Source organism: Sinohyriopsis cumingii, unplaced genomic scaffold, assembly GCF_028554795.1.
Source record: "Sinohyriopsis cumingii isolate HCF-2022 unplaced genomic scaffold, ASM2855479v2 utg000441l, whole genome shotgun sequence".
Classification (NCBI taxonomy): domain Eukaryota; kingdom Metazoa; phylum Mollusca; class Bivalvia; order Unionida; family Unionidae; genus Sinohyriopsis; species Sinohyriopsis cumingii.
Genome location: NW_028315899.1, coordinates 962,403 through 1,082,678, shown reverse-complemented (window position 1 = coordinate 1,082,678; position 120,276 = coordinate 962,403). Strand labels below are relative to the sequence as shown.

Sequence of the window (120,276 nt, the reverse complement as noted above, 5' to 3'; positions counted from 1 at the left end):
TCCCACCCGGCCATCAGTCAAAGCCTTTGAACTTGCCGCCCAGCTATTGCATCATGTTCATTTTTATGTACTCTTATAAACTGGCAACATGTATGTATCAAGGGGGTTTCAGTCACTGAATTCTGTCATTGTAAATATCAGCACAGCTAACTGATCAACACATTTCCCAACAAAGCAGGTGGCTGAAGCAGGACTGGCTAGTCTTTGAATTTTGCCGCACATCTATTACATGCGTACAACAAAGCTACTTCATTGATGAAACCTGACCCAGTACTCACCATTTGCATTACTAGTCACTTCACGAATCACAGACGACATCGGAAATCCATTAGTCACATCATATCAACAACAAACTCCATTTTAACATTGTTGTAGAGAAATTCAATTGCATTAAATGAAAGTCAGATACTTTTTGTAAAAACCAGCAATATGGCTAGTCTCATTTATCAAGCAGAGAGCACATGTCAACATGGTAGACACGTGATACAACAAAACTCCAAAAGTTATTCTTGGAATATATAAATATGGGAAACTTTGTTTCTTTGTTTTTGTATTTTGATTACAACCAGTATATGACTTTCATTTAATATTTTTTTTATTTGTTATCTACATCAATTGAAAATGTGGGTTGCTAGATTTGTGTACCCATGCGAAGAGCAATGCAAATCTCGAGCACTAAGTCACATTTCATCAACTCTAATTTTAATACTCACAATTTTTGAGAAAATAAGTAATTTTCTTATCCATTTCATACATGTATCACTTGATCTAAGAACGTTTAAAGTTTGATAGGGTATCCGGTAAGTGGCTATGCTTTGCCAACACGATGTAAGCCTCTTGTGATGCTAGAGTGGCTTTCATAGCTTCCACGTAAGGAAAGATACGGATATCAAGCTGACTTTGAAAATAAAAGTCTACTAGATGAATCTAATCCACTGAGTATTTGGATTGACTCAGCATATATGTTTATTGCAAGCACCCATATGATACATACTTCACCTTCTGAATATTCTGGTTAAAATTCGATAAAATGACCTCTGATATCATTGACATGTAGGTTGCGAGAGTTGAGTAGTCACATTACTAGGAATGTAAATGGCCAGATCCAGGTCAAATTTAAGCAATCATGTACTTTAGTCTCTTCTGTCAGCGGATTAAAGACACAACGAATGCTATGATCGCAATTTATGAGAAAATAAATCATATTACTATCAATTTAACGCATGTATATTTTGATGAAAGGTCATTCAAACTTGCTGGGCCAGCTAGTAAACGTTCCGATAGGAAATGAACTCAGACCCTACACCCCAACATAAATGTCCAAATATCAAAAATGTGGTGGTAAGGGTCAGAAGAAACTCAGACTAGGTGCAAGCCATACAAGCTTCTGGAGAAACATATGGTTATTAACTTTATCTAGACCAGGTCTGAATCGTCATTTCGTCACACTCGGATCACATGGGCTAGTTACAAATGAAATTAAGAGTTCCCGCCATATAAAGCAGGTTGGAGGAGGTCCAAACCTTTAGCAATATGGACGACCAGCCCTAGTTTTTCATGTAAGACCTGACGCTGATATTCATGTTGTGGGTGTCAAGATAAACAAAATCATGTGTTATGTCTTACATGTAGAACCAGACCACCCCATCTCGATGACGATACTCATTTGTAACTTGGGGGTGGGTGGGGGGGCACCAGCCAGATGCCCCCACATCCTAGTAGAAACTTAAATTGTTTTATGTATTTTTGTTTTCCCCCAGATGTGAGTTATTTTGAAGAGAAAAACTAGGATCAGGGTATTTGTACCATTCCCTAGTGTGCCTATAGGGTTGTTCTTCCGAGAGTGATTTCTATTACCCTCTCGGATTTCCTCCCCTAGTAATTTTGTGACCTTGCTAGGGCCCCCTATGTCCCGTGTGTGCTATGTGCGTGTGCTATATGTTATGATTGCTATATTCGTGTTCTTGTAGGGACAGCAGTCTATGCCAAATCTATATCATAAATCCCAGTTGTCCTAACAATTCCCGTGTTTATGATTAAAACGGGAGTATATATTTAAATTTGGAATTTTGGCGAGCGGTGATGTTTTAATCTAAGTTTTTGAAACCTTATCGGTTCATATGTGTGCATTAAAATCAATTCTCATCTAAGATGATAAGACTGTGCTCCAGGAGGGGATCACACTTTGTTTTAAATTTTTTGTATGTCTCCCCCTGGGAGCAGGTCTATCTATATCTTATGGAAAAGGCCGAAATATTTTGTCAATATATATCCCTTCGGGATTGTAGCACGATAAAGAGCTGCGCTATTGTTAATAGTAGAAAGATTAGATTAAGTGTTTTAGGGGGGTAAACAAGGATTATTTTATTTGTTATGCATATCTCACGAGGGTTTCTTTTCCAGACTCTTTTATGGGCCTGTTCACTTCGCGTAGCGCCATGTGACATAGCCCCATACCGTCCTTATCCGTACTTTCCTTATGGGGGCTCCTATTTGTCTATAATTATGACTTGGCCACATGCTTTCATTGTAGTAACTATATAGCTTGTTATCTTGTAGAGTGTTTGTTTGCTAAAGTTCCCATCTAAATACAGTAGATTCTGTGGTTTATATGTATCGTTTCTTTGTATTTCTGTTATTAAATCTTTTCTACTGTCTTCCGTTTTCTTACATTGTAGTATTGTGTTTTGTTTTTTTTTTAAAAAGGGCCTATTTTGCACAGCGGGCATTTAGGTGGTGATCTGACCATATGCCTTCTCGCTGCCGCCTCTCCCGTCAACCATGCATCATGCATGTATTTGAAAGAGAGGCTTTGAATTTTCAGGGAGCCTAGTTGGACCAGTGCCCCTATGCTCTCTTCCAATTTACATTCCCTCTCTATTTTACAAGGTAATTTTCCTGTTATATCATCCCTAATCCACTGGTATGTCAATTTTCCACCCATTTCCCACAGTTGTTTTCCTATCCCTATATTTGAATAATAAGTCTTTAATAATTTTAAATTTTCTCGGACATTCTAATAGTTTAGTAAGTTTGTTATTTTTATATATGTCCACCCTGTTTCTTAAAATAAAACCAAACCAACATATACATATTTAATCCCACGGCAATTTTGAATCAGCATTTATTTTGTTAAACCTATTTAAAATATTTGTTATTTTTAAAAGTATGGGGCTCGGTAGCCCAATCCCATCCTTTTCTTTAGCTCTATATAAGGTTTTCTTATTAATATAATGTGATTTAAAATCCCATATGTATTTAATAATCTGTTTGTTTATATTATTGAGAGTGATGTTGTTTATATCGATTGATTTCATAATCTAGTTTATATTAGTATACATGTAAGTTTTTGCCACTTGGGCCCGTTCCATTAAGCATAGTGGCGTAAGTGCCCAGATATCAACATTTCTTTTTATTTCGTTTTCCATTTTTTTACAGTTTTCCTTGTCCTCGTTGCTTCCAAAGTATATGCCTAATGCTTTTACTGTATTTTTAAACAGGTGGGCTGGTAAAGCCGATTGTCCACCACGCCAGTTGCCTATCTCTAGAATTTCTGTTTTGTCGTGATTTATTTGCGAACCTGATGCTTGACCGAATTTTTCATATTCCTTTAGTAAGTGTTCAAAGGACTTTGGACCGTCTAGAAAGTTCGTGCAATCATCTGCATGTTGCGGCATTTTCACTTCGTCTTTTAAGTTTGGAACTTTTATACTTTTTATGTCCTTATTTAGTTTTATGCTGATATTTAGCATTATTGCTATTACATATAATAGCATTGACAATGGGCATCCTTGCCTCACTGATCTTTGTATTTCAAATTTTTCTGTCATAGCTCCATTATTCTGTACTCTAGAAGTTATGTTATTGTACAGTATTTTAGTCCATTTTCGGAAATTATCTCCGAATCCAAATTTTCCTAAAACTTTCTGTATATAGTTATGTTCAATTCTGTCAAAGGCTTTTTCTTGGTCAAAACGTACCATAGCAGCTCTTTTTTCCTTTATCCTGTAAATAATCTATAATCGTTCATATATTTAATATGTTACTTTGTATGTCTCTCTTCTTAGGTCCACATGTTTGATTTATAATAATTATTTGATCCATACCCTTTTTTATCCTATTCGCTAAAATTTTACTTAAAATCTTGTGATCTATATTTAGGAGGGAGATGGTCCTCCAGTTTTTTTAGGTCATCTCTTTCTCCTTTACCTTTGTATATTAAAATTATAATTCCTTCTCTCATTGTTTCTGTCATTTCGTTATTTTTTAAAAGAATATTATTGTATAACCATTCAAGAATGGGCAACAACTCTCCACAGAATTTCATATAGAATTCTGCGGAGTGTCCATCTCCTCCAAGTGATTTCCCTTTATTCATGGTCTGGATGCTTTCTGTTATTTCCTCCTGCGAGATAAAATCTTCACATAAGTTTTTATGTTCTGTCGAAATTTTCTCGCAGGGGATTTTTTTGAGATATTCATCTATTTTTTCGTCCGTGATATTCTGCGATTTATATAGTATTGCGTAAAAATCTTTAATAAGTTCCATAATTTTTCCTTTTTCTGTTGCTATTTCATTCCCATCTGCTTTTAATTTATCTAGTATCTTTTCTCCTCTCTTTTATATAAGCCTTCTGCATTTTTATAAACTTGAGCAAATTTTCCCGCCCTAATTTCTTTCCCTCTAGTTTCTTCCCTTGATAATTCATCCAATCTGTTTTTAATTTTGGTTTCTAAATCTCTATTATTTGTTTTTTGGAGTTGAAATCTAATGGCCTCTCTTTCTGTTTTCATTTTCCTACTTTTTATGTTTGAATATTTAATTGCAATCTCTTTAAATTTTCTTTTTAAAACTTCCCATTCTGTCATAACGTCCAAATTTTCATTTTGTTTAAATTTCTCTATTTCCTGTTTAATTTCGTGTATTAAACTGGTATCTTTTAATGAGGAGTTATTTAGCATCCACCTTCCCTTTACTCTGTCAGTTCATGTGTCCATTCAACATCATAGCTTTGTTTTCTTTTTATTTTTTATGGCTGAAAAGCAAAACTATTGTATTTGTGAAAATGTTTTATGGGGAGGGGGGTAGAATATCATATGTTTCAAGCTAATAAGAGTATGCTTATGTATGTTAAACATATCCAAATATACATGTTTAATTGTTTATATTTAAAGTTATTCATTATGTATTTTTCTTGTATCAATATTTAAAGCCAAAAAGAGGTTCACTGGATCAATTTCTTTTTCAATCATGGGTATTTTCAAACAAATTTAATATGACATTTTTTTCCTTACAACACAACTGTAACTTTGGTGTGAGCATGTCAAAAAATGTGTAATCACATCACTTATTAATACTGGCATCCTTTCTTTGATTTTTGTTTCAAAGCCTACACACAGGAGATTGGCCGTGCAGGTAGAGATGATTCCAGAGCCCAAGCCATTTTGTACTATAATGTTACAGATTTAGCACAAAGACATATTGACAAGGCCATCAAAGATTTTTGTAAGTCAGATCAGTGCAGAAGATTGTTTTTATCAGGGTACTTCAATGTGAATTTCCAGGAGGCTACTATTCAGGAATGTTGTGACATATTTGCCAAATATTCAACAGTCTGTGAGACCCACCATCATCCAATTTCCATCCCTTGAGCAAAGAAACCAAGTGATGCATGCAGTTCAAGACTATGTGACAGCAGATGGTACAGGATGTTTTGATGAACACAATCACATATTTAGTTTCAGAAACTTTTGAGTTCTGCAATACGGTTCAAGAAGTTGAACTTAACTTTCACCTACCACCATTAGTGGCTTCAGCAATCCAAAGTATCATCACACAAAATAATTTTTTTATTAATAACAATTTTTACAACTTCCAAATATTTAACATTTATCCATCTGATTTCTCATCTTCTGTGCATTTAAGCAGCCAGCTGCATCCATTTACAGAATGGGTTTTAATCTTTCATCCAGTTAGCATGTAAAATAAGTGTTGTACTTGTAATATTCACCTTAACAGTAATAAGTATAGAATAAACAATACAGGCATTGGACAAGAGTATTTTTATTTTTTGTTGTGAATATGGTCATTTGGAGTGCCAGCCTAAACATGCAAATAGGCTAAAGTGTTACCTTGACCTTAAAAATGAGCCACCAGTGTCAAATAATATACATCATTATTAAAATCAATGCTACTCATTTGCATGATTAGAATCTAGCAATGCATAAAAAGAACTTAATGTGCATGCCACATAACTATCCATAATAAAGTAATTTAAATGATTGCATACACCAGTTATGTTCATACCTAACTAACTGAATAAACGTTAAGACATACAGATCTATAGACCTTGTGATCTAATCTTCATGGAGTCAATACCACAATGAATTTAATCTGGTCATTCTAACTTAATAGGATATTTTGTTCTGACTGACTGCCATCCTTTACAGACAAGGAAATTGAAATCTGAGCCAGAAGAGGAAGTGGGGTACACACTTTGAAGGGCTATCAAAATGATTAAGTTTTAATATTCATAAGGGTTAAAGGTATAACCACTTGGTCTAACATAAAATGCTTTACTGTTCAAACACCATGTAAACTCGTTTGGACTTGTGAACATAATGTAATGCACTTTTATCCTTGTTCCACACAATGTAATGCATACTTTTATCACTGTTCCTCACAATTTAATATAATTCAGTTTTATTGTTGTTCTTCACAATATAATGTAAAGCATGGTTTTATCTATGTTCCTCAAAATGTAATGCACACTTTTATCATTGTTAACTCAAAATGTAATGCAAAGCAGGGTTTTATCCATATGACTCACAAATCAACTTACACAGATACTTCATCACTGTGAAGAATAATAACAATTTATTTTCCTTTCTCATAATCAAATATAAATTTATGGTGCTGATTCCATGCTTCATAATCTTGTCGGGATAAAGATCCATCTGTAGGAGCAAGTATCTTTTCAAATTTATGAAACACTCTCCCTATTTGTGTCTTAAATGGACGAATATCTCCCAGGTCTTTAATAATCATCATCTCTTCTTCAAAGGCCTTCTTTTTCTTATGCATTTTTAACTTGTTTCTCAATTTTCTTGACAATGTGTTCCATTTGAAGGTCAGCAGGAATATGTGAATCTATTTTGCCCTCAGTGTTCACAAATAAGCCATACAAAGACTTGTTCGCAGTATGCAGGCTATATGATGCTTGCTGGTGGGCAAGAAAACGCAAAATTTCAAGTGCATATTTGCTGTGGGAATTAACTGCCTTAAAAACTGACATCATGTACTTGAAGGTAGTTAGTAATCTTGTCCTGTCAGGTACTTGGCAAACATCAAGGAACTGCATATACAACAGTCCCAGCTGTAGGACATTATGGGCATAATGCTTAACTCTGTCATGCTGAGCCTCAGACAACACTGATATCTTTTGCTCTTTTGGGACGAAGACTGTTGAGATTGAGCCATTTGGTAGTAGAAGTCTTAGCTGAGTTACAATCATCTCTTCAGTATCCATCTGTATCCTATTGGTAGCATCAGTGTTTCTTCCCAAGACATATTCATCAATGAATTTGTCCATAGTATCATTGAACCAGAATTCCATTTCCACCACGCACGCATCTTCTGGTGGAATGTGATTGGTTGGGGTATCAGTCAAAGTCTCCAGGCCAAAATAAACACAGAGAGCCTCAACAATGTAGCCCTTAATAAAAGAAACAGTGAAGTCTTTGTCATGATCATATTGATTTTTAACATCTGCATTGACTGTTTTTCTACTTAAACGAATTATTTCTGCATTCATTGTGCCTTTGTCAAATGACTCCTCATTGTACAAGCACTTAAACATTACAGTCAAAAAAATCATGACAGTATGCCACATTTCAAATGTGATAGGGTAAAGGTGATTCAGTTTCTCTATTTCGTTGAAGCAACCAGATCTAAGTCCTTTGCCACCAGTCAACCGCTCTCGTGTAAGCTGATCACCCCCAATGTATACTGGCAATAACTCTTTACCAGCAACTGTATATATTTCTTTCACTGCTGATTCATACTTGTCCAAAATAGAAACAACATCTGCATACTTTTGCTCATTCAGCGGAAGAACCTCTAAAGGCACCACTACATCTTCTTTGTCAGCTGCTCACTGCATGTACCCAATATATGAGTGGGCTGGGTCTTGTAGAGAAAGTCCAACTGTGGAAGGAACTCCTTAGCTACCCTTGATATGAGAACCCTGTAATCATTCTTTAATCTTCTTTCATCCTGGTTAGAAGGAATAAAGTGATAAAACTGTAAATCTATAGTCTGTCCCTGAATTTCATGTGGCATTTCATCAAAAGACTTTGTAATATGGCAGCTGACCCAAACCAATGTACCATTCCACCATGGTGATCAGTTCTTTCATGTTTGACCCCTACAGAAACATTAATATTATCCCCAATAATCCTAAAAGGCTGGCCATTTCTGACTCCTTCCACAATATCATTGTAACAATGCTTCCCAGTATCCTGTATAATGTGGTTGGCAGTTTGTAGGAAGTAGTTACACCTACTACCTGAAGACGGTCAAAGACCTGGTTTAAAAAATATGACAGTAATTATTGCACTGATCATCATATGCATAGAATTTACTTGATTATAAGTCCAACTGCAAACTTCACATACCCAGATCTGCTGTTGCATAATGCACCAAAAGATCTTGCTTTATGAAGTCTGTTATGAGTTATCTGTAGAATTAAAATAGACCTTGATCATCAGGTTAATTTTGGAAAGGCAAATGGGGTTCTGTGTTGTTTGCAGATGGAACTGACCTCCAAGTGAGTACAAACAGTATAAGATCAATTTGTCAACATGGGTTTATTCCTTACCAATAAATCTGACTTGTCATACAGGTTCCTAGAAGACAAAACATACTTCCAAAGAACTCATAATGTAAAGTTATAATGAATGTTGATAGTACAAGGAATAAATCTATAACATTTTTTTCAAGCAATAAGTAAAACAATGTTTTATCTCTGTGAAAGGCGTAAAATAAGTTAGCATGTCCAATATATAGTGTACAGTCTTTTGATCTGTAATAAGAAAGAAAAAATACTCAGTGTCAAAAATAATAGTTGCATTACATTGTGTCTCTGTTATCAGTCATGTATGAACAAAATATGTTTGACATGCTAAATAATATTTAAAATTTAACTCAGTTCCTGCAGGGTAAATTTTTTTTATCAAAGTAAGATCCGTCCAGTTATTTTGCATATTTTAAAATACAAACTAATAGTTATAAAGACCTATCATGTCTCATCAACCTGTATTTGTTATTTCATCCGTAAAATAATGAAGTGTTGCTTTACTAAAAAAATTCTGTTCGTAGGCCAACATCACTTTGTAATGTTAAGCAGGACTTTCCATCCAGTGACAACAAAATTGTGACATATTTGTACAAAATTAGTATGCCAATGAAATGTGGAAAATTAGACCAGCACTTTCCAAGGCATAATACTCTTGTCTTTCAGGGCAAAGGGAATGTCTGTGATATCGAGGAAAACTAAAAAGAAAAGAATGAACAGAAACAATAAATAAAGTATAAATGAAAATGTTTTCACATGCAGTTATTTCAACATTTCTTGCCTTTTACGAAGCAGACTTAAATGAAAAGGGGCTGTCCATTTAGTATGTACGCATGGAAGGGGGGTTAACCCAAATGCATACGCTTGCATATGGGGGTGGGTGGGTCTACTAATAATGTATGTATGCATAGGAAACGGGGTGAGTGGGTGAAACCTTGATAATAATTTATCTAATACATAACCAGTTCAATTTTGTTCAGTTGGTGTTTGAATTTAAGACACTTTTTAAGGTTACTCAGCTTATTTCTTTGATGCAACCAGACATTCAACGTTGGTGGACTATCTGTTTTATTAATATTATTAATCTTGGATCGTTTCTGCATGGATTAAATTATAGGCCATTCTATAGAATTGGGGGTGGGGTGCATCAAGCATACGTGTGCAGATGGGGTGTGTGTAAAAAAGTATGCACTTCTACAGGAAGGGGAGGAGGGGTCAAGCTTTGTCAGATTTGTTTGCGTATGTACTAAATGGATGGCCCCATACCCAGCAAAACAATGAAAACAGGTATAGAAATAATTATATTTTTACTGCAAAAAATCAAAACAGATACCGTTTTAATATAGACTTTAATTAACAGCCGCTAAGAGAAACTTCAACACTGGAATGCCTATGTTATTAAAGCCACTACTTAAATTCGCCATAATATAAGCCCAAATTGAGTTTAAATATTTCTCTTAGATTTTGCAAATTATTTGTAGAATCAAATATAAACATCATGATTATGTGATTTGTTTAACCAAACATTACCTAATATTAGTTCTGAAGTAGATAATTATCAAAGTACAATTATAAAAAGATCATGTAGCTATTGCAAGTATGAAAAGGAAAAAATGGAACTGCGGTCCAATAAGTATACAATTTTCTTTTTCTTTATTTTCTGTGAAAAGAAGAAACTCAATAGTACTACTTATTGCATATTTACAGTTACAAGCATTACTAATAGCAGAAAAAGTAATCAAAATTAAATGGAACATTGAAGATGAAGTTATTCAAAGTGATCAATTCAAACCAATTGAAAATAATAAATTTTCTCTCATCTGTGTTTTAATCACTTTTGAACTAATTACTTTTAGTTTTCTCTAATATCACAAAGATATACATAAAGTAAATATTAAAATGGTACCTAATAATACTTCTTTTTGACTGGTCAAGAAATGCTTTGTTAATACACATGCTAACGTATAACACTTGCAGAATCTTAAGAACAAAGAAGAGGAAATTGCAAAAAGGTATGCAACATGTAACACAGCTTTTTATGGAAATTGGAACAAATAAACAACAAAATACCAAAAAGATAATCACTTTTTCATGAACACATTCATCCTGTAGGACAATTATCAGTACCCTCTGAAGTCTAGAGAGTTCATGAAATCTGTAGGACATAAGAAGGCTGTAAGCAAGTCAAAGGCGTGGAATTAATTTAATGCTGCCAACTCTGCTTGTTGTCACCGAAACAGCCAGAAGGCTTTCCAGAAGAAATAGCTGACATGTTGCTATTTCGACCACTAGTTTGTGAAAATCAAACTCTTTTAAATTTGGATAGTCCTTTTGAAATAGATAACTGTTGTCAGATCTAACACGCTTTTGTGATGCACTTTTTCAATATCCATTAAAATGGAATTCTTTTCTGCCATTTTGATACTTTTGATTTGCAGTATTGTTTCAGCAATTGTGGCTGCATCAGTATAAAGCACACAGTGCAATAATTCTGCTCTGTCTTGGTTTGAAATATCCCCAGCAACAAACCTTTGTCTTAAAACATCATCAATCAATTTTTCTGCACCTGACTGCTGCTCCATGGTACTGCGTGGGATATTAATAAAACTCCAGCAATGAGAAGAAGACCTATAAAAAATTGGATTACAGTGCGAAAAATGAATTGAGTTTATTTCACAGAAGTTTCTAAGGAATTGTATATCACCTGCCATATGCTTATCAGAAATATCCATTTTAAAAGTATGTGTTTGCGTGCCTGTCACATTATCCTAACACCAGGCCAACCAGTCCTAACACTAACAACTTAATACTGTGCACTAAGTGAGGCAGCTGTTAGTACCATAGTTACAAGTCTTTGATATGACTCGGCCAGGGCTCGAACCCACAACCTTCTGCATCCAAGGTGGATGCTTTAACCTCTAAGCCACCGGAACAGTCCCATTATTAAAAATATATATGACCTTGACCAAGGGTTGTAGGTGACTGGATGTGTAGGCTATTGAAATGATACTTAATAATGATGTTACTGACCAAATATGGTGACTATACCTCAATGTTTTATGAACTCATAATCATGCAGAAAAACTGAAACTAAAACCTTAAGCAAAATGCTGACAGTGGTGCAATCGCTGACGGACAAAACAGGTGACATATATCTCCCCTGCTAATGCAGGTAAGGCAACAAAATTCAAACTAGGGACCAAATTATGTTCGTTAATGCAAAGGTGTTGTTTGAAAGCTTTGTTTTTAGTAATAACACCATCTGTGAAGGCTGACAGCAGACCTTTGAGTAAATTGTAAAGTGCTTGTATCATAAAGCTTCAGTCTGTTCATATTTTGTTCCTTATTTTGAGTACAATAAGTATAATAAAGATATTTGTGTTTATATTTTTGGTAACAGGAACCATGTAATTTGAATCATAATGGTCATTTACACAAATCTGAGAGAACTTCATACCATCCAGATATTTATAAAGATTGATTACAAGTTGCCAAATACATTTTGAACAATGGACAATAGAAATTTTTCATGCGTTGACAAGAGATGATGCATGATGTATGCGGTCTCAAACCAAAATTTCACTAGTCATGTGATCTGAAAGGAAAATAGTTTGAGACATATTAGCAATGAAATTTAGTATGGATTAAACCCATCATGATGTTTACCGGTGTACAGCAAACGTTGTATGGAGCAGTATGTTTGTCAATGGCTCTTTGAGGTTGCTTATACAGGTTCAATTAGTAAACACAAATAAACACATGCATTGAAATTATTTTACTAAGTAACAAAGGAGAAACTATTACATAACTGCATCTTTTTTCCTAAAAACATAAATTATGCCACTTTTCCCCAAAATTAGAGCAAAAATAGTTACTTTGGTAAAGTGCTTTGACTGAAAACTTACTGCTTTTCAATAACTGGGAGAGCAGGATCCGTTTGTGCCTCTTTTGTCAAGGAGAAAGTCTCTATCTGTATTCCTTGTGTGATTCCAACTGGAAAAAGATTATGTACCTTTTGGTACCTGCTGCGACACATGACACCTGAATTATGGTAATGAATTTGAATAATAAATTACAACTTTTCAATAATTTACATGTAGTCTGTACAGGCTGTAATAATGTTTTCATTCAAACCTGTTATTAACAGTAGCATACTTTAGGCAATCACTAATTTCCAATATTCTTTCATCAACACAAGTACCAAACTACGGAAAAATGAACCATTATTAAGACATCTGTCTTTTACGATGAGGTTTGAATAGTATAATACAGTATATATCAACGTTCTACCATAATCATACTCCACTAACATCTATTTAAAATGATTTAATATGCATGTTAGAATACTACACACACACACACACACACACACACACACACACACATATATATATGTGTGTGTGTGTGTGTGTGTGTGTGTGTGTTCATACTGACATTACACAAGAACAAAAGGAAAATATTAGGATTTTCAGAATAGTCAAACCTAAATGGATATCTGCATAAGCAAAGAAGCCAAGAACATTCAAAACAATAAATGTATAAATAAGATGGCAATTAAATTAAACCATTCATAGATTAAAAGTAAGCAGTCATCTCAGAATATGTATTCAGAATGCTCAATAGTGATCTGACAATAAGGTAACAACATCAAGACTCTACCAGTGCGTGAAGAACCAGTGTTTGTTAGCTCGTTAGCACAATCATTCCAAAACGTATTCACTCTAGTGCATGGTACTCCTCCTGCTTCTAAAACATATGGGTTCAGAAAATCTTTTTCTTCCTCTGACCACTGTATTCTCGACAAGGTAGGATCCTGAATAAAATCAAATACCAGCAGGTGTACATAATAGTATTAATATCAGCTGGAAAAGTACAAAATAAAGTGTAATGCTGATTTTCAAAATTTTACCATCTTTTTTGGGGGGTACAATCATCATCACATTTATTACACCATTCAAGAGTCATCCTCCAAAACCAAAACCAATTTTTTAAACAAATTATTTCAGTAACAAAGAAAATTAAATCTTTATTCTTAATTTCATCTTTCTATTCTTATTTATATTATGAGTGTAAAAGTGACATGTCTTAAAGTTTAAGATTATATTTATTTTATGTATATACTGATTTCAAAAGATCCTTATATACTTATTTCATGATCTTAAGAACTGGGTAAATCGAGTAATTGTTTCTTTGACTCTTGTTGAGGGGTCTTTCCGGTTGGCGATGTGGAATATCTTCCTCTTTTTCCCTTTGGAACATTAGGTGTCTTTGAACAAGTGTGGAAGAATGTTGGTATTCGCTCCATCTTCAGGCCACCTGCATTTACATATGATTATCTCTTATAAATCAATCCCACAAAATCTGTATTGATCCTGATGGACGATATGTGGGTCTGATATGACCTGTTCATTGAAATGTGCAAATCTTTCCAGAACTAACCTGTGTACACTTTAGACACATATCGGTATTTGGTAACAGCCATATCAAGTGTGAAATTGAAAATGGCCACAGGACAGATGGTGGTGTTATTTCACGTGGATTTACAAGTAACCAAACATAGGATCAGCTCTGGAAATATAATGTACACGTCACCAAAAGAACCCTTCAAAGTGTATAAAATGTACACCGATGTGAGCAGCCAAATTTGGAAGCAGATAATTGCAGCTTTTAATGAATAGCTGACATCAGTCTCTCATCCGAAAATCAAATCAATATCATAATAAGTGAAGGACTGATTTATCAGCCTACTAAAGAAATTTAAGTGGATGGGTGGCTTAGGTGGGGGGTGCAGAGGGTGAAATGAAGTTAATGCAGTTTGCTGGAAATATGCTGTAAATATTAAAGAAGAGGTCAGAAATATATTTTAACACGTATTCTACTTATAGAACTTAAAAGCTCAACCTCATTCTGCATAACAGCACAACATATGAATCATGCATTTGTAAAAAAAATTGTCCTGAACGTGTTAATGTTGTTTGTCAAAACCTTGGTAATAATATAAGAATCACGGATGTCTTAAGGCCTGGACATATTTCAAACTATCGAACTGTACGGTTGCCAAAAAATAATCAGTATAAAAAGATTAAGCCGCGCCTAGTTATGTATAGGGTCGAGTAAAATGGTATTTACACCCCACCCCACATACGCGTGCTTCGTAAATTAAAACGCTGCACAAAGTTCTACTACGACTTGAGACAAATTTTAAAGAATATTAACAAGTAGAACTCATCGTAGTGCATCATTTCCCCACATAGGACACATTTTTTCAACACTTCTATGCAAGAATATATCATGTTGTGAGCCATGCTGATGAAAATGCGTGCTTACCTTCCTTGTACATTGCGCAATTTCAACATGACGGAGGGCGTTACCTGACCCTCATATAGGACTCATGGTACTAATTCCACTCCAATGGTAAACATATGGAAACACTATCATATTCAAAATTCAATAACTTCAAATTTATGGGTGCTGATAATGATACCTATAATTCTTCATGCACATCTAACCTTGGTGCAAGCTTATGTGTGGAGAACACCATATGACCCGCGACACTTTGTTTACATACATGTGCATGAAACACGTGTTATTGATTCTGCACCAAATGAATCAGGTGCTACTTTCAGTATTGAGTACTCCTGAGACAAGCCTGTAAAAATGCTAAAATTGCATCAGTAGAAATTTCTCAATATTTTTTTACATTACACATAGGATAAGCTCTCAAAAGATATTTTTCCTAAAATTTTAATTTTCATTATTAACCAATTAGGGACCACCAAACCTGTAAATACTCCATTATTTCTTCACCCATTTCTAGACTGGTTCACAGTTCTTCCGTATAATTAGTACCTTGTGTCCATAAGGGAGTGGAGAGAGGTCAGGGAACCAGACTATATAATTGCCTGCAGTCGGAATACTTCCACAATCTACCATGCCTAATGCTCAGTCACATATATTGTTGGCGCCTTACTAAAATTAGAAACTACTTTGAGTTAGGGCTGCAAAACGGTTTGATTGTTTGGTAACTAGCTTTGACAGGTAGACTAGCAAAGGAGATCATATTCGCAACTTGGGCTTCAAAGGAACAATCAATTTTGTTTACGTATTTATATATGCCTGCAACAAACGTAAGTATCGTGATGGTTTAGGGCTAAAGAGAAGCATGACAATTGATTATAATGACAGTGAACGTCGATCTTGCATAAGACACATATTGTCTGTTCCAACCGCATTTTCAGAAGGGAATTCCAAGTAGCAGTTGACTTCTGGAAATTAACATCATAAAAAGGGATTATGTGTAGTGTTGGTTATGTGTATTGTTGGTTCGTTGGTAATAGCTCTGAGTAGTACAATGTGTTATGCTCTTAAACTATGCAAAGAAAAGAAGAGAAACCAACAAGTTTAGTAAAATCAATAAATAATTTATTTATCAAAGTTATGTTGTGAATATTTAAGAGGTACTTACGGAATTGGGAATTAAATCCCCCAAATAATCATAAACGTCCTATCACAAGTCCAAACTTATGAAATGTTCCAAATGAATTCCAATAGTCTCGGATCTCCTGATGCACGGTAACAATACTATCCAGAATGTGTTTGAATAATCCCAAACTGTTGTTTCAGTTCAAAAAGTCAGCAAACTCACCCTAATTTCAGTAAATAATTTTTAAAACAATACTTATTTTAGATTTATATCTGAATATAAATGCAAACTCCAATTATATGATCATACAGAATGATATGAAACAGGAATGAATAATTGTTTATGAAACCTCTATTTATACATAATTCACTTGACCTACGTCACAATCGAATGTTCTGAAAAACTAATCATTTCCATGGAAAATTCCACTAACCCTTGAGCTCAAATTCTGTTAAATACCTTTTTTTACTACTAGTAACAATGACAAAAGTCAGGTATGCAGAAACAATATCAACAACTCTCATTCACAATCATGACAAAAGTTAAATGTGTATGACAAAGTAATTAACCAGAATACTTTAATTAAAATCTGATAGCATACTTTCTGCATAAAATCACTGTTTAGGTTTTATTTTTGTATGTAGAATTATTCGCATTTTAATGTAATCTGACATAATTCGATAAAATACACATAAAAACCGTTCAATCGCAAGACAGTCACTTTTTCTGTAAAAGCTTTTAAACAATGCACACAATAGCTGAACTGCATTCTATGACTATTATTTGAACAAATAAAACAGAAGCTATTCCAGTTAAGTATATTTCAGCTTTTTGTGCCATTTATTTAAGTGAATCAGATTTTTATTAATATGGCGTGTCTTTGAAAACTTGATCTGTAAGGCTCCAAAAGGTACTGGGTTTTACTTCTCTAAGATGTCGCACAAATTCTTCCAAAACATCAACTAATTTTTTGATTTAATTCTTCGGTTATGTATTGTGATTAAAGGTTTTAGGGATTCTTTAAATTGAACTTGTAAACATTTTGTCCAAGAACAATACACAATAGATTTAGTAATTGTGTAAGTCTCTGTTATACATTTATTGAATGAAATGTGAATGCCGTGGTAATTGTATAAATGTCTAGGCGATTTTCATTTAATCTCGTAGATTAGTTTGTTCTTCTTAGGTTTAGTTTTTCAGCTAGTTTGAATAAGTGTCATATTTCCGGTTGTTTTTTATTGTCTTTTTATATCTTCCGTGATGACCTTTATTAACGTTTGAGGAAAATACATACATTATAGTGACATTATCACTTCTTTATGTGTCTAAGTTTGATGTTTAACTGTCATGTTTTTGAGAATATTCTCTTGTAAAACTCCGGTTTTGTGATCAATTGGAATTCGCACGACACGCATGTTTCGAATGTTTAATCATACTTGTAACATTTTAGATATGGTTACTTTTGAAAAACGTGATTCTTTCGTGTTCTGCTAACTATGTATTGTGAGTCTATCATTCACTCTAAATGAATAATGTTTTCCGGTGGCTAACCAGTTTGGTGTTTATGTTTAATCCACTCGCTTAACACAGAATGCATAAAATTACGGACAGCAACTACCCTTGCAATAAATAATTTAAATGAATAGTTCCTTTCAAACTAAATCAAAATACAGGATTAAGCACATCTGGAAACTGACATTAAAACAATAAACAGAAATCAATAACTAGTAATGCACGAATTGTCCACTTCTTCAGCTTATACACAGTCTACAGGTCTACATTGTGACATTTTTCCTACTCGAACTATGTCGCAATACCTCGCACGTGACATATTTCACAACACAACCCCATGTCACAACAGAACCCACCTGACCTTTATCATCCAGTGAAAAATTAAAGTAAATTCGTAAACCGATTCATTATTAAGATTGAAATAAATACTTGTAACCTCATACATGTATTTATAACTCATTGCAATCTACAGTCATGTGCCAAAAGTGAAGACACATTATAGATGTACATAACATAACTGTTATTAATATCGTAGGTTTATCATTTGATTTCGAATTCGTTAGGTCCTGAGGTGGTCAAAGATGGCACAGGATAAAATGACATCCATTGTGATTCTTGCATTGTCATCATCATCGGTGGCATGACAAACTGAGTGAGCTCTGACTTGGAACATTTGCAAGAATCATCAACCAGTTTCCTTTATAAGTTAGTAATAAAAATCTACCAGTTCTCTGCCCGTTGTTCTTTCTGTCTTATTGTTCACCATGGCGGCTGTGTGTCTATGAGGTATGAAGAGTTTTTCAACGTCTCCTTCTGCCTTTTCCTTGCTGTGGCGTAGCGGAGGAATTAATGTATTCACCAGAAGCCTGAAACGATTTTATAGGGTATCTCGACGCCCCGGAACGTCTTTTCTTGTTTGAATCAACAAAAAAATTCTTTAAGACTGTTGGTCGATGAGCAGGTTTGTGAGATATGTTTTCCTTGCATCAAAGCTACATCTTTTTACAATATGCAGTCCTCTGTTGGCGATGGTTTTCTATGAGATGTCCTCGTTGTCGAGCGACTCCTTTGTACACAAATGTATGTTGTACAATTTACCAGAGAATCGACTTCGAAAATGCAGTTTTATAATAATTTTTCATTTGGAAGATACAATATTATATCCAAGATCTCCATTTATTATAATATTAATACTGTCTGGACGATTATGAGAATGTACTCATTTTTGGTGAATGTTGTCATGGAATGGTGTAAATGTTGTTCATTAAATACATGTACTCGGGTTTCGTTTCTTTTCGCTGTACAACGATACCCGAGGGTGATTATATATATGGTCTATGTATTTCGAAATCGTGAGTACGATTCGTCCTATGCCACACGTGCAAGGTGCTTTCGATACAGCAAAACGAAAATTCTAAATGTATAAATACGTTACTGCATGTAAAGGACCTTTACAATACTAATGGTTTTGTCAGCAAGCGGCCTGCTAAAAGGATTCGCACAACTCCAGCTGTAGGGGTAGGTAATTTTTCGGTTTTAAGTGATAACTAGTGTATTTCCATATTTACCTTTGCATGTTTGTTATATAGTTTCCTTTATACAGCATAATGCGTGCATTTCTTTTTATTCTTGTTGCAACGTAGGACAGGATTTGTTGGTAATGTAAAACTACATTATTTTTTATAAAGAATTATTTACTATTGTCTTATCGAGCAGGGTTAGGTTACTATTGAACCTGTTTTGTAATTGCCATACTAATATAATCTTTATAACTTACCATGTATAACGTCCTTACGTTATGTCTGTATCAAAATTAGTACACTCTATCGGGTATATTTTCAGCTGTGTTTTTGATGATAGGAATATCCGGGGTGTCCGGTGTTGTCTGAGGGTAGGAATATCCGGGGTGTCCGGTGTTGTCCGAGTGTAGAAACGTCCGTTCGTCCGGAGCGTTTAAGGTGCCGGAGTGTCTAATGTCTAGCGTCCGGAGTGTCCAGAGTGACTAAGGTGACCCAGCTGTAGAGCCGTCAAAGGACTAGGGTGTCCGGAGGGTCTAATGTTCACGTGATCATAGTATTCCGAGGGTCCGGAGTCTATAGCAGTTGTAAAATTGATTCGGAGGAGCTGTGGAGCGGATATGGTGCACGGGTGACGGAGTGCATCTCCACACATGTATTTTATTAGCTGTATGCTAATTTTGGGTTAGTAAGACCCAGTGTATTATTCAGGACTGGGAGGATAGATTGTATATCCGTCCTGATGTTTAGTGACATAATTTCGCTACCTGAGCGAATACATTGTATGTTTAAAGACTTGCATCGTTTACTATTTGAGCGAACTATATTCATCTCTCCATTATTGAATCATTTGTGAAATCATTTATCCTGTGTTTTCGGGTTACTGAACTAATATATTTGTATTTTTTCCATCTTTGAAACTGCGTTTTTATGTTAAATAGATCCAATTTTGGATTATAAATACGCACACATCTTCATAATCCACTGCTCATATAAATCATCACATTAAACCATATATGTCGTCAAAACGTGTTCTGTTGTTAATCCGAAATATCCCACCTGGTTATCTGTGTTTCATCCTTGGTCGCCAGCACCTACGATAGAATCCACTTTAGAAAGAACGACTCCTAGCAACATGGTAGCTGTGTTTCCTACGATGCTGTACTAGACGTCCGAATACACAAATATCAAGTTTAGACTTTCGTAAAGCTCAGTAGTGAAGAGTAAATACAAGTAGAATGGATCGTTTCAGCATTCATTTATGACGTGTTGTTTTACCTCATGGTATTACATATTTATTATATTATATATTTACTATGTTGGTTTCTTTCTAATACCAATTTGTTCCGGATGATCTTATGATATTTTGGCTTATTGTTTAACTTGTGCAATTTAGAAAATAAAATCTCTTGTCCTCGATGTTTTGGACTGAGGAATTATTGTCTCATTAAATTTCTGATGCATTTCCGTTACAAAATAGTATTCTAACATTGACCTGATCTATTATAAGTTATGTTAATGACAATACCATACTCTCTTTCGAAAATACACTTTATTCATTAAAGTTTCAAAGAAAACTACACCTTTCTGAAAAGTGGGATGTATTGTTTCCTTATATTGTCATTCAATACTTTGTATATTTTAAATAAGAAATAATATATAGGAATGGCAATAAATGGTGTGCAGTTAGCTAAAGAAATTGAATTATGTTGCTTAAAATATTAATTACATATAATGTTGCAGTCCGTTCCTTCAATTACTCTTGTTCCTGTCTGTTCCGGTGAATATGTTCACCAATCAAATTGGGTTGCCAACATATTTATTTAATGCTTCCCGAAGTGGCCATATCTCACCACATAACAAGGAACTTTACATATTTACTTCCCATTTCCGCATCCTCTAAGCTAGTTGTATCGACATGAAATAAATTAAGAGTTTATAGTCGATTTAAATTTATATTCTGAAAACGTACGCCTCATTTGCTAAATTTGCACGGTTTCACCCTTTTCCTATATTTTTCTGTCAATCAATTTATCTGTTGAAAGATCTGTGTATCCACACCTTGTTTAGATATGGGAAGCCAGTGTTTGCATTCTAAATGTTAGCTTTTTATTATTAATAATAAAGTGATCGACAAGAATTTTAAAATTTTGAAAAGGAGAAAGGAAAAATGACTTCGAAATCACACACACAGATCGCATGTCTAGGTATATCAACAGACACAAAATCTGTCAAACATTTGGAGCAGATAATTGTGAAGATAAACATGAGTAGTTTTAAAACCAAATGGAGATAGATGACCATAAAATAAAATGTTACCACTTGCAATTGAAACATATTGACCAAACAAGTTAACGACCCAGTATGTGTACTTTTTCATACCTTTCTCACGATCTGTCTGTAATTTTGTCGTATAGAAATGGATCGAGCCCGTTTTTGTTATTCGAAAAGGTCTCCAATTATGTTAATTATATCCTACTTTAAAGTTTTGTATATTTTTAATTTTAACTTAACAAAATGTTTAAGTTTGAGAAATAAATGTTGTTAACTGCTACAAACTGTTAGAAATATTTCAATTGATCTAATATCTTTCATTTATATACCTAATGCATGTTATATGACCTTCCTATTCTAATACATTTTGCAAGTATTGTTGACTATGAGAATACAGTGAATTTCAGTTAGTGACTTTCGAATAATTTATCTTGTATATTGTTTTGTTCAAAAACATTTTTCTCTAGCATATTTAAAGCTCTGCACTCAGATTAAAATGTCTCTGATTTGATGAATAAGGTATAAGCATAACCATCCATGCACAAAATGTTTTTTATTTATTCATTCCTGAAAGAACTGTGATCTCAAGAAAAACATCCATGCATAAAATATTTTTTTAAGTACTTCCCGAAAGAACTGTGATTTCGAGAAAGTGTACACACACACACACACACACACACATATATATATATATATATATATATATATATATATATATATATATATATATATATATATATATATATATATATATATATATATATATATATATATCCTTTAGCCATTGAATATAGCTCAGAAGAAAAGCATACATTAACTCAATTTTGACAAAGCTAGAACACTGATTCATGCGTGTTTTGTGTGTATTTTTGGATTATTAGCATAAAGTTACTATTTTGAGTTATATTGCTGCAATGTCTGCAGTTTGACAGTTTATAGTGATATCTAGTATTATGTCCTACCCAGTCACATTACCTTGATACCAGACCTACCAGTCCTAACACAAACGTCTTCATGCTGAGTGCCGAAAGAGGCAATTGATAGTACCATTTTTATAAGCCTTCGGTAGGACTTGGCCGGAGTTCGAACCTGCTACCTCCCGCATCGGACCCACATATTCATAAACTTCCTTATCATATAGCATTACTGTCTATCTATCTAACTATCTATCTATCTTTGTCTGTCTATCTATCTATCTTTCTATCTGTGTCTGTATATCTGTCTGTATGTCTGTCTGTCTGTCTGTCTCTCTGTCTGTCTGTCTCTGTCTATCTATCTATCAATATATCTTTGTCTTCTGTCTCTATCTATCTATCTTTGTCTGTATGTCTGTCTGTATGTCTGTCTGTCTGTCTATCTCTCTAGGTCTATGTGTATTAATGTTAATATTATTCATTTTCTATATTAAACTTATACTGACCGGCTAGGAACTGCATTTTTTAAAAAATTCTCACAGCTGGCATTTATACCTTTCTGTCAATGTTAGTATGTATAGCTATTTAAGGACTATATAAGGAACTCTTGCAAATAGTGAGTTAATATCATTCAACTCGCAAAGTCATTAGAGACATAACTGCATGTCATGTGATACTAATTTGATTCATTGCATTATGATTAAACCCATAATTGCATGTCATGTGATACTAATTTGATTCATTGCTTTATGATTGAATCCACAATTGCATGTAATGTGATACTAATTTGATTCATTGATATATGACAGAATGCATAATGGCATGTCATGTGAGACTAATTTGATGCATTGCTTTATGATCAAATCCATAATTGCATGTCATGTGATACTAATTTAATTCATTGGTATATGGTAGAATGCATAATGGCATGTCATGTCATACTGATTTGATTCATTGGAATATGATAAAATATGATATAATGCATACTGGCATGTCATATAAATGAATTGAATGAAAACAATGTATATATTGAACGACATTAGCAACTTGCTATTGATCCTAACGCATCCAAATAATAGTTCGGTAATTACAACAAATAATAATAAACGCTTTTGCAAACATGAAAACGTTTTCTAATAGTGATCTTGTTAGATGGTTAGAAATTGTGGGTAATATATTTGTGTCCTGAGGAAAATGATGGATGCTAAGAAACAGTGCGTAAATTTTCCTATACATATTTGGATATATTATAATACAATCTAATGCAACTAGTATTATTAGTACTGTAATACTTTTAAAATATGCGCATTTGTTTATAGTGCCCCATTTTAAGGAATATCTTAGATTTGTTGGGATAACTTGTCTGATTATTGGAATTCGGTGCAATGGAAATATTCCTTTGCCCGATATAATTAGCAAACTACTAGGAGCAAACGTCACGGAGTAAACTGTTGCCATGGTTCACTGGTAGTAAATTCAGATCCAGACGGAATGAGTGTCCCTGGAATAACAAAGTCCCTACTAAAATCTTGTTGTGTACATTGGTGGTGTGACATCAGTGGCATCATGTACGGTAGGAATCCAATAAATTACACAATGGAATCAAGCAGGGACTCGGCAGATACCGTTTATGTCGCCATGGTGGCAAATGTGATGCAGTTGTCCTGGCGAAATGTGCTTGGAAACTATAGTTCTACTGGTCTAAGGTTGTGTAGTTAAAATAGTTCCCTGTGTTAGAGGACAGTTGTATAGTTTCTGAGGCGTTAACTGCTGACGGTACGGACACCTGACGAAGAGAAACCATGCAGATGTGCGGGTGATAGATACTTGGCAGGTTGTTAGATCTGTGGTCTTGCATTGATTAGAGTAAAAATTTATGTATAGAATGGACACGTCTAGCTTTCTAATTTACAACTAAAACTGTATGGAAGTCTTTGGAAATTTGGGGTAAACGTATCACTTCTAACGGGAATCGCACCAGGGTTTGGCACAGCTCCGTCAATTAAAGATTCCTGGCTTGTAACAGTACGACTATCTTGTACATATGCAAAATTATATCCCCCATCGACCAACACAAACGCAGTCTTCTCATTGATTTCATCTCATCTCTAATGTATGTATACATCAAACATTGCTAAGTCCGTAAAAATAATTTATTTAACATTATTAGCCCAACAATTAAAGTTTTCTCCCCATCTTAGTTTTAAATTGTAACATTGTTCAGTATATCTGAAGTCTGGTACTTTTAGAATCTGAAGCCAACATTTCAAAATACGCTTATATCGTATATTCTGCATAGGAATTCTCCCTAACTCGTTATACACGGATACATTTGGAGTATACTTAGTTATACCAAGAGTAAATTTTCAAAATTACAATTAACTTTTTCAGTATTTTTAGCCTCATAAAACCCCAAACCTCATCCAGATAATGAAGAATATGAGCTCTCTGCGACTCAAATAGACGAAGAATCCCGTTTTAGGTATTTCACCGAATTTTGAAAGACTTTGTTTCAAAATATCCATAGATTTCAATGCTTGCAAGCATAAAGGTTTCTTGCCCATGTAACAGGAGATTTTAAAAGAAATGAAAACATTCTAGCTACTTGTAGAATGATTCTTTATTTACCTCTACAGTTAGATAGCACCAGTACTCATAATTTCTGAGACAAACAAGTCTGCGAAATAAAATCACTCTTCTTCGTTTTTCACTTTGCAATTTGCACTTTAAACGGTCTATTTAGCATAGTTTGCAACTGTTGGGCAGCATAAGTAGAGATAATTAGATCGTCTGCATACAGCATTAACAATGCTTCTAAGAATTCTACCGAAACTCTACTGTTTCGGATAGATAAGAAGGTCTTCAGATCATTTAAAAATATAGAAAAGAATAAAGTCGATATAACATTACCTTGGCGTACGCCCACATAATGAATAAATACATTGATAATACAAGTGCTTTCATGTCTTATAAATTATTTTAATAATTCGTAACATTTGTCCAGTAATATTTTCACTAACTAGTTTTTTGCCACAGTAAACGTCTCCCTACCCAATAAAAGGCTTTTTCGTTGTCAAAATATACTACATAGAATCCACCCCTATGTTTTCTTAAATATTTACAGACTAATGTATAAACATTTTATCTACTGTATAAAAACATGCTCAAAAACGGGCTTGTTTTTCGCCATGTAGTTCATTTTCGTCCATCCATTCATTTTACTTAAAATTGATGTAAATGCTTTTCTTGGTAAAGGTTGTAAACTAATCTCTCTGTAGTTGGATCGTTCATTCGAATCACATTTGGTCACAGTTGGTATAATAATATGGATAGTATTCAATATTGAATAGTTGATTAAGTAATAGTGTTAAAATTAGTGCAATTACGGTGCCTGTACATAAAATAAATTTCTGGATACAGCATACACTCCCCCCAACTTGCAATGCTTCAGTTTATTCAGTGCTTGGCGAACCTTCTCTTCGGTGATTATTCCATAATGAGACATTTCTATGTCATCAATAATCTTCAAGTGATTTGTATTATGAACTGTCTTAAATATCTTACAGCTTTTATTTTAGCATCTATACAATCTGTGTAGATCCAAGACGCACCTTTAGAAAGTTTTCCTGGAGATGTCACAGGCAGGTTTTGCTTTCAATTGCTCTCTATCGACTGTTTTCATAGGGTTTACTGCATCATGGTAAATATTAGTAATTGCTTCGATGCATTCACTGAGTTTGTTATAGTCTGTATTTTTTTTAAATCATATCCACATTATGATCATCATGATTTTGGATAAAAGACATCCATTCTTTATTGTTAAATATGTATTTATAAACTATTTTATACCCAACGTCACTTACAGCTTTCTGTTCGAATTTGCCGATGTAGTTAACGGAAAACAGTCTATCATATATGTCAAAGAATGATGCATGTTTTAAAACACGTCAGTTAAAACAGAGTGTACATGTACATTTTCCCATGCCTTTATCTGACCCACATCTACTATTAGCGAACAATAACCCAAACATCTGACAGAGATGCAGTAGAAGAGAAAAGGAGATTTTGTCCATTTGATGTAAACCGACTTTCTATTATCTAATTGCGTATGTGCAACACTCGATTTATAATCAGTAAACGTTAATGTGATTCATATGAAACCAACGAAGATAACTGTCATAGTTGATGAATTTGGCGACAGATGTCAGTAACAAACAAAATCACCATTCCCACACTACATCGATTGTTTATTATGACAACGGTAAAGGTTTTCGTAGGAAAGTATAGGCCCCAGAGCCCAAATAATGAAGACGACAAAGAATTCTTATTTCCGCCAGCTGAATGGATTGTCACACACAAGCTGCTTTGCAATTTTGCGCATTTGCTCTGTTGATACAGTGTTTCGGATTTAGGTTAACGATAGATGCAATACATGATACAAGTCATACTATAACTAGAGGAACATGCAATTGTCCAGGCATAAACATGTCTTCTTTAGCTGGTAATAAGAATGGCAGATATACTTACATTTCTGCATCTTGATTATCCTCAAAATGTACAGTCTTAGTTCTGCAAATCCGAATTACATGAGCTATATCATGGGTTCTAAAGCTTGATTACAGCTTTCGAAATTGTACTGTAATTTCAACTACATTCCAAGTGCAATAACATCCTCCTTACTGCATTCAAAATGAAATGAACACTATACTCCATAGCGTCGTATTGATAATTAGAATTGAACGAGTTCATATTTTCCCACATTGTGATTCCAAACAATCAACAACAGAAGAGAAACATACATGCAGATGAGTCATGACGCCTTCCTCGTTGTTCAACTCATTTGTAATTTTGTAAATCATGTGGAATTGACACATAAATCCAGTCCAAACTCTATTCATTACAGAGCAAATGGAATAGCTGTTGAAATGCGCATTCATTCATAATATGACTCTAAAGTTTAATTTTAAGTAGATCAAAACGACAATTCCTTTTAAAAGCGACGTCGAGCGCGCGACTAAGTTCAAATTTCACTGGACGGAGTTAAGTGCGCATTAATATTTTTATTGTGTATCGATGAATTTGCGATTGTTTATTTAATTCAATTACTTTATTCCTTATAGTGTATTTTTTAATACAATTAAGCCTTAGATAGAATAAAAAATGACTATATAAACAATACTTCTTTCCCATAGGTGCCCATTCAATCTTGAACTGTAAATACACTAAGGCTATCAATAATGAAACAACAAAAACTTGGAATGATTATACAGACGTTGTAAACATATACCAAGACAAGATAAGGCTATACTTTGGACAGTTTGAGGTCATTGAATTGCATATTTACCAGCCATATCACTGATTGAATTATACCAACACTAAAATATGTTCCGCCAATTATCGAGATCGAATTGCTCACCGATATTGAGGTGCTCACCGATATTGAGGTGCATCTGAAGTGTTGCCAGATAGAAGGTAATAACTAAGTAACAGCAAGAAACAAAACCAACTTAACAAACAATGTAATAAATCAATTTAAATTGAACTTCCAGCAATGTGAATCGAATCAAAACTTATCACGAAAAAGTTCTATTAAAATCCGAAAAATGAAAAGTTTTGTTTAAATTTCAGATCCACGATATACTGATCTGCCAACAGTCCTGACGTGTCAAAATAGCCTTGTTCAGAACTTCTTTGAATAATTCACAATAATTCCAAAATAACAAGATATACCTATGGGCACTATCTATTTCCAATAATTCAAACACTTTTTTCCTCAAATTATCTAAACATAACATTAAATACATCTGAAGACTGGTTTCAACATGTGAAATAAGAACCCTAAAATGGAACGAATCCAAAATAGGAATGAATCTGATTTCTCAGTTCTCTCCAGGTTTTATTTTTGGGAAATGAAACATCTGTTCATAGGTCCTTGTAATCTACAGTTATAATATCTTAAAATAGAATTTTAAACCCGAGTATATAAAAAAATTAATATCTGAAATCTTTACTACAACTGATCATTAGAATTCATAGCATAAATAAAAACTATATTTATTATAGATACAGTCATGAGGTAAAAAATAGATATTCACATGTCATGATGTTCTGTCAGGTTTATGCCTACAATATAGTTGATTAAAACTGATTTAATTTAGTCTGACCAGCATACAAGAAAACACATACATTTTTTGGCAAACGCCAATAAATAAATCATAGTTCCGGCACGTTCCATAATCATGCTATTTTTGTATGACTGACTTGGAACAAAACGTTTCATGACCACTTTCTCCAATACTTTTACAAAATGTTGAAACGCCATTCCAACTCAGTGGCCCAGACACACGTACGATATTTGTGTAAGATGTCTTAACTGTTATGTTGAAGATTCTCTCTGTCTTGTTATATTTAATCTTAAAATAAAGCAGTTTCATTTCATATTTGCATTTAGCAATTACGCAAATCATTAGAAAGATAATCTGTATTGTATGGAAGGCACACTTTATTTTTTATACCCATAGTATCCACCTTCTGCCTCTTCAAGTACTTTTACAAGAACAATGTTGAAACTGAAATCCCAAAGAACCGTCTAGTATACAAACTTGCAAACGTTATTTGGGTTTAAGTTTGATATGGGTATGTATGATTCTATGACACGATCTCCTGAAGTATTTAGTTGCCTCTTATAAGTTTTGTCTTTTGCAGTACTTTGCATTTAATGTTTAACTATGAAAACATGTTGCAACACAAAAACCTATCACAAGTGATATTAATTCATCTTTGTAATTTACTGTATCATCAGAACGTTGGTATCAATAAATCGGCATTTGTATTGTTGCCATCCTTGTAAAATGTGTGCCTTACAGTCAGGGTCGATAAAAAAAACTTGCTTACTATGAATACAATCTCCTAGTAACGAATTTACCGAAAAATCATTAACCGGGTTATTGAGTACCTTGATGAAAATGTTTGTTATTCAACTGTTCATTCATATTGTAAAGTATTTAATGTGTGCTGACCGTTTGGTTGAAGTTCGTTATTTGAAATTTCCTTGTAAATTTTATAGTGATTTTATTTTGCTTTCTACATATCAATATCTTTAGTATCTATTAAGTTGTTTGACTTCGACTAAATTGCACATGTATATTAAACAAAAATATTAGGTAAGCCATATGCCCTTTCTTTGTCCTCACGTTTGCTTGATTTGCAAAGCATTTAACAAGTATGGATGTTTGACTTTACAACTTCAATGAAAATTCATACGGAGTTGTAAAATTTCTCCAAATAATTATTTACTAAACTCATTGAAACTTATGCAATCTATGAATAATCATTGTTGTTAATATGTAAAACAACGCGAGCTTTACAAGACTGAGAATCATGTTTCCCGCACCAGAACCGATTAACATCACCTATAAAGATTTTCGTAAAATAAAAGTAAATAGATAATAACAAAGAAATTATAAGATGAAAATAATTTTTAAAAAGTATTCGACCATACGTTTTTATGCATTTGTTTGAGACCGGGGACGAAGTCTTGTGTTCATATTTAATATGTTAATAATGAGATAGGTAACATTTAATAAAGAATATTCAAAATTACCTTATTTGGACCTTTTGAAAATTGACTTTGATAACCAATATTTGACTTACACCAATTACCCACTGGTGATTGCTGACCACGTAGGTACAAATATATTTGACACATTTTTTAATGGCCATTTCATACATGACTATTTCTGAACAATAGGTGGTAATTAACAATTCACAAATGGAATTATTATTGTGATTGTACATTTAATTTCAAAGATAGAAACAGAAGCTTATCAGAGTTTATCAGCCACTGACATAAAGTATTATTTCAGAAAGTCCTGATTAACATTGAAGTTTGCAGTTTGAGAAGGACACAGATTCATATGCATTTCCTCATGCAACAAAATTATTGCTTCCTGTTCAGATATTGCCTACAAGGGATATGTTTTTTTTCTAATTAATTATAGTACTTTAGGCGCCCTCTACGGGGATGAAGTCACAGACCTAATAGATTTCCGATCGATCAGACAGACTTTTTCAGTAGCTATTCTGGAAAGAAGCTGAAGAGGTAAGACATTTTGTAATATGTATTCTTTCTTCAGGACGCTCGATAATAAGCTCATTCAACCACTAACCGAACACAAATTATATATATTATACGATATCGAATGTTCCATCAAAGGCTGATTTATTCCATTTGAAATAGCCTAGACGTCAATTAAAAAATACAACAAATGAAACCTATTACATGCATTTCTCTAACCTATTTCAAAATAGCTTCATCAAAATATTTAATTGATACTAACAAACTTTTGTTAAAACTTTAGTGTTAAAATATATATTTACTTACTTTCTTATCTTAAATGATCTAAGTTTAAGTCCAGATAATTGTAAATGATTCCAATTTGTACTCACTGTGTTAACATTTCTTTATCATGTATATCTTGACATCGGTATCTACATATCTGTATATGTATATATCTACTAATTATAATCCACGTGATGTAGAATGAAGACATTGAATGTATTCGCAACCGTCATCTTGTGCCTGATGATGTTATTGGCGACAGTGCCCGCAAAATATTTTCCACCTAGTATTATTGTCGAACGTGCATCGAATGGCAACTGGGGTAAGTTTACATATATATACAGATGCTTACAGATATGTACAATCAACATATACGCAGGTATTTGCATAATATAGAAAGATTATCTGACTGACTGTTAACAAGATTACTGAATATAAATGGCATGTGTAAAGAACAAGGTGTTTCTACTGACATAAAATATCACTATTACTACAGTATCAGCTGTGAACATTTCTAAGCTGTTATTTTTCAAAACGTTTGATACTTGTACCTGTGTAGTAATATTTCCCATTAAAAGTAGTTATTTGAATTTCATGACATTAAGTGTTTTTCAAAATCATTTCTAAAGCAACAATAACATTTTCTATTATGATGTGATATTTTCTCCAACGCCATCCATCTACTGTAAGTCGGAGAGTACCCAATTTGACCTAGAACAAAGATAGCAATGTATTCCAGTGAAGAGATAATAAATAAAACTCAGGCAAAATTGGAGAAGGAAATAATTATAACCAGGATCTACATATCACATTACTGTTTCTTCCATATATAACTGGGATTCAGAACCATTTATACGAGATTTAACGCTGACTGGCTTTCTTTCTAGTTCTCGATGCACCATATAAAATGTTGTACTTTTCACGAGTTGTATTAATTTTTTAAGGAAATCATTGCGTTCGTTTTCAAACAGTATTTTCCAGTCAATATATTACATAACCACAAAACCAAATAGGTAACACTTGATGATCAGAAATATATAGACATGTGCAAATTACCTATTCTTTCAACTGGAAGGTGCGTCGCTTTTATATTTTGTCCGACTTTGTAGTTCACGTCTTTGAAATAAATCTGAAGCTTTTCACGTAAAAAACATAAGTATAGTTAATGTTGTCACAGACAGAACTAGTATTATCACCAATTTAAATTGAAACAGATCCAAACCTTTTTGAAATTACCAATTACTTTCCACGGGGTTTAATTAATATCTTCAGTTTTATAAGCGCACTCAGACTTAGCTTTTAGAAATCCTGTCTTTTGTATTTGAACCCAAGCAGCAAAATAAGTGTTCGGGTTTAAAGTGAACTCAAAAACGTGTGTGTGTGTGTGTTCCTGAAGGTTTGATTTATATATGTAATAACTAATTCTACACTTCACTTTTAACAGAAGTTGTTAATATTGCGTGTCTCGTTGATTAGTATTTTAAAACCAGTGATATTTGGTCGTATGTACGAATTAGGACAACACACGTATGAACTGTATGTTATGTCCTTTATAGTCCTAAAAACGGAGGAAAAATATTAAAAGTGGTAAAGAAGATGAAAGAAACATAAACGAAAGGTTCAAATTAACATCATTGTTTATCAACGATGACGAATGACAATATTGTGGATGATGATATATGTAATTTCTTTTCAGGTGTTGGCTTTCCGCTACTTCTCCTGCTGTTAGGAGCCATTTTATTCAATTCATTCCAAAATGAAAAGGATGGTATCAAACTAAACGTCACAAACCAAGCAGATACCGCAAACAGAGCCGATGCCAATTCCCAAAGCAACAGCAGTTCTTTTGCCTATGCTCTCTCTTATACCGGATAATCTGCAAAAGGTAGGATTACTATGGACTGTAATATACCTACTAATACTAAGGTAGGATTGCTATGGAATGTAACATACCTACCAATACTAAGGTAGGATTGCTATAGAATGTAATATGCCTACTAATACTAAGGTAGGATTGCTATGGAATGTAATATACCCACTAATACTAAGGTAGGATTGCTATAGAATGTAATATGCCTACTAATACTAAGGTAGGATTGCTATGGAATGTAATATACCTACCAATACTAAGGTAGGATTGCTATAGAATGTAATATGCCTACTAATACTAAGGTAGGATTTCTATGGAATGTAATATACCCACTAATACTAAGGTAGGATTGCTATAGAATGTAATATACCTACTAATACTAAGGAATGATTGATATGGAATGTAATATATGTACTAATACTAAGGTAGGATTGCTATGGAATATAATATGCCTACCAATACTAAGTTAGGATGCTATGGAATGTAATATACCCACTAATACTAAGGTAGGATTGCTATAGAATGTAATATGCCTCCTAATACTAAGGTAGGATTGCTATGGAATGTAATATGCCTAATAATACTAAGGTAGGATTGCTATGGAATGTAATATACCCACTAATACTAAGGTAGGATTGCTATGGAATGTAATATACTTAATAATACTAAGTTAGGATTGCTATGGAATGTAATATACCCACTAATACTAAGGTAGGATTACTATGGAATGTAATATACCTACTAATACTAAGACGAAAATAATTTTATCATTCTCCCATAAAAAAGAGTACCAACGCTGTTTACACTCTTTTGTATTTCAAAGAACAGTTACAGCGAATATTCATATTAAAAATGTGTAATATGTATATTGATTGAAGACTTTATAAATTGCCATGAGCATTTCTTTTAGACTAAGTACAAATGCTCTATAATCGTTATATCCGTTCACCTGTTCTGAGAAAGTAGAAGTATTTCGGCACATGGACCTTTAACATATTTCAATATTTTAAAAGATGTTTGACATTTCATTCAATTTATATAGAAAATATATTCTTACTAGAAATATTAAAAAACTGGAGTCAAATTAGAAATCGTATTTCTGACATAGGATATTAACTTTCGTCTTTGTGATTCTTAATCCACATATGACATGTTTTATATTGCCTGTTCCCATATTAAAGTACAAATATATTGAACTGGATAAATGGCATACAAGAAAGATATTTCAAAAATAAAAATGCTGTATAGTAAGATTGTACGTGTATGTTTTTTTTTTACCAATAATATTTTCTAATACCATATCACGGATAATAAACCATACTGCAAACGAATGTGAATTCTCAACATTGTTAAAATAAATTTCTCTTTCAGGAATTGGACAATTGTTAGCCGAGAGTGGTTTGCTAATTGCAAATAGTAAGAAAGAGAAAACAGAACGTGAAAATAAAACTAATTAAAAGTATTCATGATTGTTGAATCTATTGGACGTTTGACTCTTTCTTTCTGCTTTTCTTTGCATGTAAACAGTAATGAGTCCCACTTCTACAACAGGCTCTAAGACTAACCTGCACACATGGATTCGCAGTGGTCCCGCGGTTGGCATTACAGAATCACGACAGAAATGTCGTGAATTTGAATCCGATCATAGAATCAGGCAGGGTAGGCCATCGTGCTGTGTCTTTGGCCACTGCATTTTACTCCTATTGCATCGGCACAAAAGTTCTTATGTTGTTGTACCGTAAAACACCAATACCAAACTAAACTGCATGCTATGATTCAGTCATGACAAATTCTAACACTATAACCACCACAATGACTAATACTTCCTCTGACAAAACATTACTTCATTACTCACTACAATTACTGGTACCACTACTCGGATGTTCGTAAGCAAACGATTCCAAGGAAAAAATCTTTTAAAACTGAGCTTGTATTGTATTTAGTACAAGCAGGGATTAGTTTGCAGGAAGATAACACTTTTATGAAAATGGTGACTTGTAAACAAATTTGATGACATAAACGTTTCAAAAGATAGATCATAAACTTCCAAGTCAACAATTTACTCTTAGAAACAATGTATTCTTCTCTCTCTCTCTCTCTCTCTCTCTCTCTCTCTTTACTACGATGATTTATAGCTATTTCTTTATCCTGAGATTATTGTTTAATGTACAGTGAGAATGTTAGGCCTTGTCAGCTTATATTTCCCTTACGAATATACTGAAAATGTCCAGAGTGTAATAATTTACGGGCATTGCGCATTTAATTTAAGAGAAAAGTCAATATATTTCTTGATTCTACAATGCTAATTCAAAACCTTTCGCCAAGCGTCAACGACCTCATATACATGCGCAAGTAACCAACAAAGCGTTGCTTGTTCGTGACGGCAGTAAATTATAGACCGTGGTTAATCTAACACTAGCTGGATACAATAATTCTGTCATGACAAATTTACAACTATAACCAGCACCACTATTACTACTACCCTTAACAAAACATTACTACACTAAGTTGCAAGATGTCGTCATGGCTGACTTTTATTAATCAGTAACTCTAAGAATCACTTAACAACTTATACATTTATCACTATCACAGTTTCTGTTGAAAATCGTGATACAGAGAAACCTTAGCAGGATGACAAAGATGTTCTTTTTAAAAAAGCCTTCGCATTTAGTTTGAATCAGATTTTGTGCACATAATGCTTTCTAACATTTAGTGATTGCACAAATTCTTACACGGACGAATAAACAATCATTTCTACACGTTCTATAGTCATGCTATTTTTGTACTACTAACATACATATGTAGAGTAAACCAGACATGGAAACCTAGTACTCAATTATGCTTGAGAGAAAAATAATTTCTCTTATCCTCAAGGCAAACTTGTGAATATTGTTAAAAGTCAATAGAAAAATTGATTTGCCTGCTTTGCTGTATATTATTTTTTTCACACTAAAGTGTATAAGTAGAATGTGTCCATTTTTTGAAAGAAGAGAAATAATTACATATATCTGAATGAAACATTGCAGTCTTTCCAAGACATGTAACTTGAAGCAACATTGATTAAATTGGTAAAAAAAATTGAGAACACTAGGAAGAAGTTTGCCGTCTTGCATGTTTTCTGCACAGACCTTAATGAATTACGAAAATATTAACGGTGTAATTTCTGCTATTAAAAAATTAGAGCGCGAAAGGCATAAATAAATCCTGAAAAAATTATTTATGATTTTGAGACATTGCAAGAAGGTAAGGACAAGGGAGGATATATGTTATCATCCGAATGCAGATTTTATAAAGAAGATTCAGATGGCGATGTCTCAATCACTAGCTACAATAAAAGAAAGTGAAGTAAAGGAATTTCTCTCTCTCTCTCTCTCTCTCTCTCTCTCTCTCTCTCTCGTGGAATTGAAAAAATTGGATAGGAATTATCTAGTGAATATGAGGCAAAAAAGAAAATTAATTCTCGCATAAGACTATTAAGAAAAATGATGTCTAATGAAAATGAAAGTTAGACTTCTTGAGAGTCAAGGATAGTGAAAGTGAAAATATGTCAAGTAAAAAAAAATATCCACGTTTGATTTATCAAAGACTACGTGAATTATTTTTGTGTGCTCTTTTTAAAGTTCTTGATCAAAACATTACGAAAAATCATATATTTTCACGATTTTACATATAAATTTATACTTAGCGTTTTTTCCTTAAATCCAGCAATTGCCCGGACTGGTCAGTTAGTGTCAAAATTATTCTTGATAACAGTGGATTATGACGTCGTAGATAGACTGGATTGATCGGTTCTTGTACAATCAGATATCCGGATGGTTCCTTCGGTGTGAACGAATAAAGAATAAATCCTTGCTGCGCTTGGTTTAATTTTGTTGTGTCTGTGTTTTAACTTCCATCAACTACATCACACACACGATTGGAATTATATTTACGATTTCCGGAGATACATGGCGGCCTTCTCCGTGTGGATTATTGTTGTATCGGAGAATATTATCCTGCGGTTATATTATCGTTCTCTGTGCAGCGAATATTTTAGGGAAGAACTAATCAATCATTTCGTTGACGGATTTTTTTAGTTCGTCTGCGTTATACCCGGGAAAATTAAAATTTAGTAGATTGGCATCTGCTATCAAGTATGTATTGAAAAATATTTGTTTACTCCGAGATTTCATTGCTGTTTCTATAACAGTTTGATGAATAGTTTCCATGTCAGATACAAGCTGATTTAATATTTCAATTTTTTAATTATTTCATCTGTTACCGACAACAAGTTAAAAAGATACTCAGTAAATAATTGACGTAATTTTTTTTGTTGCGTTTTAAGTTCGCGATTATTATCTTCAAAAGTAATTTTGATATCTTGCTCGAGATATGGTCGCAAAAATGCTCCATAATACCACTCCATTTTACCAGTAGTTGATATAAAAATAAATCTGCTATTATCCGGTTTAGTATTTATACCTTTCTATAACGGAATATTTTCATAATTTGGAATATAACCATGATACGATCTTTTATCCGTGGTAAAATCATTCCGCATTGGTTCTGGTGACGGTGGTCGTACTTCAGGTGGAATATCAAGCCATCCTAACACTGTTCTGATCGATGACTGATATATATCCACGACGTAGTCGGGGGAGTTTATCTCTATCGCGGCAGACAGTGTTGGTTCATGGGCGGTTATTGCTATCTTGGATTCCTTTCCTGTGATACATTTTATTCGGCGTTGGAATTCCCCGTTGATTTCTTCGATTTGATAGCACCCGGTGGATATTCCAACAACGTTCCAGTCGGGTGTACCATCTGGTTTATTTTTATTTGCAAACGAATTCTTTGCTGGTAATCCACCAAATGATTTTGATCTGATATTTGGCCAGCTGTGGTATATTCGCAACTGTGCTAACGCGATCTCACTTACCGGAATCACAGTTGGAAAATTAATACCAAATTCAGTCTTGGTTGAGCTTATTGATATCGTGATTTTAGGCGGAGATGTATATATATAAGTAGTTCTGTCACTATTGTTTTCATTTTCTTTCAAATGGTGGTTTACTTCATCGTATATCTTGACCATTAACGCGAATTCAGAATCGGATATCATTGTATCGTCGAGACTTGATGATATCAGCGACGATAATTTAGAATATGCTGTTGTTGCCGTGTTTAATTTTACAACATAGTCGTTGAGTTTTGTCCTCGTGCACGTGCATATCTTTTTCGTGATAATATTAAAATACCTGCAAACGCCGCTGATGATGAAACGCATATTGTTACTGCTATTGCAGTTGTCACTGGCGTTAGCACTGATAGTACTACTCCGGTGGACGCAACTAAAGCAGATACTGAATAAACCACAACATCGATGACAACTACCCGCCGCTTGTATTTTTCACTTTTAGCGTATACTGGTCAATGATGGTTTTTAACGATGATTGCCACTCACGTACTTGATCATATCTATATTGTTGAACATTTAATGTTGTTGTTAACGCTGTCAACGCCATTATTATTTTACGCAGTAACCAAGTGAGGCGTTTCAGCAACAAATTCTAGACACCACCAGTAAGATGTTGTGGTTAATTTTTTATCAGCTGCTTCCAGTATAAATATTTCTTCGGTTCTGCTATTCAACACAAAAGACACAACCCCGGAAAACTTGTCGGTTGAATGACGCCATGGATATGTTGTACATATCTCAAATTTTACTGAACACATACAGTCTATGCACACCAGTAACTGTTGCGGTATGTTTGAGAGTTTTATTCTGTTGCGACCATGTTGCGAACCCGGATGACACTGTGTATCCGTTATTGATGATCTGTTTGTGAGGAATTTTAATCAGATTAATTTTGTTAACGATATCAGGAATTCCACTTACGATGTTTTCGAGTGTTTTCTTAATTGTATCAATGTTCGTCTTGATGTCAGAGAGTTTCTAGTTAGCGGTCAACGGAGTACCAAAGAAAACATCTGCGATTTCATCAACTTTTCTAAAATTTCTCCGAAGATTTGTAAACATGTTTACGTGAACGTCATACTCGGCCCGCAACGTGGATAATTTACCATCAACTGTGCTGTAGTTAACGTCAACATATTTTTTTGTTGCCACTTCTTCATCAGATGTTGGATCTGTTACGGCTACTATTTTATTTCTGTTCATGATGAGTTCACCTCTCATTGTGTCGCCAGTTGATTTTAAACGATTAGGAACACTTTAGTGATTTCATCTCTGATGGTTGTAAATGATATACTTGAATTTCTGATTTTTCCGCTGTCAGTAAACACAGGGATGTTATCCGTAACTGCACCAAGAATACGTCTAACTATGTCATTCCACTTAATGTTACTCGTTTTCAAAACACCATATCGGTCCTGAAAAACAACAATTTCATATCGGTCATCCCCAGAGAGGTTCATAAGATCGCTGAGTTCACCTTTAGTCGCATATTTTGATAAATCAATATCATCGCGTTTTTTTGCCTTTACTTTTGCTGAGAGATCTTCCGTAAATATCAAATATATTATCTTTAAGGATTGTTTAAAATGTTAAACCTGTCTGCGGTATGCTCGTGCACTACTTTGTGAGGTGGTTTGGTTGACTCGATAACACATCAAGAACATTAAGTACTTTCACGGCCACATATTGGTGGATCGGTTAATGTTTGTGTTGGTAGAGTTAAGTACCAAATCGGAGTACTTCCGCCGACATATTTTAGAAATTCAACTGGCGGTGCTAACCCATACGAATCAAAATAAATATTTCCACTTGGATCAATCGCGTAAGCAACCCAGTGAGTTCCTAGACCATCGCTGTTATCAAGATTAATAATTCCTGTTTCAACGCTGTTGGGTTATTGTGGTAATTGATCTCGCATAAAAACGTCTTTAAAATTTGTTATATTTAATCGCTTAGCAGCATCAAGTAAATCAAAATTTGACAACGGCGAAAAACCTAACACTTTCCGTATCATGAGGGCGGAGTTCCTGATAGTCTTAGGCCTTTCCCGTATCATGAGGGCGGAGTTCCTGGTAGTCTTAGACCCGCTCCTTGTTTGGTGTCCTTTTTAATCCTTTCCCAGTTGCTTTTTTAACGCCATTCCAACAGCGGTTCCAACAGCACCTAACGCAGCTGCCTTTGCTACGGCTGGAGCAGCTGCGGCTATTAATGCTGGAATAGCCGCGAGAAGCGGAATAATAACACCTGTTTTAATCATATCGTTGATGGCACTTGGAGTGAAATTTAGTTGAATTCCGGTTTTTGCTTTTAGCGCCTTACTGAAATGTTTTAGTTGAGTTTTAGTCAACGATAGCTTGTTTGGACCACTAGCTAATTGATATCGCTTTAATGTTATGTGCTCGCGTTCTTTGATTGTAATTTTTTCGCCTGACCAGGATTCAGACTAACAATAACGTGTTGATATGACATTTTTATGATCATACTCATGTTTTTAAATAACACGATTAAAGATTTTCTACTGGTGCATCAACGACTCTCATTCGACCAATACCACCTTCAAGTAACATTGCTTTGTCACTGAGTATAACCGCAATTACTCTGTAGGCGGCACCACCACCTGACGGGTCATTAACACGAGTTCGAAAGTATATATCAACGACAGATTGCTTGGATAAATCAAGATGCTCCACCGAAAAGTAATAAATCGGATACAGATTTGTAAAATCTAACTGTGATATTTGCAAACCAGTATCTATGTTTTGATCACGCCCCAAGAATATTTCCTCGGTAAAGTTAGGGCGGCTGACAGCTGCAAATGTTGTTTATATTCTGTAACTTTTGTTGACAAATTTTACTTTTGGAGTTACAAATGTATAAGTTGTAAATAATCCGATAGACTGATCCATAATTTTGATCTATTGTATTCTTTCTTCCAAACAACCAAGGTAATATCAATTGTATACTTAAATCAGTTTTGTTAAGACTAAAATTTATTTTCTAGTTTCATTTCGAGAGGAAAACGTCCACATTATAGTCTTTTGGCATGTTGCAAACATTTCCACGACATGCACATTTTTGTTTGACCTCGTTAAAAAGTGCTCAGTGATTTCCTTTCACGGCAACTCCACGAGCTTCCAGTTGTAGAACTGATTAATCTCATTACTAGACCTATTGCTGTAAAGATATCCCTGCAAGAGTCTAGCACATCATTTCCCTTTCGTATCTTTATTCTCTGAGTTTATGGTTATTTTTAAAAGAGAATCCGTCTGTCAAAAAGTATTGTTAACCATCATTGTATCTTTTATACCCCCGTATGCTGATAATGTCCCCTTGTCTCTGGTCATTCATGTGGGTGACATGAACGTTTCCTAATGAAAATCATTTTTTAATGTTTGTGTGTTAACCATTCAACGTATTTCATCATTTATTTGTTGTGCAATTTATTTTATTACCACATTTAATTATTATTAGTTTGATGACCGTTACTTTCAGGATTTAAGTTTAAATGCCATAAATACTGGTCTTTGTCGGCCATGTTTAAAATAGAATAAAACATGCTTTACACTTGACAAATTATCTTTAGGCGTTATCTACAAGCAAACACGAATAAATTCTAAAGCAGGTACATTTGTTTCAAATGTTTGCCTAATCTCCTCAATCTTTTCACGTAATAATGATTTGTGAGTAATATGTTTCGAATTTAAGATTGATATGATATTTGTGAGATATGAGAACCTGATAAAATCTTAAACTCAGACTCCAAATTTAATATATTTTAATATTCATATGGTTGACTGAATCCGTAACTTTCTTTAATTGTCACAGATTGACCATGTGAAGTTGAGGAGATCTTACAATTGAACTTGAAAAATTTTACTCACTGTAATGCTGTGTATTTGAATCAATACGTACATAAAACCTTCTTCATAGGGCACAGTTTTTATCATCTAACAGAGTTGATTCTGCTTATTTCAAAACTGTTGACATTATGCAGTCTGTAAATCTATATTTTATTCTGAAATACCACACGCCTTGTTAATATCACAAATCGATAACTCGCCATTCGTATTCTCTTGAATGTTATTTAGTATTAGATTTAGCTTAACTATACATTGAACTTCAATTTTTACTTCACTACTTAGTACGAATTCGTCTGACATCTATCAACCATTCAAGGAGATCATTGTGCAAGATGAAAATTTAAAGAAAAAAAAAGCAAAAAGCAAAACGAAAACCCAGCGTATTTACAATGTACTCATACATTTACTGTGACATTTATTTCAATGCTAGGAGCAGGAAGGCATATTTGAGTGTGTCGAGGCTGAATTTAACATAACTGTAAAATGTCCTGATAAATTAAATGAATCCAAATTTTGTTTTACAAATTGTAAGACAAAATTTTAAAAAATGATATTATATTTTACAACTTTGAAAGATACACATAAAACTTAAAAGTTTCGATCTATTTCGAGATACCAATACTCCTAAATTACTAACTAACAAAACGTCTAGGAGTCACGGCGTGAAGTTAAACAACATCCCTCTTAGAAAGAAACCAAAGATCGACTATGAAAAAAGGAAAGAGTATCTCGAAAGTAATTTTCTGCTTCTATGAAACAAGCAAAGACAAGTCTTTTTTCGAAAATAAAGTTGTTAATCACTCCCGCTAATTAAAACACGCATTTTAAAAAGAGAAGATTGGGGCATGACTCTTCCACTTTTTATCTAAAATACCAAAATATTAACATGGCGGTATTTACATGGTCGACTACGTTGTGAAATCAATCAGAATACCAGTTACGTTAGACAATGTAATTTTACCATTGATACGTACTTAATTTGTCTTCTAAAAAAATTGTTTGCAATAAAGTTCACAAATCCACCTTTGGTGATTTTGTAGTATCAAGATCAAAACAAGTAATTAAATGTTCTAAATGAAATCCAAGATTGTGTTCTATCCACTCGAATTTGATTACAAAAATGCAGAATATTGTTCACTCATCTGGTCATTTAAATCTCACGTTATTGAATCGAGTAGACACATAATTTCTTCCCATAACGTTTATGATATCATCTTCCAGGAGATATAATACATAACAATCAACATATTCCACAGTGTGGTCCTTAGTAAAGTATACGAATACACAACGGGTGCCTGGAGGATGACTAACGTTGCTGATGGCAAATGATTTGAATAATAAACAAGGCTTTAGTATCTCATATAGAAACGAAATTGTAATTTTATTCAAGTCATTTTAAATTACAAAGGGTATCTGCATATGGTGCACTATAGAAATCAAATATCACAACGGAAACAAATCAAGTTTACCCTAGCATGCTAAAGAAGAAAGTTTAGAAGAAAGCCAAGATGTTGAAAAGTACATACTATAATTCAAATTGAAACCTAGAACTAAAAAACATCAGAAAAACTAAATATGTATACAGAAATGTGCCTATGTTCGCAAAGATCTTTCTTTCCTTAACTCTCTTTAAGCATTATCTTTGAAACTGTTTTTAATGACTTTCCATGTTGACTGAATCTAATTACCTACTTTGCTAGAGTTTCTACTATAGTTCCTAGATTGCTATATATAAAAACATTGGCAAAAAGTTGAAATGCATCTCACCGTCGTTAATTAAAAGTTAAAAGCACTGTTACATATGTCTGATTTAATATATATATATATATATATATATATATATATATATATATATATATATATATATATATATATATATATATATTAATTTAATTGTTTGTTTGTCAGTTTTAAATTTTTATTTTTCTTACATGCTATTGTAATGTAAATTTATTCACTGGAGATGATGTTTTTCCAGAAAATTGTTAACCTTGACTGTTAGTTTATAAACACCAGATGTTGATCTAAAATCTGATCTTGAATCAAAATTAGCAAACAAATTTCTATTTTATTTTAAAATGTTGGTTGCTTTCAAGGTCATGATGGGCCTACATGGTATAAAATGTAAACAATTGTTTTTTTTAATATTTTATTTTAGAAAAAATTACTGGTCTAATCAAGGCCATATTCTGTGCACGTGATATAAACATGATCACGTGACTCTCCCCTTTGATTTCCCAATTCTGGTTTTTCTATAAATATGCATTTGTTAGATTTATTAGAGAGGTTTAGAGAGAGATTTGTCAGTTTTCGGCTTTTCATACTGATGTCAAGTTAGTTTGTTGTAGCCACATTTGAGCTATAATTTTCGTCAGATCGTTTGGATTTCAAAAGAATTAATTCTTTGTTCTCTGGAAATATTTTGAGGAGTGCTCACACAGAAATTTTGGATAGACATTGTTTACAAATTTAATTTGGATTTCCAACACCGGATTGTCATTATTTGTATTTCTACAAGGAACTGTAGAAAAGCACATTACTGACTACATCATACGTCGTCGTCATTCATCTTGGATATTACATCAGCATTCGAATTTTAAATTATTATAATATTTATCACTAGGACTTTTGCAATTTAATTCGTTGATTATTCTTAGATTATTTTTTTATTTGATTCTTGAAGTTTTAAAGTCTTTTTTTATTTTTACCGAATTTTTCAGGCAAATAAATTATTTGTTAAATTTTAAAAAGCTTGTTCTTTTCACTCATTCTGTGTTACTGTTTGTTTGAGCACGTGACATATAAATTATGCGCTCGTTTTTGGATTTTTGTATTTTAGCTAAAATATTTCAGACAACTTTGTGTATTTTGAAATTTGAATTCCCCATGTTTTTGAAATCTTTCGTGGGCTCGACAAGTAGTTTCTGAAATTGCATCAAAAGTGGAAATCTTTCTTTCAAATCCTACCCAGAAACAATCAGATGTTTTCAAAAAAGATGATTGGATTCAACATGCCAGAAAATACGATCTTTCTGAAGTAAAGGCTTCCTTAACGAAACAGGAAATAAGAAATATTTTGGTTCAGTATTTGGAAGAAAAGAACTTTTTGGATAAAAGTGCTTTGGTTTCAGTCAATACGTCTGTATCAGACTCTGACACAACAATGAAGGAATTAGAATTAAAATGCAAGATGGAATTGGATTTGTGGAAGCTGGAACTGCAGATAGACGAAAGAGAAAAACAAATGCAAATGCAGTTGCAATTGGAAAAAGAAAAAGAACAAATGAAATTAGAGAAAGAATAAGAACAAATGAACTTACAAAGAGAAGAAAATGAAAAAGAAAGACAAATGCAAGAAAAACAATTGAAGTTAAATTATGAAAAAGAGGAGAGAGCGACAGGAAAGAGAGAAAGAAAAACAAATGCATTTGAAAGCAGAAGAAAAAGGGAAAGAAAGAGAGATGGATTTTACAAGAAAAGCAAATGTAACAAAATAAGGAAGGAAGAGAGAAAGAGAGGAAATATCAATGTAAAATGAAAAGAAATGGAACTGGCAAGTAAAAAACACATGCATATTTTAAATTTACATTTAAGTTTTGATTCTGCAAAGAACATTAGGTTAGTGTCCCCTTTCAGAGAAAGAGAAGTTCTGAAAAGGTTGCTGAAGATTTGAAGTGGTCAAGGGAGCATTGGACTCAGTCATTACAATGTGTACTCAGTGGTAAGGCTAGTGATATTAATAATTCACTGTCAGTTCACCAAAGTGGTGACTATGATGTGGTTAAAGAACGCATCCTAAGGGGTTATGAGTTAGTCCCTGAAGCTTATCGGCAAAAATTCAGAAACTATAGAAAAGAAGCTGGACAAACTCATGTCGAATTTGCTAGAGAAAAAGAGCAGTTATTTGATAGATGGTGCTTAGCCAAGAAAGTTGGACGAGATTATGAAAGTCCCAAACAACTTGTATTGACGATTTCAAGGACTGTGACCATAGTGACATTAAGTCTTATTTTGATCAGCATCAGATTGAAACCTTGGAAAATGCTGCTCGTGCTGCTGATGAGTATTCTTTAACTCATAAGGTTCCTTTTGTAAATAAGACTTCTGCTCAGCAGTCTTTTGGCAGAAAAGTATTTCAGTCTAATACAAGCCCATCTAAAACTCAAACTGGCACAACTTCTAATAATCAAACTTCGGGAATAGCTTGATTCAGGATCCTTGTTTCTTCCTACATGTACATATTGCAAGAAAAAGGACACGTTATTTCTGATTGCTACAAATAGAAAAATAGGCATCAGAATCTAGACAGACCTATTCCAAATGCTTTTATTCCTATGAGCTCAAGATCAGGGTCATGTATTGAAAGCACTACATTTGTTGGGTCTAACTAACCCCAGTCTGATTTGATTATGGAGAATGATGAAACATTCATATCGAAGAGTTCTATATCAGTCTTGGGTGATTCGTCCAATCCTATCCCTATTAAAACTTTAAGGGACACAGGAGCTTCTCAGAGTCTGTTATTGTCGGGTACTTTGACTTTTTCTGAGACGTCTTCTTCTAATGAGAGTGCTCTTATTCAGGGACTAGAGTGCAGTTTTGTTGATGTTCCTCTCCATTGTGTAAATTTGTCATCAGATTTAGTTTCAGGACCCGTGACAGTCGGAATGGTCTCTGTTTTACCCATTGAGGGCATTCATTTATTACTAGGACTCGACCTAGATGGAGACAAGGTTGTGGTTAATCCACTTGTAATTGACAAGCCTTGCTTGGATCAGAAAGTCGATCCAATTGAAAAAGAATTTCCTGATGTATTTACAGCTTGTACAGTTACCAGAGCTATGGCAAAGAAAACTTTTGAGAATGATGTTGATAATGGCAGTATTCCTTTAACTGACACGTGTATTTGTCAGGCTTTTGATGACGTCACTTTTACTCCTTGTTTGGATCAATAAGAAGGTATTGATCACAGTGATCCTCATGTAAAGACTCATTCTCTTTATTATAATCAGGGTGTCAAACAAGAATCACTTGTCGTCGAACATGAAAAAGTTCCCGAGATCTCCTGCTTGTTTCAAAGGGCCATTAGTGAAACTGAAGCCACTAAAGTTCCTGTCTGTTATTTAATTAAAAATGGAATTCTTATGTGAAAATGGAGACCTTCCGAGGTACCTGCTGATGACGAATGGTCAGTGAACTATCAAATTGTAGTTCCAAAACCTTACAGACAGAAAATACTTAGTCTGGCCCACGAAACTCCAATGGCTGGTCATTTAGAGATCACTAAAACTGATCATAAGATCTTAACTCATTTCTATTGGCCAAACATTTAAAGTGATGTTGCCAAATACTGTAGATCTTGTCATACTTGTCAGACGATAGGAAAACCAAATCAGAAAATTCCCAAGGCTCATCTACAACCTATTCCTGCCTTTGACGAATCATTTAGTAGAATTATGGTAAATTGTGTTGGTCCTTTACCTAAGACCAAATCAGTTGACCATTATGTGTGCGTCAGCAAGGTTTCCAGAGGCAATTCCCCTGAGGAATATAAGATCTAAAATAATAGTAAAAGCTGTGATAAAGTCTTTTACTCAATTTGGCCTTTCTAACTATCAAAGTGGGTCAAGGGTCAAATTTTAGGTCTGGAACTTTCTATTCTCTATTACTTGAACTTGGCATTCAGCAATTCAAGTCAGAAGTGAAGTTATGGTTTGACAGAACTAAAATGGATAAAACTTATGAGTTTTTTAATAAAGGAGTTCTGTCTCTCTTGTTCATTTTTCAAAATTTTCTTCAGATCAAATAATAAGGCCCTTACAAAGTTAAAAAGAAAATGAATGAGTTAAATTTTAGAACTAGTGCTCCTGGGATCTAAATAAATTATAGGAGTACCATTATATTGAAAGATATAGCCAGGTTAAACATGCAATTAATTTAGTTGTACCTGTCCCACTCAGTGAAGATTTATGTGAAGGAATATCATCGGATTCTACTGACATTGGAGTGACAAATCTTCGGAATTCAGAACTTATGAAAGATCTGGACCAGGATCTTTCACATTTGCAAGAGCAAAAAAGAAATGAACTTTAACAGTTATTATTTGAATATGAGCACTTATTTCCAGATGTTCCCACAAGGAAAAACAAACTTTTCCATGACGTTGAAATGGTAAATTCTAAAACCTGTCAAACAACACCCTTACAAGATGAACCCTCTCAGACAGGAATACTTGAAAAAGGAAATTCAATATTTGGTGGAGAATGATTTTATAGAGCCCACTAAACGTGAGATGAGTTCACCATGCATACGTATTCCAAAACCAGCTAAACCTTTCCGTACGTGTACTGATTATAGGAAGGTGAATACTGTGACAAAAACAGAATAATTCCCATTCCCAAGAATCGATGACTGTATTGATAAGATTGGGAATGCCAAGTATGTCACCAAATTTGACCTTCTGAAAGGATTTTGGCTGATTCCACTAATGAAATGAGCAAAGGAAATTTCGTCATTCGTGACTCCAGATGACTATAACAATATAAAGTAATGCCGTGTGGGATGAAAGGGTCGCCAAGTACATTACAACGCCTCATGAATATGATTTCCTCTGGTCTAGACAATTGTGATGCTTACATCGATGATGTAATCATCTACACCGACATCTGAAAAGAACATTTAGCAACAATTTGAAAATTCTTTGACAGACCCACAGATGCATGTTTGGAAATTAATGTATCTAAAAGTGAGTTCTGCCGTGCTCGTGTATCTTTTCTAAGACATGATGTGGGACATGGACAAGTTAAACCTATATATGGTAAGGTCGAAACTATCTCTGAATTTCCCGTGTATCGAAGTGTATTATTTCATATACACTGTTTCGTATGCATAACAGTACTTCTTATGTTTTTCTTAAAACTCGTGTATTAGTCTTTGGTAAAAAGAAAGCTTTATCAAATAAATCTTTCTTTTTATGGTAGAAGGTGTTACATATATCTGATTATATATATATATATGTATGTATGTATATATATATGTATGTATGTATGTATGTATGTATGTATGTATGTATGTATGTATGTATGTATATATATATATATATATATATATATATATATATATATATATATATATATATATATATATATATATATATATATATATATATATATATATATTAATTTAATTGCTTGTTTGTCAGTTTTAAATTTTTATTTTTCTTACATGCTATTGTGATGTAAATTTATTCACTGGAGACGAAATTTTTTCAGAAACTTGGTTGACCTTGACTGTTAGTTTATAAACACCAGGTGTTGATCTAAATTCTGACCTTGATTCAAAATTAGTAAACAAAGTTCTACTTTATTTTAAAATGATTGGTTGTTTCCAAGGTCATGATGGGCCTGCATGGTTTAAGATGTAAACAATTATTGTTTATTTTTTTATTTTAGAGAAAATTATTGGTCTAATCAAGGCCATATTCTGTGTACGTGATATAAACATGATCAGGTGACTCCCTCTTTGATTTCGCAATTTTGGTTTTTCTATAACTACGCATTTGTTTGTTTTAATAGAGATGTTTAGAGAGAGAGTTTTGTTAGTTTTCGGCTTTTCATACTGATGTCAAGTTAATTTGTTGTAGCCAGATTTGAGCTATTATTTTCTTCAGATCAGTCGGATTTCAAAAGGATTAATTCTTAATTCTCTGGAAATATTTTGAGGAGTGCTCACACATAAATTTTGGAAAGACATTGCTTACAAATTTAATTTGGATTTCCAACACCGGAGTATCGTTATTTGTATTTCTACAACGAACTGTAGATAAGCACAGTACTGACTACATCATACTTCATGTCATCCATTTTAGAATTTACTTCCGGATTCGATTTTAAAATTATTATAACATTTATTACTAGGACTTTTGCAATTTAATTCGTGGATTATTCTTAGATTATTTTTGGATTTGATTCTTGAAACCGTAAATTCGTCTCCTTTTTCAGTTTTAAATGATTTTCCAGGAAAATAAATTATTTGTTAAATTTTAAAAAAACTTGTTGTTTTCACTCTTTCTGTGTTACTGTTTATTTGAACCTAAACATGTAACAACACACACACACACACACAAATATATGTATATATATATATATATATATATATATATATATATATATATATATATATATATATATATATATATATATATATATATATATATATATATATATATATATATATATACCTAGAGATAGACAGTAATGATATCAGATAATGAAGTGTATGAAACCGTGTCCTGCATTTTTCAAAATTGAAGGCATATGTACCTTTTTCAGTAAATGAGGCATGGTATCTGAATTTGAATAACTCCCCTTAGTTCTATTATTGATAATATGGTTTAATAATATAACTAAATATGTAGATAGGAAAGTGTCAGTCTGTATGTACTTTTTACATGCTTTCTTGAGGAGCACTTCCTTTGGGACGTAATATACAAAATATCGCTTTATGCATGGCTGTTTTCGCTTGGTTTATATGTCTATAATTGTAAGAAGAGTTTTGTAAATAAAATAAGGAGGAAAAAAGTTAAATGCTTTATATTTAGCATAGTTTATTGTTCAAGTAAGAACAGTTATTTTGATCGCTTTTGGTACCATTTTTATGGTAGTGTATCTATCGCTGCATTGTCGCAAAAATAAAATATTTTTTCTCTCTGAAAGACAATTTTCTTCTCTAGTGTTTTTGACATAGATTTTGCTCCTGTGTATATATGTAGAAATACTGGCACAGGGTAAAATCAGTAACATGTGCGAGTGAGATTTTTAAATCTTATTTCTGTCGTCCATTTCAAAGGATTTCAGTTTTTTTTTTTCTCTCAGAGAATAATGAATGACAAGATGAATAAATATTGGTACCGAAGAAGATAAATTAACAGAGAAATTGATTAATAGACAGAGATAGGTTATCAGTGTGACTATCCTGATTAGTCAAAAAGGTCATGTTCATTAAAGATATATATAATATTTCGACTTCGTATGTTTTAAAGCAAACATTACTTCTTTCATATAGATACTACTGCTTTAGAGGAAATGAAGCAGGAAACACCGTTTGACTTATTTCATTTAGAGAATTCTACTTAGGGGAAATAGAGAAGGAAATCTATAATGTTCCATGTTTTTGGTGTGATGTGACCACTTCAGGCATCAATAGAAAATTATTTTTCGGCAACCAAATTGTATTGGCGGTCTTGAACAAAGGTAGTCACCGGAACGGACTGTTTAAAAACTCGATTTCTTTCATCTTTTGAGTAGTGGCTTGAAATCTGGTGTCTTTGTTTTCGCTCTTTTTTCAAAGATCTCCAAAATCAGTTATTGTCCACTAAATAGTTCTTCGCAAATATCGCAAATAATTTTCTCTAATAATATGGTGTTTATTGTTTTTTCTCACATCACTATTTCATTTGTTTATTTCTCCAACTGACATTTCATCCTCTTTTAACAACCGTATTCTAACCGTAAATGAGAATGACATCATGTAACCACACGCTTCCATAATAGTAAAGTAACGTGATGTTCGTGTGTCATTTACATAATTAACGACATATGAAATGTTCGATCAAACCTTTTTCATTGTGTTAATCCTATAACATGAAAAAATATTATTGTGCTTGTATTTAAGTAATATTGTCTGAGTGTTTAAACATATTGTGATATCTTTCTTTTGGCGTAGAATGCCATGGCAAGTTCGGGAATAGTTTTCCTAATTCCCATTGAACTAATATTTTACTATACTCAGTTATTAACCTCTGTTTATTGCCTAATTTGTAACATTTTTTTTGATGATATGATAAATGCTGATAATTGTACTATTATGAATACTGTGTCCCTTATAATTTGGCGATACCTGCTATATATCTCATCAATGTTAGAAATAATAGCTCTGATATTTAATTGACATTAAACCTTTGTGAGCCCTCTACACTAAAGTAAATTATCATGTTATGCTAAACGTTTCAGAGTGACAGTATACTAAATATATTATATTTATTTGATCGATTCTTAAGTGACTGAATGCTAAAGTTTCGGCCGTATCGCTCCTATGTATGCAGTGTAGCAGTTTGTAATCATGTCTAGCAGTAGGACATCATACCGCAGACATGTAGAATCATGTCTCATCCAGACACATTATCCTGATACCAGACCAAAATGTCTTAACATTAATCTCTTAATAGTGAGCGCCTAGCGAGGTAGTTAAGTGTTAAATTTTTATAGGATTCTTTGGTATGACTCAGCCGGGGTTCGAACCCATGACCTCCCGCATCCGACGAGGACGCTCTAATCACTTAGGACACCGAAGCGGTCGACCTAATTTTTAGATAGTTAAACATTACGAGTTATACAGTTTTGCCCTAGGGATAATAACGAATAAAAAGAGAGAGTGCACCAGACTTATTAGCTGATAAATATTTAGATTTCTGATAATATGGTCTAATTTAACAAGTTTCATAAGCACACCTATCTTGCACATATGCACAATTTTCAGTCAGTTCATGTCATTATCTCCTTGCCGGTCCGTTCTATCCACCCGGATTTGATTACATACTCTCATCTTGTGAACAGTAGCGTTGTAGCATTGTATATATTATAGATAACAGACGCAGACTGTTTGCAATTGTTTGGAAATCAATATTATGTCACGAATTTATTCACTTAATCAAACATGAAATATTCTTATCTAAATTTTAACCTGTTGGCCAAACTAAAAGGGACTCTAGATAAACACATAGATGAATAGATAGATAGGAAGGATGCCTAGATATGATCTGCAGATTGACGTGACTCGTCAGGTTTGAATTTGTCATCATATGATATGTGCTTGTTCAAACACTTAGTAATAGGTCAAATTAAATCTTTCCATTAATTTAAAATTTGAAATAATTTACACATTTGTTGAACCTATGAAGTATTTCATGTAATTTTCGCCTTTTTGCAGGGTAAAGTTTTGAACCTATTTCGTTACGACATTACGACTTCCTGAATTAAACGTACTTTCATTGGATGCTTTTGGCCTCGTCATGTATATTTATTGCTTAAATATGTTCTCTATGTATACAAATAACTACGTGTTCGCTGATTCTATAAGTGGTATGTTCATCTATGTGAAAATGGAAGACACTATCAAGCTGGAAGAGTGACACTTTGATTAAAATCAGACATATATGTGTTTTGGCCGTCCCAGGTGCAAATGTCAATAGATTATGCGTATATTTAAATATGTACATGGTTATTAGGTAAATATCTTATTAGTTTCCAATATATGTCCCATGGGCAATATACCCTGGGAGATATGATTGGACCCTAGTACCATAGAACCAATGTTGGATGCATGTAAAAATATCTTTTAATTTCCATTATGAGTATACACGATTGAATGATATAATCTAGTTTCCGAGTTATTACACAGGGGGTGCGTCGCAAATTGACTTTGATTGACCTCGCGGCCAAATTAAATAATTTGCATATTGTGTCATGATCATTAAGTGTATACATGTATATAGTTATAGGGTGGTGCTCTCTGGAGACCCAGGACGCAAACATCTTGCGGGCAGGGAAATTCCAACAAGCATCACACAGGGGTTCCAGTCTAATATGGGTTGAGACTTTTGATCAATGACTCATCTTAGATTTAGTGGTCGTCTTTGGGCGACCCGTTCCGGTAACAATAATGCGTCTAACAACAAGATATTAATTTAGAAAAGTACAATTTGAATAAAATTTTAACAAAATTCTCAGAGATTCATTTAATAAGAATCTAAATGAATAGATTTTACGGTGCATACATTTTCAATGACATTATATTTGTATACTAAGAAGATCAACATTCGGAAACTTCGACAACTTGTTTCTATAAAAGTACATCTCAAAATAGAGAACATACTCATACACAAGCGTACTCGTGATTTATAAAAGATTTAATACATACATTTTCATCATAGAACAAGATTATAAACATAGTGGACAGATATTAAATTGATGATGTCATTGAACATTTATTTCACACGGTACATACCTAATTTGCACAAGAAAAATCCAAGTACAACGTGGATGTATGGCATGTTTTAATATGGAACATATTGCAATACGTGTTTGAATCGTTTTTACATGGGCTTCATGAGAAAATTGGTGAGGATAAGATGACTAGACAGTGTCTCAGATACTGGGTTTTTCACACGGGCATCCATACAGCTGATAATATCACAGTTGAGATGGGCAGGCCAAATCACCAGAATGTCTGAAGAGCGGCTACCACAGAAGATTTGCTACAGCAATCTGAAGCAGGGAAATAGACCTCAGGATGGTTATATCAAATGTTTCAAGGGCCCCTTCAAGTCATCCCTAAAACACTTCAACATTGACCACGAGTCCTAGGAAGATCTCACACAAGATCGCTCCACGTGGTGGAGTCTCATCGAAACGTAGGGGATTTGCAGAGGCAGTGCAGAAGGTAAGGCATCTGAAAACCCGGAACTTCTCTGAGTGCCTCTATTGTTCAAGCAAACCGTTGCGGCATCTCCTGTAACGTGTTCCAGTTCCAAGAAAACGGAACTCATATAAATTTATCGAGTTAGTGATGTCATGGTCATTATCGATTTTGAATTACGAATAATATATATCTGACAGAGTTTCTCATCTCTTTGTACATGTTCTCTTTCTGATGTCTCTAAGATTTAACTGTATCGTTCTGTATCGTTGCTTCTAATGGATACATCGGCAATGGTAGTGCACTGAATACATGCTAACTCACTCTTCTAACAATAGCGAAGCTATGACTGGGAAACAATTTTGTCAGGATACATTCCACTTTCTATGAGGTCGTTTATTGAAAATGACTTAAACTAGAGTGATTAACTGTCGGACTAGACCAATATTCCTGTTTGTTGGTTGACCAATTTCCAACTTAAATAGTTTTTTCCAACGCATAATGAACGCACTATACAAGCTGAGCCAAGCCAAAACAAGACAAAACTTTATTATACTCTGGTTGTTAGGGGTACAACATATGAGGTTAATAAGATAAAAAAAACATGAGTACCTAGCGTGTGTTGATGTTACATATTGATTATCATGGTTTACAATATTTGGAAAATACAGTCTAAAATATATCTTTAAGATTCGTACGTTACCTGTGGTCGTTGATCGATTATATTTATACACGTTAACTGTTTTAGTGTAAACGTGAAATAAACAGTTTCGTTTGATAAGAGCAGTGTATAAAATAGTGACATTCATCCCCTATTTCTTGAGACTAACAAGGTGTGCAATATCTTTCGTTATAGGGAACATTATCTCACCTACCAGTTTCGACAGGAAACCTATGAGTTGTAGTTCTAACAAGATTGGCAATGAGAAATATATATTTTCTAACTCCAAGTTCGCTTTGTATAGGCGAGAATATATTACGATCAGATAATTTTGTTTCATGACCACTGACCACTTTGGCCGAATGGTTTATTATGCTACTTTAAATGTTGTTAATTAAGGGGAAACGTTCTCCGTATGACATGGATAGAACGACACATGTTTTATCATTCAATATACTTTTGAGGAAAGAGAGATAAGTTTTCTTGACTATATCAGATTTCAGACATCCCACAATTTTGCAAGCATATATCAAAATCGGTACAATGGTTTGACAATATATATTAAAATATAGATTGTCTATACGCTTTGTTAGTAAGTGCATACTTTTATTAGCTATGGATACTAAGTTATTCAGGCCGTTGGAGAACTTTACGTTCTTGAGAAATATAAGACCTAAGTAATGATATTCATCTACATCACAATATCTTTAAAAAATTTCCGACCTTTATTCTTTCATTTTTATTTTCAGTGTATTGACTGTAAGTTTCCAGTTATCACAATATCTACTAAACAAATCAAGAGTATGATGCAATTCAACATCATTCTCTTTAGCAAGTACAGTGTTAGCAGCATACAAAATCAACATACGATTTAACATATTTACAATATCAGTATATTTGGAAGGTACAGGCATCCTATACACAAGTTAACAAATATAAAAAGATTCAAGATCAGTTGGGAATAAGGGGAACAATAATGAAAATAAATTTAACCCTTGTCTTGCACCATTTGCATATGAGAAAAACGTTGAAATTTTTTATTTGCACAAGCAGAAGATTTGTTATCATAATAAATACTTAATATCAAATTAAAGCATTTTTTTCTATTACCTGCTGGGTGAGTACAATTATGCCATAATGCAAACCTCCATATATTATCAAAGGCATTTTAAATAAACACACGTGCAAAAGTTTCTTTTTGTATTTTCTAATAAATTATTTAATAAGGATATACAAAAGAAACATATTCTTTATTCTAGAAGAGCCATTAATGAATCCAGCTTGAGTCCCAAATAATAACTTACTATCGTCAAGGAAACTAGACTACTTTGACTTTACCAAAGTAACAGGTTTATAATTTGTTTCGTCACTTTAGTATTATAAATTGGCACAATAATACCTTTATTCCAGATATCTGGTACATAGCAGTATTCAAGATTATATTGAAAAGTTGGACATACACATTTAACATTACAGCATATATATATATATATATATATATATATATATATATATATATATATATATATATATATATATATATATATATATATATATATATATTTGTGTGTGTGTCTGTGTTTGTGTGGTTAGGTATATATGTATGCATATGTATATTACCGTGCTTCGCTCCCCAAATATTTAGCGTATGCTGTCATTGATTATCAGTTTTTATTGTTTTTATTGTATATATGTGGTTGTTAGAATTGAAAAGTTTAAAAGATGTATAATTCGCCAAAAATGGCTATCCAACTCAGAGTCTTGTACCATTAGGTAGAAACCGAATTTTGGATAAATATATTCTTAGCCAAAATTTGGCTAGTGTCTGCAATGCCTTTTGATATAACCCACGTGTGTGGTTGTACAAAACCAATATCTAGGTAACTTTGATTTGTCCAAATTTGGCTATCTGCAACATTGTCCCTTTCCATAATGTACATGTATGACTTTTAGACGGAAACCAAATCTAGGATAAATCTCTGCTTAGCCAAAATTTGGCTAGTGTCAGCAACAGCGTTTAGTAAAAGTTGCATGTGTGGCTGTTAGAATTGAAAAGTTTAAAAGCTGTATAATTTGCCAAATTTAGCTATCCACCTCAGAGTCTTGTACCATAATGTACACGTATGACCTTAGGTAGAAACCACTTTTTGGAGAAATATGCTTAGCAAATATTTGTTTAATAACCGCAAAAACTATTGTCATAAACTGAAGGTGTGGATCAAAGAAATAAAATACATTTTTGAATAAGTGGATGATTAGCCAATGTTTGAAAGGATTGAAATAAAAGCTTGGAATGATAAAAAAATAATGTTAATGTATTTGTTAACAAGTGTTTATACAGTAGACTCATGCTGTAGGGCACCCTTTTAATTGCAACTCAAGTTCGGTAATAAGTAGTCAAAATCTGGTTTAGTGGCCACCTGCTTATAAAAAAGTCATCCTTTCCCCTTTCAATTTTCTATCAAGTTTGCCTGCATATGTTTTTACTTCCATGGATCCTTGTGTACTGTGACCATGATTGTCTAAGAATGATTATTTTCCCATCCCTGAACTCTTCAACCACACTTAATAAGACTTACCTGTAATCTCAACTGCCTGACCGATTTTAACAACTGCCTTTAATTACATTTATTGTATATACAGTTCAATTTATTGTAATATTGCAATGTGCAATGTCTTACTAATCTGTTATCTATCCATCTACCTATATGTACTTGGCCAACTATTATTTCTTTTCTTTCTCTCTATCTGCTGCCTTCCTCTCTCATTTACTTTCTCTCTCTCATTCTGTTGAATCATGCCTTTCTCTTAAATCTTTGCACATTACACTCATTTGTAATAAAGCCATCTATAAAGAAAACACATGTGATCCTTATGTTAGACTACTCAATGTTGCATGCCATTTTAAAATGTATATAATAGATTACACAACTTAAGTGTAACATTAAAATTTAATGAATGACAAAATACCAAACCATGCCAGTGATTTTTATAAGATTATTTTTTAAACATAAATTCATGAGGTAAATTATTTATTTTACCTCCACCCACCACCATCCCATTCTAATGTGTGCCAACCCTACCATTCATAAATGTGTAATCAGAATACTGTCTAGTTTTCTGAGCTGTAATCCAGAGAAAATGAATAGAGATTTAAAAAAATAATGCCACATTGCTACTAAATACTCACATTTTTAACAATAATAACATATGTCCTTTAAAAATCCTTATTTTAACTGTAAATTTAGAACTTTCTGAAATTGTTTTATTTCAGGTATTGCTTTGTTAAGTTTCCTATAAAATGTTGTGATGACATACCTTGTGCACATTTAAAATTCAGTACACTTGACCAGTATGTTCCTGTATATAAATATATAGGAATGACTTAATTGGCTTTGACCTTCAGTAAGCCATAAACCTTAGCAGCACAGAAATAAAGTACAGTACAGCTAACCTGTATAATCGATTCAACCAACAAACTGTCTATGCAATAACAATGTAAATGAATGAAAGAAAAAACGTTCAATTGATATTATGTCTTTATTTGAAAATTTCATTAAAAGGGATAGGCGGCGCATTTTGGATGATAGTACTTAGGTCAGACAGAGTAATAAGAAGGAAGCATATTATCAAGTATGTAATCCATTTTATTTTTAAATCTGACATCACATAAGAAATGTGACTCAAGCTTGAAATATAGCAGGAAAAACAAACCTAATGATATTTATGTTTCAGGCTCCAATCTACATGTTCATAATTATGTAAAAACTTTGCTTCTAAATTGTGATATTTTGTAACATATTTAAATCTTAACAAAGTTTTATCAGGATATATTACATATATTATCAAGATCAAAAATTCCATTTCAAAGATTGCCTGAGGTTCAACTTTCGTGATTTAAAGGCAGGTGGTTAAATGTTTAAATTTTTACACACTCTAAAGACATGTCTTCTATTATAATTAAAACATAATTATTGTGACTTAGTGACTATACAGAGATGCTGTTTTACCCATTAATAACGATTCAGTTCTAGAATAATGTTTCTTCAATAATAATTACCCAGTCATAATACTTACGAGAACTATTACTACCAGTCAAATCCAGGGCTCCTAAATTAAAACTCTTTAGCTAAAAGGAGAGAGGATGCAGTAAAGAGGCAGGTCTTACCTAAGAGATCCCATCAATGAAGCTCTTGAGAGTGGTTCAATAATTCATACCTGTGTTTAACTTTTAATGTATATTGCAACTGTTTCCTTTATTTGTTCATGTTCCTGTTCCATAATATATATTTGGTTGTTCACTATCTCTAGTTAAAGCTTGTTGATTAAATAACTTTTGTTCATTTTCTGGATATATTTCATACTTAAAGTTGTTTCCAAACCATCAGCAAACTGAAATTCAAAATTTCCATTCTCAAGTTTCCCAAATGACTTTTTGCAATATGTCCTTTATTGACCCTCCAGTAGTCCCATGTAGATTGCACCAGCATTGTACTCCACCAGCCCAATAGCTTTTGGAGAAATTAACTACAAAGGAAATCATAAATGACAAATAATTTTCTTCTTGCTGGTTGGGGCTGGAAAATAAATTATTTACTAAAAAATTAACCTTTTGTACATTATGCCCTCTGGACTAATGTTACTTTAAAGATACAACTGTTTTCATAAAAGAAAGTCTATTGACTTTTATATCCAAATTTCTTAAATATGATGTGTGTACCTGAAATGAATAGTCTTGTGCTTATGACAGTGAAGGAATCAATCTACAGTATAGGATCACATCATACCATCAGTATTATTCAAGTTTTGTCATACCCTTAGCACTAAATAATCTTTTATTATTGGTATTGGGTATTGATAAACTGTATTTGACATACAACTAGTGACAGAAGTAAAACTGTCTTATTTTCATTTGCAATCATAAAATGATAAGAAAGCACATAAATCACAATTAATAAGCACATAAGCTTAAGAAAACAATTGTGTTGCCAAATGACATTACATTTTTAATTGAAGTCAGTCATTTCTAAATCATATTGGTAGCTCCACCAGAAAACCCAAGGCAACCAATGTGACATGCATTAAGGCTGTACATACAATATGAATATATTTTGACATCCTTGCAGTAAAACTCTGGAACCATAAACCATGCCTAACAATTATATGCATGTGAAAATATCATGACAGAGAAAGCATGACAGAAAGTTTTAGCTTGAATGACACATGCTCTGTTTTGTTTGTTAACATTTTCAAATATTAGAGGAATAAAAATTTATTTTGAGAAATATTATATATAACTGTTTCTTCTCATCACAATATTTTCTCAGTTTTATGCTATAGACTATAACAAACTACAACACTAAAGCTAGAACTTAAAGTTAATAAAATGAGTTATATCCTCATCTATCCCAAGGAAAGTGTAAATAATGATAAAATAATACAGTCATCCAGACATGTAAAGGTAAAATCAGTCATAAATGATATTCCCTTATATAAACAAAATCAAAACAGAATAGCCTGTACACTGCTTCTCTGCATAATGAGTTGATCTCTCTTAAGTAGGATCTTATAAGACACAGAGCATTTTTTTATAATTGTGGATGCAGCAAATTAACTATTAGATTATTATTGTGGGAATCAGACGGTTAGTACACTGACCTCTGGTACCAGAGGATGCTGGTCATGAAGTGCCATGAGCATTGTTTCTGAACTTGTAATGTGTTAAATACTAAAATATGTCATTGTAAGTGAAATATTTGTATATTATAACTTTGATCCCTTCCTAAGGTAGATCCCCAAGAATAGCACAGTCTCAAAGACCATCATGGTTATTCAACATGTGGTAGTGGTCACTCAGTGCATACACTGGCACATTAATTTCACTTATGTTTTCAGGTTTATTAGTACAGACATGATCAATGATAGTAGCACTTGTTGAGACTGCTGTTAAACTAGAGACTGTCCGCAAATGGCCACTGTCCCAGTGAAAACCCTATATGCTTTTCACTGTTATTGTTTGATTTTTTGGTAGGAAGCTTACTTGGCATATTTTTCATTTTAACTTGAATATCTAATTTGTTAACAACCTGTCCTAAATCTTTTAGGTTTTGTCTATAAAGTGACAATTGTTGATATGTATCAGGATGGTTTTGTCTATAGCTTTTTATTTTTGTGGTTCTGGAAGTTGCATTATTTGTTGTTGTACTATTAACCATTTTAGTAATTTAATGAATGCAGAGTATACTGCCCTATAAATGAAATTTAAGGAAAGATAATATATAAGTATGTTCCACTGCAAATATAAATTGTTTAAAAATAATAATAGATAACACTGGACAACAAATTTTTACAAAAGTCATGTTACTGAAATAAAATTAGTCAATTCTTATCAATTTTTATGTGCTGAACACGAATATGACAGTCAAATTGCAAAATTGGCTCTAGTTTTTTTGTAATCTGCAAGAAATTAATGTTTACATAACGAAATGCATTCCAATAGTAAAAGGTCAACTGTAATAGCCTACCTATAAAAAATCAAGTCATTGACTACATCTTAGATTTCTTCGCCTGTCTCTTGTACAGCTGTTCGGGAGCATCTCTGAGGAGTGTCCAGCAGTAGTCAGCCAGCATTGTAGTGGACCATTTTCCCTGGTATCTTTGTTCCATTGTTGCGATATCTTGATGAAAACGTTCGCCGTGTTCATCACTAACAATACCACAGTTGCTAGGAAAGAAATCCAAATGGGAATGAAGGAAGTGAATCTTTAGAGACATATTGCAGCCAAGTTTCTTATACTTCATCAACATGTCTTCTACTAGTTCCTTATAGTTTTCTGCCCTAACATTTCCGAGGAAGTTTGTAGAAACTAGGCGAAAAGCATTCCATGCTTGTTTCGCGTCACCTTCCAGCAAGTTGTTGAACCGGTCATCTTTGAAAAGCTCTCGAATCTGAGGACCCACAAAAACTCCCTCTTTAATCTTTGCTTCGCTGAGTCGAGGGAATTTTTCATGCAGGTATCGGAATGCTGGCAAAGTCCGGTCAATGGCTTTCACGAAGTTCTTCATCAAACCTAGTTTGATGTGAAGGGGTGGTAGCAAGATTTTCTGAGCCTCAACCAGAGCTGGGTGTTGGATTTTCTTCTCTCCAATGGCTACATTCTGCCTGTGAGTCCATTCCTTCCTCATGTAGTGCATTTCCCTTGCTCGGCTATCCCACTCGCATAAGAAACACATGTATTTTGTATATCCTTGCTGCAGTCCCATTAAAAGGGCAACTACCTTCAAATCACCACAGAGGTGCCAGCTGTACTTGTTATACTCAATGGAATTCAGTAGCTGCCTTAAGTTATCGTATGTCTCTTTCATGTGGACAGCATACGCTACTGGAATAGATGGAAGAATGTTTCCATTGTGCAAAAGCACAGCCTTGAGACTCAGTTTCGAAGAGTCCACAAATAGTCTCCATTCTTGTGGGTCATGAGTGATTTTTAAAGCATTCATGAGGCCCTCAATATCGGAACAGAATATCAGATTACTTTCCTTTCTGAAGAAAGGCTCCAATTGCTGGTGGCGCTTTCGATATGCAGTAATTGTGACATCTTCTTCTAGAAGATTCCATTGTTGGAGTCTTGATCCTAGCAATTCTGCCTTGTTCTTTGATAAGTCCAAATCACGAATCAGGTCATTTAGTTCTTCCTGTGTTATTCTGTGTGGGGTTGATGATGCACCACAGTGAAAATCTGGATCACTGCATGCGGATGGACCAGGAGAAGAACAGGTCGACTCACCTTTGTCTTCGTCAGATGAATCAAGAGAATATTCTGCTGGAGGTTCTGGAATAGGAAGTCCCTCACCATGTGGAACTGGTCTCAATGCAGACGGAATGTTTGGGTAGACTATTCTCGACTTCTTTCGCTTCGTTATTCCGCCGGAAAGAGGAGGAACCAAGCAGAAGTAACAGTCATTTAGGTGGTTGCTTGGCTCTCTCCACACCACTGGGACTGCAAACGGCATTGATGACCTTTTGCAATTCAACCACTGTGAAAGCTGTGTTGTACATGTAGCACAGCATATATGCGGAGCCCAAGGCTTGTCTTGGTCACCAACCTTGCATCCAAAGTAAAGATGATATGCCTTCTTCACTTGAGAATTGATACTTTTCTTCTGGTTGGCAAATGTCACTTCCCCACAAATATAGCAAAAATTGTCCGCGGTATTAACACACTTTCGAGGCATTACTGTTCTTTATTGTACGTAAATGGATAAAATAATAAGTTTTATGTAACAGTAGCTTGAACTGTCTCGCACAACGTCTAAAATATTTTAAATGCTGAACCTATCTGATTGGGCTTTATATAGTACACTGCTTACGTCAGCTTCAGCAGCCGCCTGGCATTAGTATAATAGGCCTACACATGTATAGTACACTGCTGACGTCAACTTACTTCAGCAGCCGCATGGCATTAGTATTGCATTGCATCAGAAAATGATGCAATCAACTGTGGATGATGTGAGCATGATGGTATTATGCAATGTTACATCATTATTCCGGATGTTGCTGCAGTCCTACTGGAGAAATTTACACAGTGAAACATAGAAAATGAGGTATATGAATATCTTCAAAACGAGAGCCAATACAAATTTTTCACGGTGATATTCGTGTTCGGCACACCAAAATACTACAGATTAGGGCCTTTTCAAGTCAGTAATGATTTCACTGTTGACCAGTGTAATTTATAATTGTGGTAACTAGTATTCCATCCAATATCTATATATTAGAATATGTCTTTTTACACAGCTGTGAACAATTTGATACAAGTCCAATTGAACATAATCAAATTATCAATGCAGGTGTTTTTATTAGTAGTAGTATTGCCAGTATAAGTGTTAGCATTATGATTTCCTATACAGGCATGATAAGCATATCATAATGTTTAAATGATGCTCCTTGTTACAACATAAAATATGTTCATTGAAACAAATGTTTCATTGGTAAATTGGCAGTAAAGGTCGTCACTGAATCATGTTGCATAAACTATTTTACAATAAAACATATATGATGCATCTCAATAATGATGATGATGATGTGGAGGAGGAGGATTAATAATAATGCAGTTATCTTCATCACTTAAGTTCTAGCAGATGTGTAATTGTTATGTGGCTCATTATCAGTTTAAAACTGGACTATGATTCCTGGATCTGGACATATCGGGTTCCCTGCTGTTGTGCTTCTATGGTCTTTACAGGTCATAAGGATATCAGTTACACTTGGTTTACATTTAGAACCCAATGGGATGGAATGCCCAGTTTGAAACTGAGAGAATGGTTAATTATCCATAATATAACTCCTGCAGTTATTATTAGGTTTGATATCAAGGTCTTTCATTAAAAGCTTTTCAACTCAGGTTCTGTTCTACCATACAGATAAATAAAGTCAAATTCAAGGCTTTCAGAATTGTCCAGTTTGTTTCATATGTTGTCATTTTAATGGGCAGGTTAACTGTGCAGCAGACTATATTGCCACTGTACCATATAAATGTTGGTGCTTAGTCTGCTTTCAGTGGCTGTGGTTTGATTAGTTATAAGCGTCATCACATGTGACTAATTATTGACCAATGTAATGAAACATATTATTAGAAGACTGTATTTAAGAACTCTAAATATCTTAAATGTGTGCTAGAGGGTGGGGTTAGCATTTATACTCCCATTTATGTTTGTGATGAGCAAAATCAGCTGCACAAATCTGAGCTTGTTTGGTTCATGTAGGGTCAGAACATACAGGTACATTTTGATCTTTAAAAATTAGAAATTATTTGCATGTAATACTTTCCAAACCTAAGTATGCAATTGGTTTGATAAAAGTTTGAAGATTATTGTTTAGGTTCTTTTCTTACAATACAAGATATAACTGACTACTCCATAGTGAAATGCACAACTGTTATGTTATATAAGCCAGATGAGTAATTTTAGATATTTGTTTAAGTGTTTTCTCATTAATTTCATTTGTGTCACAGAGTTGCATGCAATAGTTCTCTCTAGAATAAATTTATTTTATTTTCTAAGTGTGTGCTTTATGATTTTAATTTTAATGCCTATGGGATTTCTTATATAAAAAAACAAATGCTTTATGTATTAAAAGGTAACGAATGGGGGCAGGATCTGCAGTGAATCAATGGTTAGTATGCTAGACTACTGATAAAAATGTCTGTGTTCAAACCCTGTTATCAAATCAACAAGGTTACCTACTGCAGTGTACCCTTGCCTTACTCCAATTCCCTCAGTACTCAGTAAACAACTAGTGTTGCTGTACCATAAAAAATCCAGTTCCTATTGATTTTACCTATTTTACTAAATCCTGACAAAAATAATTCTCTAAATAAAGCATGATTAATATGTGAAGGTCTCGCATGTAATCAAACTCTTCCAAGCTTTTAATGATATGAACCTATTTATTAATGTTTATGAAATTTACATGAAAAACTATTTCTTATTTGTTATCAAATACGTTCAATGTTTTGATCATATAAGCTTTTCTGCTACATTAGATCAAATTAATCTTTTTGTCAGAAATAGACCCCTTATAGTATTTGCAAGGTCAGCCAATCAGATGCAGAATTTGAGTTTAATATGCATGAATATTTTTTACAAAATTGTTCTTTTGCTATATCTTGATGAGATAAACCTATTAACCAAGTCTGATAAAATTAATGAAAAATAGTTTTAAGAACAGTAGCAAACATGGCTGGTGAGATGTAGGACCACCACATTATATGCATAGATTTTGTATTCAGCCTCAGACATACAAGCAAATAATTAAACAAGTCAGATCTAAATTGGATCATAAACACTGTTGTGCAAGTCATAAGAAACTCTGCCAATCAGATGCAATGACACTTCATTAACATATCTTAATTACACTCATAATAAGCATCATTGTGAAGCTTGATTATATAAGCCCAATGGATATGTTTGTTCAAACTTGACTCAGCAGTATAGTTTCATGTGGTTAGAACCTCGTGTATTTGTGTGCATGTTCACTTCTTCAATCTATATCTCATTTATATAACCCTGCATTCTAAGTTAAGTAAAAACTGCACTATATGTATAAATATTGCATGAGGTTGTAACATGCTCAGTCAGATGAAAGATCACCTTATTAATATTAATGGATAACACTCATCAAACTTCTAGGACAACTTAATGATTTTAATCTATATTGTGGAAGTATGGCTTCTAGGCTGGTTAATAAACTCAACTAATCTGATGCACGATCACCTCATGTATATACTTGGATTTTGCTCATTATTAGATTTATCCAAGATGTTGATTTAAGCTGCAAACCCAAGCTGTATTTAAAAAGAAATTGATCAGAACTATGGACTCCAAAGGAGCAAATTTCTTACTGTTGAAAGACACAAAAGGATGTGAAATAACACACACTGGACCAAAACTCACATAGCCTTTTGGCCAGTTGAGATCAAATATAAGCAACAATAATGTTAAATCAGATTGATAAATTATGTATTCTCACATTACTTCTAGCCCTTTTCAACATGGATGCTATTTTTCTTCCATATATGTCAGCTCTTAATTAGTGGCCCTTTGCCATCATGAATGTTGTAGGAGGAACTCTCAGGTTTAGGCTTTTGAATTCCTATCTGTATGAAAAAAAAACTCTTTATTGGCCTGCATATATGAACGTCACCTTTTCTGTGTTAGATGAGAACTAAGATACCATATATATATATATATATATATATATATATATATATATATATATATATATATATATATATATATATATATATATATATATATATATATATATATATATATAATACATACACATATATATATAATACATACACATATATATATATATGTGTGTGTGTGTGTGTTCATTTTAGAATTTAAGCATTCTTGTCTCCATGTGTTTATTTTACAACTGATGATAACACATAACTGGTTCAATGGATAAAATGTTCTTATTTCTTACAACTGCTCATTATATCTGATTTTACATTCAATTTTTGTTTCAATTAACAAGGTAGTATTTATTAGTTAATATTAACAAAATGGATACAACATATTTCAGATGTTAAATTTGAAAAGAAGCGAGAGAGAAAGTGAAAGAGAACAAAGACACTGCAACACATAGCTTCAAGTAGATTTTGCATTTTAAATACCATACGATCAAATCTAATAAGTGACCATAGGGTCAATTTCACAACACAAATGTACAAAGCTATATGAAATTTAACATGAAACCAAACTGAGCATAATGCATGATTATGTGTGTACTAAATTTACTGAAGAATTTATTTTTACTTACTTTGCTAGGGAGTGCTTCCACAGAAATGAATATGGTACAGATAGTAAATACTTCAATGTAATACAACTATTTCCATTTTTAAAATATTGCTTATCTTTTAAACATAATGTTTCATTGAAAAATTAGTTGAAAATGAAAGCTATATCGATTCTCACATTGACCGATCTAATTTACAGCTAGTTTTCTTGGCAATTCCTTGTCCCTTGCTTCTGCTCACACTTTCATCAACCCTGTTCAGTTTCAAGGTACACTAGAGAAGTCGACTATGTGATAGGCTCAAACTCTTAAATGGGATTTGTATAGCCTTGGTTTATGCTATTCTTCTCCTAGGACTAGCCACAGCTCTTTATCTCTGATTCTGCCTCATGACTGCCAATATCTGATTGATCTGTCAGTCCTGTTATCAGTAAGTGGGATTTTCACCCCAGTCAAATTTAATTGCTTTTAGACCCCCATCTAACTGTCCAGCTATAAAGCCTTTATTTGAGTTCCCTGTGTATGCAAGATAGCCTTTTGGATTTCTATACTGTATTGGGTTTACTACATTGTAGGTCTATATAAATGTGCACCAAATGAGACTCAATGTCTGTTGTTGTGATGTTTTTGACAATCACTCCAACAATGAGGTCTGAACAGTTTGTAAAAATATATAGTCAGTTTTCAGAAAATGTAGTATGGTGACATAAACAATAATTTCAGGATGATGAAGTAATAAAAATACTGTATTATTTGTATTCAGTATTTTGCATCATGATGAGCTCATTATTTATACAATATATATATATATATATATATATATATATATATATATATATATATATATATATATATATATATATATATATATATATATATATATATATATATATATATATATATATATATATATCCACACACAGTTTTATATCACAGTGATGTCTAACTATTCAGTGCTGACTTAGTTTAAGATCAATGAACAACAGAATCCTTTCCAAATATTTACACTGTGTTTTGTATAGCTCCTCAAATTAAAAAATAAACATGGTACATGTTGTTTTATTTTGTCATATGTTGGTCATTTCTTGGTCAAAGCATATAAACAAAGACATACTTAAGGCATGATATTGACTTTTAGTATATTAAAAGTGCATGATCAATAAATAGTAATAATATTTGTGACTGAATGTATCTTAGAAGTAACACTGATATAAACTAGGGTCATTAGAATATATATTTTGAAATGAAAACTTTTGATCAAGATGTCACATGCTTTGTGCAAAATAAACTTCATTCACACTACAAATTGACACAACTGGGATAATGGGCAAATTATTTATTTTGTAGTTTATCATTATACCAGACTTTTATCATCCATATATGTAAAATATATTGTCATTATACTGACTTCATATTCTATATGAATGTAGATTGGATTGAATTATTTGTCAGGTTGTTAAATAATATCATTCTTTAACAGGTTTTAATTTGCATACTATTTTCTGAAGTCTCTATATCTCAGTAAAAATAAGGATGGACCTGTCATAGCCATAGACAATTGTGTAGAGCTCCTTAATCTAATTATTTGATAGATGACAACAATAAAACTGTGAAGGAAACTATATTACGAGATATATAGAGACACGACTGGTTCCATTGTTGTCTTTCTTTAGATACATGTTTCATCACTACAATGACTTCCAGATTTGTAAAGTTCTATTTGATAGTCTGTATCGTCAATTATTTCACACAAATCAACATTGTACCCGTATGCAAAATTAGCATTGTTTGATATCTTATGAAATGTCATGACTCTGTGGTCTTAAATTAAGCAATGTATTTCTCTATGCTACAGGGTGAAAATTTAAGAAGAACTTAAAGTATTGCAAATTAAATCTCCATCCTAAACATTTTATCACAACTGTAAACACAGAGAATGTTCCCAATTAATTCAAATAATCTTCATTGTGCAAATGTACCAATATTTTTAATGTCTTTATATAAATTCTCAATAATCCAAAGTCTAAAATGTCACTATGCACTTTGTAATTCCAACAATTAACTTAAATAATTCCATCCAAATGATGTTTGAATACAACTATAAACTCTGATCATAGATTCCCTATCAATGATATTAAAATCAGGACTGAGAAACTATGTTTACAAAACCTATATATACTATTTCACTTGACCCAAGACACAGCAGTATATGGCTATGAAGGTTATTCATATCTGGTATATGGCTGTCTAGATCAGGAAAGAAAATGGTCATTCTTGGGATTATGTAAAGAGCTGGCAAAAATTACGTTGATATATCTCTGATGGTTTATGCCTCTCTGAATAAAATCCACCATGCCCCCATTATACTTATGTTTCCCAAAAGCAGTCTTATGGAAGATGCAAGTGGCTTGCAAAAATGAGCTAAAATTAGCCAACACTGAGCATGTGTAATGGGCTGTTTTGGCCCTGGTATTGCTGGACAGAAGGATGTGTGTGTCTGTGTGTGTGTGTGTGTGGTTTGGATTTTAAACATAGTTTTAACAATTTTGCTGTCGTATCACTATGATATCTGCAGCATGACAGTTTGTAGTGATATCTAGAGCTGGGGCATCATGCCGCAGACATGTTGATCATGTCCCACTAAGTTCCATTATCCAGACACCAAGCCAATCAATCCTAACACTAAACCTCTTAATGCTGAGTGCCTAGCAAGGCAGCTGTTAGTATCATTTTCATAAGTGTTTGGTATGATTTGACCAAAGTTCGAACCCACAACCACCCGCATCAGAGGTGGACAATGTAAACAGTAGGCCAGTGAATTGATCACTGGATAGAAGTAAAATTTACACCATGATAGTGGTCTTAATAAAGATGTTGCTGGACTCGTAGTACTAATTTAGGTCCCATAGTAAACTTATGGAAGCACTTCGATACAAAAAAATTAAATAACTATAAATATCTGAATGCTCATGATCAAATCTATCAATATAGACATAGCCTTAATTCCAGCTTATGTGTAGAGAAAACAAAATGATTCACAGCATATTTTGGATCTACATGATTTTGAAACACAATTCTGCACCAAATAATTGGGAGCAGCAGAAGGGGCGAACAGACCGATTTTTAGAAGCGTCCAAATACCGAAATAAACCCTCCTAAAAAAGATTAAAAAAACATTAAAAATCAAAATCGAGGGGTTCCGCTTGTTAGTTCATTTTATTTCTCCGCCTGAAAACTCATCAAGCGCGTGAATATATTACGAAAAACGAGGTCGCACCCCTTCTCCTGCTATGAATTAAGAATTATTCTATCATAATATGGTACATCCGGAATCTTACACAGCTAGATTAGTTAGAGAGCGATTAGAAGCAATTAAAAAATTTCTTCCTGTTAGAGACTCATTCAGAAAAAACCTACAGGCGCAGCAGGAAGCACGAGTTGAATTTGCTACATGTACTGAACAGTTATTTAAACCCGTCACAAAAGTTACTGAAAAAGCTATATGGGTAGATATCAAGGAAGAGAAAGAGAAGGAGAGTCTTCTTCCAGTATTAAAACGAACAGAATAAATTTTACAGGAGCTTCCAGCTAAAATAGCCGCCGCACAACCTCAACCCGAAGATGAGGGTGAAGAAACACTTGAAGGTGCTGCTGGTGAAAAACCAAAAGAAGAACATACGAGAGAAGTTGTTTTTATGGGAAAATGTATGTACTGATGATGGTATAAAGGCAATAAAAAATTTATGTTAAAAAATCATGAGGATGTAATAGAGTTTTGGTTCATTTGCTGATGCAAGTTATCTATCAAGACATGATTTTTAAAACCCCGAATATGTTAAAAATATTAGTCCTGATAACATGGGTTGATTGGGTGTATAAAATAAACCAGGGTATTAATCGAATATCCAAACAAGACAATGTTCATGACGTTTTTTTTTTGAACGGAGTTGCATTGTGTGATGAGATGCAACAGAAACAAAAAGAACAGAAACAAAAAGAACAAGAAGAGCGGAAACAACAACAAAGACAAAAAGAACAAGAAAAGCGAAAATCAATACAACAACCACAAGTACAACTTTCCTCACCGCAACAATCTCCTTCATCACAAATATTCCTCGACCAGCGCAACAACCTTCTCGACCACAACCTCCAGAAGAAGAATTTTATGATGCAGCTGGTGCTACTGTTAGTGGTTTGGGAAATAATTTTGTTTGTCCTGATAGCATTCTTAATGACGTGTCACGGGTAGAAGTTCTCATAGGAGGAAAACGTGCCGGAAATAACTCACCAGAAATAATTAATGAAACGGCTGATATTTGTCGGCAAATATTTCAAGGTGGTATCATGGATATCGGCGTTTACCGAGAACTTATCGATGAACTCGTTGATGATTACAGTCACTATGATTAGATAAATAGTAAATGAATAAGATGATCATACATAATAATTATTATAGACATGTACCGGTCAGAGTAATAAACTCACGATTACCAACCTACACAGCGATTTACGGAGATGGACTCGGTAACGTAGTTCAGGGAATATTTGCATGGTTAGCTCCAAAAGTAGCGCCTGTTGCAAAACAATTATCGATGAAGGCTATTGATGTCGTTCGTGAAAAAGCTCCTGGTGCAATTTTCAATGTTGCTGGTAAGGCGTTATCGGCGATCAAAGAAAGAATAGCATGATTAATGCGATGAAAATCACATCCACCAGTAAAACTACCAAGTACTGAAATTATGCCCGCATATGTCAGTAAAATAATAAATCAAGCTGCAAATCAAAAACTGGCAGCACTAGCAGATCAAGGACTCTGTGAATCAGGAAATAATACTTCAAGTTTAATATCAGGAGGGGGTGTTTCCCGAAGCGGATTTTCCAAACGCGGTAATCAACGTGTTAGACGAAGACATCTATAATATGATGTTCAACTACATGACTGACACAGCATTTGATATAGAAGCACCAGTCATTAAAGATGAGTCGTGCGTGATAATCAGTTTTATTCTTATGAAGTACGATCACCGGATCAACGTGGAAGAATTGAACTACAAGTCCAGGATACAAGCTGATATTTCCTACTCGCTGAAGCTTTTGTTGAGGTAGAAGGTGAAATTATAAAAGCAGATAATACTACATACGCATATGAGGTGCCATATGGTTTTGTTATTAATGGTATCATGGCACTGTTCAGTAGTGCCACTTATATAATCGATGGAAAAAATATCGAGACAATTCAGAAAGATGTCGGCATTGCAAGAACAATACCTATTAGCAAGATATTCTGATGATTATACAAGATCAGCAGGTTCCACGATGATGTTTGTAAAAGATAATTCTGATGCTCCTGAAAGCGATCAGTATACTAAAAGACGACCAAAAAACAATCTGACGCCAACGCCGACGCTGATGTGGAGTCGATGATTATTGAAGTTAAACCAGATTTCAACTTAGGATTTCTAATACGCTGATCAATGTTGGTAGGGAATCGTCGGAAATTTGCATGCGCTATTCCACTATCACATATCTTCGGATTGTGTAGAAATGTTAGAAAAGTTATCTTTGGAGCCAGACACACGGTTGAACTTGTGAGAAAGATTACCGATGACGAAGCTATCTGGATACCTGCTGGTGATCATGGTAAAGTAAAAAAGTAAAACTAACTAAAATATCGCTGTGGATGCCGGTGATGACTCCAACGATCGCAAAAGAACAAAAATTGCTTTCTTTCATGGACACAGGCGGTAAGTCCATGTTGTCATGGTTGACAACAACCACGGATAGTCTTCAATCCGATATTAACGGTAATTTTACATTTCACATAGCATCACAGCAAAATGTTTCTGCACCGCGACATATTTTTATTGCGTTACAGCTTACTAATCGTTTAAACTCACAAGTTCGTTCTCATATGATATTTGATGAATTAGGTGTTACAGAGGTTTCTTTACGGATAAACGGACAACAAGAACCAACAGAAAACATACTACTTAATTATGAAGAAAATCGTATAGCACGTGTGTACCATCGTTTAATGACGTATATGGCACGTGATCAAAATGTAGATACTGGTTTATAGAACTCACAGCATGACTTTAAAACTCTGTATCCGATCTACTATTTTTTCGCTGGAGCATTTTGATTTATCCAAACAATCTGTCGTTGATATACATTTTAAAGCCATGACGAAAACAGGTGGTGGTGTTGATTATAGAGCAATCTCGGTCATTCTCAGCGATAAAGCGATGTTACTTGAAGGCGGTAGTGGTCGAATGAGAGTCGTTGACGCACCAGTAGAACATCTTTAATCGTGTTATTTAGAACATGAGTATTATCATAAAAATGTTATACGGACACGTTAATGTTACCCTAACACCGGGTCAGGTGACAAAATTACAGTCAAAACATGCAAATAAATGCGGAACAAAAATAACGTTAAAACAGAATCAGATTTCTAGTGGCGGTCCAAATAAATTATTGTTAACCAATAATCAGATAAAACACATTAATAAAGCCCTAGAATCAAAAACTGGAGTTCAGCTTCATCTTTCTCCGAGTGCCATTAAAGATATGGTTAAAACAGGTGACATCTTTCCACTTCTCGCGGCTATACCAGCGTTAATAGCTGCTGCCGTTCCAGCCGTAGCAAAAGCAGCCGCATTAGGTGCTGTTGGAAAGCAACAGGAAAAGGATTTTAAAAAAAGAGGGACCGGATTAAGATTGCCGGGATCTCATCGAGGAAGACGTCTGAGGCTTCCAGGGACCTATCTACGTTGAACTCACAATGGAGTTTTACACCACTGTCCAATTTTGATTTACTTAATGCTGCTAAACAGCTAAAAATATAAGCCTTTAGAAGTGTTTTCATGCGAGATCAATTACCACAACGAACAAACAATATTGAAACGTGTGTTATCAATCTCGATTCGAATTCAGGACCCGGTACTCATTGGGTATCATACACAATTGATCCACGCGGAATCGTTTATTTCGATTCGTGCGGGTTAGCTCCACCGCGTGAGTTTATCAAGTACGTCACACCGTTGGGTACAAAAGTTTGGTATTCAACGCTACCAACACAAACAATGACAGATCTGCCAATATGCGGCCGTGAAGTAATTAATGTACTTAACGCTATATCAAGATCTTCCGCAGCACCTCATAAAGTCGTGCATGATTATACAAGTAACCGCTTCGTTAAAGGCAAAGCGTTTTAAACAGATCTTAGATCCTATAATGGTTGATATTTACAGAAGATCTTCTTCTACCACTGAGGTCAGGAAAAACTCCGACGATATTAATCTGTTAAAGTACGCCACTAAAGATGAACTCGCTGGTATTATGAATCTTGCTGGAGTTGACCGAGATGAAGTTGTTGTTTTTCATGATAAATACGGTGTTTTAAAAACGAGTAACATGAAATAGAATAATATAGTTCGACGAGTACTCGGTGCGGTCACGGATAACATCCCTGCGTTCACTGACGGTGATAGAATCAGGGATTCAAGTATGTCGTTTGCAACCATCAGAGATGAAATTGCAAGAAGCGTTGCTAATCGTTTGAGAAACACTGGCGACACAATGACGGGAGAACTCAGCATCAATGGGAATAAGATAGTAGTGCTCAGAGATCCAACATCGGACAGAGATGCCGCGACAAAAAAATACGTTGACGTTAACTACAAAACCGTAGATGGTAAACTATCCACGTTGCGGACCGAGTATGACGTTTACGTAAACGCGATTACAAATCTCCGTAGAAATTTTAGAATACTTAATGAAATCGCAGATGAATTCCTCGGTGATCCATTCACCGTTGACGCAAAAGTCTCTGATATAAAAAAAACAACATCGGACACGATTAAAAAAACACAAGAAGACATCGTAAGTGGGATTCCTGAGATCGTTAACAAAATTAGTGTGATTAAAATTCCACCTATAGTAACTCCCGGGCATATTACCAACATAGTATTCACCGTATCATCTGGATTCGCAACATGGTCAAAGAAAAATAATACTATCAAATATACCGCAACAGTCATTGGTGTGTACAGGCTGTCTGTGTTCAGTGCTGCAAAATTCGAGATATTTACAACGTATCCTTGGCGTCATTCAACTGATAAGTTTTCTGGAGCTTTGTCTATCATATTAAATAGCGGAACCGAAGAAACATTCATTCTGGAAGAAGCTGATAAGAAATTAACTGCAACATCTTACTGGTTGTGTCTAGAATTTTCTCGCTGAAACACCTCAATTGGTCACTCTATAAAATATAATGAGTACCCCAATCGACGTTCCAAAATTCAGGTACAATCAAGCACGTGAATGGAAAACAAAATTAAAAGATACCGTCGAACAAAACACGGTAAAAATAAAAAAATATCGCAGACGATTACTTATCGTTGAAGTAATCGTTTATTCAGCATCCGTTGTTGTTGCGGGAACCAGCGTATTATTATCAACAATAATAATGATGGCACCACTAGCTGTAACAATCTGTATTTCAGCTATAACAACAATTGCCGGTGTTCTCAATATCGTTGCAAAAAATATGTACTTGCACGAATGAAAAATTATCCGATTACATGATAAAATTACATACAGCGAAAACATCATACTCCAATTTATCTTCGTTGTTATCAGCAAGTTTTAGTGATGGAATAATTTCTGATTTTGAGTTTTCAGATGTGATTAAAATATATCACGATGGCACTGGTATTAACGGTACGAGTATGATCAATAATGACAACGTCAGAAGAGTTACTCCAACATATTGTGACAAACACAACTCCACCGAAAATCACGATGATCTCAGTAAGTTTGACTAATCCGGAATTTAACATCAATATTCCAACTGCGATTCAAGTAAAAGAAATCGCATTGGCACAATTACGAGCATACTATAGTTGGCCGAACATCAGATCGAAATCATTTGGTGGATTACACACAAATAATTCGCTTCTATTCGCTAATAAGAACAAACCGGATGGAACACCTGATTGGCAGGTTGTTGGAATACCCACTGGCAGTTATCAGATTGAACAAATCAATGAATTTCAGCGTAGAATAAAATCAATAACAGGAAAGGAATCAAAAATATCAATTATCGTTCATGAGCCGACTTTGTCCTCTATAATTGAAATACACTTGCCTCGGGTACAATAACGATCCATACGGAGGCAGACGCCACGTCTCGCCGGGAGTAGTTAATATAACATCAACGATCTTGGTTAATCTAGTTTGTGATGTGATTGATGGCAGCTATCAAATAGATCTTGGAAAATCAAATCAGGCTCAACAAGGAAACATTTGTTACACATTCACTCCACAAGTCTCCCTTGGGAGTTTGATCGTGCAAGAACCAACCAATCCTGTTCATCCATGGTATCATAATAATGTCATAATTAACACGAATAAATTTCAAACTCACCGACCACATCGGACATATAATTGATCTACGTGGAAAGAAATTACTCGTAAATCTGTATGTGAAATCGTAGATTTCTAATCTTAAGATTCCTCACTTTGTTAGGATCCTAGGATTTCTGTCTTAAGACTTTTCAGAAATATTTTATTATTATAATGAAATATTTTTTTATTCTGAAATATTTTATTTCTTTATGAAATCGATCAGATTTTTGTAATTTTAATGGGTAGTTTGGTACACAAAATCGTGCAAATCGATCAAATTTTTGTAAAACCATCAGAAATATTTTGTTATTCTGAAATAATTATAATCAGAAATATTTTATTTTATTCTAAACTCGTGCAAATCAAAAACGTACCACAAAAAATATTTCACAATAATAATAAAAGAATATTTCGAAGATTACACGTGTTCTATCATACTCGTTTGTTGGATCGTTTCACCAGTAACAAAGTTACTTGTTGACATAACTTTTCTTAATTGTCTTATACCAGCATTAATCGTTTTCTTTGCCTCGTATTCACGGGATAATTCTGATCTAATTTTTTCTACTGCGACAGAGAGAGGAACCAATTCCTTCACCTGATCATCTTTTACTAAAGCTAGTGACTGAAACATCGCCGTCTGAATTCGTTTTATGAACTTGTAGTCAGATGGAAGTGTATCACCGCCATCATTTTTACGTTCTAAAATTTTAAAATCAGAAATAATTTTTGTTCAGAATTCAGTTCATAGGATATAGTAATTCCGTTTTTTTTCTAGTATCTTAATAGCCTAAATAATATCATTGATATTTTCATGGTTCATTATACAGTGTATATATATATATATATATATATATATATATATATATATATATATATATATATATATATATATATATATATATATATATATATATATATATATATATATATATATATATATATATATATAGATAGATATATAGATATATAGATATATAGATATCTATCTATATATATAGATATATATGTATCTATCTATCTATATATATATATATATATATATATATATATATATATATATATATATATATATATATATATATATATATATATATAGATAGATAGATAGATAGATAGATAGATTTAACAATCTGAAGCATTCGATATATGGTTCCTTCATTCGCAAATAACAAAACAAAATTAACCGTCATAACTCCTAGCCTGCCTCCTCATTCTTGCAAGTTTAGAGGACATATCACATATAACCTAATTAAGGTCGGCACAACCTAGACAACACAACATAGACAAAGCAACATATAAGAAGCCATTCTCTACACTCAGTATATTTTTTTCACACCCTCCCCCAAATCAATCCTGTGGGTGGTGCAAAACAGATGCAACCACCACGTGGTGAGTGTAGGGAGCTTGTTATTTTTTTCTATTGAGTTTCGAGGCTGGGCGTAGCCCCAATTATATATATAAAAATCGCAAATATGCGTACCCACCGACAGTATCAAGTATCACGGTCTTATGCGTTCGCAAGGAAACATCTGATGACTCCAACGATCGCAAAAGAACAAAAATTGCTTTCTTTCATATTTATATGTGTGTGTGTGTGTGTGTGTGTGTGTGATCAAGAAATTATTATATAGTTCTCAGTACTGTCTCTATAATAATTTCTGCCTTGATAAAATAACAGTGCCATCAAATAATTTAGATTGATAAAATTATGGATCTACTTCGACTATCGAAAGTTCCCAATTAATATATATATATATATATATATATATATATATATATATATATATATATATATATATATATATATATATATATATATATATATATATATATATATATATATATATATATATATATATATATATATATATATGTATATATATATATATGTATATATATATATATGATTTCCGCATCAACGATAGAAGTATCAAAATGATTAAATAATGGTTATATAGCGACAGGATAAACTCCCTAATTACTATATATATATATATATATATATATATATATATATATATATATATATATATATATATATATATATATATATATATATATATATATTTGTGGGATTTTCGACATCAACGACTGTCTGCGTGAATTCGAGTCTCGGATTCGGCTAATGTGGATATGTGAGAAAGCTTGCCGGTAGCTTCTCGTGGGTCGGTGGTTCTTTCCCGGTTTTTCCGGGTTCTTCCTCCACCATTAATACTGGCCGCCATGTATAGCCTATCATGTGCTGAAAAATGGCGTTAAACCCTACAACAACAACAACAACGGCATCAACGATTATCACAGATTGACAAAATACATTGTATGTATCTCTGCAATGGATCTAAAACTAACGTACTATATCGTATTGTATTGTATAATGTAACCGCAGTTATTTTTTTTTCTGTTTGTAAGTTAGAAACTATAAATATCTTTCTAAGTTACATTATATATATTAATTACGACGTAGATAGTTAATTAATTCCAACTGAAAAAATCACGATCTACGGAGGAAGCTATGTTAAAGAAATATCTCCCTTCCTTCAGGTCGAAAAGAAAGTAGTATGTAAATGGGAATTTTTGACGAACAAAATAAAAAATTAAATAAATAGTAAATATAATTCGAGGTAACTACTTGCTAATGACAGTTTATCTTTAATAGTATTGGAAAACAGTTTTTTGTTTATATTTTTTTAGAGCAAGCGGATTTGTTTATAGTTTCCGCAACAGAATGTAATGAAAACCTTTTAACATCAAAATATTTTGCAGCAGTATTCATTGATTGAAATATTATTTCTTCGCCATTTTTTAAATTCATGGATACAACTGCTTTGGCACTCTTATCATTTCAGCCAGTGTTTCCAATTCTACAATTCTGACTTTGCGTGCCAATTCTCAGATTGGATAAGGAATTATTTTAATAGTCTGCATGAATATGATCGCTCACAAGACCTTCTTTAATCACCCCATTGTAACACTCGTATACAAATCGATGACAGAGATAATTTTTCTTCCCAACAGTAAACATTAGATAGCCAGTATTAGTAACAAAACCAACTGGTCTTTTCAACCTACAGTGTATGATTACACCATCACGATTTGCTTCGTATTTCGTTATTATAGGATGTTTTAAAAATTCTTCGTTTGTGTGGTAAAGCAGTATCTTGCTCCATATATGTAATGTCATTTGCTTAAATCATAATTTGCCTGAAAACTTATTTAGATAATCCTCTACACATTTTATAGCCCTGTCATTGTCATCGTTATTATTTTGTTATCATATGATGATTATGAAGAAATAACTGATGATCACTGAGCACTTGATGCAGGATTAAGAGAGTTTAAAAAGTTAATCAGACTACAACCGAATAACATTCAAAGTGAAGTAATGCGTAAAACAATTTCGGAAACCTCTTTGAACGACTTTCTGCAAACGTGGAGCCCAGATGATTTGATAGTTGCAAGTAGAAAGATAGTTCGTGATGCACTTCAACGGGAGTTGTTCAGTTACATAAAAAAAAGTTTCCAACGTTGCAAGTGCCGTTGTGCTATCGACCAGCAGATACGCGACGACAAAATATTGATGTTGATATACCAGGACCCTTGACAGAGTCAAGGAATAAACAAAATCTCGTATTAAATGATGTTGTCGCAGTTGATGTCAACATTGTTGAAGATGTACTACACGCTGATAAATCCCCGTGCACGCTAGGATACGCGATGACGATACATTCATCACAAGGATTAACTATTAATGATACAGTTGTTTCGATCGTTGATGATCGTGTGGAATGGTCAAACTTAGTTTATTTGGCAGTGTCTAGAGTCAGAAAAATATCTCAGTTGCGGAGAACTGTCTTGGACGAGTCAGTGATCAATAATGATATTGACAACGATATAATAAGAAACAAATTAGCTTGTTATAAACAGTGTGAAAAAAAAGTAAACGCGATTTTGACCTTGATGTTTAATTTATCATAGCGCTGAAACAACAACAGAATAATCATTGTGCCAGCTTTAATTGTATAATGCTGTGGCAGTACTCGAGTAACAATCCAAGACAATTTACCATAGACAGAAAAGATAATCGTCTTGGCCATACACGCGAAAACACGATGTTAACCTGTCTTTAGTGTAATCGGCGTAGAGGTGCTAGTTAAGTGATTGCGGTGGTAATTGTGTATCCTCCGGAATTACTTGTAATTGTTCACGTACAAATCCACGCTGAGGAGCAGTTGAATCCAGTTTGTAGATTGCGGGTCTACCAGTAGATCTTACTACGCTAGATATCTTGTGTGTCGTGATGCTCCAGATAGGATCAGTCGCTCTTTTTTTACCACCTTCAAGTTCACCGGGTTCATATAAATATCTTACAGTAACATTACCTAATACTGGCTGCGCTGAAAAATTACGTCGTTGTACGATTTTTTTTTTTTTTTTTTTTTGTAATCGCATGAATTGGTTTTATGTTGGCTGTTCGAGTTAATTCATTATTTAACGCAACTATCACACTTGGTAATCTTGATACCCATTCGCAAGATCTCGTATCCTGAATTATATCCTTCGGGTATTGACATCCAATAACCGCTCGGCAAGTGTTCGATTAAATCGTTCAACAATTGCCTGATCACGATGAATTGCAGTATTTCCTCGTCTGATGGTGACGTTATGTCGCTTCATCAACGATGATACTGGACCAAGAAATTCTTTGCCAGGATCAACCTGTAATAGTTGTGACCATCGTAGACCACGTCGTTGATAAATTCGTTCCAACGGAGAAGCAACTTCAGATGATGTTTTCGTTGATAGCTGTTCTGCTTCCTTGTATCTACTTGCAACATCAACGACAGTTAGCGCGTATTTGTATGTTTTACGACGTATAGTATCGTGTGGTAAAAATAAAATATGGGCCTGATGAACTTCATTATGAAAACTAACATCGAAATACACGTACTGAATTCGTTTCGGTGGTGGTAGTAATTGGCCATATTGCCTGCTTGGATAACCATGCTTCATCAGTAGAACGTTTGACTTTTGCTGCATCAGCGAGTTATTAATTGCTGCTTTACCTTTCCAGTATCCCCTTGGACTGTAATAAATTGATTCTATTTATAATTAATTACCAGCTCCTAGCGCTAATTTGCCTTTCATCGCGGATCTAGCTAACCAATTAGCTAATTTTTCCTTGAAAGATTTATCAGTGATGAATTAATTTTACATCTGCGATATGGCTGTCTTGTAGATCTTTACTCTTGTACGCCACATCATGAACGTGACAAGCTCGATCAATTTCATTTATCGGATACTCACCGGGTCTTGGTTGATCCTGATTATTAAGTCTGATATGAAGTCGAGTACCAGGACCACAGTAATTATATTCTGGGAGATGTTTTTCTCCTGGATATTTAGCCCACGGAGTCCCGGGTAACATTGTTAATTTTGCTGCAATATCACATCCTCGTCTTTTCAAATATTATTTGGCTTTGGTTTATCACCTGACTGTGAGGGAATAAATTTAAATTTCTTTGTACCACACCGCGTACACATACCCGTAACCGCTGATATGTTATTTTTTTGCAGTAATAGTTGTTAGATCACCTGTTGGGGTACGCGTCCTGCATTTCACATAATATAGATCCATAGTATTTTATATAGTTTTATAACATGGATATAATTGACTTCTCAGCGACAAGAAAACGAGAACCAGTCAAGCACCATGCTGCGCTACCAAATTCTATCAGAATGGTAATAATAGGTCCATCATGGATCAGGTAAGACGCAAATGCTACTCAGTCTGATAATGAGATGGTTCAAATGGGATAAGTTGTATTTGGTATCACCATCAACTGATGATCAGAGATGTTATGATGTGCTTAAAGATTTTAATGAAAACGCAAGATTACTGGATGAGCGCGATGATAACGTCATTGAATTTATAACCGATATTCATGAAGCGCCGTCCGTTGATGATTTAGACGGATTTATTAATAATTTAGTTGTATACGATGATGTGATGCGGGACAAACAATCAAATCCAGTTATAATTTTTTCTCGAGGAAGACATAAAAACACGGATGTGATTTATGTTACTCAGCGACACACACAAATACCAAAAGTGATCAGAGATAACTGTAATATTTTAATTGTGTTTAATGGAGTATATACACATACGTTGAGAAATATTCATCAAACTTGGTGTGGCGGTGATATGGATATAAAGAAGTTTAGACATTTCTTTTCACGAGCGCAAGCTACTCCACACGGATTTATAAAAATAAATCTATATGATCCCAGAACAAGGTATCGTGTGGGTCTTGATAAAATTTTTGGATAAATTAATAGCAGCAGAAGGGGTGCGACCTCGTTTTTCGTAATATATTCACGCGCTTGATGAGTTTTCAGTCGGAGAAATAAAATGAACTAACAAGAGGAACATCTCAATTTTGATTTTTAAGGTTATTTTAATCATTTTTAGGAGGGTTTATTTCGGTATTTGGACGCTTCTAAAAGTCGGTCTGTTCGCCTCTTCTGCTGCTTTGGGTGCTAATTTCAGTAATGAATTTTCTAAAGTCAAATATTTAATGAACTGAAATTCCGTTAGTAACAGTCTCTTTTTGCTGCTACAAATAGGATAAGCTTCTAAACAATTCTTTTTAAAACAATTGTATTTTTTTATCAACCAATCCTGGCCAGACATATATACCCTGTGCAATCTTCGTCCATTTTTAAATTGGTTCCCATTCTTCCATTATAATTAGTACCATGATTCACTGTACTAATAATAATTAAGAATTGGAACCAATGTAGGAATTAATAAACATGTACTGTACTTTATAGTATACATGGTTTTGGCTGGCCATGATTGTCTGATAAAGTAAATTTTAAGTCAAAGGAATCTTCTGAGTGGTTATCTTAGTTGTAACTGAAAAAGTAGACAATTTTTAACTGATGGAATTTCAATCCTTTTACAGACGAAAGTGACTGGCAAACTCCTTTCTGAAGCTCCTGACTGAATTAAAAACAATTTCAAACACATTTAGAGCCATAAATGCTTTAAACCTGTATTGGTTTTTTCTTTACATATAAGCTGGTACTAAGGATGCATTTGTGCTGATATACATTCAGAAATTTTAAGTTATTGAATTTTTAATATCATTTTGCTTGCATGGGTTTACTATGAGAGTTGAATTAGTGTCTGCAGTCCTATGGACCATTTCATGATTATTATCTCCCCTTGAAAACACCAGAGGGCGTCTCGGTGCAACTCACTTCCTGACAGTTCATTCAATAAAGATGATAGATGTAGATCTAGCTACGATGTCGTAGCCTCAACTTGATTTGTTGTGGTTGAGGATACGAACTGATCTTATATCATGTAATGGAGTAAAAAATTTCGTCACTAAAGTCAGAAAAACAAACAGTGTAGAAATCTACTACATAAGTATAATCATGTTGTGAAAGAAGTTTGGCTTATTTTGAATTTATTAAGCCCTTACACGATAAAATAAATTGGCATGGTTACACTAACCTCACCATGTTCGCCATGACAGATAACGCTAGACTCTCGCCGTGAACCCTTTTCTACATACGGTTTTCCAGACCATATTTGGATATTCTATGTAAAAATGGACACCGAATCTAATTATCTGATGTAATGTCTATAATTATTTTCCTAGTATGAACAAAAGATGTTAGACACATATAATTTATTCAATGGTTTGACCATAATGATCTTTAGCACAGCTAAGATTCCTTATTGTTGACTTTATATTTCACTAACCAAGCGTAAAACGGTACAAAATTCTGAACTATCCAGAATTGGAATTTTTGTGTGTATGCGCATTGGAGCTAAGGGAGGTAATTTTAAGTGCTACCATCAGTAACTCTGTTGCAACTATGAAACCCTCTACAGAGAACAGCAGCCCTACAGTATACTTCAACACATGCATAAGCAATTAACTTTACATAATTGCAGAAGTATGGTTCTATTTGTGGGTAATAAACAAAATGAAGACCATTTGTATACCTCAAAGTGACTTTCAGTAGGGTATTTCACATACTTTCAAATATGGCAATTACTGCCATGAACGAGGAAGGAGGTTGATCTTAACAAGTGGGTACTTTTGACTGCTAGTTGGAGTGTTTTGCACACTGGTTAATATTTGTTCAATCAGATGTATAGAGTTTATACAAATTACCATTTAAAGTGTAATAGGGTTAAGCAATGTGATATCTCCCAGCTGTATTTTCAAAACACTGTCCTTTTTTAAGCTGCAAATAGAATCAGCTTTCAAATATCTAAAAAAACTAAATTCTTGCATTTTTTATCAACCAATCCTGTACAGCCAGACCTATATATATATATATATATATATATATATATATATAGAGAGAGAGAGAGAGAGAGAGAAATACTACTAAGTTCAAGAATATATCCGAGGAATTATCACTGTGAATAATAGCAAACTAATCATCATTTAAGTTAGCATAGATGGATTGTCCTTACATATTGTATAATAATACCAATAGTTTAGATCAAATATTATCTTGATAATATATTATTACCGATCCAGAAATTTACATTTTTTATTCATTACAGACCATTCTGCTCGTTAAAATTTTCAAAACTTAGACATGATGATGTCTTTTTATTGATATCCAAAACTGAAGAAAAATAAAAATAATCATGCAATTTAAAAAATCGCTGCTTGACAACAAAAATGTATGTGCTGCACTTTAGCTTTGGAGGCAACACAAATATCAATAGTATGATCCTATGTATGTCATCTTCCTTACAAAGCAGAGACAACTATATGTCTCTCTTGACTGTTTAAAACTACTTTTTAATTATGTTATTAAATTGTGAACTTTGACCAGAAGGGAAATCAACCTATCTTCCCAGATGTGAAGAAGCTTTGGGCTTTGTATTGTTTATATACTTGTAAGATGCATTGCAACACAGCTCTGGTGCTTATATGATAGTAACAATTCAACCTAATTTGTTCACAAGCGGTCTCAACATAAATTTTTGTGTTTGCATTGTTATACCAGGTACAGTTGAGAAAAATAAAGTCACACATGTATTCATGAAAGGAATCAATTTTATAATTTATCTGCAACCAAAATTTATCAGCAGATTGCCTGGAAGAGAGTAGTGCAATGGATATTCAACCCTGGGTGTAAACATAATAATATATATTTCCCTAACAGGTGGTGAAGATAACATACAGATTGTGCACAATTTCCAAGTATTCCTTAAACCAATTTCTCCAAAAGCTACACATGCTTCTACTTTTAATTTCATAATGACTAATTAGCCTACAGTATACTTTCATTTGTTATGATGTAAATTTTAGATTTTTTCTATGATGCATTTGATAAGTAGATTATTAAATAATAATTCATAACATTGTCAGACCCATATTAAATTTACATTTATTCCGTGATTGTACACATCAAAATTATTAAAATAATTTAACAGTCATTTTAAATATTGTTCAGTCAAGATTCAGTTAGTTTGTTTAATTACTCATTCAGTTGACAAAAAATTAGCCAATCGAAATTATAGTGAATTGTATCTGCATACAGATCTGTGTCACAAACAACGTACATGTAATATTTTCCCTTGTGCTCAAATCTGATGACTATATAAAGATTATATCATTGTACTGCTTTGTCTGATCATATTGATATAAAAAATCCTATTTAATATTATCTCGAGTTTGTTGTGAAATGCGCATAAAGTTACATAAAAATAATTCTAGAAATTTTCATCTAAACAAAATCCTAATGATCCAAGAAATATAACATTGGTAAGAGACTGTTAGTAGCAAACAAATAGCCTATAGGGCATCATCAAGGCCTGGTTGGCTGTAAAGCATTGCCATCATGATTATATTACACAAATGTGTAATTACCCATGTTCTCCCAAGGGAAGTAGGCTGTGAAATTTGAGAGATGGTGCTAATCAGGATGACCATTGTTAGATGTCAGTCAAATTGTTAGCATTGGGCTACATGAAAGGAAGATCATGAAAATGAAACTTGAACTGACTAACAGTACAAGTTTACCCTCCACCATATTCCAATAGAGTGCATTATATATATTTCGTCTATCAATTTTTTGTGTTCCAAGTGCTTTTAGAGTCCCTTCAAAACATAGCATAAATTGAAATTATTGAAAAACCACTCAGGATTAACACTTAGGTAATAAGTGGTGGTGTATTGTAGCTATAATATACATCATAACATTCATTCTTTACTTATTTCAAAGATAGATAGGTAGGCAGGTGAGGAGATTAAATCAAGATAAGTTTAATGTCTCACATGCAGAATACAATTGATTTACCAAGTGGATTTTGGGGCATTTAAGTACAATTAATGAAATTATGTGAGTCTGAATTCTGTCTTTAGCAAATTGTGGGAAGTAAAATATTGAAATAACTCAACATGTGATTCCTTGTTATTGGTTCATTATGCCCTCAATATCTTTGACCCAGTATCATCTAGTGTCATGAAAATTGGTATATCGATGCATCTGAGGGAGAATCCAAGCAGTTCAGCAATTCCAAAATTAAAATTAGGTCAATTTGACTTCATTTTCATGCTTTAATGGCATTATTTGCTATGCTAAACTCTATTACACACTCACTCATGAAATTTGGTATGTGAGATGTTTATAGAATTGTTATGACATATGGATATACCACAATGAAAATGTTTCAGTCTTGTCTAAAAAAGTTAATCAGTGTGACCCAAATTTAATACTTCAGAGATATGGATTGTCAGCTATCTGTTTATTACACCTTCAATGCCATGGACCCTATTGCACCTGGACTCACACATTGTCATGAGCATCAGTAATATAGATGATAACTCCACCATGCCAAAAATATTTCACTGTTGACTAGTTTGCATGCTTTGGAACTGTTTGTCTTCTTGACTGTCTGGTGAATATGTTAGGCCCTATTTTATCTTACTCATGAAAATTAGCATATATATGCATCCCAGGGAGAGTTACTCGACCCCACAAAGGTTAGGTCTTTGTAACTTTCATACATAGAGTATTTTGAACTCTACATTTGCTTCACACTTGATATAATTATCAATCGTAACATTTATGAAATTCAAAATATGGGTATATCACAGAGAGAGTAATTCTGTCATATGAAAACAGGTCACTACAACTTCATTTTCAAGTGTGAATGACATTTGTATCTTCAGGCGTTTGCTGACATTTGTCTTTTCAAACATCTGTTGCTAAACGCTTTGTGTCTACAGCGATATTACAAATGAGTAGTCTACTTTTTTAGACTCTACAGTGTCTACCGGGATGAAACCATGCGATCATTTTGCATCTTAATCTTTAGTAAATAAAGCAGTATAAACCTTTCCTTTATGGCTTTAGGGTCAAGCAAAGTGTGTATCACATGACATTTTGCCATTATGATAATGATGTCACCCAGCACTCTGTACAATGTAATCTATATTGGTACATTTACTGTAAATATTTCCACAGGCATTTAGGTTCACAATGCAACCCTTAACAAATAGTATTTGGCAAAATGATTGCCATAAAATTTCATTTTTGTTTTACTTTTGAACTTTTCCTGTGTAATTATTTACAATTAGTTCATTTTTACAACAAGATAATATTTCATGATATATTCTTAATTTCATCAGTTATTTATTTCAGATTTCTAAAGTTTGAATTATTTCATCCAACTGTGTTAAAAGAAGATTTTTATTAATATTTTTCATATGTTCACCTTCATTCATATATTTTTTCGTTCACATATTCTCATACATTTTTCTGAGAATATCACATAACTGAATTATATATACTGAAAAGCACACTTATTAATGAATAATTATTAACTTCACAAAATTACTTTCATTAATTGATCAATAAATTAAATTTAATTCGCTATGTTGATATCTAAAAATTTGTACATGTCATGAAGACATAAAAGCTACAAAGGACTTTGACTGTCATGGGACTGTGTTTAAATCCTTTCTCTCATTTTCAACCAAATTAATGTTTAATTAGCAATTATAAAGGTGATTATTTACTTCCTTATTTAGCATAAACAAAATATAATAAAAATGTTATTCTTTCCACAAAATATTTAGTTTGCAAAATCTTGCAAATAAGCTGACGTTTTAAGGATTTTTTCTATTGAAACTGTTATTATAGTAAGTTTTTTAATAAAAAATAATATATGGAAGTGTTGATATTGAACTTCTAAATTGTTTGCAAAATAATGTATTTACCATTAATCTTTCATTCTAGCTTGAACAAGATAATGTTTGTTGACCATGCAAAAATATACAGGATCTCCCCAACATACCTATTTTTAGCAATAATTACTTAGTACATCTTGAGTGCTAGATCACTTACTTACAAAATCATTATCAAACCAGTCTGCTTTTATAAATCAAAATCATTTAAAGTCTTACTTCTTGATTGGAGAGCACATAAAATCCACTTCTATGATGTACACCATGTAAAATAAAAACCAGTCTTAATACAGTCAATGGAGGTTGACTAGGGGTATCTGTCGGTAAGCCAAAAGCAATAAAATTTTCCCTAATATCAAGTGAATGACAATGAAGCAGACTAACAGGACATGTCATATCAATTACATATACATAACTGATTCTCCCTGCAAATGAATATATTTGTTTTCAAAACCAACCATATTAAATTAAATATTAATGTTAGAAACTATCATATTAATCAAATAAAATATTAATGCCCATTTTGTCATCAAGTGGATTTATGTTTTTATTGCTTTGCTTGGATTTTATATATAATTAGAATATAAAATGAGGAAATATAACTATTTTAAGTTCTCACTTGGAAGAAATATGATTGTCCCCTTTAATTTTTTATCATGTGTAAAGTTAATTAATCTGTCTTTCACTCTCTTCTTCTCTCTGTCTCTCTCTTCCGCTGTCTTTCCTTCCCTCTCTCTTTCACTCCTTCATTTTCTTCCCCTGTTTCCTTTCTCTATGTCTCTGCTGTTTGTCTTCCCCTCTCTCTCTCTTCCTATCTGTTGATCTTCCTCTTTCTTTAATTCTTTATCATCACCTCTCATTTCCACCATGTCAACCTCTCTTCCTTTCAGTCATCTACTCTGTCTTCATCTCTCTATACCTTTATCTCCTCTTGCCTTTTTCCTCTGTCTTTCTTTACCTCTCTTTTTTTATTCACTGCATAACCTGCCTTTTCTCTCTCTTTCTTAGTCTTTGTGCATCTCTTTTGAAATTTTTCTGTTTTTCTCTCTCTCTTCTTCTTTCTCCCTCTCTCTTGTCTCTTTTTATTTTCTTCCTGTCTTCTTTTTCTTTCTTTGTCTTCCTCCTTGTGTTCCTCTCACTTCCTCTGTTTTAATCTCTCTCCACAGTCTTCCTCTCTTTTCCTATGTTTGTCTTTCTCAATCATTTCCTCTCTCTCTCACTCTCCTCTCTTCTCTCATCCTCTCTGCAAATTGTATGAGGTGATGATAATTGTATGTTTTGAGTTTTAAGCTTTGCAGTTTCATTAAGTGAAGATAGCTACAAAATTTGAAGAAATAATATTTTCGGGCATACGCATTCCATAATGGTTACTCAAAAGCTTAGCAATTGCCAGAACAACAATGCAAATAAGTATTCACAGGACAGTCATATGGAGTCAAATACTGTGTTGGCAACTGATGCCAAGATTATGGGTGCAGCATTAGTTGTCTACTGACATTTATGTGTATATTATGTATATTACCTGTGGATCCAATTCCAAAGGAGCTATTCAGCATGATTGGTTGAGGTACCAAGCATATTTTTCCTTTGACACTTTCACCCACTCTAAAATTTATTTACAAAACCTTGCAAATGACGCTTAAATGTGTGTGTGTGTGTGAATTTTGGATTTTTTATGTAGCTTTGAGTCATATTGCTGCAATGTCTGCAGTGTGGCAGTTTACAGTGATGTCAAGCACTGAAGCATCATCTTGCAGACATGTAGCATTATGTCCCAGCCAGTCACATTATCCTGACACTAGGTCGACCAGTTCTAGAACTAACCTCTTAATACTGAGCGCCAAGTGAGACAGATGCTAGTACCATTTTTATAAGTCTTTGCTAAGACTCAGCCTGGGGTTCGACCCACAACCTCCCACATCACAGGTGGATACTGTTACGTATATCTGAATTAATTCATATTTATTTTAATTTAATTATCAGTTTTAAAATTTTTATTCTATAATATGCTATTATAATGTAAAATTATTCACTAGAGATGATACTTTTTCAGAAAATTGTTTGACCTTGACTGTTAGTTTATAAGCACCAGGTGTTGATCTAAATTCTGACCTTGTTTCAGAACTTGTAGCTATTTTCATAAACAGGTTCTATTTTATTTTAAAATGATTGGTTGTTTTCAAGGTCATGATGGGACTACATAATTTCAGATGTAAACAATTATTTTTTTAATTCTTGGAGTAAAATGATTGGTTGTCAGCAGGGTTATTTTTGGTGTACTTTGACATAAACAACGTGACCCCCCCCCTTCGATTTCACAATTCTGGTTTTTCCATTTCACATGTCTGTTAGTTTTAATAGAGATGCTTTGAGAGAGATTTTTTAGTTTTGGGCTTTTTATAATGACGTCAAGTTAGTTTGGTTATCGCAGAATAGAAACCGAGTGGGATTTTGGACTAAATGAATAAGACAAACACAATGTGTGAAAGATGGTAATTTATGAAATGAATCAATAAAGAGAAATAAATGATGTAAAAATACAATGATTCTCTCACGCTCTCAACATACGATTGACCCAATCACTCTACACAACATTCACGCTGAAAATAAACCAAAAATATTAAATTAATATGAAGTACAGATCCAAGAAACCTCATGGACTGCAGATACGCTTCAAACAGTATTCTACACTACAAGAACAAGAGAGATTCACATAATCTCCAATAAAAACTCTGATTAAGATTCAAATTAATCTTATTAACACAACTAAGATTCCAAATAATCTTATAAATACAACTAAGATTCAAAATAATATCTTATGAACATAAAAATGCAATTTGGAACAATAATTGAACCAAACGTATGCTTCTAGACCCCTTGTACAGTCACACGATTCCTTGGGTTGGCCCCCACTCTTATCGGCCGCTCGCACCCTTTATGGATCCACCACATGTACAGTTACACGTATACACGTACAGACAGCATACAGTACCCTTTTGAATTTGCTATGTCTAGTCCATGGTACAGACATACGTACATACATACATGCATATCGACAGCACGCAGCCATAAATTCTCTGGAAACTCCAGACAGCTCTAAAACAGCTTCAGATAGCTCTAAACATCTCTAGCATACTCTAATCAGCTCTAGTAATAGTCACAGTCACAATCCCAGTGACAGTCACGATCAGCTACAATAAAACCAAATTGGCCATAATAGTTTCTGTAAAATCTCTAGATATATGCTAATACATTAACCTCTAATGGTGACTTGTAATTCAAAGTTCAAATCTGCGTTTAAATAAATGCATTATTATGTGATAAGACATTACAAACCGAATAAGCTTCGCATATCAAATGAAATGTAAATTTAACACTTTCCCCTATGGCTGGAGAAGAATGGAGAGCGTACACTCACTCTTTGACGTGATCCAAAACGACCAGTGTCGGTTTAGAAATCGATCTTACTTAAATTCATAGGAGAGTGAGCAAAAGTCGGGTAAAATCCCATGCATTTCGTATTATTAATGTCCCTCGTCATAAGTAATTTCCGGCGAGGTACATGTTAATACAGAGTTTACCTGCAAAAAACTCTTATTCACCCAATATAACGTTGTACGTATGCACAACGAAAAATAGTCAAATAGTTCTAAGGCAAAACGAAGTTATCTTTTCGCCTAATTCTGTGACATTGCATTGCCAGATTTTAAGTCATAATTTTCTTCAAATCAGTTAGATTTCAAAATGATTAATTCTTTTTTCTCTGGAAATATTTGAAGAGTGCTCACACAGACATTTTGGAAAGACATCTCTTACAAATTTAATTTGGATTTCCAACACCGGAGTACCATTATTTGCATTTCTACAAGGAACTGTAGATAAGCATAGTACTGACTACAGTATATGTCATCGTCATCCATCTTGGAAAATTTCCATCAGGATTCGAACTTGAAGTTATTAGAACATTTGTTACTAGGACTTTTCAATTTAATTCATGGATTATTCTTAGATATTTTTGGGATTTGATTCTTGAAACCATAAGTTCTTCTCCTTTTTCATTTTAACAGAATTTTTCCAGGAAAATAAATTATTTATTAAATTTTAAAATGCTTGTTGTTTTCACTCTTTCTGTGTTACTGTTTATTCGAGCCTAAATGCGCAACAATACTCATACCACTTAGGCCATTAGAGTGGTCCCCATTTTTAATGTAGTGTTAGTTTGCTGAGAAGAACCAGGAAGATTATTTAAAAGTTGTGTCTTATACCAGGGTTCATACAGAATTCTGAATGATAAATTCAAAGACTTTCAAAGACCATAAACATAGATTTCTAAGACCTATCTTCACTAATATTTTATATGCAAGTTACGTTATATGAGAAACTAACGAATACAAAATGCTACAATATTGTTTAATGATGAAATTAAACTGAATAAGTCATCATTTTACTTTACTACATTTGAATCTAATAACCTTAGACAATTTTATCTGTGATTATGGAAAGAAATTAAAATGTTTGGGTTTATTTAATTTTTCAAAGACTTTTAAAGACATTAGGGTCATCTGCTAAAGTCTGTCAAACTTTCAAGGCCTTGAAAATGCTACCTCATTTTTCACAAACTGTCAAAGACCATATGGACCCTGTTATACCATGAAAGTGTCGACTTTTGAAAATTATATTAGTTCAAAATTGTAACCTCTATTAATTGTAAAGGTTCATTTGAAATAAACCATATGTGAGACTTTGTAAAGTGAACCACTACCTGCATTATATTTCAAATGTGGGCATTAAGCAGATTAGGAAAGAGTCCATTAATAAAAAGAGACAAATTGCTGTAGGGAGAAATAATTAGCTAACTGATTCTGTCACTGCACCCCTAATTTATTTTATGACCTGTTACATGTATGGTATTTCCTTATCTTTAATACCAAAGAGACAATTCCTAATAAGGAACTAACTGGTAGTAGTAGGAAAAGAATCAGCTAGCTGATTATGTCCCCCCGCCCCCATTTGTTAAAGGAACCATTATATTTTGATATCTCACTTGTACGCCTTAAGTGTATTATCAAAGGGCCCATTAATGAAAAGAAACTATTTGGTTGAAGAGGGAAGAGAATGAGATAGCTGACTCTTTCCCCGTCCCCATTTGATAATTGACTCGTTACATATATATGCCACATGTGGCAATTAGCTTATTCCCAAAGAGTCCATCGTTGAAAAGAAACTAATTAGATGAGGGGAGGGGTGACTAACTAGAGAGGGAACTAATGGGTTGTAAGGGAGGTAGTAAGAAATAATTAAAGGGGATGGGGTGGAGAAATTGGCTCTTAAACCGTCTATGAAAATTACCAGTTAAGAAAAGGAAAGCTAACAATTTTATGGATTGATGTTGTATTATAACTGGATAAAAAAATCATTTTAAAAATGATTTGTATGTGGTTATAATGCCTGCACATTGTGAAATCAGCACTTTGACCATGGGTTCTTCAATATTATATAATTTGTTTTATAATACTCAGTATTTTGTAAAAAGCAATGGATCATCCAACAAATCAACACTGATAATCCAATCAACATAGTTTCAACAGTTCCACATCATCACCATTAGTATCAAAAGCCAGAGTAATAGGCCATGTGATCCAATAGAAGATCAAAGGTCAGAACTTCCATAGGACTGTACAGAATTTTGTTGGACTAAGGCTCATTGGCTTTGAGAGGTTGAATATTGTATGCACATCTAGCAAATGCCAGCTTAGTAATTCACACTTGAGCCAGTTAAAGAATGTTATCGGTTTATGATTTTCATCAAGAAGATGAAATGATAATGATTATGAGACAGTAGAGGCTGGTGTGACAGGAGAGAGTAAGTACAATTTATATTGTTTAAATGAATGCTATAGGCAATATAATAGCTCAAAATTAATCAACTGAAACACTTAACGATTAAAACCCTTTACATAGAAAATGGAAATTACTAAACTAATTTCTATATTTATGCAAATTAAAGAACTTGTGATCTTTCATTTTGAAATTTCAGTGAAAGGTTTAATTGTCTGCAAATGAGAACCATTGTTGCAAGATAGATACACAATGTAACAACGCAATAATCAGACAACCAGCCAGATTTTTGTGCACTGTAGAGGGCCATTTCACCTCCATAAATACATTTGTAACTGACACTAGATCCACACTATGTTAGTAAAATTAGAAGGTTTCTTGCATGGAAATGACAGGGTTATGTATTAAGTATGCTTTTTCATCATTTCTTAATAATAATAATAATAATAATAATAATAATAATAATAATAATAATAATAATAATAATAATAATAATAATAATTATGCTGTAAAGAAAAAGGAACATTGTTAAAGCTGTTATTAATAGATACATAAACATTTATCAGTTTTATAGGGTCAGGAATTGCTCTCCTCAACACATGGTCTTTGACTCAGTGGACAAGGAAAGATTTGCATGAATCTTGATGGCAGGGATATTGATACCTATGTAAAAGTGAAATGTAAGTTTATTTCTATATTTGACCTGACAATCTTACCAACTAGTGGCTTTTTCCCTCCAGATGCTAGTTAGGGAGATGGCAAAATATTATGTAAAGGTAATGACTTTTGTAGAACAAAATATGTTTTTCTATGGATATGTATTGCAGTTAAAAATGCAGATCAACTGGAATAGGGATTACATTTTACCCTGGCAGAAAATATTCAAAATGGCAATGTGTATCCTTACATACAATAATAACAGAATTATATGTGATTTATTGACAAGTTACATATGCAGCAGTTCTAATATCTGCTGGAAACACTTTCAGATCATGTTGGGTTTTTGACCAAATCTCATATATCATACATTTTTACGTTAATATGCAAATATGTAAGCCAGAAAAATTCAGCAAGCAAATTCATTCAGGGTGAGTAGCAAGCAAATATCTTGACCGAGACGCCAATCTCTGATATTAATTGCACCACTGATTACTACAGAATCAAGCTGCCATTAACTTGCTGACTGTGACTTAAGGTACAGTTCCCAAAGAATCAGGTTATAACAGTCTTAGTTTGTGACACCTATAATGATAGTCACACACCCTCCAAATATTGTGTGAACTTGATTACCTTTCAAGTTGGATAAGTAACTTTGACACTTACTTTAATCAATTAATTAACACCCCAACTAGAATAACAGATAAAAGTGCTACTACCATTAATCATGTTGAATAACCATCATGGTCTTTGAGACTGTCCTATCTTTGGGATCTACCTTAGGAAGGGATGAAAGTTATAATATACAAATATTTCAATTACAATGACATATTTTAGTATTTAACACATTACAAGTTAGAACTCACTGGTCATAGTCCTGAAAGGTAGGGGTCAGGAGGTTTCAGTAATGTAATAATAAAGCACTGGGATTTTCCATGGACAACCATAGAAGTAGCTCCCATTTTCAAATACCAATGGAAGGCTTGGGGAACTTTTGACTTTCATTGGATTTAGCACTTCCTTAACTGAAGACCACTATTTGACATCTCAATTGAACTGACTGTACACCATTATCATGGTCTCTTCCTGTGATGCCAAAAGAGCTGTTCAGAAACAATGCTCATGGCAGTTCACGCCTGCATCCTCTGGTACCAGAGGCTAGTGTACTAACCGTCTGATCCCCATCATAATAATCTAATAGTTAATTTGCTGCATCCACAATTACAAAAAAAATGCCCTGTGTCTTATAAGATCCTACTTAAGAGACATCAACTCGTTATGCAGAGAAGCAGTGTACAGGCTATTCTGTTTTGATTTTGTTTATGTAAGGGAATTTTATTTATGACTGAATATACCTTTACATGTCTGGATGACTGTATTATTTTATCATTTTTTACACTTTCCTTGGGATAGATGAGGATATAACTCATTTTATTAACTTTAAGTTCTAGCTTTTGTGTTGTAGTTTGTTATAGTCTATGGCATAAAACTGAGCAAATATTGTGATGAGAAGAAACAGTTATATATAATATTTCTCAAAATAAATTTTTATTCCTCTAATATTTTAAAATGTTAGCAAATAAAACAGAGCGTGTGTCATTCAAACTAAATCTTTCTGTCACGCTTTCTCTGTCATGCTATTTTCACATGCATATAATTGTTAGGCATGGTTTATGGATCCAGAGTTTTACTGCAAAGATGTCAAAATATATTCATATTGTATGTACTACCTTAATACATGTCACATTGGTTGCCTTGGGTTTTCTGGTGAAGCTACCAATATGATTTAGAAATGACTGACTTCAATTAAAAAATGTAATGTCATTTGGCAACACAATTGTTTTCATTAGCTTGTGTGCTTATTAATTGTGATTTATGTGCTTTCTTATCATTCTATGATTGCAAATGAAAATAAGACAGTTTTTCTTCTATCACTAGTTGTATGTCGAATACAGTTTATCAATACCCAATTCCAATAATAAAAGATTATTTAGTGCTAAGAGTATTACAAAACTTGAATAATACTAATGGTATGATGTGATCCTATACTCTATATTGATTCCTTCATTGTCACCAGCACAAGACTATTCATTTCAAGTACCAACATCATATTTAAGAAATTTGGACATAAAAGTCAATAGACTTTCTTTTATGAAAACAGTTGTAATCTTTAAAGTAACATTAATCCACAGGGCATAATGTACAAAAGGTTAATTTGTTCGTAAATAATTTATTTTCCAGTCCCAACGAGCAAGAAGAAAATGATCTGTCAATTATGATTTTCTTTGTAGGTAATCTCTCCAAAAGCTACTGGGCTGGTGGAGTACAATGCTGGTGCAATCTACATGCGACTACTGGAGGATCAATAAAGGACATACTGCAAAAAGCCATTTGGGAAACTTGAGAATGGAAATTTTGAATTTCAGTTTGCTGATGGTTTAGAAACAACATTAAATATGAAAGATATCCAGAAAATCAACACAATTTATTTAATCAAAAAGTTTGAACTAGAAGTAGCGAACAACTAAATATGTGTTAACAGAAAAGGAACACGAACAAATAAAGGAAGCAGTTGCAATATACATTAAAAGTTAAACACATGTATGAATTATTGAACCACTTTCAAGAGCTTCATTGGTTGGATCTCTTAGGTAAGACCTGCCTCCTTACTGCATCCCATCTCCTTTTAGCTAAAGAGTTTTAATTTGGAAGCACTGGATTTGACTGGTAGTAATAGTTCTCCTAAGTATTATGACTGGGTGATTATTATTGAAGAAACATTATTCTAGAACTGAATCATTATTAATGGGTAAAACAGCATCTCTGTATAGTCACTAGGTCACATCAATTTTTTTAAAATTATAATAGAAGACATGTCTTTAGAGTCTATAAAAATTTAAACACCTGTCTTTAAATCACGAAAGTTGAACCTCAGGCAATCTTTGAAATGGAATTTTTGATGCTGATAATATATGGAATATATCCTGATAAAACTGTCAAGATTTAAATATGTTACAAAATATCACAATTTAGAAGCAAAGATTTTACATAATTATGAACATGTACATTGTAACTTGAAACCAAAATATCACTATCTTTGTGTTTCCTGCTATATTTCAAGCTTGAGTCACATTTATTATGTAATGTCAGATTTAAAAATAAAATGGATTACATACTTGATAATATGCTTCCTTCTTATTACTCTATCTGACCTAAGTACTATCATCCAGTATGTGCCGCCAATCCCTTTTTTGAAATATTCAAATAAAGACAAAATATCAATTGAACGTTTTTTCCTTCATTCATTTACATTCTTATTGCATAGACAATTTGCTGGTTGAATAGATTATACATGTTAGCTGTACTGTACTTTATTTATGTGCTGCAAAGGTTTATGGCTTACTGAACGTCAACGCCAATTAAGTGATTCCTTACAAAGATTTAACAGGAACATACTGGTCATGTGTACTGAATTAAACGTGCACAAGTATGTCATCGCATCATTTTATAAGAAACTTAACAAAGCAATACCTGAAATAAAACAATTTCAGAAAGTTCTAAATTTACAGTTAAAATAAGGATATTTAATTGCCATATGTTGTTATTGTTAAACATGTGGGTATTTTAATAGCAATGTGGCATTATGTTTATAATCTCTATTCATTTCCTCTGGATTACAGCTCAGAAAACTAGACAGTATTCTGATTACACATTTATGAATGGTAGGGTTGGCACACATTAGAATGGGATGGTGGTGGGTGGAGGTAAAATAAATATTTTACCTCATGAATTTATGTTAAAAAAATAATCTTATAAAAATCACTGGCATGGTTTGGTATTTTGTCATTCATTAAATTTTAATGTTACACTTAAGTTCTGTAATCTATTATATGCATTTTAAAATGGCATGCAACAATGAGTAGTCCAACATAAGGATCACATATGTGTTCTTTATAGGTGGCTTTATTACAAATGAGTGTAATGTGCAAGGATTTAAGAGAAGGGCATGATACAACAGAATGAGAGAGAGAGAAAGTAAATGAGAGAGGAAGGCAGCAGATAGAGAGAAAGAAAAGAAATAATAGTTGGCCATGTACATATAAGTAGATGGATAGATAACAGATTAGTAAGACATTGCACATTGCACGATTACAATAAATTGAACTGTATATGCAATAAATGTAATTAAAGGCAGTTGTTAAAGTCAGTCAGGCAGTTGAGATTACAATCAAGTCTTATTAAGACTGGTTGAAGAGTTCAGGGATGGGAAAAGAATCATGCTTAAACAATCATGGTCACAGTACACAAGGATCCATGGAAGCAAAATCATCTGCAGGCAAACTTGATAGAAAATTGAAAGGGGAAAGGATTACATTTTTATAAGCAGGTGGCCACTAAACCAGACTTTGACTACTTATTGCCAAACTTGACTTGCAATTAAAAGGGTGCCCTACAGCATGAGTCTACTGTATAAACACTTGTTAAGAAATACAGTAACATTATTGTTTTATCATTCCAAGGTTTCATTTCAATCCTTCCTAACATTGGCTTATCATCCACTTATTTAAAAATGTATTTTATTTCTTTGATCCACACCTTCAGTTTATGACAATAGTTTCTGCTGTTATTAAACAAATATTTGCTAAACATATTTCTCCAAAAATTGGTTTCTACCTAAGGTCATACATGTACGTTATGGTGCGAGACTCTGAGGTGGATAGCTAAATTTGGCAAATTATACAGCTTTTAAACTTTTCAATTCTAACAGCCACACATGCAACTTTTACTAAAAGCTGTTTCTGACACTAGCCAAATTTTGGCTAAGCAGAGATTTATCCAAGATTTGGTTTCTGTCTAAAAGTCATACATGTACATTATGGAAAGGAACAATGTTGCAGATAGCCAAATTTGGACTAATCAAATTTACCTAGATATTGGTTTTGTACAACCACACATGTGGGTTATATCAAAAGGCATTGCAGACACTAGCCAAATTTTGGCTAAGAATATATTTATCCAAAATTCGGTTTCTACCTAAGAGTGTGAAGAACATCTTTGAGGAAATAACTAAATGGACATTAGTTGTGAACCAGCCTCACTGAGCAGGCAACAGGAAAACTTAGCCAAATTCTGGCTTATTTAAAACCTGCCTAGCTCCTCTAGCAAACAGTAAAGCTATTGAATAGTTTTATTGGTCAAAGATTCTCAGTATGTGCCTTAGCTACTTTGGGTTAAGAGATTTTAGCCCACAGCAGAGGCCTGATTTGATTAAATGAAAAAACTCAAGTGAAATCGGAAGCTGTTGTTAGGAGGTAAGAGGAAAACGTCTTTCCTAACACAGATAGCAGTGTAATGCCATGGTAATTACTGCAGTCACTCATGTAATGGAAGGTTAATACCCTTTTCCCAATCATCAAGAATCTTGTCCCTCTCCCACACAGAAGAAAACATCCTGGTTAGCCACATGATGCACCATTCACCTGTGGCTTTCGGCAAATAAGCAGATGTAGCCATCTTACCATTGGTGGACCAACATTTATGCTCTGAACTCGTGTGGCTGGAGTAGGATCCACAGTAACATGAGCCTCCAGAGATCGGTGGTGGAAGGCTTATTAAGAAGCTAGAAATAGTTTTCTCTCCGTTGCTACAGGTTCTAGAATTTCAGTCTCTCTCTCTCTCTCTCTCTCTCTCTCTCTCTCTCTCTCTCTCTCTCTCTCATGCACATACTTACACACACTCACACACACACACAACCTTTCAAGAAATATTACCCTACTTCAGACCAATAATTTAACCTTTAGTTTGATGACTGCAAGATTGTGAACTCATAACAAATATATTATTCATGCTCAAATTAATTTTAATTACATAGCACAGCATGTTATAACAAACAATCAAATTGTTCTGATGAAGAAAATTAGAGTTATTATGGATTTACACGTAATTTACCTGGAAATAATCTCCATAAAATTGGGTGAAGACATACACAGTAGGTACACCGATAAGAGTGACAATACTCAGCCACCAGGAGAGTTTGAACATGAAAATGACCACTCCACAACCTTTTATGAAATTTCTCAAGAAGATATTGATGTTCAAGCTTACTCTATCACCCACTGCAGAGGTGTCTGATGTGAGACGTGATGTTATATCACCTGAAAATAAAAAGAAGTCTGCTCATTTCTACAGATATAGGCAAGATTTCAATTTTCCTTAAACACTGATGATCCTAAGGCCCTTTTGTTCAAACAGTTTACACATAATATAAAAAAACAAGAAATATCATCCTATTATGTATGTAGGTGTGTATAAATGCATCAAACATTTATTATCATTAAAAGACCATATAATTATGGACATATCAGTTCATACATGGGCACAAAATTAGGTACCTGACAGCCCTGGGCAAGCAAATTTAACTTTGGGCAACCAAGATTCTCAAAGCCGACACCCAACCAAACAACTGGATTCTGGCTGCTTATCGTTTCTGAGGAATGTATTTAGTCTCACGTAAGATCAATAACAGTGCAGACTCTAAATTGTTGATTTTTTCATTCACTAAGCTAAAATTGGTTATGTCAAGTGCCACAAACTAAAATACAAGTTAATAAAAATGATTATTTTCACATCCGAAGAGATTTTGCTGCTATTTCATGCAGTCAAAACCAAGTTTTTCTTTATTTCATAACTAAATTCATAACTGAATTTACATTACCCTGTGCATAATAGAAATGACATGACAATTTGGGGCAACCAGATTTCCTGCTCTGGTTGCCTATGGGAAGTCTGAAGCACCAATGGCATCCAGGCTTTCTGAAAAATGTTCTGTCCATAATATAGATGGGACAGGCAGACAGTAACATAAAAACAATTTATATAATAACCTGATGAGTTCATACAAGTAGCAGTTCTGCTGAAGAACAATTTGCTCCTACCTGTTTTCACACTGTCAAAGAAGCCAATCTCCTGTTTAAGAATTGCAGAAAAGAGCAGGCTTCTAATCCGGATGTTAAGTCGACCAATACATAGTGACAAGCAACCTCCTCTTAACCCTGCAGCCAGGGAGCTGAAAATAAAAGGATCATGACATAAATGATGGCTTATATGAAAATCATAAAATTTGGCAGGTATAATGGTATAGTGAATTTTTAAAAATAAATATTCTCCTTGCTACCACTATATTTTCTTATAAATATTTTCATAACTATCATTGGATTTTACAACAAATATTCCCCTTTTTGCAATTAGATTTTCATAGCCCTACTGATCCAGTCAACTCCACTTATCTGCATATAAGTTATTTGCATAATTCACTTTTTTGCAGAAATCCTCAAAGCAGATTCTTTTCTTCATCTGTCGACAAATTCTTTCAGTTTATTTGCATATTGCTTAAAATATATGCATAATCTGCAGATATGAATAGATTTTTGTTCTTAAATTGCCTCCAGTCTGTCTCCAGTTGCATATTTAGGGATGATCAAATGATTACCTCCACAACTGACATGCACCTGGCTAGCAGACTTCACATTTGCATGGCCAAGCAAGATGATCCAACTCAAATTTAATATAACAACCTCAACAAGAGTCCCTGCAACAGATTGATGCTGATGTTCTACAGAGCAAAATGAAATTCAAGACCATTTCATCCTTTTAATTGAAGAGTGTACAAGAAATATAATATTTTTCAGCCATAAAAAGATCATCAAATTATGTTTTGCTCAACAGATTTGTACTCTGCATAGCGTTTGATTTGCAAAGAAAAATATTTTCCCAGGTTTTATTCAAAAGAAACAATATAGGTTTTGGGCATAGAGATCGCAGCATAGACAGCTGGAAAGCCAGGGTAATGGTAATGTTAGGCAGACTGACAGAGATCTATCAATAAAATCACAGGTAATATTAACATTATATGGCTTAACTTGACAAAGCATAGGACCATATGTACCAGAAGCCATATGGTCACAGAATAGCATGGATCAAGTGCTAGATGACCAGACAGTATGGTCAGCAGCCAATACAGCATAAAAGCTGAGGTACAGCTGGACAGTATGGCTCATGAGTCAGAGAGATGACTTGTATGGTTGTTAGCTGAGATGGCATCAAAACTAAGGCGCAGCTAGATGACATTCAAGTATAAACTCCATGCAAACAGACTTACAAGGCCAAAGGCCATGACTGGATATATGGGGGGAGAGGGGGAATTACGCCACCTGGGCAGCTTAGAATTGGGTGGAAACCCCACCAAAGTGTTGACAGTCTTCCTAAAACAGAAAGACAGAAGCATACAGAAACGGTCATTTAAGTCATTTATAAACTACATATGCCTAGAATTACAGACCCAAAGGTCATGCTCACACATGCAGGAGGATTTGCGCAACCAGTCTCCCAGCAAAGAAACAAATGGTCATTCAGTTTATTCAGAACAAGAATAAATAAGGGCACAAATGGTATACAAATAAAATAAACTCCATAACAAAGAAATATCTCGATATTTAAACATATATTACACAACTCTGAGAATATCAGTGATGTTTTTTTGAAGATTTTTAAAAGTCTTGTTCTGCGAGATAGCAGTCTATTGGAAGAGCTGTTAAATTTTTTAAAGAGACATGACCACTAATTGTTCTCAAGCTTAAAGCCCAGCTGAACAATACCACTGCTGAAGGACTTCTGCGAAAAGGACAGACGTTTTCCTTCATTGTGATGACGAAGATGCTAGCTGATATTTGGCAGTCATGGACAGACTAAATCAAGTTTTCCAAAATGAGTTGGTCAGTTTCAGCATCATAAAGCCAACGCTTAGCTCGACAATCCTTGAACTGGGCCATCTTGAAGTTAATACTAGGGAGGTAGAATTATTAAGTACGTATATACCATTACTATGCCTGAATCCATCAATGAGATAAGCCAACTGCATGATGCTGTGTTGATGCTTACAATCACAATTGGACCTACAATTGTATGAAAACAATAAGTCAGCTCACGAATATCAACAGTCTCGTTCTTTTTCAGGTACAGAGGCATATTATCAATAAAAGCAGGCATATACTGATATGAAGGAATCTATGCACATAAATTGAAGTCTTTGGGAAGAAATCTCTATGTTAATATCACCATCCGTACAATGGGAATACTGACAGGAAGATTTACAAGACAGCTGTCATGGCAGCCATACCAGATTTGTGATTGACACCATTTTTATTTTGTACCAACTAGTATCACAAACCCCATGATTGTATAGCAATCCATTTATGAGAAACAGACATAACATTATATTTATAATGGTCACCTGGGGGGCCATATTGTGAATCAGCATCATTGTCATTCTGAACCAACCAGACACTGTAAGAACTCTTCTGATGAAAACCCCGTTTCAAAATGACATTTCCAATTAAAAGGAGTAGCAGTTACAAGATTTTCATGATGGCCACCATGGTTGTCACATAAGACATCAGATCAGCACCATTTAATTTCAGACCAACATGACATTATTTGAAGCTTTTGTTGAAATCCGCGTGCTGCTCTTCATTTTGGAGAAGTAACAATGACAAGATTTTTCGGGATGGATGCTATGGTGGCCACATGGGGCATCAGATGCACAGTATTTTCATTTAGGAGCAACTAGACATCAAAGAGGAATTTTCTGGCAAATATATACTTAGGAGAAATATCCATAACAAAATTTTTAAGATGACCACTGTGAGGGCCAATTTGAAGGTCAGCTTGGTATGTGTTTGTGATTTGGATTTTTTACATAGCTTTTACAATTTTTCAGCCATTTGCCTACGATGTCTGCAGTGTGGCAGCTTATAGTGATGTCTAGCACTGGGGCATCATGCCGCAGACATGTTGCATGATGTCCCACCCAGACACATTATCCTGACACCAGGCCAACCAGTCCTAACACTAACCACTAAATGCTGAGCGCTAAGTGAGGCTTCTGTTAGTACCATTTTTGTAAGTCTTTGGTATGACTCAGCCAGGGATCGAACCCACGACCTCCAGAATCTGAGCTGGATGCTCTAACCAGTAGGCCACCGGAGTGCTCGGGTCAGCTTGGTACCATTTTCATTTACAAGCATCTAGATATCATAAGAAGTGATAGATGCATGTTCATAAGACTATTGATTCAGGAGAAGAAATGATACTAACAGTTTCATTTAAGAGCACCTGGAAAAATAGATAAATATGTGTGTTAGGTTTCATGGCAATTGTCATTGTAGTTTATGAGCAGCAATAATAACAACTTGAGCAAACGAACAGCTTCATCATGGACATACAACAGACTGTCCAATAAGCTTTTCTGATCTATGAGCAGTAGAGCTTAAAAATAACACATATCAGAATTATTTTGGAAAGTTGTTGTTGTTGTTGTGGGGTTTAACGCCATTTTTCAGCACACGATAGGCTATGCATGGCGGCCAGTATTAATGGTGGAGGAAAAACCCAGGAAAACCCCGGGAAGAACCAGCAACCCACGAGAAGCTACTGGCAAGCTTTCTCACATACCCACATTAGCCGAATCCTAGACTCGAACCCACGCCGACAGAGGTGAGATGGCAGTGATCCGTAACGGAAAGCGCTTTAGACCACTCGGCCACTCGGGGCACCTATTTTGGAAAGAGTAGGTCCATTCAAAGTGACAATGCCAACAAAGCACCATATTAAAGAGACACCCCCAAAACAAATTCCACAAAAGGATATATGCTGCACTGGATGCTGAAGCAAAATGATTTGTAAAGGTTAGTGATGACAAGATATGTGTCACTATTTGGATTCACGTGACAATAACGTGGAGAATGAGAGAATGACTCCAAAGATACAGAGCCAATGCCATCTTCACCATCATCGCCTTCTTATAATAATAATAATAATAATAATAATAATAATAATAATAATAACAATAATAATAACAATAACAATAACAATAATAATAATAATAATAATACTATCCTGTATTTATCCAGGGTGACATAATAAGATAATAGCTAGTTTACAGCTACATTATGATCCTGTGATTAAGACGAATAGACAAAAGTTTAATTAGTAAAAGTCTACAAGATTAACATCTACTACATAAAAGAAAACAAACATAACTGAATACAAATTATACAAGATCAATATAATTTTATCACAAAGACATATAATGCCTACCAATTAAAAAAGTTATGAAGTCATAAAATCAATCTTACTCATTAAATTATCTACCGAGTTAAAAGCTATAACATTAGGTGCTTGTTTACTATCATGCTGCAAACTATTCAATGAAAATGTACCAGCGTATGGACGAGGTTTCTTAATACACTCTCAGAACTTTTTGTATAGATAAATTATTGTCTGAGTTAGTTGTGTATTCCTTGCATTGATGTTTCTTAGAAACTTACAAAAAAATTAACATACGCATTTCTTAAACTACTTAAAGCCTTGAAAGTAAAAAAGTAGGAACAGCCTCTTAAAAATAATAATTTACACCATTCTATGAGTGTTGATTAGTGCTGATACTCCATGTAAACTGATATAATTCTTTGGAGTCAACTAATATATATATATATATATATATATATATATATATATATATATATATATATATATATATATATATATATATATATATATATATATATATATATAACTGAAGGCAAATGATTCTAATTTTAAAATGTAGAAAACCAATAAAGGACATTTCATCATCATGAATAGTATATAAAGAATGTAAATTCTATGTCTGTGCTGTCATAAATTCAAATTTACAGTTACATAAATTTTATTTTTCAAATTCAAGTTCAACTTATTTATTTCCTCCGGAACACAGATACTTGTCCCTGGTATTAATCACTGATCAATCTATCCATCTAAACATCTATCTAAAGAGGTAATTATTATTTAATGGAGGTTATTTCCCTTTAAATGTATCCGCTCTTTATTTGCATGATCCAGATATCTGCATAAAATTCCTTGGCCAATGCACATGCGGCAAATAAGTGGAACTGACTGTATTTCAATGACTGTACTTACTGGATATCACAAAAATGTTGGAAGCAGAGATCATTTAAAGAAGAACACAAAGGTATCAGCCTACATCTCATCTAAGAATTAGTTACACTTACAAAGGTATTCAATTTTAAACTGCTGCTTACCATAAGCCTTTAAACAATAAAGACAGGTGGGTATGTGAGAAAGCTTGCCAGTGGCTTCTTGTGGGTCGGTGGTTCTTTCTGGGATTTTTCCGGGTTCTTCCTCCATCATTATAACTGTCCTCCATGTATAGCCTATCGTGTGCTGAAAAATGGCATTAATCCCAACAACAACAACAACAACAATAAAGATAAATTGCATTGTACAATCAGGCACTGTGACAAAATGTATAAAATCCAGGAGCCACTAATCAAGGTTACTTTATAACAAGATATTAAAATTACAGGTTAGGACCTTTCACCAGTATTATCATCCTTTGGACTGGTATATTATTTATTTATTTTTTACTAAAGTAAGAATTAAGTCAATAATATTACATTCAACTTATGAGTTAAGTTTCACAAACACACACACACCCCTTGGCAAAATCAGTACTAGTTACCTGCCCAGTGATATCAGTGACATCATTATAATAGCATTGGTGAATTCCCCTTCAGATCTGTCAATTACAATTCCATCCACAACCTTTCCTGTATAAAATGGTACAAAGATTTCACCTGAAATTGAAATGAAGCACACAGTATAGCCTCTGTATAGGAGCAACCTGCAGGATAGACACATTTTCACTGTAAGGGAGGTGGCAGTGGATGTGAGGCTACAATGGGTTTTTTTTTTTAAACTGCAGAGAATGGAAAATGGGACCATGTCAGAATAAGAGAATATTGTTTACAGCAAGTGATTGCTACCAGAGGATGCACTGCATATTACAGTGTACATTATTCAACTATTTCCATGCTTGGTAATTTTCCTCCAATTAAAACAATTTTTTTCAGATAAATAACAATATGTGCATGCAATTGACAAGTAATACCAAAATTTGAATATATGAATTTCATTGTTGACTACACAAACCCATTATGCTTGGAGTACATTTGCCTTAAACGATTGTCTGAACAAAAGAAACAAAAAGCATTGTAAATTACAGATATTATGAATCCAAAGTAACTATCAAAATTGATGTAAAATTGCAAAAGGCAAAAATGTATTCAATGAACATGATGAAATGATAATGCTGTGCATGACCAGAGCTACAATCAGATTCAAAATATCCAAAATATAATAAAAAATTAAAGATATAGCATGTACAAATGTCTGTTACAATGCTTCCTACGACTGGCCATTCCAACAACTGATGATGACAAAAGGATACAACCTAAAGGTCAGTAAGACATCGTGCCTCCCTCAGTAAGAAAAATCTGAAGTGCATCATTAAAATACTTCTTAATCTTACTGTATCCACTCACACGTTTATTACAACTAAAATAAGAAAGACTCTGACCTGCCATTGTATAATGTGCCAGCAGATCTGGGAATACGTTGTTTTTTCTACTGATTAATAAACAGGAGACCAAGATCTGCTGGTGCATTATGTGATGGCAGATCTGGTTCTCACCAGTTTTCAGTTGGATTTGACTTATGAGAGTATATGCATTATTGGCCTTAAATGTAAATATTATAAACTTTAAATACCAGTCTACTGATACCTACCTACAGTCGCTGCTGTCAGGAAGAAAAAGGCTACTAAAAGAAGAGTTGTATCTGGTTTGGAGTAGGACAAAAGGCATAAAATTGTAGTTTTCTTTCCATCAGGCATGCTGCTGTTGGGATTACGTGCATCTACTGCTGGGGAATTTTCATGACAATCCATTTTGCCCAAGAGAGGCTTGCGTTCTTCATGATGGTCATCGTTAATGCTTGCAAGTGACTGTCTTTGTGCATGTATTTCTATTTTCTGTATTAATTTATACTGTAGAATTATGAGAATAGCAGAGAAAAGTGTCCAGGAAAACAATAACCAAAACCAGACACTGTACAGATTTTCTTCTATTTCTGACCATACTAAAAGTTTGATAAATGTATACATCCATATAAAACCAAGCAAAAGAGTCAGACAATGTTTTAAAGACTTTAATCGTGACAAGGTATCTTTCATATTTACTAACAATGCCAACAGTATGCCAATTTGAACACAAAAACGCAACATTCCTTGCAGCCACAAGTCAAACAATGACCTATCAAAGGCATACTCCCAAAGAAAATGTTGGTAAAAGTCCTTGCCATAAGTGAAGAGAATTGTTGAGACAGTAATATCAACAATATTAATTACAGCAACAATTATTGTGGAAGTTAATCTTTTCATTTCGGTGTTTGGATTGGAAAAAATGTGCAGATCTACAAATGTTAAATGCTCAGGCCCCAAGTTCATTCATCTTAATTAACAGATGTTGCCTCTTTGTTGATGTCATGATTAAAACCATTTATATATCTCGTCAAGGATTTACTGATGCCTCATCAAAATTTTATCGATAATATATACAATGAGCATGCTTGCCAAACCAGAAAACAAAAATGACCATTTATTTGTATTTACACATGATGTTTCCTTTTATGAGAAAGAAATGCATGGTGCTGGGGTGTTTATTCAACTCTATTGATCTATATATAGCTAACAAAATTGGAATCTAAAACTATTTATTAGTCGTTGAAAAGTGCCAACCCATTTTCATCTACAAACGTATCAGCCTGTTTACAAAACATGAGACAAAATTTTAACAATTTTACAAGCAAAGAAAAATGTATACTATGCACCTAAAGTATAATACAAAATGTGTACAAACAAAGCAACACATGCAGCTCAGAAAATATTGTCTGAGAAGACAGAGATAATCAAGATCCAAACTTGAACTGTCTACTTCACAAACACAAATATCTTCAAGACTGCATTTAAATATTCTACTGAGACTAATACTTAAATGAATAATTTTCAATAGATCTTTAAACAATGAAACATCTTTACATATATTTCTTATATTTTATTAAATAAAATTCATCTGTAAAAAGTTATACCTAAATTATTTGCCTACATTAATGTCACAAATGACTATAACGAAGCATTTTTAGTGCACACCAAAATCAGTTCATATTTGACATAACATATTTATTTTGAACACATTTTATTTCAACTCTCTCCTCTTCACTCAGCCTAATTGTTTGTTTGTAATGTTTTGTTACATAACCTGCTTTCAATAATAAAGAGTGTTATTATGTATAGTTTTAATGCTACAATAATTTTAAGTAACAATCCACAAATATACATACATGTAAAAAATATACACATCACAAACCCATTAGCCTCCATAAATAAACACATCAGAATAATGCTGCTGTAACAAAAAATCAATATCACAAACATTAATCTAAAGATAAACAATAAATTTACATACCTGCCTTTTTGTTATGTAAATATTATGCAATTTAAACAAAACCTACTAAATGCAGTATAAACTGTACACAGTTGCATGCATATGCATGTATAAATGAACAAAATACTTACTGTTAATGATGAGATTTTCTATGGAAAGACTTAGTGAAGTTTGCAGTTTTTATATTTTACTGTGTACCAATTTCTGAAAACTTTGTAAATAATGTACGTTAAACTAACACCATCAAAAAAACATATCTGATAGTGTTTATTATGATGTGAAACTATAGGGAATGCTCATTGCTCAAAGTCAGATTCAAAAATGTGTTTATCTAGAAAGACCAAAAACTAATGGAATAGATTTCTCATTTGTTTTTGTACATAATGTGAAGTTTCACATTCCCTCTTTATTTCATTTTACTGAATAGAACTGAATAAAATCTACTGTGGCCAAATATGAGCAAAAATATGCAATCCTCCTTGCCTCTTACTCACCTAAAGGTTACACAATACACTATACAAGATAAAAATATCTCTGGTGCTTTCATCTTCACTAAAAATAAGCTTTCAGTGACCAAAGCAAAGTAACTCAGTCAGTGTGACCAGCATCCTTAATTGTGAATCTCCGTGACAAAAACACCGCCACACAAATAGAAACCAAAGTAAGAACAAATGCAAATATGTAAAATGTTTCCTCATCAAAGATGTCAGTAAAGGCTGGAATTCGTGCTGCTACTATGTCCACAATCTTCTTCTCGTGGCTATCATCTGCCAACATGGCGACTTGCCCTGGTCTGCAAAAGAGAAAAATGGCTATAACAACAAGAATTTTATCAAGTCTAAAAGCTTGCTGGTAATGTCATCTAAATTGTTCATTATTTTAATAAGAAAAGTCACAAACATGACGCATTAGAACCCTGACAAAAATCTGATGTTCCAAACTAGAAATGAAACTGATAATGTTATGCATGCTTGACTGTCCTTGGTTTGGTTTGGCATTTGACATCATGGCAACATATGTCATATGTAGTTCATTTTGTGCCATGGCTAAAAACCAAAAAGTGATTTTCCCAAGAACACCACATGAGCTGCTATGATGATAAAATTTGAACAGGCATCCTTTCAGTCATAAGTCAAGCATGCTATCCGCTAAGCTGATGTGACTCATGTTTCCACAAGTCACTTATGACATGAGGAAAACAGCAGGCCTGTCCTACATCCCCCAAGTACATAGGCGAAGGTCAGGGCTGCACCTGTTTTTTCATGAAAAATTGTGGACTGCTGTCCTTTATCCCTGAGTACACAAGAGATGGGTAGGGCTCCAATTGCATTTTTCATGAAAAATTGTGGATGGATGTCCTTTATCCCTGAGTACACAAGTGATGGTCAAGGCTGTAATTGCTTTTTACATGAAACATTGTTGATGGCTGTTCTATGTCACTGAGTACACAAGAGATGGACATGGCTGCACTTGCTTTTCCCATGGTTCCCACGCTTTTCAAAAGATGAATTTTCAGGTCATTTCCAGGGGTTTTCCAGGATGAAATTAACTGCACTTGCATTTTTCATGACAAATTGTGGATGGATGTCTTATATCCCTGAGTACACAAGAGATGGACATGGCTGCACTTCCTTTTCACATGGTTCCCACGCTTTTCAAAAGATAACTTTTCAGGTCATTTCCAGGGGTTTTCCAGTATAAAATTAATTTTTTCAAGGTTCACATATGACCATTACTGAATGGAATTAAAAAAACATTTTAGATTATAAAACATGCATTTTCTAAATCTAAAGATGGTTCTCTTTCATTTAAGCCAGAAAAAATGATCATGTACAAAACCACAAAATGTATCACACGAAACAAGTTAGATTATATTCCTTTAAATCGGCATGTAAATTCATTTCAATGTACAAAATAAAAATTCTAACTTTATTTTGCTGACCTGCATTATGTTGCTAAGTGGGAACAACATAATGAACATACATTAGCTTTGTTTCCTTCCAAACCTTTAATTCTAAAGAATTCTATAGCAATATGCATCTTATAGAAAGTAAACATTTCCTATTAGAGTATAAAACAAACAATAAACACAAATAATTAGAACCTTGTCTTGTAACAAAGACAGTTTTACCCTGAATTTATCTGTGCCAATATAATCCCAAGCAAGATTTTTCAAACAACCTAATCTGCTTAAGAAGATCTGGTTAAAAATCCATCATTCAAAAAACATTTTCAAAAGGGATGATTAAAATTTTGACAAAAGACCTTCAAAATGATATACTGTTGTATAAACAAGGACTGAATTTTCTGTAAAATCAACTTGTCTTCTTGTAATTCATTAAACCAGTCCCCAAACCTGTATTGATACAGGGGCCCGAATAGTTGTTTAATATATAATACAGGGGACGAGAATTTATCATTTCAGCTCTGAGATGAAAAAATTTGGAATACAAATTTGGATTAAAATGAATAGCAGTCCGTTTTCTAATCTGAGTTTCCTCCAAATATTCCCACCCCATTTTTACTATATGGACATTTAGGTTGGGGTTTGAGGTCGTTGCAAGTGCATATAAAAACAAATTAATTTGCCTCCTCCGTGCGGTAGCGACATATGGTCAGAGGCCTCGCTAGGATTTTAAAACTAGGAGTCCAGAACTCCCGTTTTGGTATAAATAGGAGTCTCACCATCAAAAGCTGCAATCACTTGTTTCCTACAGAATCAACATAGACTTGAGTGCATCTATTTTTAGATAGAGAGGTTTTCGTAATGTAATCACTAATTATAATATAGCTTCATTGCAACAGTCCATTGACAGGATCGCAAATTTATGGTTTATTTATTTGTATACGTACTTGTAGTTATTTTGGCAAATAAATATTATATGATTTGCAGTTTTTTCCCGTGTCAAGTCAGAAAACAGCTTAGACCTTAAAGCGCATCTCGCGAATTCCACAACATAGCATTGTCCCATACGTTTCTGACCTACATAATTTGCATTTTAAAGTTAAATCTTTAATAAAATAATACCTAGGCTTTGGTTTCAATGATCTGTATACTTTCTCTGAATATATCTGCCCGATGATTTAAGAAAACAGATAATTTAATAAACTGGTACATCCCAGACTTAGCGATGTCCGCCATTATTTCCCGTTAGGAATACTGGTTCACTTACAGTTTCAAACTAATTTTATGATGAAATAGTGTATAAGAGGCAGTTAATATATATCCAGATCACCCATTCTGATCTTAAAACACAAGTTTGTATGTTTTATTGTCCAACGATGGCATGCAGGAAATTGATAGTTGCTACCTTACTCGGAAAAGGGTTAATGGTCAATTAGCTATCAAAACATAATGCGTGTGAATGGGCAAGAGTTTGTTTGTCTACGTAATTGATATAAAGACTAGGCCTAGCTACTGATGCCTTCATGAATACATTTCACTACAACATTAGAACTAACCAGGCTAAGGCAAGGGGCATTAAAAAAAATATGGTATGGTCAGACAATCTACCTCTTAAATAATCACAGGCGAAGTAGTTTTTGCTTTCCTAACAGAAGGCAAAGTTTACATTTTTAGGGAACTTCTCACCCACTTATGAATGATATTTTGTCTAAGTCTCAACATGTCTTGATTCTGAGGTCACTTGCACTGCTTATTCCACTACATTCGGAAATGAACACAATAACGAAAGCTAAAGTTGTTTATTTGATGTACTTTTATAAACGACCACATGTACATCTCTGGGTCTTTCTGCCTCTGAATTCAATCACTGTAAATATCTACATTTTCCCACCCGCACGCCAGTCAAATTGCATCATGTTCTTTTTTATGTACTCTTATAAAATGGCAACATGTATGTATCAAGGGGTCTTTCAGTCACTGAATTCTGTCACTGTAAATATCAGCACAGCTAACTGATCAACACATTTCCCCACAAAGCAGGTGGCTGAAGCAGGACTGGCTAGTCTTTGAATTTTGCTGCACACCTATTACATGCATACGGAGGACTCCCGCCTCAGGGATTTTCTGTGTCCCAGATCAAAAACTGACATCCAAATACGCGTAATTAAGCGTTTACGAGATCTCTGATGTTAGTAGCTTACCAGTGGGCCTAGAAAATTTTAACTTAATGTTTTATCGACTTATACCTGCGTAAAATTTGATAGAAATATGATTTATTTTCTCAATAATGGCAAGTATTATAATCTTTGTGTCTTTATTCTGCTGACAGACTAGAACGAAACTACTTCATTGATGAAACCTGACCCGGTACTCGCCATCTGCATTACTAGTCACTTCACGAATCTCAGACGACATCGGAAGTCCATTAGTCACAGCATATCAACAACAAACTCCATTTTAACGTTGTTGTAGAGAAATTCAATTGCATTAAATGAAAGTCACCTACTTTTTGTAAAAGCCAGCAATCTGTCCAGTCTCATTTATCAAGCAAGTGATACAACAAAATTCCAAAAGTAGTTCTTGGAATATATAAATATGGGAAACTTTGTGGTTTTTGTTTTTGTATTTTGATTACAACCAGTATTTGACTTTCATTTAATATTTTTTTATTTGTTCTCTACAACATTTGAAAATGTGGGTTGCTAGATCTGAGTACTCATGCGACTAGCAATGCAAATCTCGAGCACCGAGACACATTTCATCAACTCCAATTTTAATACTCACAATTTCTGAGAAAATAAGCAATTTTCTTATCCATTTCATACATGTATCACTTGATTTAAGAATGTTTAAAGTTTGATAGGCCATCCGGTAAGTGGCTACGCTTTGCCAAAACGATGTAAGCCTCTTGTGATGCTAGAATGGCTTTCATAGCTTCCACGTAAGGAAAGATACGGATATCAAGCTGACTTTGAAAATAAAAGTCTACAAGATGAATCTAATCCACTGAGTATTTGGATTGACTCAGCATATATGTTTATTGCAAGCACCCATATGATACATACTGTACCCTCTGAATATTCTGGCTAGAATTCGATAAAATGACCTCTGATATCAAAGACATGTAGGTTGCGAGAGTTGTATAGTCACATTACTAGGAATGTAAATGGCCAGATCCATGTCAAATTTAAGCAATCATGTACTTTAGTCTCGTTCGTCAGTGAATTAAAGACATAACGGATGCAATCATCGCAATTTCTGAGAAAATAACTCATATTACTATCAATTTCATGCAATTTTATTTTGGTGAAAGGTCATTCAAATTTGCTGGGCCAGCTAGTAAACAGCTGTCCCATGCCGACACCAAATGGTGTCGATGACTTCCAACTTTTCGATAGGGAATGGACTCTGACCCTACACCCCAACATAAATGTCCAAATATCAAAAATGCAGTTGTAAGGGTCAGAGGAAACTCAGACTAGGTGCAAGCCACACAAGCTTCTGGAGAAAAATATGGTTATTAACTTTATCTAGACCAGGTCTGGATCGTCATTTCGTCACACTCGGATCACATGGGCTAGTTACAAATGAAATTAAGAGTTCCTGTCAATGAGTTGTTTTCACAAACGTCACGATTGAGTACGCAAATACTCACAATGCAAGACTCGCGCACCTTGCGCCGCCATCTTGAGTCCCTAACAAACCTTTGTCAACATTAGCCATCATGTATATTCAAGATAATCTGATTTAACTGTCGACAAGGACATTTACTTCATCGAAAGGATACATAGATTATACTTGAAATTAAGTGCCCTATAGCATGGAAATAAAAATAAAGCTGGAAGTTCCCTTGCTTATATCGAAAGACAGAATAGTGAAGTTGAACCGTAATCGTGCATATTGCAATCAAATAGAAATGCAGTTACCTTTTTTACAAACAGACAATACTGACATTTTTAAAATGTTTTGTATCATATCCCTAAGCTTGTCATCTTCAAAGAGTATTTCCGGACAATGATTTTAGGGATACAATATTAGTTAGGAATTAAAATTTCATAGCATGTGTATTATGCCAGAACATGTATGTACAAATACTTTTCGCGTCAACAAGTGTTTGTGCCAAAGACAGTTGACAAACCAATTTAATTAGTATGGTCAGGTATTGTATTTTTGGTGGAAATGATGGACGTAAGATTATACTGAATCAAAGCAATAACCATTCAAAGAAGTTACATCTTCAGTGTGTTCAAACGAAACACGTGCCAAACGGAACATGACTTTGTTTCGAATGTCAAAATGAAGTATTCCTGAAATGCTTTTAGAAATATGAAATCATATATTAACAATTAGCTTTTTAACTTGAACGATAACCAAATGATTTTCAGCCCACGATCTCATGCGGTTGACAGGAACAGCATAATGTGATGTATTATTATATTCTTACGCACAAAATGAGACGTGTCTTCGTAATTATGCTGAAAGAACAATGTTATTAGGTGCCGGTTTGCGGGGCTAGGGACTCAACATGGCGGATATGGCAGTACACACGTTTTGTGACGTCACGTGAAAACAACGGATAGAAGGCAGGTTGGAGAGGTCCAAACCTTTAGCAATACGGATGACCACCCCTAGTCCTACATGTAAGACCTGACGCTGATATTTCTGTTGTGGGTGTCAAGATAAACAAAATCAACATCTGCTATGTCTTACATGTAGGACTAGACCACCCCGACGCCGATCCCGATACTCATTTATAACGAGCCCTGCGACTCGGATTACCATTCAGTTCTGAAATTTGCAAACCTCTGAGCAGTGCTGAACAATTCTGTTCTACGACATCTGCTTTGAGGATCTCAGCAAATGTACTAAATAGAATATAGCTCCCTGCTGAACTGATAGTGATACGCAACGCTGTTTTCTTACACCTGATATGTATAGACTGCTGCTGCTGCTTCTTACAGAAAACAACAGAAGAAAAACCAAACCAAAAAGGCAAGACTATTCATCTGAATTATTAAAGGTTTTCATTATAAAAGCTAATTATGTTCTTGCCTCGTAACATTAAATACCTTAAGAAAAAATATTGGTGTAGTAATTCCCAAGAATCAGTTGAGTGTACGTTGTGCTAATTACATTAAGCATAAAATCAGAAGTATTCCAAAACGCTATCATTTCCTGCAGTCGGAATACTTCCGCAATCTACAATGCCTAATGCTCAGTCACAGATATTTTTGGCGCCGTACTAAAATTAGAATATACTTTGAGTGTAACTAACTTTAACAGGTCGACTACCAAAGGAAATCATATTCGCAACTTGGGCTACAAAGGAACAGTCAGCTTTGTTTACGTATTTATATATGCCTGCAACAAACGTAAGTATCGAGATGGTTTAGGGCTCAAGAAAAGCATGCAAATTGATTATAATGATAGTGAAAGTCGATCATGCATAAGACCCATATTGTCTGTTCGAACCGCATTTTCAGAACGGAAGTTCAAAATAGCAGTTGACTTCTGGAAATTAACACCATAAAATTAGGTTATGTGTATTGTTGGTTATGTGTATTGTTGGTTCATTGGTAAAGCCATGAGTTGTACAATGTGTTACGACCCTATGCTCTTAAACTATGCAACGAAAAAAGGTAAGCCAACAAGTTTAGTAAAATCAACAAATGATTTATTTCTCAAAGTTATGTAGTGAATATTTAAGAGGCACTTACAGCACTGGGAATTAAATTCCCCAAATAACCCTAAACGTCCTATCACAAGTTCAAACTTATAAATTGTTCCAAATGAATTCCAATAGTCTCGGATCTCCTGATCTACTATCCAGAATGTGTTTGAATAATCCCAAACTGTTGTTTCAATTCAAAATATCAACAAAGGCACTCTAATTACAGTGAATAATTTTTTAAAAAATAATACTTTTTTTAGATTTATATCTGAATACAAATGCAAACTCCGATTATATGTTCATACAGAATGATATGAAACAGGAATGAATATTTGTTTATGAAACCTCTATTTCACTTGACCTACGTCACAATTCAATGTTCTGAAAAACTAATAATTTCCATGGAAAAATCTACTAACCCTTGAGCTCAAAGTCTGGTAAATTTCTTGTTTGCCACTAGTAACAATGATAAAAGTCAGGTATGCAGAAACTATATCCACAACCCTCAATCACAGTCATGACAAAATTTAAATATGCATAGCAAAGTAATTAACCAGAATACTTTAATTAAAATCTGACAAGCATACTTTCTGCATTAAATCACTGTTTAGGTTTTATATTTGTATGTAGAATTATTCGCATTTTAATGTAATCTGACATAATTCGATAAAATACACATAAAAACTGTCCAATCGCAAGCCAATCACTTTTTCTGTTAAAGCTTTTAAACAATTCACACTATGGCTGCACTGCATTCTATGACTATTATTTGAACAAATAAAACAGAAGCTATTCCAGTTAAGTAGATTTCAGCTTTTTGTGCCATTTGTTTAAGTGAATCAGATTTCTATTAATATAGCGTGTCCTTGAAAACTTGATCTGTAAGGTTGCAAAAGGTACTGGGTTTTACTTCTCCAGGATGTCGTACAAATTCTTCCAAAACATCAACTAATTTTTTATTAATTCTTCGGTTATTTGTTGTGATTAAAGGTTTTAGGGATTCTTTAAATTGAACTTGTAAACATTTTGTCCAACAACAATGCACAGTAGATTTAGTAATTGTTTAAGTCTCTGTTATACTTTTATTGAATGAAATGTGAATGCCCTGGTAATTGTATAAATGTCTATGCGATTTTCATTCAATCTCGTAGACTAGTTTGTTCTTCTTAGGTTTAATATTTCAGCTAGTTTCAATCAGTGTCATATTTCCGGTTGTTTTTTTATTGTCTTTTTTATATCTTCCGTGATAACTTTTATTAACGTTTGAGGACAATACATACATTTTAGTGACTTTATTACTTCGTTATGTGTCTCAATTTGCTGTTTAACTGTCATGTTGTTGAGAGTACTCTCTTGTAAAACTCCGGTTTTGTGATCAATTGGAATTCGCACGACACGCATGTCTCAAATGTTTAATCATACTTGTAACATTTTAGATATTGGTTACTTTTGAAAAATGTAATGCTTTCGTGTTCTGCTAACTATGTATTGTGAGTCCATCATTTGCACTAACTGAATAGTGTTTCCTGGCGGTTCACCAGTTTGTTGTTTATTTTCAATCTACTCGCTGAACACAGAATGCATAAAATTACGGACAGCAACTACCCTTGCAATAAGTAATTTAAACGAATAGTTCCTTCCTAAATCAAAATGCAGCATTAAGCACATCTGGAAACTGACATTAAAACAATAAACAGGAATCAGTAATTAGTAACGCATGAATTGTCCACTTCTTCAGCTTATAAAAAGTCTACAGCTCTACATTGTGACATTTTCCTACTCGATCTATGTCGCAATACCTCCCACGTGACATATTTCACAACACAGCCCCATGTCAAAACAGAACCCACCTGACTTCTATCATCCAATGATAAATTAAAGTAAATTTGTAAACAGGTTCATTATTAAGATTGAAATAAATACTTGTAACCGCATTAATGTCTTAAGTTTATCATTTCGAATTCGTTAGGTCGTGAGGTGGTCAAAAATAACACAGGATAAAATGATATCGATTGTGATTCTTGCAGTGTCATCATCGTCGGTGGCATGACAAACAAATTGAGTCCTGACTTGAAACATTTGCAAGAATCATCAACCACTTCCCTTTCTAAGTTAGTAATACAAATCGACCAGTTCTCTGCCCGTTGCTCTTTGTGTCTTATTGTTCACCTTGGCGGCTGTGAGGTCTGAATAG

General features: G+C 33.7%; 1 protein-coding gene across 1 annotated transcript; it reads right to left on the bottom strand.

Annotated features, from left to right (window-relative positions):
* Positions 1 to 8,131: 8,131 nt before the first annotated feature.
* Positions 8,132 to 111,294, bottom strand: LOC149774043 (ABC-type oligopeptide transporter ABCB9-like). Its single transcript, XM_089945867.1, has 8 exons — positions 108,791 to 111,294; positions 107,685 to 107,799; positions 102,043 to 102,173; positions 101,057 to 101,262; positions 13,515 to 13,668; positions 12,761 to 12,896; positions 8,880 to 8,907; positions 8,132 to 8,275 (listed from the first exon to the last, which is right to left on the bottom strand). Exons 1-8 carry the CDS (start codon positions 109,506 to 109,508, stop codon positions 8,132 to 8,134), a joined length of 1,632 nt encoding a protein of 543 aa, XP_089801993.1. The 5' UTR covers positions 109,509 to 111,294.
* Positions 111,295 to 120,276: the final 8,982 nt, after the last annotated feature.

Coding starts and splice junctions, on each gene's coding strand:
- LOC149774043 (XM_089945867.1), bottom strand. CDS start 109,508: ATGAACTTGGGGCCTGAGCATTTAACATTTGTAGATCTGCACATTTTT. Junction 107,800..108,790: donor CCTGACAGCAGCGACTGTAG/GTAGGTATCAGT, acceptor TTTCAATTTCAG/GTGAAATCTTTGTACCATTT. Junction 101,263..102,042: donor CTTTGACAGTGTGAAAACAG/GTAGGAGCAAAT, acceptor TTTTATTTTCAG/GTGATATAACATCACGTCTC.